General features: G+C 41.8%; 2 protein-coding genes across 13 annotated transcripts; both read left to right on the forward strand.

The window, feature by feature from the left end:
• Window positions 1-13,752: 13,752 nt before the first annotated feature.
• Window positions 13,753-21,600, forward strand: eif3eb (eukaryotic translation initiation factor 3, subunit E, b). Its single transcript, XM_041054119.1, has 13 exons — window positions 13,753-13,864; window positions 14,339-14,456; window positions 15,127-15,244; window positions 15,410-15,452; window positions 16,182-16,286; window positions 16,400-16,525; window positions 16,800-16,924; window positions 17,365-17,491; window positions 17,589-17,690; window positions 19,631-19,740; window positions 20,060-20,162; window positions 20,413-20,547; window positions 21,243-21,600. The coding sequence occupies exons 1-13, from the start codon at window positions 13,775-13,777 to the stop codon at window positions 21,279-21,281; spliced, it is 1,341 nt and encodes a 446-aa protein (XP_040910053.1). The 5' UTR covers window positions 13,753-13,774; the 3' UTR covers window positions 21,282-21,600.
• A 16,795-nt stretch (window positions 21,601-38,395) lies between these two features.
• pleca (plectin a) lies at window positions 38,396-116,968 on the forward strand. Of its 12 annotated transcripts, none has more exons than XM_041054225.1 (35): window positions 38,396-38,675; window positions 82,554-82,615; window positions 84,556-84,570; window positions 85,561-85,650; window positions 87,736-87,813; window positions 87,987-88,079; window positions 90,748-90,914; window positions 93,791-93,906; window positions 94,160-94,266; window positions 94,364-94,483; window positions 94,579-94,674; window positions 95,077-95,204; window positions 95,841-95,934; window positions 96,014-96,168; window positions 96,321-96,657; window positions 96,770-96,847; window positions 96,960-97,121; window positions 97,242-97,346; window positions 97,494-97,589; window positions 97,771-97,896; window positions 98,118-98,270; window positions 98,434-98,588; window positions 98,685-98,811; window positions 99,336-99,519; window positions 99,720-99,740; window positions 100,406-100,563; window positions 100,664-100,842; window positions 100,930-101,068; window positions 101,221-101,577; window positions 101,916-101,999; window positions 102,081-102,185; window positions 102,614-102,712; window positions 104,926-108,267; window positions 108,843-115,896; window positions 116,028-116,968. In XM_041054225.1, the coding sequence occupies exons 1-34, from the start codon at window positions 38,585-38,587 to the stop codon at window positions 115,041-115,043; spliced, it is 13,620 nt and encodes a 4,539-aa protein (XP_040910159.1). In that variant the 5' UTR covers window positions 38,396-38,584; the 3' UTR covers window positions 115,044-115,896; window positions 116,028-116,968. The 12 variants fall into 12 exon arrangements, with proteins under 12 accessions (XP_040910159.1, XP_040910163.1, XP_040910164.1 ...); XM_041054230.1 differs by lacking the exon at window positions 38,396-38,675 and adding an exon at window positions 68,588-68,642; XM_041054223.1 differs by lacking the exon at window positions 38,396-38,675 and adding an exon at window positions 71,025-71,142.
• The last annotated feature ends 2,018 nt before the right edge of the window (window positions 116,969-118,986 follow it).

A 118,986-nucleotide genomic window follows, 5' to 3' on the forward strand; every position in this document is an offset into this window, starting at 1 on the left:
CCAAAAAAAAAAAAAAAAAAAGCCCCACTACATTTTAACAACTGCCTCAATCAAGCTCTCTTCACCCGCTTATCAAAAACCAAACCATTCCAGCTGCAGTGTTGGAGTGAATGTTAAATTTCAAAGGGTAGGAAGTAATGAATTGCCTGCTCTGACAGAAGATGCTGTGAATGAACAATTGTATCCCGTACTTTGGGTGTGCAGAAAGCAGCACTGTGTAGCCTCTGTAATTGGAAGTGCTTACTGCCAGCAGGATCACATTATCCTCCACACGACCTTCATTCACTCTCACCTCGTTAATGAAATGAAATAGCTGAAATCAGCTGACCTCTTAACAAAATATTGAGTTGATTTCTTATGCTGAACTGTCCTCATTTAATGGCACAGGTGTCTGGTGCTTTTCTTTGCGTGCACGAAAGGAAGACTCCCCTCCCAGATGGGTTAGTTTGTGATGAAGTGTTGAGAATCCCCCACTTCTCTCCAGACTGACTCATCTGTTTCACTCGGTGATTTCTTACTTTTCTCAGACTGACTGTTTCGACAGCCATCGGAGAACAGCTGTGAGCTTGTTGAATTAAGCATGTGGGATCGGAGAGAGTGGTGCAGCATGGTAAAAGCAAGAGAATGAGTTTTCATAGTGGCAAAGATGTGAAAGCCAACCTGCGGTACACTCTGGCCCATTGAGGCTACTGTCTTTGGGTGTATTAGCCTTTTCAGCAATTGTTCAGTACAATAGATTTCTCCCTATTGACGTTAATTCAAACTTTTACTCTTCAGTTCTGAGGGATTGACGTCAATACTTGACATTTACTGTTGAAGATTTGTCTGTAAAAGTGCTGGAAATCACATCATCAATGTATATGGGAATTATAACAGATAATATGGCCCTGGAAATAAAGTAATGCCTTTTTTTTTAACAACATAAAGTAGTTTTAAGGTCGTTTTTCTCCTTTAAAGGACCCTGACAGTCTGACAAAACAATCTCACCACAGGTGACGTTGCAAATTGCAACCAGCTGAATACTCCAGGCATGTAAGACAACCTGCTGTGGCCTTCAGGTAACATAGTTAGAGCCAGTGCTTAGTTTGTGTGTTCTGGGCTACTGTAGAAACATGGCGGCCTCCATGGGAGAGGACACCCTCCCCTAGATATGAAGAGCTCATTCTAAACTCAAGAAAACACAAAGATTTCTAGTTTTAGGTGATTATACGCTAATGAAAAAATAATTGTGAACAATGTTTTCATTATTACTATATTCCATTTCTGCCAATAGGTCCTTCAAAATCCTACAAACTGGTCCTTTAAGCTATAATTCAATTATTAAAGCTCTAGAGTATTGTTGGGTTCCTGGTGTTGACGGCCCAGTTAAGCTGATGTGTACAGATGGGGTCAAATAGGCACCACATGGTGGGTTTATCTGGACATGGATGCAACCATTTTTCATTCAGCGATCCACTTTCCACTTAAGTTTACATGTAAGAAAAGCTTTGGCAACCAGTGGGATTGTGTGGGTTTGATCAGGTTTTATTGAGCCTGGCATCTCCCTGGTAACAATCCAACAACTGCGATCAGATTCTGTTTCTGTTTCTTCTGTTATTAAATTCTGATTGGTGTTTGGTAAAATCTGACATGACCTTTTTCCCGGCATCCCCGCCTGCTTCAAACCACACAGACAAACACAGACAGACAAATCACAAGTTCAGACATCTCTCAAGTGAAACAACCATACCGGTTCTATCTTTGGCTATTAGTAAGTGATAGTGTGTTCATGTAGGACCCCACCGCTTGTATCTGATTGAGAAGATAGCTGAGATGTGGATGAGACGGGTTAAAGCGGCTTGTTTCTTCTACAGACACATCATTAGTGATGTAAAGGGCTGGGACACTGCAGCAGCTTTAATTGGTGTCTCTGTTTGTTTTGCCAGGGGACTCTGCTAGACACAAAATCAAACCTGTAATAAAAAATGACACACACATAAACACACACACACACAGACACTCCCACACAAACAACCCACACACCGAAGAGAGAATCCTAAGTACATGAACACATGGTGACTCTCTCGGGCTTGTGCAGAAAATGTGCGCCTCTTTCAAAAATACATGCTGACAGACGGATGGACACAATACTCAAATACTCTCCCCTGACACACACACACACACACACACACACACATATACTCATAACCCATGGCCCCCGCCTCTCCCACCCTCCTCCATGAATGGAGTTAGTCAGAGTAATCATTCAGGGCAGCTGGCAGCAGGAAATGGAATTGGATTGCTGAAGGGGTCCCTCGGGGTCAAGTGCTGGGGTGTGGCTGTGGACACAGGGGAGCAGGAAGAAGAAAAGCCTTTGCGGCAGTGCTTTACATCAGCGTCTGGCAGTCACTTATCATCAGCTGTCATAACCACTCATCACACTGAGTGACAGAGCACCAGCTGCACTGCACAGAAAATCTCTCTGGGTATCACACGGTCTTACATACTTTGTTCTGCTGGCTTAATAAATTAGGAATAAGATCGTGTCTCCAGGTCTGAAATGCCTCTCTTGAACTATTGCCTTAAGTTAATGACTTATTCAATAATGACTCTCGTTACTCCGATTGTTGCATAGCAACGGTAGGCAGACTTAGTCACAGCTCTGAGAAAGAAGGGAGTGAACAGAGCTTCGGTTAAGAAGAAATTTTTTAAAAAAAAGGAGGAGTAGAGGAACAAGTTGGAAATAAAATCACCATCCACTTCATTTATCAACTTAAATCATTCAGCTCAGAGGTTTTAAAACTCAAATCCTGCACAAACTGACACCACCCCCTTTCAAGCTGTCTTTCACGGGGTTGTGCATACCATACCTGTAGCCGGGCATCTTAACTTTGCACTCTGGAGGGAGAGAAGAGTCGAATATCTTTAGGTATTTGCTGATCAGTTTCAGTTTAAAGGTTGAATCATCTTTGTTGAACTTGCAACAACCCCTTGACTCAGTACACCACTGAGAAGAGACGTGAACTGTTCAGTAGGTGCAGGCATTCACAGATCCTACTCCAAACTCACATTTCTTAACTGGCAGTATCTCCCTTTCCTTTGTTTGTGGTGATTAAGTGAACCACCTGCTGTAGGTTGAGCAGCGCCCACATACTCATGTCCCTTTTTTTTTTTCCTTCATTTTGCCATCGTTGTCCTGGAAGAAAAGCAGAAGGGACACCATAACCATAGAAACGGGGTCAGTCTGTTGCTACGGAGAAATGCCTGTGTGCCACAGTGGCTCCGTGTAAGGGAGTTAAAGATGCTCTTCTTTTGATTTGCCACTCTAATGGCAGCTGTGCTGTGTGTGGAAACTGACATATTCCCTCTGTTATACCTGGTATAAAGAGGCTTTTGAACCTCACACCTCATTTGAGTCGAAGTGTCAGGTGCTGTCTCCGTGCGTCTCCTGTCAAACATCCTTCTCCTCAGAAATGTAAGAAAAAGCGGAAAATACTTTCTGTGCAAACCTGCGCTCTGCTCAGATCAGACATAAAGCTAGAGAGAGTCTGGAGTGCTGAATAGACCACTTGCACTGGCTTTTGCAGTAGCACAGCATTTTCATTTATAGATTTTTTTGTGCACACTGACATAGACCTTTGGTCAAGACTCTTGAGAAGAAAAAACTGCACAGGGTCACTCACCTTCTCCTCCGTCATTTTGCCCGTATCCTGATGCACTTTTAGTATTTTATTTTCTTGGTTGTCTGTCAGTCTCCATCTCTCGGACTGTTGGGGTGTGTAGGGAAGAATTAGAGTCTCTTTTTGTGTTAACATTGTTTTTGTTGTTGTTGTTTGCACTGAAAGCAAACTAATAAACAACAACAAAAACAGACTGAGTTGAAACATCTGTTTTTAAGGATCTGAAGCCCTCAGAATCATTTCTCACTCACACCTGCGGCCTTGAGTTTAGGAGCTTGATCTCACTAAAAATTATTACGTTTGTTTGAAAAAATAATTATTTTTTCTCACATTTGTCGAAAAATTATGGACTCAGTGAAACAGCCAGGATGGTCAGTATTCACTGAAATAGAGCAAAACAAAAATCCTTGCCTAAAAACAAAGAGGATCATCTCCTTTTGGTCTGCTCCAGTACGTAGTCACACCGATGATGCATCCTCCCGAGGACATACTGCAGTGTCCACCTCCAATGTTTGTTCAGAACGTGTGCAGAGGAGTAGCAAGAACACAAATCAATACATGCACACATGTGGTGTAATTACAGTACGTGCCAGTGGCAAAGAAATACGAAACAAAAATAAAAACACAATGCTTTTAAGTGTGCAAGAATACAGCGATTACACAAAACTAATACTTCTAATAAACAATGTCCCTCAGTTCTCTTCACCACCAACCGTGTGCCACCCACCCCAGCCCACACCCCAGTAGGACAACAAACAGCCTGCCGGCCTGACAGAAGTCTTTGTTGAAGATTTCAGCACCAGACATTTCTGCTGCAGAGCCTTCTAAAATGAAAGCAGCCATTCCCACAGGATAATGTGTTCAGTGGTTTCCATCCACATGCTGTCACTTTTAGTTGGTCTAAAACTGGCTAATCAGAATTGTGCTTTGCAATTGTTGTAATTTGGTGCTGTCATCTTGTAACAGCATGGTCATTTCCATACCATATTATTTTCATTTCCAATATTTGTCTATTTATTCATTATTTAGATTAAAAAAACATGGATTTGTAAATACAAAATGAAATGTTATTTTTGTGTATAATATGACTAATATTATATACAAAAATAACTCAAAGGTGAAAACAATGACTAATGTGTCTGCTGAGGTACACCATAAGAGGTGGTTGAAAGCCTTGGAAAAAAAGTAAGGGTACCTTGAGTTGAAACACTTTCTTTTTTTTTGTCAAACCACTGTTTCCACGGTTAAGAATAAAGTTTCACACTTAAAGGTAATAGGAGTTATTTTAGAGAGAATGAAGTGACACAAATTCTTGCACAAATGCAAACTGTGAGTAATTTGCTTGGCGAGGTTTAATACTAATGTTGAGCTTTTATATGTGTTAGATTTTATATTTTAAGAGGAGAGGTATTAAAAAAAAGAAAGAAAAGCTCAGAGACATAAAATGCCCACAGATCCTCAGGGGTTGCTGGCTGTTCATGAATGTGGATGAATGTGCAATAAAAAGTATAAAATATTTAATCACAGAGCTAAAATAACGTAGAAATTGACTGATTAATTTATGAATCAAAATGATAGAATAAGTGGGTTGTAAATGTTTGTACCAGGGCCAGTGTTATTCACACGTTTTTAAAATCTCCAGAGACAGTTTATACTGGACCACTTGGTCTTAGAAAGACTCCATCAGATCCATCAGACAGAGATGCAACGTGGGCATTTGCAAACATCTCTCAGAAAAAAAAAATGAAGCGCGCTCTCTGTCTGTAATTCCTCTGAATGGATAGGTCATGATCTGCCCCTCTGGCCCCTGGCACCAGGCCATGTTTCTCTCCTCATCTCCTCAGACCTGCCTTCCTCTAGTTACCCACCAAGTGTCCTCAGACTTTTGCCCCCATCCCCATTCACCTGACTGCCCCGCCCATCTACACACCTGGTCCCGGTTCAGTCTCATTATCCCTTTTGTTGCCTGCCAGCGTCAGATCATTTGTTTTTATTTCTGCTCGTGGTCCAGTTGATTCTCCCTTGTGTCCCCACCCCAGTGTGCGTTTTTCCTTCTGTCTCTGTCTGTCTGTGTTCCTGTTTGCCAGCATCTCATCTGCTTGTAAGCATGATTTTTTTTTTTTCATATTAAAAGCACCTTTCACTACATCAGCCTGTCTTGTGCATCTGCGTATGGTTCCTTCCTGCCTTTGCTGCTTCCATTGTGACAAGATATTTCAGCACTTTGGGGAGTGAAGTGGTGGTGGTGGGGGGGGGGGGGGACAGTTTTGCTTACCTTCTCTCTGATTTATGCTGTAATTTGTCTTGTGTGCCAGGTTTTCATATCTGAACAGACAGTACCTGGGCCAGAACATAAAAGGTTTCTACAGAATACTAATTACATTTAAGTTGTCCTTTAAGATTGAAGCAAAATCTTCAGGAGGGTTTGACGTCACTCCTGGATTGGATGTTGACTGACTCAGTGGAGGTTTTCTCAGAAACAGGCACAGACAAAAGCCTTGGAAGGCTTTATTTGGAGTGAATCAATTGAGTGCAGTCTTTTGGTATCAAACACTGTAAGAGCTTTTTTTGTGTAACATTGATTGTTTCTACTCTTTTTTGCTGCTCCATCAGAATCAATAGTTTTATATTTTCTAACTGAGGAATGCTACAATAAGTGATGACTTTTATTATCTTCTACTGCATCGAGCATTTCAACATCAAGATCATTAATGTTTCTAACTAAAGTGTTGAAAGGAATTTTCAATAGCTGGGCTTCATAGTTTTGTTCAATACTAGCAAGAGGTAACTTTTACAAAACCGTACAATGAACTAACTTCTATCTTCTTTTCCCAGAACCATTGTTCACAGACCTCACTGATCAGTTTTCATAGAGGAATCACTTTCTACTACAGAAATAGTCCCTGTGCAGGCTGCTGGCAGTGTTCTTTGTGGGTAATCTAAAGTAGTGGGAACACTGATTCTGGAAAGAGACGCTGCTGTTTTACAGATGTGATTATTTTTCAGTTCAGTGAGCAACACAAATTAAATTTCTCTCTCCTCCGTTGTATTTGGGTGGAGGCAGACATCTCAAAATTGGACAAACAACACCAACTCTACTTTGTAAGGTGTGTGTAAAGGTAAGTGAGAATGTTGTTGTTTTTCAGGTGAAGCAATCTTTAACAAGCAGAACGAAAAAGACTAAAGACATGCATGATTTTTCTTCACAGGCTGGCAGATGTTTGCGGAACAGTTCAGTTCTGTGGAGTTAAGGATGTGTGAACTGACTCCCGAGGGTCAGGTTTCATGACTGCGTCTTGCACGATTGCGTCTTGCACGATTGCGATGCAACCATGGTGACAAAGTCTGTCGATAGACTCCAAAACTTCCTCTGCGGTAGTTCCCCCTGCAGTAGGTGTCTCCATGTTCATACTCACAAGGTGATAACAATACCAGCCACACTGTCATGGCGTCTAATGAGTAAGTGCACAATGTAATGATGTACACAATCAAAATACTGCTCATCTCTGAACATATTTATGCTTTACTCCTTTATTTATTTATTTTGTTGTTGCACCATGCAGGCAGAATCTCCTTTAATGAAAACTTCTACTGCTATTGAGTAGAAGTCCTGATGAAACATTTCAGGTTGCAAATCCAGAAACAAACAAACTTACAAAAGATTCTTTGTTCTTCTTCAGCTTGTACACCCGACCCCATCTGTTCTTCAGGGTGAATTATGCCGCCTGTCATTCAAATCAGATCAGACCGAGGTGATTCACATCTGCATCGTGAGCAAACACAAAGCAAGTGACGCAAAAGTACATGTGCTTCCAAACACTGCACTTTGTTTCTCCCCCCTTACACAGAAAAATAATGAGCCTGCATGCTGAGCAGCAAACTTCACAGACCTCATTCAGTCCCAGGTTCCGGCCTTTAAATCCCTTGTAATGCAGATGACAACATTGCGTTCCTCTTCACTCTGTTGTGCATCCTCCAGCAGCATAATTGCAAAAATATATTCATTTTATTTCAACCCAGTCAAGATGACTTTCTCTTCTGCATACATTAAGCATTCTGTATGATGATTTCTGTCAAGTTTATCGAGATAATTAGCTATTAGCTAATTAGAGTTACTGTTTTATTTCAGAGATGTCAACAAGCTGTTTTTGATTTTTACAGCCTCCCTCTGGTCATATTCTGACTGAGAAAGAAAAACTCTTACTGAAGGATTAATTATAGGTTGTTATTTTGTCCTAGTTGTAGATTTTTCTTGACAGTCACCCTGTACTACACATGGTGACACATTTCACCGCTTGTTGAAAAACAATCTCTGGATTCTGTGGATTTGTAGAATATACTTGGGAGAGGAAACGCAGAGGCTTCACTTGATATTTTCATGTAGCCATCAAATCATTAATAATCCCTCCAAAGCTGTTTGTGTGGTCATTGCTTTTTAAGTAAATGAGGACCAAATTCACTAACAGCACAAATCAGACGTGCTATTATTTAGATAAATAAATAATAAATGGAACTGAGATCATTTAAAAGTTGCAGTAATTAGTGTTTTGTTGTGTTACTGATGAAGTAAATGACTTTGTAGTGTAAAAGGGATCGCTCATAGTGACAAACCTACAGAGAACTGTCCTCCAAGCCTGCAGGTCCCTCAGCTTTACAAAGCCTTTTAGTGCCTTTCACTGAATTGTTTTGGTTTTAATTCACTCTTGCTGCTCTCGTGTCATTGTTTTCAGCCACAGAGGACAACAGTATTAAAGCTATGATAACACTTGTGTATGTGACTGAGTATAAGACTTAAATTCATTGTGGTCAGAACAGGAATCCAGATGAATGCCATTGTTCCTCTGTGTCTGCCTGAATGTGTAGACTGTTTGCTAACAAGTTTGCCCACTGGACTTTATAAGGTCATAGATAATATACATCTGTCGTGTTTACAGCTTGTTCTTCAGCACCAGGTTGCCAAAGATATCAGTTATTATTACTTTAAAGTAATGAAAACAGCAATAGCATCATTAAAACAGTATTTTGTCCATCTTCCTATGATCCTAAAAAAAGTGAAATGCTGATTGTTATGCACATTGAGTAGAGTTTCCTGTTTTAAATCCAAGACATACTGTAGGAGCAATCTCCATTCTCATGTGCTGTACGAAATGCTTTTTGCCTCAGGTTACATCTGCCATGTTCACGTCTTGCAGAAAATGATGGTGGCATTGACGGCACAATGGTGAGAGGAATGAATATGAGCAATGTTTTTGCCTCTTCTGTATTTGCAAGCATGTAATTACTATCAAACAAATCATTTTTACGGATGGTATGCCCATCTGATAACACAGTATACTGGGAAGCTGACACCCTCAGAGACTGCAGTTCATTCACAGTCAAGGCTTTAAGTCTATATGCATTTTCCTTATTCAGGTTTACACCGAATAACCTTTTCTGCCAATAGATTTCCAAATGGTGCAAACACAACCTTGCCATCTACACTTTTTGAACAGAGAACACATATTTTCATTGAGTGTGGAGCTGTGTGTGTGTGTGAGTGTGTTTGATGATGGTGGTGGGGCTAAGTCATCACATCAGTGGCGTGTCTGGGATCAAAGCGCTGAGCACTTGTTTCCCCACCAAGGCTACAGATAAACTAGTAAGAAGACGGCAAAGTGCCTGAACTCCGGTCTCACTTCACACAGTGTGTGTGTGTGTATGTGTGTGTGTGCACGTGTGTGTGTGTGTGTAGGCAACTCAAGGAGCTCAGTTTGTTTTATTCAGCTTGGAATATATGAGGACAAAATGTCTCAGCCCAGGGCAAATAAAAACATGTCAAATGTGTTTTCTCTTTTTTTTTTTTTTAAGTTCAGTTGCATTCACTGTTTTTATTTTCTAGTTCTTGTGTACTGAATATGGCCACTCAGCTTTCCTTGTAAAATCTGAAATTGTTAAAGGCTCAAACTCGAGACACTTCTGTTGGTTTCAAGTCTTTAGACTGCTGAACACTAACACTAATTCAGAAGTGATGTAAGTCCTCGCTTTCAGGACTTTGTGTTTTTCCAGCTTCATGTGTACACACAATCAGTTTCACAAACTCATCTATATTTTCTCACATATTTTCACACCTATTTTCTCACATTGTTGTGTATTTCTGTTGAGTTGTAGTCCTACAAACCAACTTGGACATTAATTTGAATGTGCTTGTTTTGCCATAAATCTCTGAACTGTGACACACTGAGACAGTGAGACAGAGTCATAGTGTGAGATGTTTTTTATGGCCTCCTGTCTTTTTTTATTTATGTTTTCCCTTTCATTTCTCTTCCTCTTGCACATTTTTTCACACCACAGACTACCTTATTGTGCTCTTTCTGTCTCCTGTGCTCTGCTGGTGATAACTTATGGATGTGGCTGAGCACACCACCCTTCCAAGGTTTAATGTCCTTCACACCACTTGTATGCACATACAATATTCATATGTATAGTGTGGACACAGTATTGAGACCTGCAGTAAATGTCTACATACTGTACATTAGCATTACAGCATTGATTCTGCATTTCAGTGTAATTAACAAAGAGCCTGTTATTGAGAATGTTGGCAGCCTTTCATGGCCTCTGCACCTGGGTCAGATTTTACAGGAAATATGAGATGACATATTCTTCCAACACAAATGCAGCCAAAGCTTTCAGAATTTATGAGGTTCCCTGAGAAGGTTTCACTTCCAAGATGTTTTTCTGCTTCTGTAAAGAAAAGAAAAAGAGAGAGTAAACACTAAAGGAGCAGCTCTTCGAACAGACCTGACAAGTAGTGACAACAACCAGCAACATGCTTGCACGTTGCTGCTGGTGCCTGCTATCAGCTTTTCTGTCATGGTCTCATTTCATTTAACCTGACTATGCACACATACAGAATACAATCTATATCCCCACATACAGTACATCCCACACAGACAAGAATCAGAATCAGTATGATGGACCAGTAGCTCTTAGTACAGTAGCCTGACTTACACCAACTACATCCACAATCTTTTATTTTAATACATCTTCAGGTCTTAATAAAGTTAGGGATCTAATATAAAAGACATGGAAGACAATCCATTACACGCTCAGTCCAACAATCAAACAAATCCATTAAGTATTTACCAAATGAATAAGATTATAAGAGTGGAGCGATGTCTCTTTGTTCAGCTCTCAGTTCTATATGAGTTCCTTGGAGTGGCTCAGAGCTCTGTGTATCTTGGGTATGATAATCAAAACTGAGACTCAGAGACACTCAAGATATCTTATTTTTTATTCATGTTTACAAAATGATTTGCCATGTGTTATAGTCAGGCCTCCCTCAGACTCAGCACAGCAGACGGATGCTCTCCAAAGTTCAAAGCATGATCTTAAGTGCACCTTAGTATTCGATGACAGACAGCATCTCACCTAGAGAAGTGGGTTCAGCCAGCAGTGTTGAGAATTAATTATTAATTTACTTAATTAATTATATGTAATTCACAGCTCATGTTACATCAGATTATTGTATTCCAGGGTGGTTTTCAAAGATTAAGTATAACAGCTCATTTTATTCCTTCTAGGTGGATTCTCAGCCTTTCAAAAACAAACATCAGTGAAAATAGGAAAAGGGGAGCACAATAGCAGTATATTACCCAGTCTGTCCTGGTTCAGTTGTTTAAAAACAAGCGACTAGCACCATTTTCAATGATAGTGATGGAACAGCACTTGCCATTTTATCTTCAGTGTCACTTAAGGCTTGTATTTACAGAGCTGGGCAGTCTGGGAAAGCATCTCACCACTGTTGCCTGGTGACTGCAGCACTGCCAGCGCACCTAACAAGCCACAAGTCATCACTGATCTTTTCTACCATTGCACGAGCAAGCATCACCCAGCAGACTGTGTTAGCGGGGAAACTGTGTGGAAACTGAATTGGAAGCTGACGTTTGGGGAGGGGTAGGAGTCCCCAGGACAGGCTGTTGTTCCTGCTGTTTTATTTCCACTGCTTTACTGTCAGAGCATGGAAATTCATTCACTTTGACACTTTCGTCCTTGAGTGGCTCCGGAGAGCAGTGGTACAGAATACCACCTGGTAGAGCACAAATAGCAATCTCACAAGAAGGCACTGAATTTGAATTATCACCGAGAGAGGGTATTACAAGCAGTATTACATTTTTTAGAATGTTACTCTTTGTCTGTAATTAATCATTTTCATTTGTGTCTCTTGCTTTAATGTCTTTATTAAATCCTTGGCTTCTTCTCCAACGTGCTTCACATCCAACTGGCTCTTGTTCTCATAAAAAGAAGTGGAAGGCAGCCAACCTCTGAGATTGAGTAAAGGATATGTCCTGGCCCGGAGGATGGACAGAGAGAGGGAGTGAGAGTAAACGGGGATGTGTGCCAGCGAGAAAACGACATTCACTCCATTCTAGGGTTTTTAGTGTGATAGTAATACATGAGTAAGCTCTTTCATGGAGATTTCATGTGGGAATTCATTGCCTGGCTATTCAAAAACTGATGAAAATGTCTGCACTCGACTGCAGCCTTTGAGAAAACAGAAAGTGATGAGAGAGCAGTTTTTGAAAGTTACACTATGCCTTTATTTACTACCTCTATTCAATTCTTAAACACATCTGTACAGACACACCAAGAAATTATGTGGCTCAATGACAATTTTGTACTGCCGGCCAATGAGCAGCACCTCGATGATGCTCCCTGCGTAAAATGAGTCTGAGGTTCAGGAACATTTTGTGGTGCATATAAAACTTGCCTTTTGGGTTCTTTGGCCGTTTTGACTTATCTTTCCCTTCCCTTTTCATCTTTCTGGAAGTCACAGTGTGAAATTTGAGGTGTTTGATCACATTTCCTTGTCTTTTACTAATAATTTCTCTCAGGATACAACCAAAACAGAAAGGATCTTCCTGCATGACTACTGACTCCCTGATCAGAGCTGGTTTGAGCTGGTAACATCCCTGGCAGGCTGAGGAGTGCTTTTTCCTGTTCATTGACTGATGCTGATAAAGCTTGCAGTCCCTGCTGTGGTGGCAGCTGCTAACTGTCTGACCAATCCCTCTTCTGACCTCAGGGAGGTCAATAAAACAGCAGAGACTCATTCAGGTTGGCCACATGTCCAGTGAGTCCAAAGGGTGTTTGTGCCCATATGTTTGACCGGAAATACTTTTGAGACATTCTTACCTTCTTGTAGCAGCTTCTGAAGCCTTTTATAATGTGCAAACTGCCTTTCTTACAAGACAAACAGAATAATAATTCAGCGATTAATAGATTTTGTTTCCTGATGTATTTCTACTTCTTTGCGTGGTATATTTTTATGCCTTTGTCCAAAGTCAGAAATACTCTGCACCACGTTACAGGCTGTGTGGAGCTCTTGTCATAGCTACGGGGGATAATGAACTGAATCTGTACTAATGTGGACCAATCCACAGCTTGAGCTCTGAAACCAATTGTACATTCATGGGGCTAAAGCACTTACAGAGACACAGTGACATTTGCAGAGCTATTTGGGTTTCATTCTTTGAGGCCACTGGTTCCCAAAAATGTTTAATCTAGGAATTAAAAAAAACCTCCACTGACTAGGCAGGGTTAGCAAGGACTTTCATTTAGCTTAACACACCACAGTGACAAGGAAGGGTCATTCTATCTATCTACCTATGAATCTAATCACATAACGACTACTAATTATAAATGTCAAATACTAAAACTTTATCTTATCTTAATGACCTTGATAGTATTTTGGGTAAATTTAACCTTCACATTTGTGAAAAAGGAGTCCAGTGTATTTGCCTTTAGATTGAATTATGCCAGTGAGTACCATGTATTTACAGCGGTAAATAAATTGTAGTGAACTGTGATATTACAGACTTAAGTGTTTCTTGTAAATTTGTGTTGTATAATCGAATGCATTTTGCTTCATTTTGATTATTTTTCTTTTATTTACATTTTTATCTCAGGCCTCAAAACATAACACATTTTATTGTTCTTATTTCCTTGGCAATTAAAACTTTACTAATGCGTTTGCATGAAGCTCCAAACATAAAGACCGGGAAAGGGTGATGACGTATCTGCAGTAGGTGATGCCATCCTTCCCTTGTCAATAAAGTTTCATTTTGAAAGCAGCCAAGATGGCGGAGTACGATCTCACAACCAAGATAGCACATTTTCTGGACCGGCATTTGGTTTTTCCTCTTTTGGAGTTCCTGTCTGTGAAAGAGGTACAGCAACGTTCACATCCTATGAGGCCAAATTACAATGTGTCTGTTACTTAGTGGGTATTTATACCGAAAAACATGATGATTAGTCCTAGCGGACTAGCTAGCTAGCTAGCACTCCCGTTAGATAGACGTTAGCGAGCAGCTAAACTAACCGCTAATTTTTTGTGTTTGATAAATGGAGTGTTGCTGTAACTTTAGTTGTAGCAGTACATTACTGTAGTTACGGAAAACTAATATTGTTGTATTTTTAGGGTTTGGCTTACTAGCTCCTTATTCTCGTTACTGGGCGTGTTAGCCTTTAGCTTCACAGAGAGCACATATGATTAAAGAGGACGAGCAGCATTCATGTCTGTGATGTGCTCATCATTCTAACCTTATTTAGTTACTGTCTAGATTCTGTACAGCTGGTTGATCATGTAGGTGCTTGTTTCAAAGGGGGCTGATTATATAAGTATTTATTTTTGATTGTAACAGATCTACAATGAGAAGGAACTTCTTCAGGGGAAGCTGGACCTCCTCAGCGATACAAACATGGTGGATTTCGCCATGGATGTATACAAGAACCTGTACCCGGACAAGGAAATCCCACACTGTGAGAAAAGCATATATTAACAACTTGTCCTATGCAAACGTTGTAGACTTTCTGGGGATGCTCTTCCAATCAGTAGATCAGTAGAGACGCAGTTTTTCAGGTACTTGGCAGGTAGGCTGTTCAAAGCATCATGGAGAACTTGCCACAGTTCTTCTGTGGGTTTAGGCTGTCTCACTGTCTTTATATAATCACAGACTGACCCCATGATGTTGAGATCAGGGCTCTGTGGCACCTGATCATCTGTTGCAAGACTTCTTGTTCTGCTTGTCTCTGAAGATAGGTCTTTATAGATATGGACAAGGGTGTGATAAGAAATTAAACATCTCTAGTCTTTTGTTCAATACTGTAGGTAATGCTAATGCTAAAATGCCACACATTCACAGGTTTCAGTCTCTCAAATATGAATATTTATGGACTGGCGATGCATATTTTTGGTTTAAGGACCGTTGGTCAGTCGAAACAAGCAATTTGAAGACTTCAGCTTAGACTCATCAATATTGTGACAGGCATTTCTCCCTATTCTTTTAATATTTTATAAACCAATCAATGAAATGGGTACCTGAGAAAATAATCAGCTGAATAACTGCTATACACATTTTTCTAGCATTTTTGGCCTTGGTAGTTGTTGATTTTGCAACCAGTAAAAAGAAAGCATTATGTCATGTTTTAGCCTTGAGGGAGAAGAGGAGTACTGTGGTTGCCCAGCTGAAGCAGCTCCAGTCAGAGACAGAGCCCATTGTCAAGATGTTTGAAGACCCTGAGACCACTCGGCAGATGCAGTCCACGAGGTGAAATCAACTTGTCAAAGCGATGCACTTCTCTCAGATACACTGTTCTTTTTATATTACAGTGCTGACAGTATTAAACTGTTTGTGAAATTATTTTAAAGTCTGTGGACTTTAAAACGCTCATCTAACATCTGTTGCATCTGTTGATTGTTTTCTCTTCATCAGAGATGGGAGGATGCTGTTTGACTATCTGTCAGAGAAACACAATGTAAGTTTTGAACAGTGTATTCACACCGATCCTCTTATTGTATAAAAAGTGTACTGCATTTTAATCTTGTAAGGTGGGTAGCACGATGTGTGTTTTTGTTTCCATAACAACCAGCTGCCACTGAGCCAGCAGCACTGTTGTCCAAATCTCAGAATCCCAAAACATCCAACAACACCCACCAGTGTTCTCATTACTCACTTTGTGATCAGAGTAACTTGTTGCAACTTTTGCAATGATTCTTTATTTCGCCTTCTTTTTTTTAATATAATCTAAAGATAAATGACCCCTCTTGTTTCCACGTCCTGTGCGCTTCTCTTAAGATGGGATTTAGTGTCAGTGTGAAAAAAGAACAGGCTTTGTTTTGCCTAAAAAGATGAAAGATGCCGGCACATTCACTAGTCAGCCACATTCTGCCATGCATGCTGCCTCTGTCAGTTAGCTTTCTTTGAGGGGGGAAAAAAAGCAAAGATGTTAGCAGTTTGAAAAACAATGGATTAGTGTGACTGCACTTCAGGGCTGTAGACTGTTAAAAGCCGCATTCATTGTAACCTTAATATCTTACTGTGGTCTTTATAAGGACCTTTACCAGCTAGTTTCACATTAGAAAATGGCAAATCTTTCAGTTCAAGCCAGTTGTTACTTCCAGGTTATTTGTAATTGATTTTTTTTTGAGCCTCATTAAATGTGCTTTCAGTTAAGTTTTTACAAACCTTGTTTTTTATTTTTTAGTTTCGTCAAGAATACCTGGACACGCTGTACAGGTATGCCAAATTTCAGTACGAGTGCGGTAACTACTCTGGGGCTGCTGAGTACCTCTACTTCTTCCGTGTCCTGGTAAGAATAACCACATATGAATAATAATAAAATAGCCTGAATGGTCATTTTTCTTTAAATACTCCTCAGCTTGCATTGTTCGTGATATACTGTATTTGTTGCTCTGTGCTCAGGTTCCCTCTACAGACAGGAATGCCTTGAGCTCTCTGTGGGGGAAACTGGCCTCTGAGATCCTGATGCAGAACTGGGAAGCAGCCATGGAGGATCTCACTCGACTAAGAGAGACCATTGACAACAATGTAAGAGAATAACTGAGGGTGAACTAAATCTGCATGTTGCATATTAGTTTTTTTAACCCATGTAAATAAAAAAGCTTCCTAGATTTATTGGTGATTAGACCAGGGATGTTAAAAAAAAAGATATTGTGTTCACAGTTTCTGGTAAATTGTGAAGTATGAAAGTGCATGACAGGAAAGGTGCTTTTAATTGAACCCAGATGAAGGCTTAAGGAATTACCTTTCTTGCCCCTGCTCTGTTTTCTAATGTGCACTGTTTGTGTCCTCTCCCTGTCAGTCCGTGAGCTCTCCTCTCCAGTCACTCCAGCAGAGGACCTGGCTCATCCACTGGTCCCTCTTTGTCTTCTTCAACCATCCCAAAGGCAGGGACAACATCATCGAGCTCTTCCTCTACCAGCCTCAGTGAGTTGCTGCGTGTTCAGTATACTGAGTGTAATTGTGTTTCAGATACAATACACAGGCTTTATTGTGCTTTTATCCAGAGATTACGTTGAATTCTTTATGTTCTTCAGGGACATATGGCTGAGGGACCACAGTGGCTTTTAAAGGCTTTTAACAGCGGGGTGACCAACTAGCAAGGCCTTTTCAATAATGGTCAATTTATTTTCTTGACGAGAATGTACAGTATTTTTGATTGACAATTTATTGCTCAGGTTTTGTTAGAAATAGTACTCTCTAAGATGTTTAACGGCATAAATGAAAGATTTCTCTGCACAGCTCCTGTTTGTAAAAAATGTTCTTCTCTCTTCTGGAATTAAAAGTCTGATGATCAGACCCAACCCAAAACGGTTGTGATATCAGGTAATGATAGTGCCTCTGTGTGTCTCCTTTGCATTTTTCAGGTACCTGAATGCCATTCAGACAATGTGTCCACACATCCTGCGATACCTTACAACTGCAGTCATCACCAACAAAGATGTACGAAAGCGCAGACAAGTGTTGAAGGACTTGGTGAAAGTCATTCAACAGGTAAGGTCATTGAACGTTTGAAGAATAATTTTTTTATCTAAAGTGACTCAAGGATTTTATCAACCCAGGAATAATGGATTCTCTCTCACTCACGCAGGAGTCATACACATACAAGGACCCAATCACAGAATTTGTGGAGTGTCTCTATGTGAACTTCGACTTTGACAGCGCCCAGAAGAAGCTCAGGGAGTGTGAGTCGGTAAGGATATCTTCCAAAAAGTTTCCCCTTCACTTTTCCTGCTTGACAGTGCATGTTTGTCAGGGTGCACTGGCCTAAATCACCCCATAAAAATTAAAAGTTAGCAGTCTCCTGGCACTGAAGGGTAATGTGAAGCTTCCCTTAGCCATGGCGCTCTGATCTCCTGAGTCCCTGGCAGTTAACTTTGCAGCTATTCAGCCTCAGCAAATCCATGTCTGGCCTGATTTGCTGGCTTTTACTTTTATTCAGTTTGATTTTCAAAGCGGAACAGCTGTCAGATTTGGGGCCCGGTTGCCTTCTCTTTAGAAACCCTTGACTTCAGTTTTGTAGATGCGCTCGGGGACCACTTTGCGCATTCTCAAAGCGCTCTCATCATTTGGCCTTTACCCCTCTTGTATGAATTGTGCTGTGCTTGTGAAGGCCTCAGTTATCCTGTCAGATACAGAGTGTGAGCATAATGACGGAAGAATGAAGGTAGTTCATTAAGTCACCGTGTTTTTCACGGATTCTGCTGGTTTTTAATGCTGAGGGGAATTAAAATTTTCCTCTAGCGATCAACAACTCATCTTAATTACTGTGTAAACACCATCACACGAGGCTTTTGTTTTGCTGTTTGAAGTTTTTAATTCCTCTGTTGTGTGAAGATAACTTTTTTTTTTAATGAAGTAAATAAAGTAATATCATTGATGGATTTTCTCCATCACATGATGTGAAAATATTTGAAGAACTAGTAAACTAATGGAGTATTTCTGGGTTACTGTGGCACCTTATGAGTGTGTTTACCACAGCAAAGCACAGAATAATTGGATTTCTTTACACAATAAGAGCTCCTTGATGAAATAATGGTTTCACTTCTCCTTTCAAATTGCTAGACACTAATGTATTCATAAACTTAAGCTCTTCTGGAGATTTGAGGTGGCCAAACATCGCATTTGATGTTTCTGTGATCGTTGCTGTAAAAATGCAGATAGAGACGTCACAGCATAATCTCCTACTAAACGCTGTGTTGGGCTCATGTGTGGTAATCGCTTCATGGTTCATGTTCGGTGACTGTCTGGTTCCATAATTCATTTAGCATGAGCTTGGTGACAGTGATGGAGAAATGTGTTAACATATTAACACGCACATTACCTCAAAAACGTGCTCAGTATATATTCACCTGCATTTTGGCTTTTTTTCACAGGATATTCTCTTGTCGGTTTTTCTGAAGACATTGTTTTGAACACTGTAACTCAGCAGCAGTACACGATGCCACCTTCGCACCACCGGAACTGCATATACAGCAGATAACCTGAATAGCTCTGGAAGCACATCATTGATGCATAAATATGCATTTTAAAGAGGAAAATTAGATTTTCCTTTTTTATGGTGTGATATCATGCAGCTTGTGTGGCATCTTGTGTTTTTGGAAATTGGCAGTTTGAACAAAAAAAAAAAAAATCCCCCTCATCCAAACCAGGAACCAAACACAAAACAGTCTGAAGAAAATTACGCTGCTTTATGGGGTTGTGTAGTTTTGACCAGGACATTTTAATGCATGGGTGGATTAACCGGTAATTGAAAAGTCTGGCAGAATGGTAAAGTAAATCAACCAAACCACAGGAAAAAGTTGCCTGCCTGTGGTTATGGTGTGGTGCTATTATGTACTCAAGTGTGCTTATAGTAGACTTACAATTCAAGTTAAAAGATGGTTAAGTTTGGAAATGATAGCTGCAGTCTCAACCATCTGATGGTAGAAATGTAGGCTGTTATTTCATCACATATGTTTGGAAGAAGTCATCGTGTTTACTGGAAAATTTGCCTCACACTGGCACAGAAACTAGAACTACTAACCGTGGGAACGTTTGGCCTTTGGTTTGTCTACACTTTCTATACGTGGTTGCTTTGGGTGTGCATGAAGGGATTAGTGCTCACAGTAGCATGGTCTCTACTTCCTCCAGGTTCTTGTGAATGACTTCTTCCTGGTCGCCTGTCTTGAGGACTTCATTGAGAATGCCCGTCTCTTCATCTTTGAGACCTTCTGTCGGATTCATCAGTGCATCAGCATCAGGTACAACGGCTTTGAAATAGGTTTTTGTGTCACAAATTGTGTGTGTGTGGTGCTGTTTATTTGTGAAAGCGTAGTTGCCTTAGAAGATGAAAAAACAAAAATATCAATGAGAAGATCTTTGACCTTTTGTGCCCCGATGACTGACGCTGTGCAATAATTTTACTTTTCAGTTTTCCCTGTTTTTGTATTTGAATCCTATTTTTTTTTTTCAAGTGTCGTCAGCAGTAAACTGTAAAGAAGGAACTTTGAAGACTTTAGATTCCCCCAAAGGATATTTACTTAACTGAAATCCTCCCCCGCCCTCGCTCTCTCCTCTCAGCATGCTGGCAGACAAGCTCAACATGACGCCTGAGGAGGCGGAGAGGTGGATCGTCAACCTCATCCGTAACGCCAGACTTGATGCCAAGATCGACTCCAAACTGGTGAGGCTCTGCATTCACTGATCCACCTTCAGTCAGATGAGCTTCAAATTACAGATCCTAGTATTAACAGCCCTCACTAGGCTACTAATTTGTGTAATGATAGAGCTATGCCAATTTATTTATTTTGCTCTCGTCAGGCTGAAAACAGCATGTGAGACCTCTCAGGATTAATCAGGCAGTGCTGTACTTTTTGTGGTACTTTAAAGTCATTCTCTCAGATAAATGCATTTTTTAAAAATGTGTCTCTCAGGGTCATGTGGTGATGGGCAACAACGCGGTGTCGCCGTACCAGCAGGTGATCGAGAAGACCAAGAGTCTGTCCTTCCGCAGCCAGATGCTGGCGATGAACATTGAGAAGAGGCTGGCACACAGCAACAGAAACGAGGTAGACTCGGCGCTAAACGCGGCAGATGGATGTGAACTTTTCACCCTTTGGCAGTATTTACTTTTAATGGAGAGAGAACATTAAAACCATAAAATATATTGGTTTTTGTTTTTCCTTTTTTCCCCCCAAGGCTTGATTTTTATTTAAAACTATAGCTAAATGCTCAAACAGCAGTTTACACTGGTACCTACAGAAAAGTTAACCATTGTATGTTTCATTATTTACACTGTTATTGCTCACCTGTCAGGTCTGTGTGTTCAGACCACTGTCCTTATCCCTACTGCCCCCCGATGGATCTATGTGAAAACACCACATTACATTTTCAGAAAACATTTATCTTCCCACTTAGCTGATTGAATTGAATTGTCGCCTCTGAATTTCATAGATTTTTAGTAAATTGTTACATGAAACTATGTAACTTCTTAAAGTTCATCTGCATTTCACAATATTTCATTATGGGTAAAAAAAAAAATCATGATTTTAATTTAAGTCATTTTCTGTGCCAAAAAAATCAGATTTTTTTTTCTCCCCACAATCTCATGATTTTGTCAGAAGTGTCACTCATTGTGAGAAAGAGGCTGGCAGGTGTTTTCAGTTGGAGGATGTCTAATTATGGAACACATCTCCTGTTGGCTTTGTAAAGTAGTTTGAGTATTTCTTCTAACACCTCTTCTAATGTTTTGTTTTTTTGTCAGACACCAAACTGGGCTGCTCAAGACACCGGCTTCTACTAAAATGGAAATCAGTGTCAAGAGGATGGAGATGGCTCTTTGGATATTATTGAGGCTTTTTATTGTGTTCATGAATTTATTAGTTTATCCACTGTTATCATATAACTGCCAGTTTTAACTTATGCTATAGAAAACAACTGAGAGGAGGCAACTAGTCTTATATTAAATTATTGTCATTCACATTCATTGGAGATATTTGCATTAAGGTGACATTATTTCATCAAAACCTACTGCGTATCTGGAAATGGTTTGATTTTGACGTACTTTGGAAGCAGTGGCCCAACAAAAACCATAAGTTAACATTAAAAATGTTTTGCCTCTTAGAAGAAAATTGTGTTTTCCTCCTTCAGTGATGTTTAACCACTAGATGGCGCAGTTAGTTCATTTTTTTTTTTGTGTGTGTGTTTTCAGACATCTGCAGAAAGTTGTGGCATTTCACAGTCTCCGCCAGGCTGTATTTCTGTTTTAGTGTTTGAATTTAATATTTGTATTATCTGCCATAAAAGTAAGAACTAACAGCTGCAAATCTGACTTATACATGAAATGAAAAACACTGAAGTTGGTTGCCTCGCGACCAGCCTCAACTTGAAAAAGTTATGTGGTAATTGAAAGGAAAAATGTGGGAAATTCTGTTGGTACGGAGATGAAATTGGATGAAAAGTATTCAAGAAGACACAGACTGTGCATCAGTCACCCTCTAATTTTGAACATTGAATGACACAGCATAGACTATTTTGACTTATGCTCAGCAAATATTTGGCTTGTGTAAACATGCTGTGAAACCAGTCTTCAGTGCATACATTAATACAGTAACATGAGAACAGGGTTTATTTAGAACCGGTTGGGTAAATAGTATTGGTCAATTAAAGCGTGTACTCTTTCTCACGTTAGTAGTCTGTCTATGAAATGTAAGCTCATCCTGAAAGTTGTCCGGTTAATCTAAAGCTATAAATACAATGACTGTAAAGGAATGACAGGCAGCTCCCCCACAAAAACACCCTGAGAATGCAGTTGTTGGTTAGGCCAGCCATAGCTCTATAACTGTCATTACACAAATTACAGCTGGCAGGTGTTCAGGTAACGAGGGGAAAGTGCCCCAGGTGCATTTCTGAGTTGCCCCTCAACATTACAGCCTCTTTGTCCATGTGAGGATTCCTTCTGATGTTCAGCCTGGGGAGTGGCTGACGGTTATGCCAGCCGCTGTAACTCTTAGCCACTCCTCCAAACTGTTTTCCACACACACACACACACATACTCACACTTTTCCAGGACTCACTAAAATACAACAGACACGCACATGCGCGCAAGCTGACACACACACACACACATGCTTACGCACACTGAGAGCTGACGTGGGCTGAGGTCTGAGCAGGGCTCCTTCTGGAACAGCTGGTATCCATCTGTGGTTGCTGTTGCTCTGGCTGCTGTTTCTTCCTGCTGCTGTAGGCACCGTGGCTTCCCCGAGAGGACACAAACCGGCCCACTGCAACCCATTCATGCGCTCTGCTGCAGTCACACTCTGGGAATCAGACTGACTAGATTGTGAGGCTCTGCTGGTAGCAGGCAGTGTGCTGACCAGCCTTCAGTATGGATATCCTGACAGCCTGGGCTGTCACTAACCCTGCTGTGGCCCGGCTCCTCTGGGTCCTGGTTCTGGTGCTGGCCACCCTCCTGGTCTGGCTCTTCTTCTTCTGCTGCTACAGTTGGAACCAGAGCTCCTCGCCCTCCCTGGAGAGGTACCTGGCAGGTAGGTGGTCCCTCAGCCCCCACGCCCCTTTCTGTGGGTGTGTGGAGGCCTGTGATATGCTCACAGAGAAGACCGATGCTGCTTACAGCGAAGCTTTAACTTTGAGTCAGGCTCTGTTTTACTAACACTCAGTGGAAATGCACTTTTTTTTTCCCCGTGTCCAGTAATTGTAAATTGTTAGTGTTTCCTTTCCAAGACTGCGGGATCCACATTTTCCACAAACTGCCAGCTTGTGTTGGCTTTGGCTTCATTTTGTGGTTGGAGCACTCACTGTTTAAATGTGCTGTTGCCCATGTGAGAGGATACAATGACTCTTTCATACTCATAAGTACAATAAAACATTTTTATTTTTAGCACGCTGTTGTAAGCCATCACGGGTGTACTTTTCCATCTAAATAAGAGCGTGAAACTACACTTTCGTGCCGTACCGCTCTCCAGAATGTGAGCTTGATGACATGTAACAAACGTGACATGATGTGACGTCATGGCTCAAGATGCAGCGTCATGTTAACATTCATGTCACTGCAACATGTGAATATCTGCAGTGAACATAGAGTTAGGAGTTCTCTGTCACCTCTGCTGCACTGTGCACATTTTTAAAGCAATGTGACTTTTACCTCTTCGTGGCTGAACTGACGTTGGCTGATTCATGTTTTTTCTTGTGATCTTTATGATTAATGGTGTTGTCGAACAGCTTTTTCCCTTGTTAAATTAAATTTGTTTGTTTCCACAGTGATGGCAGTGAAACACTCCAGATCTAAAGCTCCAGCTCAGGTGAGAAAATCAATCCCATGTGAGGGAAATGCTCTGTGAGTTTTAATGAACAGTTTCCTTGACTGCAAGAAAAATGTGAAGACTTCATGCCTTAAATTCCTTTATAACCCCACTTAAGTCCTCAAAGTGCTGTCTGCTTTCAGTATCACATTGGCAGGTTTCGTATCAGCTTGTAATGCCCACTCCAGTCTTCAGAGGTCCCCCTTCACTTGCATTTGCCTAAATTTTCCAGAGTGAAGCTCTGAGTGTGCCCACAGCATTAACAGTTCAACAAATCTGTTATCACTTATTCAAACTACTGAACCATGATTATCCATTATCATTATGATTATATGTCTCTGCCAAATGTCTGGAGCAAAGTTAAACTTTCTCACATTCTCTCTCAAATGCTGATATAATGTCTTAAAAGACCCATTGTAGGAATTTAACAGGAATTGATAGGTCCTTCATGTTTATAAGGAAGATGGAGATTAGATCGACAGAGTGGATTTCTTTGGAAGCAGTTTACAGTTAAATATTCTATCAGGAAGAACGTTATGAAGTAGGTTTGATGCTTTAAAATGTACACACTGCCTGGAATTTGTTCCTAAAGCAGGCCAGCTGCATTTAACGTAACTGCCTGCGAGTGTTTGTGTCACAACCAAATTTCATGGCATTTCACTCAAAACCACAAATGTCAGTCTCACAGTAGCACGAGCGGTTAAGTCAGGGGATTCATCCTGTGGAATTTCACGGTAATCAGTCCAGTAATTGTTGAGATATTTCAGTGACTAAAACATTTTGGAGCTTAATGCTGCTGAGCTGTGTAGCTCCATAGTGACTCGACCTGCAGTATATCCTGTTTTTACATCTGATGTTCTGTCTCAGCAGTAAGGGGAAGTGATGCATTTAATGTTTCCACCATGAGCCACAGTGCTTCTCTATAAATACAAGAGGAACTGGTGTTTGCTGAAGCATAAAACAAAGAACATTGTTCTTGCTGAAACACTTAGTCATTTGAGAACTTACATACTTTTTTTTTTTTCCTCAACTGAACAGTGAAGCTGCAGACAACAGGCAGCATCTACAGTTTGCAGAGCTCATGTCATAGGCTACAATATAAATGCAATACACCTATGTCAGGGACCTTCTTCAGCTTTCGTCCCCTCTTGTCCCATACAGTGTCTCTGCAGAGGATGTTGTTTATATCATTCCTATATAATCTGTGTATTACAACCTCTCAGCAGCTGCAGGTTTATCACATTGCAGTTCCATTGCTAAGTACACTGAAAGTGGACTTGTGTTTTCATGAGAGATCTGTAACTGTACTGGTTTCACTCTGTGTGTTTTGGCACGGTCAGTATGAGTGTTGTTACACAGTGCAGGAGCACTGTGCAGTCATTGTCAGTGATAAGTTGGAGAGGCTCTCTGAAATGGCTCCATGAGTGAAGCCCTTTGTCTGGTTGGCACCAACATGCCAACAAAGGTCCAGCTCCTTCTGCAGCAGCCAGTGGATGGACAAAGAGACATATGAGGTCTCTGTCTGTAAGAACAGAGCTACACACAGTCGCTAACGTAATGCAGTGACCATAAGTTATCAGGCTGTCAGTCGCTGTTTGGAAATCATAACCAAAAACAGAAGTGAAGAACCCTACAGCAAATCTAGTAGAGATAAAAGCTAACTGTGAGCATGCACTTCGATCTCCTCAGTGAATGCGTAGGTGTGTTAGGGATCAAACCAGAATCAGGGTAATGAAATAACTCCTTGAAAAGACAATAAGAGGCTGTGAGAAGAGGTCCATGAATGTTCCCATTATGATCTGTGTCGACTGGTGGTTCAGAGGTCACAGCAGAGCCGAGCGGGCTTCCATCCCTACGTCTCACTGTTCGTGCAGAATGTGGGTGATTTCATTATGATTGCGTGTGATTTTCAATGCAGCGCAGTGAAAGAGAAGCTTGTGTGTTTTTTTGACAATGAAAATGTCACCCACTCATTCTGACAGTTTTAATTCATAGAGTGAGGTGGACTTTACAGTAACTCCTTTCAAAATGTTGCATGCCTCAAACCTCTTAACGGCTGATTACTGCACGATGAGATGCGATCGAACGTCATTCATCCCAAAGGAAAAAACTGACAGTCCACGACTGCTCTTGCGAATTGCTGACAGATGAAGTTAAGCATGTAATATCTTAAAATACAAGAGGTCCGTACTGTGAAAGCAATTTTCTGTTCATCTGTTCGGTTTTCAGATGGATGTTTGCACTTGGATTAGAAAAATAATGATGTTATGGCTACACTTCTCTTCAGCAGCAGGAAAAACAAAACCCCATTTGTTTACCTGACAGCACTAATCATAATCAATGGCCTAAATAAGGAAGCCTTTGTCAGACCCTGTCAGTGTGTGCCAGAAATCGAGACCTGCTATTTTCCAATGGTGAGGTCTTTGATTGGAGATTGAACTTTTTCTCAAAGTAAACTTTAAATGGAAATAAAAATCAAACTTGGATCAGTTGGATGTTTTCTTACAGTAATTCTGGCTTTTTGTTTGTTTATTTGGTTAAAAACTGTGTTTTTCAGGAGGATGAAAAAACCTCTTAAATGTAACGTGAGCTCCCCACTCAAACTTTGACTAATAAAAATCTCTACGTCAGAAAGGCAGGCTTTGATTATATCAGGTATACAAAAATTGTGAAATAATTAAAGAATATCATTTCAGAGGAAGAAAAAGCCGAAGGAGAAACCCGTTGCTCCAGTCCAGTCAGAGGAAGTTGTGGTGAAGGCGTCTGTGGCCCTTGGACAGGAGCCAATGTGTCCAGCAGTGAGGAAAAGGAAGAGACGACCTCTTAAAGCCGGGATGGAAACTGTGACTGCAGCGAGAACACAGAAGGTGAGGAATATTTCTCCAATGTCCTCAAAGGCCATGTTTCCTGGCATTTCAGGACCAGTCGCTCCGTTTTGTTTGGTTTAATGAGTCAGTTTTGGGATCTGAAAGATTTTGAGGACTATTTCAAACAAAGTGCCACAGTGATGCTGTCTGCTGTCCCTGAGCATCAACAGAAACGGCAAAATCTTAAAACCTGAAGTGCCTTTATTGTTATTAAAATCCTTTTTTTTTTGCAGTATTTAAGATGCACTCTGAATATATCTTAAATATCATATAAATGTGTTCCCTGGATACTTTCCACTGGATTTCATCCCATTAATAATACCTTAGAAACATTCTCCTTAATGTAATTTTGGTCTCCCTCTCTCCATCTTGGCTCATTTGGCAAAGACAGCATTGTTATTTAAAAAGTTTTAAGAGTTGGTGGTTTCTCTCACTACGTCTGTCCTCATTCTGTTTTTTCAACACCCACATTTCTTGCGGGAGGTCTACAACTTATTTTCCAGCATTGCTTATTCAGCAACAATGACTTGAAGTTGAATACTTCTGACTGGAGTGTTGTTTGCTCACCGAAAGGGCTGATTTACTGTACAAACACAAATGATTTACGTTTATCACCGCAGCAAGTAAACATGTCTGAACTGACCTGGAGCAACCTTCCCTTGCCTCAGCGCTCCCCTTCTCTCTTGGTTTCACGAAGCACTTGGTTGATCAGATTAAACCTTCAGCACAATGGGCACAAAACTGGCACAGACGCTGGCATGCATCGTTTATGAACACAAGAGTGGGCTCAGTGTTGGTTTGAGCCAATACTTCACCTCCCCAGCCCCCCCGACTTCTCCATGCCCACTGATTCATTCTCCAAGTGGGAGACTAACAATGTAGTAGAGCCACACAAACAAGCAATCTATCATTCATGGTGTTTTATTATGTAATGGCTCTGCACAACAGTTTTTAATTTGACTCAGTACAACTTGGCCCCATTTGGAGCAAAGACAAAACTTGAAAAACATGAAACAGAATAAACAAGATGCAAGGCGAAAGGTATGGAAGCCCATTTCCACCAATGTGATGGGAAAAAAAGATCCAGTAAACCACTATAATGACTAAACTTTCTCAAAACAATGAGTTAGTACCACAAAACAATTAGCAACTTTTCCAAGTAACGATTTGAAATTATTTTGAGAGTTTCTCATTATTTTCTTTTTTAGAAACAAGTCAGCATTTTGAGTTTCTCAGTTATCATGGAGACTGTTTAGTGGCATCACTTTTTATTACATTATTTTATTACTATGTGAACTTGTTCACATAGGTTGGCATTTGTTTAAAGTGATTGCACACTTTGTATGTTTTGCTCCATTTAAGGATCCTTTTAAAACACTGTGATATTTGGGTCTTTGACAGACAGGAGGTGTTGAAAGTGTGAGATTCCTATTGAAAGTGTACATCTTATCTGTGTAATCACAGTTATTTACAGCCCATCTGTTTTCACATGCCAGACACAAAGAAAGGGTGGAATTCCCAATGTAACGATGGCTAGGGCGAAACTATGAATTATAGTTTCATTTGACAAAGATTTCCTTCACCCAACCCGATCTCACTTAGGGAGAAATCTTAAGGACTCTGCTCCGACATTTTGCATCATAGATCTCCCCTCACAGTCTCCACATTAAATCACAAAACTCAGAGTGCAGGGTGTAGCCGAACGAGAGAAGAAGCCCCTGCCTCCGCACGCTGCAATCAACCTGACCTGAGCTCAGCTTTCACATGCGCACCGAGCATGCAATCAGATCTCTCCTCTCATCTCCATCCCGATGCGTGTCTGTTGTTAAGCTACAGCTTCGCTCGTTGCCGTTGTTCTAGCACTGAGGCGCACAGGCTGAGGGCGCAGATTCCTCAAGTCGGCTCGCCCTGCAGCCCGGATCAGTCCTGGTCTGACCGCATCAACATCCCACAGCCAGGATACTGCAGGACGCAGGCGCGACTCCCGCTGCGGATGAGGATGATGGCTCTATAAGTTTGAGCGGATTTAAATGGGAAGAATCCGCGGACGGTGCCGCTGCAACAAACGGATTTTTGCGATTGTTTAGCTGGTACCAAAACAGCAGCGATCCAGGATATTTTTGGCGTGAGTAAACCAAGAATACCGAATATTTGTTTTTCGTGTTTTGCCGCATCGCCAACGCTGTTAATCATATGATTCAGTGTCATTTTAAAAGCAGCAGATTAGAAATAATCCGACCTACCAACCCTGTGAGAACATGCGAAGGTGTCTGTATCGCCCTAACCTGTCAGACAGCAGGTGCACCTATCAGGTCTGTCCTCACTGCGGCTCAGGTCAAACACTGCTTCAGGTGTGGCGATGCAGCGCAGCGCGGAGCACCAATGGGTGCGAGTTTTCTCGGAAGGATCCAGACTCTACAATTCTCTATCAACTGATGATGAACAGATCCAGTCCTAATGAAGTCCATCAGCTGTTCACAGTTTGCGGGGGGGCAGAGAGAGGAGAGTGTCTGTCAGCTGTCAGTGTGTGATTCAGACACTGTCTGACCTGACTCTTCATTCCAGCACACACCACTTAACTTTCTTCCATTTCCAAGTCCTGAGAGTTTCAGGAGCATGCTCTCTAATGCTCCTCGGGGTTGCCTGGTAACTACGGATCACCCTGATGCTTTCAGCCTGCTTGGACGAAGGCCATACAAGAAAGCAGTGCCTCTCCAAATAGTAATAGGATGGAGTGCAGAAGTGATGATGTCAGTGGAGACGTTCATTGTGTGCATTAATTGTCTCAGAGTGAAAACAGCAGATACTTTCACCACCTTAGTGAAGGTGCATTGCATTACAGAACAGGTCAGTGCTCTGCAGCACAGTAATAATTCAGAGAGATGATGATTAGGCTGAGAGATCAAACAGGGTTGTGGCTGTAAAAGTAGGATTCATATGCATATAGATTTCAGTGTTGCCTCGAGGCAGTCTTTAGGTCTCTCCCTCTCTGCTGTGTGTCAGGGGCTATTTTAGAAGCTATGAATTTTTTAACAAGACTCACTTATAGTGTGTAGCTCTAGCCTTTCAAACAGCCCAGCCTGTGTTTTCCTGAAGTATTTATACTGCATCTTTTCTTTAAAGTCTGAATCCTAGAGGCCAAGCCGAATCCAAACCCCAGGACTGGCTTTGGCTGACCGGTCTGACAGTGGCCAAATGCCCACGGTTCCATTTGGATCAGTCAATACACAGCAACAGGAAAGTGTAATGTGCTTCTGCTCCACTTCCAGGAGTAAACACCGTTGTTAGTTTGTCTATGGCATTTTGAGTTATGGCATGATCAATGAAGCTGATCTCAAACTTTTACTGAGAAAACAGTTTCCACAGTGTTTGAGTAATAATGTGTCATTATGTGCAACTAATGCCATGTTCAGATGTTCAAGGTTTAATTATCTAAGAAATAAAATACAGCATTGCAGCTGTAACAGTAATAGTAAAAAAAAATAGCATTCAGCTAAATCATAACCAGAATGTGAACAGTAGTTGATGCACTGGAGACATTACTCCTGGGACTTTGGTCCTGTCCAATCAGAGAGGCTGTGGCGGTGCAGCCAGCGCCCCTGTGGAGAGCATCCTGTGAGCTGGATGGTGACTCAGCATAAAAGGAAGCCGGGAGCGTGGTGACGTTGAACAGCGCATCAGCAGCACCTGCCCCGCTCCTCCCAGCGGCTCTCTGAATGAGTCAGGCCTCTAGGTTATCAGAAATACCTTTCCTTCAGACAGCATCCAGAGCACTGAGCTGCACATTAGGGCTAAATATAGATGCCCCAGATATGAGTAGGCTATAATTCAGTATTATTATTTATCAGTGATGGAACGTTTACACACTGTACTGTACTTAAGTACAATTTTGAGGTAGCTGTACTTTTTGCTTGAGTATTTTCACTTTATGCTACTTTATGCTTCCACTCATTGACCTTTCAGAGGAAAATATTTGACAACAAAAGTGACTCAGTCTGCAAGTCAACATCTGAGAGCACACAGGCACATATTCAGCAGAGCAGAATAAGATAGCTTGTCTCTGAGGCTGCTCTCCAGCTGTTTTGGCAACTTCTGAGCACTTGAAATCGCAAGAGGTCACTTGCCAACCACTCTCGACTGGCAGGCTGCAACAGGACACATCTTTTTCAAAGTTCAAGTCCACGCAAGCAGCAAAATTCATGTTTTTCAATATATATCGCTCCACTGCACTGAACGAATGGAGACCATGTGACTATTTAGGACAACAAGTGATTTACATATTTTTTGCTTATAGACCTTTTAATGCTTCTAATAATTTCCTCTTCAAAATTACTCAATAGAAGTTAACATGGAGCTAACATTGGGACTATGACTCAAATCTAGTCACTACTTAAAAAAAAATCTAGATAGTTTGACAACTTTTTGTGTTATTAGTCCATAGTCAATAACTATTAGTGCATTACAGTAATGTGATTACTTTTTCATTACTGAGTAGTGTAAGGGATTACAATTTAAAAATCAGTAATCACATTTGCAGTTGATAATTTAAGTAACACTTATTTCAAATTTCAATTTTTAGGATAATAGAGACACCAAGTACTGCTCTGTCTTCACACCAATGTCCAAGCTTTTATTTTGAAATCAGTCGAATTTGATTTGTGGTCTCAACTATTTTGTCATCAATAAACTTCCGTATGTTTTAATGGTCGATGGACACCTGTGCTCACCTGAGGTGAACCTGTCGCTTTAAGAGAGCGATGCATTGCTGGTTGTTTGTTTCCAGATGTGAAGATGTTGTTGATGCAGCGCAATTTAAGGAGGTTTCTGCTGATAAATTAACGTTTGCTGGGTTTTTTGCTGCCACGGAGGAAGTTAACTTGTACTGAGCCGAGTCCCAGCGTTTTAAACGCAAAATGGATTTTACAGATTTGTCCGTCAGGCGGCAGAGAAATCAGGTGCCACAGAAAATTCTGCTGGAAGACGGTGAGTCCTCAAAGACTCGAAAAGTTCAAGAACAGTCAGATAAAATCGTGAACCCCAAAACCCAAAACCTTCCTTTCAAACGGCTGAGTGTTTTAACTGACAAATCATGAAACGGTTGGAATAGCTTTAATACTGATTCTCTCCGACATGGTAAAATATAACGGGGGTTAATTAGAAAGACCAAAAGTTTGTCAAGTTGACTTTTATAAATTCTTTTTTTCTGTTGGTGCCTTATTTGTGTATCTCTGGTATTGATTTATAGCTTTATATGCTTTTCTTTCTTATATGACAGTTGATTAAATATCTTTGGAGTTGGGGCTTTTGTGGCTTGTTGTGACCAGCTAATAACTGGTGGTTGTGGTTAGAGCTGCAGCAGTTAGTAGATTAACCAGCAGCTATTTTGATAATTAAGTAATCGTTAGTCATTTTTCATGCAAAAATCCCAACAAAGATGTTGTTGTCAGCCACTCATATAAGAAGATTAGCTGAATATCTTTGGGCTTTGGACAGTTGATTTGACAAAGTAAAAACATTTGAAGACGTTAACTTGGACTTTGAGAAACTGGTAATGAAACTGAAACTGATAATGAAAATTGTCTGCAGCCTCAGTTGCATGGCCATTATATAGCAACCAATACAGAATAGTTTACAGAAATTATAGAGACTCTCTGTGTTCTGTATTCTTTGCTTTTTGGTGTGAGAGGTTTTGTAAGTTCACGTTTGTTCTTCTCTGCTCTTTATGTGATCCAGACAATGGATGAGGTGAAGGACAAGCCCAAGAGGAGGCCTCTGGTCAGGGCGGCGTCGGAGGAGAGCTCCAGTGATCTGACTTCAGTGAGCTGCTCTCCGTCCCCTGGAGACACGTTGCCCTGGAACCTGCCCAAACACCATCGCATCAAGAGATCCAAGTCGGCCTCTGGAGACGTGCTGGATCCAGCGGAGAGGGCCGTCATCCGTATCGCAGGTACGATGCTCACTTAGAAGGAAAAATTTAGGAAGAAGTGAAAGAGATGGTCTTTGGTCTGCTGTAACACAGCTGCTGTCGCTGGCTGTGTTACGAAGCATTTCATAGGGAAGCTCTTGTGAAAGCTTTGTGAAAACTGAAAATTGTGCTAATCGTGTTTGATATGCGGCTGCTGGCATTTTGTGAGTCTGTTTGTCATGCACTCATTGAGCTGAGGAGTTGGTGTATTTGCTAATATACGTCATGAATCAGTGTCTTGTATCCGTGGATGTTTACGTTCTTGGCACGTTGTTCACAGCCCATCCTTATACATATTTCCCTGTAATCTGGGCTTCTTGGTTTTTGTTACATACCAGATATGTAGCGTTATTTCACTTTGTATTTAGCGAAGCATTAGTGAAATATTTGCTCCAAAGTAATGGGTTCATGTGGTAGCTGTTTTATTATCCTTCGTAATTACATCTTAACTGTTGAGGTCCTGTCTTGTGGTTCACGCTGTTGCCACACTCGGCCTTTACGTGTGGTCATCTGCTGCTAATTAACAGCACAACAACATTTCATAAGATATTGTCTGTCAATACATATGTGGATTTCTCAAGATCTCCTGTTTCAAATGAGCGTACAGACTGCACACTACCTCAGAGACTCTTGCAGGCAGTTGAAAGAGATATATTGCATAATGATATTATTACCACCTCTCATTATACTTATTCATGTCTCCTGGGTGGTTTCAAACTGTGAGGGCTGTCTGCTTATCCACCCGAGAGCTGCTCCAGGTTCTGCAGCTGCTCCACCTCCGTTAACGCTCTGAGCGCTGAGGCAGGGCTCAGATGACGCGACCCGCTGGCTCAGCACTTCCTGTGGGGTTGAGTTCAGATTGTCTCTTCGGACCGCCAACAGGAACACTGACCGCCCCCCCGCCCCCCCTGGTCGTCTCTGATATTGATTTGGTGGGGTGGGGTATTGCAGTAGTGTTGTGTGACTGGGTGTTATTGTCTGTGCACACACAACGGCAGCAGCAGGATGACTCCAAATACTCCAAGAGCTAAAATTTGGGAGACGGTGCGACACAGTAGCTGATGGATTTATTTAGGCGAAAAATATTGTTACTCAGATTTCCTTCTCATGACTTGTCTCTGTGTTACCATGATGCTTTTAGACATGAGCAGGATGCCAGGGTCTGATTACATATATTAGATGAAGGCGACTGTATCAGAGTTGTCTCACTGGATCGCTGCCATAATAGCCCATATTGATTGATTGACTAGCCTTGTGATGCTCATCCAAGGCTCGAGCTGCAGCTTTATCTCACAGCAAATGGAGACGGGACCATTTGTTGTCAAGCTGCAGACAATCTGAGAGGCAGGTGGTGTCGACTGACACTGAGTAAGTTGTCATGAAGACTGTATCAAGGTTTTTGTAGCTTTATAACATAGCAAGTTTATTGATCCAGCACTGAAAGGCCTTTAAAATGTCTGAAAGTGACCGTAGTTTGATGCACGTGTAGACAGTCCGTGACATGTAAACTTGTTAAAGAATAGGTTAATGCTGTTCCAGCAGATAAATAGAGCTCTGTTATAATGTCTCTTGTCAGTTCCTGGTTTGGGTCTGGCCGAGATGGTGAAAGGCGCTTGAAGGGTTGCACTCGGCCTTTGTTACGTAACCCCTCATGTCTGTGATGTGTGAGGTCCTTCATTTATTTTTGCCCGTTCCTGTTATGCCTGACATTTCATCCAGGAACTAACTTAACCAAACTTTGAACAAGATGAATTATGAGATGAAGAGGGAACAGATTATTAGCTTTTCTCGTTTCTTCACAGAGAAGGAGCTCTTGGTTGTTACTATTAAATTGTTCTTCTTCTTCCGCCTGGAATAGATATTTCTTTCCTCCATAATTTAAGTATGTCCCAATATTATACTTAATATCCAATTCTCCATTTAAGAGCTTAAGGGTTTTTAAGGGTTTAAAGTTCAGGCTTTAGTTGCTTACTTCGTGCTGCGTTCAGGGAACATTAAGTTGAAGAATATCACGGGATCTGCTCCGAACAGATCCATATAAATTATTCAGCGCTGCTTTCAGCATGTGCAGTTTATGTCAGAATATTGAATTGTGGATCCATAATTCATTTTGCATTTTACAGTCTTCGCTGTGGCTGCTTGCGTTAGCAGTGTTATTACTGTCTAGGATATATTTGGGACCGTGAGATTCCCCCAGAGCAAAAGCTTTTTTTTTTTCTTCTGTCTGTCAAGTTTCTTGCCTGAGGCTTGTCCTGCCACTTTCAGGTGTTTCCAAATGACACAGATTGCCTGAGTGTTTCCATTGTTAACAGATATTCAGATACAGGTGTGTGCAGTTCATGTCAGTGATCAGACCCATGCTCACAGTCCAGGACAGAGGACTTTGTGTAGTATACATGCTGGACACTAGAGGACAGTATCCAAAGATGAAGTGCAGTGAAGCGTGTCTGCATCTTTCTGCTGTCGGTGTAATTTCATTCATGATCCATTCATTTGATTCCATATTGAGGATTTTTTAACTTTCCTCTATAAAGACTCCAACAGAACATTAAGCCTGCAGAAAATCAGAATCCCTATCCAAACAAGTAAATGCCCTTACTGAATTAATACCACACAGCAAGAGCTTGTCACCTGTTACATTGCATATCGTTTATAATCTGAAATTTCATTTGGCTTTCTGAGATTTATCACCACTTTTTTGTCTTTTATTTAATCTTAAATGTTCATTTTATGGTTTAAAAAGGATACAGAAAAAAATCAGAGTCAGCATGAAGCCAGAATGAATCTTTTCATGGATTTAATCAGTGTGGAGGTTAAAGAGGCTGAAGGATGTAACAGTGCTAATGACCTGTCTGTCACTCACCACGGTAACAGTAATTACTGACAGTGGAACAGAAATACTTTACTGTCTGGTAGTAAAAATAATGTGATTACAGTAATGTATAACTTTGGAGCACATTGTCCCTGCACCGACTACATTTCAACATCTAATTAGTATTCAGGCTGTCAACCCGTAAACAAGTAACCAGGCAAGGTCTTACAAACACAAATCAGTGACTACACAAAAACCAGTCAATGAATAGTGAGGGGGAGGTTGTATTCTTCCTTAGATGTACTGTTGTTTTCCTTTATTTTAGCACAGAACATAAATTAGTGGCACAGAGTCTTTAGTTTGGTGATGTGTGGGAAGGTTGTTTGGCACTGCAGTCTGTCACTCCGGCCAAAGCCGGACAAGCAAAAAGAGAGACAAAAGTGAGACTTTGTCTCTGAGAGACACCATCCTGTGGCCAGCGATGAGAAAACAGTGAGATTTTTTTTTTCTTTGCAGAGAGAGACATTCAAAAATCTTGAAGTCAAACTGTAATAGTGCTGGTTGTTTTATTTTAGAGACAGCTTTAGAGCTGAGCTGTCTGGTGTTTGCTCTGCACTGCACAGAGATCACAAACAGTTTTTGCTGTAGAGACAGTGTCACTTTAACTGCAGGCTATTGTTTCCTTTTACTCCAAACAAACCTCCACTGTTGCTTTTTCTAGATCCTGACAATGATTATTTTGATTAATGATTTTTTTCAGCTTCCGCAATGAAAAAACCTCATCAGATGTGATAATGAAGCTTTGTGATCAGACTGCCTGCTCTGTTGTACTAAATCAGGTGACACCTTTGCAGGTTAATTGTCTGACCAGTCACAGGTGCCTGTTTATTTACTATACAAACACTTGCTGTTCTGGTGCTGATGTGTCTGTATAAAAAATATAAATATAAGCACTGTAACACAGTTGTTTATATGGAAATATTTGGTGTTGAGGTTTAGTGTTGTGTTCATTTGTAAATCATTTTTTAAAAACTACTTTCAGACATGTTGGAGATTGATGAAGTTTTTAAAACCTCAGCTGAAAATGCTGTAGTTGCTGGAAATGAACACGAAATACTCACTGGTTGAGAAACATGGCACTTCGCTGGGTGGCCCAGAGCTGCAGCGCTGTGCTTAATTATTCACGTGACTCAGAATGGTGAAATGTTTTTCAGATGCCCGACGTGAAGGATTTATTAAAGTAAATTTCGTTTCAGAGGTTCAGTTTCATGCTAGTGAAATTCTCCTAATTCTCCTGATAGCTGAGTAAACACAAACTCCCCACTCTATGAGAAAGTGATAACACACGCAAATGTGCTCAGGCTGCGAGAATATCTGCCATGTTCTGTTGCGTTTTTATGGTTCAGTGTCAGTTTTAGTGTTACGCTCAACATCTGCACTGATGTGTACTCAACATTAACTGAGCATGATAGTTTTTTTTTGTCAAACACAGTTGATATAATTTTGCTGAGTGGAGCAGTTTTAAGAAGGTTCTCCAGCAGTGTAACTCATACAGACACACACAGAGTTGGACACTCACAAACTCAGTTGATATGGCAACACTGGCATGAGATGCAGTAACACATTGAACCTATCACAGAGAAGTAAGCCAGGTGGTTTCTGGTTGTGTTTGCTCGTTTTGTGAATTGTACAACATTCAGACACTGACTGCACTTCATCATAGACCAGGTCACACATTTATACATACAAAACAAAGGCATAACTAATAACCTTTACCAATAACTGAATATAGATGATGATGATAGTTGATTAACTATCAACAGATTTATCCATCCATGATAAGTTATGTTGGTGTTTATAATCCTCCATAGAATCAGCTGTAAATATCTGCTCTTATTAAAATCTGATCTTATTCATTTTTTTACTGATTCATAGTAAATTTTCTCCAAACTTTTCCAGTTTTCTCCTCAAAGATAAGTCCTCAGTGTTTCTGCTGTCGTCTTGGCAGTTGGGACCTGACATTCACACCCCTTAAACTCAAGGGCCTAAGAAAAGGGCTGCTACTGGCACAGTGTGCTGCTGAATCTTCATGTAAATGGCTAGAATCACATTTACTTTGAGTGTCTCACCGCTAAATGAGAGCAGGGAGTGAAAGTTGATGGAGACTCTCAGCATCGCTTAGCTTTGGTATGTTTTGCCTCTTCAATGTATAATTAAATCAGCAAAATATAACGTGCAGCAGGTTTGAGGTCTGGTCAAGCTTTTTGTTTTCTCAGTTTATCATAGAAATGTTCTTAAAAACTTAAGATGGCATAAAAAGCTGAACAGAGATTGAAGGCTGTGTCAGTGCTATGCAAAGTGACTTTTCAGTTTACATTGTTACAGGCGTTTTTTTTTTTTTTTTTTGGAAAAGGTCACATGGATAATTAAGTCCTTTCTTTTTAAGTCTTGGTTGTTTGATCTGTGTGATCCAGCACTCCTCCAATGTTTTGTCCCCGTACTGAAGAGGTGTGGTTGTCTGGCATTAAAACCTAACAATCTGCCGTCATTCAGTTTTGGGAATATGACGTGACTTTGAGGAGAACCATGTAAGTGTTCTGGGAGTTTTATGTTGTATTTTTTTTAAAGCTGTGAACAGTACAGGATCCACTTGTGCCTTGCCCCAGTTTCTCCAGCAGCAGGAGGAACTTGAGTAACCCCACGCAGCTCCGTCATTTGTTTTTTCATCGAGGTAACCATGTGTGTCTCTCTGTCCTGGGTGGAGTTGGCCTGAGCGGTGTGTGTGTTTATGGGATCTGCTGCTCTGCCTCAACTGGTGTCTATCTTTGTGGTGTGTGTTCGCCTCTGTGCCTTTAAGAGGAGGGTCTGATGTGTGTGTTTGTGGGTATTTCTCAAGCAGAGGAGGGGAGTGGTGGTGGTCCGGAATGAAATCTACAGCTTTAGAGGGAATACTGTGACTGAGTGTGGGTGAGGGAGAAGGTGGGGACAGACAGATAGGTGGACAGACAGCCAGGAGGGCTTTTATCAGCACTGAGGGGGACAGAGAGTCAAAGAGAGGGCAGCACAGTGCCAGTGGAAAGTTAAAAAGGAAAGTTTGAAGAGAGGAAGGTGCCCGAACCCTGACTCAGTATCAGCCAGGCCATGTCCATGCCCATGTTTGACCCAGGTCAGCGGCTGCCAGAGGAGCAGGACTATGTGCAAGCCTATGAGAACGTCAGAGAGAAGTATAAAGGTAACAACACCCCTGCTCTTCTCCTCTTTAGTGGCTTTTACTGTACAAACTCAAATGATAGCCATGGTCTGTTTGAATGGGAGGTGGGTGTGTGAGTGAGTGCATGCTTCAGTGAGTATAGTGTGTTGTAAATCTGGCTGTCTTACCAGCATTAATTGGTTCCATATTGATTTTCACAGATCTACTTTGGTTCAAGGGGGGCTCTGTGTGAGACACAGAAACAGGAAGTATAATATTTCTACAGTGGAAATGACATGAACATGTGGCCTGACACCTTTGCACAGTTGTGATGGAGACATATAAAATTCAGCCTGAGATCTTTGTTATTATTGTAGTTAGGGACATAGGAATCAATGCATGGTGGCATACAGGGGAGTTTCTGGGCAGTGTGGAGACATAGAGGTGAGACATTTGGCCCCTGGTTGAATGGCACAGGTCCAACAGTGCAGCATGAGTGAGAGGAGCTGCCAGCCAACAAGGTGGCACATCAGAAGGACATTCACCTGACACTGCCTGGGTAAACACTAGCATGACTTCATGGTGTTTGTTTTCATTTCAGAAAGGATTGCAGGGTTGAAATTCAGATTGAGGAATCCTCCACAACCTCAACAAGTTCCTGCAGCTCGTTTGCTTACATGGTTTATGACTCTGAATTTATCCAGTGCAGAACTTGGGAGGACATCATGACCTCTGTGCAACAAGAAGCAACAGGCCGAAACTTAAAATTAAAATAGATTCATGTAAAATTACACAATGATGAGGTTAACTTAAAACCAACTTGGTTTGTACAGGAAGTAGAGCTGAAACAACCAGACAATCAATTGAACAGCAGAAATGTACTCTTAGAGTATTTAATCCCTCATAGTGCTATTGTGTCTATTGCTAGTGTTTATGTGTAGGTTCCATGCAGCAAAGGGTCCAAGCTGGATTTGAACCCAGGCCACTGCAGTAAGGACTCAGCCTTACCAGGCTTTACCTGGCTCTACCAGGTGAGGTGCTGTGGTCCCCCATGTGTGTTCCAGTTTTGTTTGTATGAAGCACTTGTGTGAGTGTGTAGGCTGCCTTTACTGTTAGTTAACGGTGGAGAGATGTCATGCAAACCTGTGCTTGCACATTTTTCCATTATCGCTTTCTAATACAGATTAGGTTGCTTTAACATTGAAATATAGATCCAGTATCTCATTTTCAGTTAAATCTGGGTTGGAGACAATTATCAGCCAGGGCGCCATACTGAGTTTCTCACTAGGTGACTCTTGCCTTCATGGGTCATTCTCAGGCAGGTGAATTACAGCAACATCTGAAGGCTTAGGCCAGGATACTGGCTGACAGGAACAGCTGTGCTCTTTTATTTCATCCATATACAGTAGGACATAAGTGAAGAGGCAGCTTGTTTTTGGAGCCAATAGTGGTTTGTACTGTGCAGGCCCTACGCTGTCTGTGTGTGTAACTGTATCAGTATAAATCAGGACATTGTTGCTGAGAAGCCACTTGGATGTTCAGCGGAATCTCTGGATAAAAATAGGTCAGAAATTAAAACACAACTCATAACTGTGGGCATAATTTCCAGCCCAGCTCCAACAGACTATCTGTAAGGACAAATGGGCCTGGCCTTGGTCTCAGTATGTTGGGAACAGCATCGTTCCATCCAATCACACCAGTCTAGTAATTTTCTTCCCATGCGGTTACCTACTGTGCCATGTCACTGTGGGCAGAGTTCCTGCTGTGTTCCTCTGGCACCAGTCTGGTGCTCCACGCCCCTGTCGAAACCTCCAGTCCCTCTGCCAAGATCTCACTTCCTGCTGCTTGTTCTTATTGTTGGTTTTTGACTTATTTGTTTTAGATAATTGTGCCTCCAGTAAAAATGGAAAGTCTGGACGCATAATGTGGGTGAATAAAGGAGGTGGTGTGAAGATGTGAAGGTGAATGATGTGTGTGTGTGTGTGTGTGTGTGTGTGTGTGTGTGTGTGGCTATGTCTGCTGCTGATACTCATCTTTTATTGAAAATGGGGGTAATTTTCCATATTAGTTTGAATATAGTGGATAATTAAAATTCTTTTTGCCTCAGTCTGTTGTTAGTGAAAGATTTTCTTCTATTTTTACCCCAATAGTTGACACTGGTTCAAAAATTCCTGCTGAGAGATATCAGATCCTGAAAACAAAAATAATATAACTGGCAGCCTCTGTACTTACTCTATCTCATAACACATGAATTGTGGTTTGGTTGGTTTGATCTCATAACAAACTAGCTGTTCCTGTACCAGCTGTCTTGTGAGGACCATTTGCATAAGTTATTGCAACAGGTGAGATTCTGTTTCCTGCGGGAATGATAAAGCATGGTCGTGCAGAGCTCTGCGTTATTATAGTGACTGAACAGATCTATTAGTGTAAAACATGCAGCTCGGCTTTAAATACTCACTACAAATATATCCCAGGAGTTTACTCTGTCAGTCTTCAAGTTATTCTGGTTGAAAGAAAAAGACTTCTGACATTTAGCTCGACAGGATGTTTCTTAGAATCATGCAACAAATGATTTAATGAAAAGTGGTCTTTCCTGCTGCAAGTGTTGTTCATCTTGCAGCATCAAACCATTTTCATGTTGATTGTGTATTTTTTCTGCAAACGGATACTTTTATGTTCAAGTCACTTTTACCAGTGTCAGAAATCTCTTTGGAAAAAGCTCCTGAGGTTGTGCTGTTATAGATGTTTGTCTGCTGTGTTCTGAAATACTGAGTCAGGAACATGGCAGGGTGGACTGACCCTGAGAGGAGTTTACTCAGGTCTCGTTAGGTTCCTCATGTAGACATTCTTTTGAGGTTAGTTGGTGGTTTTACTCTCAAATATCCAAGAGTTGCTCTTCAAACTAAGAAACGTTTTCCTCACACTTTATGCTTTAAGGTTAATGTTATAAGAAGATCAAAGAAGATCACTGTTGTAAACTAAACCTAAGAGAGAACTACGTATCTAAAAGACATCTACAATAAACTGAAACAAGTTAAGAAATAAGGCATAAAAAAATCAAAAACTCAAACTGTGCCAAGGTTGTTAGAAAACATAAACTGAAATTGAAATAAAAATGGAATAGCAAAGAAAAAGTCTATCAAAAGCATAAGATTTTAATAGAGAACAGTTTTGTCTTTTTGTTTTTCCTTTTTCTCATATTAGCTCTGAGGTGAACCTTTGTCAGGTTTCACAGGACAATGACAGCAGTCTTTGTTGATGTGCTGATCTCATCTTTGTGTTTGCTCTGTAAAGTGCAGGTCTACGATTAAATCCCTGCAGCCACAGCAGAGTCTGCCATTGCACTTGAACTTGAAGCAGTGTGCGTGCGTGCGTGCATTCGTGCGTGTGAATACCAACAAGGTTCACTTCTGAAAGGGCTGCGATAAGTTTGTCATGTGAATCACTGTTGAGCCGGAGCGTGGGCAGCGTCCGCAGAGAAACCCCCCTCCACACCTCACTTCCAGTACTTGCCTCAGATCAGTTTCATGCAACTTGACCTCAAATTCAAAAATAGTCATAGTCCTTAAGTTATACATGCAGCTTGTGCGCTCTGAAAATCTCACATACACACAGATGAGACTAATTATTCTAAAGGGAACAGCAGCTTCCTTCATATGATGGAGTAGCCATCACATCCAGCACATCTGCTGCTCTGTGGCTGAGGAAACACCTCACACTGCAGCTGATCAATGCATTTTCTTCTCACAGTAATGATGACTAATAATCAATAACTACTAATCAAAACACACGTCAGTGGGAGCCATTGAACTTGACTTTAAATTTCATACTTGGGCTTCCAGACATTCACAGTGAGGCATCATTTAAAAATCATTTAAAAATGATGTATGTAGCCTCTAGTGTCCGGTATGTCTCTGTTAGTGTGTCCATATATGTCCATATAACTCATTAATTCAAGCTTGTGTATGTTTGCTGGATTCAGTTCAGTTTATGAACTCCTGTTTTCCATGGACTGTGTTTGCCTGAAGCACTGAAAGCAGCTCTTAAATTACAATGAGTTCTAATTTTAATTAAAAGGCCTCCTAAGTCTGGGCTGTAGGCGCGCTGTGAGCCGTCAATCATCCGGTGACGTAATCTGATTAGTATCAACCTGCAGAACAGGAAACAGCAATTTTCTGACAGATAATCCACAGTTACTGGCAGTTTAAAACTAATCAGACAAATAAGTCAGGCTGTTGGACGTAGATGAGGAAAGAAAGGACGTGTGATTTTTAAGTAGTAGTTTTTCTTTCATCCATCGATTCCTCAGTCTCTCTGCTCTGTAGTTAGACGGTAAGCTGTGTGTATGGTGGGTCAAGAGGAAAGTTTCGGTCATGGAATATCATTTGGTCTGCATGCATGAAAAGAGACACGGAGTGATATTTTAGAGGGAAAGCCCGTTCCCCGAGGGCATCTCTGTGTCTTCTGACTGTCAAGATCATCGTCACTGTCAGCTGCAAAACCTTAAGATAATCACTAAGAAAAAGAGCTTTGTTTAGCTTGACCACAACTTTTTAAAAAAAATCATAAGTGGTGTTTTCTTTGGTGATTTCTACAGTTAAACAGGCAAAGAAATAACTTAATTGTGCAGGTGGACACTGGAGAAGAGACAGATGGTTCCAGTTCAGGTCACTTGTGTATTGTTGTGGGGCCTCTCAGTGTGATGACCTCCACTGACAGAGGACATACTCATATAAATATCTCCACATATGTTCACACCTACGCTCGATCCCACAGTGCTTTGCCAACAGGACGGCTCCGCGTACTGTAGCTTACCCAGAACTCTGAGGCTGCAGCAGAAGCCTCTCACCTGTCTGCTACTTCACATGAGTTTGTTAGATGACCTGTTTGGTCTCTGTTTGTTCGCATGTGCAGCTGAAACATATTGTGTGCTGAGTGCATGGTGTGTATGCGTGTGTGAGCGTGTGTGTTACTCTTCCTGCACATCTGCTTTGCTGTGTTTGTTGCTTCACCTGTTTTACAGTAAATCTGCCTCATTGCCAAAAGCGAAAAAGAATCAGTGAGTTTTGTTTTTTTTGAGTGTGTATGTGTATGTGTGTTTTTTAAATTAACCTCAGGTGATTTAACTGTGTGATGTCAGTGTTGACTTTCCCACAGAGACTCAGGTGTCATACGGAGTCCACGTCCACGTCAGTCCGGTAGGGTATTGACTGGTGGCAGTGACTCTGTGGAGGATGTCTTTCTAATCTGCCTGTGAGGATGATGTCACCGGCTGAGAAATCTGTGTGGTCGTGGGGAGATTTCAGTTTCCAGGATACAGCCGAATACAAACTGTCATTTTATCCCGCCTGACTGCTCTGCACAGTTCAGCCATAAAAGATTGTAAGTGGATACTAGAATAGATTAAAACAGGATTCCCAATAGTGATTTGTACTCACAGTGTGCTGAAGCCGTGAGTTCACAAGTTCTGTACTGTATGTCCACATACGTCCATTTACTGAGGGACTGGACGGTGATTTTCTCAATGCAGTCGATCAGTACCAATCATCAGTCTGTCTTCCTGTTTTTGAGTTTCCTTATTTGTTGACTGTCCATCCCTGAGCCTGACCTGCGTGTGAGGCTGCAGAAAGATCCTGGCCTCCCGTTGGTCCCGGGGCGTGGAACAATAGTGCTAACACCCTGGCTGTGGCATGTTACAGTAAGCCAGGCAAATGCCAGGAATGTCAGTAGTGAGCTGGCTGGCACGTAGTCTGTTTTTCAGCAGGGTCCCTGGGTTCGAGAAGCAGAGTTGCATTTTCCACGTATTCCACGCCCAAATCTGCTGCCCCTCTCACTCTTTACGAACACTCACAGAGCTATGAGCTGTGGATCTGTGGCGGCCATTCAACAGTTACAACACATTGATGTTGTTTCACCTTCTGATCTAATTTTTCAGCTAACAAACAATGAGCTCATAGAGTGCTGGACCAGATGTCACTAACATGAAAATAAGATATAATCACAATGTTTATTCACTTTCATGTAAGTTATTAAAAATTTCAGTCAAAGGGTTAAAAAGTTTTATGATAGACTAAAAAAATTCTGCCATCTGAAGGTTTATAATGTATCCAGGATTTCCAAGAGCCGTTCAGCTCAACTAAGTATTTCAAAATATTTTAGTATTATCGTCATTCACTTATCTTAAAGGTCACAGTTATCAGTAACACCATCCACACAGAAAGGACTTCTTGTTCTTCGTTAATAAACCGTTCTTCCGGGTGGCCTTAGATCTCTGTCAGTGCCACACAAAAGGCAGAGAGGCAGCCTGAATGTGTCTCTTTCACAGCTGTAGATCTGAAGGGTAGCGGGGCCTCAGAAAACATTTTTCATCATGACACATCCTGTGAATTCCTACGATGTTGGTGTCTTCCCCTCGAGTGCTCACTTTCTTCTGCCTGAAAGTGCCTCAGAGAAGAGTCACACACACAGTCTCGCTCTCGTCTGCAGTTTTTTTTCCCTCATACCTACTTCGTCTTTACGCCATGTTCACATCATATTACTCACATCAGCCTCCTAGCTGTAGTTCCTTTGACTTGATATTATGAATAACAGTCTCACTCTGCTTCACATTGTGGTCTTTTGTGATTTTTTTGTTGTGTATTATTGTTTACATGAGCTGTTGGATTTGACCCTGCTTACATGAGACAGAAACAGGGTGTGGCAGTGGTAAACCCACTATTTTTAGCCGCTGACTGGTTTGTTGTCTGTTTGTTGTGTACGTGCGCGTAGATGGGCTGCAACAACTGCACATGGAGTTTCATATCACTTTAATGAATATAGATGGGAGGGGATGGCACCCACATTATCACCTCCTCCCTGGTCTCTGATGGTGTGTGTCACGGCTGAGATTTATTTGGTTCTTGAGCTGACCCAGTACAACCTCACCCCCCCTCATGCCTCACAGCAGAGTAGCCTACTGGTCCTGCTCCAACTTCTAAATGGCTGAGCTCCACCGTGGGAAGAGCCACATCCCAGAGAGGGGTGGAGTGGGTGTATCAGGTCTTCCACCTACGATTAAGAGGGACATGAGACTTTGGCTGTGCTTCAGACTGAGTGTTGACTCTGTAGTACTGAACAGCTGCATGGCAACAGAAACATCAACTGTGGAGTCAGGTGGATTATGGTGCCAGGCAGTGACATTTATCAAAGAAGCTCAATTTTCTCCATCTTCTCAGAAAGTTTCAATTGCATTAAAAACAGTGGTATACTCATATATCATGTGGTTTTGGGAGAACACTGATATTTTTTTAATCAATTCCAGGGGAAAAATCTGTAGCTACATAAAAATCAGTTTAGCTGTGGCTAAAATAGATTAGTGAATAAAATTAATGTTAAAGCATAAATCATTATTTGCAGATATACCTCATATATTTCTCACTCTTACATTTTAAACTAATGTAATTTACAATATATTTGTAAAAAATAGATGTGTGGGTACAGAATTGGACATGTGCTGTTGTGTTATTTCAGAGTCTGATATCTTCATCTGGGTGATGTGTCAGGTGTGGCCTGCCAGTTGGTGCGTAATGTTTATCTCCTGTCATCACCAGCAGCTTAATTTCTTCTTTCTACTGCAGCACTGAGGCTGCCGTGCTTCTGAATGTCCCTTCATGAAGCACTAATCTAAGATGAGGAGCACCCAAGTTTTAAGATTTGCATCTTTAGATTTTGAAAAATGGATTTGTCTGCCACATTGCAGGTGCTGTAGACTTTCTGATTCATAATCAATTGATTGAACCAATCAGATGCTTCTTAGTTCATTTAAGTGTTATGTTCAACATCTCAGGTAATATTTTTTTGGTGAAATTTGTAGATGTTCTTACTGCAGACATTTTGACTCACTGAACACAGTTGTGATTAATAACATTAATGATGGCTGTATTCTGTTAAGTGATGCTACTTCCAGGGCCCTGGTATTCTGCATTCTGGTTTGCTGGCACACTTAAATGGAGCAGAGCCATCAGTACTGTTACTAGTTACACTTGTGCTTTTTCTGTAATGACAGGTCAAACTGTCAGCTGTGAGAAAGTGCTGCTCTACAACCCACAGTTTGAGAATTACACATTTGAGCTTAAAGGCAATGACACGTTTACAAGTCAAAAAAAAATTCAGTGACTTCACTGAGTTGTGTTGCGAGCTTGTTTACTTCCCACAGTGAAGTTTACCAATAAGATGCTTTGAGCTCAAAATGGCAGAGTTTGGTGTTTAGGATGTTGTTGGATTTAGGAACGGCCAATCTCAGGACAATGGTTTGTACACTGCCTGGGAGAAAATGCTTCCTGAGAGGCTCAATTTGAAGAATAAAAGTTGTCTGTGAGCCGAAACACAGTGAAATATTTGATTGAGAGAGGAAGGAGCTATGTGATTTGAGAGAGACTGGATGGTTTGCTGTATGACTTGTTCTTGTCCTTTAGAGGGAGCACTACACAAGGAAGCTTTGCAGCATTTAAAAAGGAGAATTTGAAAAGCTGAATAAACTTTGATTCAATATCACATTTTGCTGTCTGTTACAGTGAGTGTAAGTACAGTAAGTCATTTGAAGGGTTAATATCCATACAGTCAGCATCTCATCTCCCACCCACAGGATAGTGTCCCTCTATGTTTATCTCCTCACTGCTGCTGCAGCTGCCTGAAACTGGATCTATGATCTACCTTCAGCCTGACAAGCATCCATTGATTGTCTATTGATTAGAAGAGGGGTCATTACAGCCCTCCTGAATAATTTCTTGACTACAGCAGAAGGTTGTAGAACACCCATGGCTAAAAATGTGCCAACATTACAAGTCTATTTGTTATACAGGTGTTCTACATTAGTATGAGTGTCTTGCTTCTGTTCTCTCACACTTGACCTTATTGTTTGGCAGCTCAGTCGGTACAAGATGAAGGATCAGTGTGTGAAACAGTGCAAGGTCAGAGGCAGGCTGCTGGATTCAGCAGCCCTCTGTATGAGGAGAAAAGTTTTTTAACCAAGTTGAAAAACAAGAGCTGAGTTTTCCTTCTGAATATTCTGTAAATGTACACAATCTTCTCATTCCTGACTTCATATGGGCTAAATTATTTTCCATTTGTATCTGAAGGATTTCAAGAGAGACCCTATTTATCCCGAGTCATTTACCGTAATGCATTTTTCGTGTTTTTCATTTACCTCACAAAGGGAGCTTGTTTTGTATCAGGAAATTTCTAAATTCTGTTATCCTGATTTAGTGGCTGTGCTCGGTTTGCAGGCAGTGTGAGATATTTCAGCTATTTATCTTAAGTAATAAAAAGCAGCTGTCAAAACTATGCTCTTTGGATCAGTAGAACATTTCAGACCTGCAGCACAGAGAACGTTACGACCATGGTCTTTGAATTGTAATAGGTGCTTTTTAAAAGGTTGGCTTTCAAGTAGTCAAGCCACCGAACACTTAATTAGGACGAGGACTAGCCCTCCACAGGAAATGGCATTGACTCGGAAACTGGAACCAGTGTGGACTTGTTGTCCTGATGCATGGGGCCATCTGTCCATCTGTCCTGTAGAGCTATGTGATTAATCAGGTCATGTGATACTGATAGAAGCATAGTAGTATTGATCCCAGTTTGGGGCACGACAGAAACAGAACAGGAACCAGACCTGTGCATAGATGGGTTGTATACAAACCCGACAACTTACACACATCTCTATAACCAGACATGTCTACACTAAGCAGGCAGGTCACCCTCAAATCCATTATGAGTAATCCACAGGTTTATCAGCCTGAGTACAAAGGCCTGATTTGACTTCTCCTTTATGTATTTCCACAAGTTTAAAGCCTATTACCAAAACAATGTCTGTATTCACTCAGTATATTGTGAAGTGGCTGATCTGTGCTTTCCAGGATGCTCGGAGATTTAGACAGGGTTCTTGTGTTGTGTGTTTCAGTGAGTCATGGATTTTGAGCCGGTTTTTCCTCATAATCTTCACCAGTCTCCTGTCGCCTTGTGTTGACACGTCAGTTTAAAGGCAGTGCAGAAAAAAGCTCTGCCACACTCAAGGTGCTGATATTTGATACGGACGATTTGCTTTTGGTTTTCAGGGTATTAAGACTATTCATCTTGGAAAATATGGGGGAAAAAAATTGGATCATCATTTTTCCGAGCTCTGTTGCTCTATTGGCTTGATGACCGGAGTAACTGACTACATCATTTCTGCTGTTGACGTTAGACAAGTGTATTTTAGAGTGGGCACTTTTTTTTTTGTTATTAGCAGCTATTGTTCTTCATGTGTCCCATTCAGCTCAAAAGAAAACAATCACATATTCTCCAAATACAATCCATGTGTTGAGTCTACCACTTCAAGTCAGCGTCTTATCTATGGATGTATATTCCCTCTGTCACTCTGCTCATACAAAATAGCTTTTTCAGTACTGCTGACTTCAGAGAAGTGCCAGCCAGTCACTGGAGGCTTGAGGAAACTGCTGAGTCAAAGTCAGCATAACCTTGACTGTCATCCTAAAATAAAACTGCCAAGGCTCTGACAATGTAAACATTTATTCTTGGTTTATTGACAATAATTACTTACAAGTAAATGTATTGGACTCTTTTCTTATGTCTTGTGTAATGGTTATAGAATTGGATTGTACATACAAAACTGTGAATTCCTCGGGGTGGAGAACTCATAACTCACAATCCTGACTCCTGAATTTAATTTAATTTGAGCAACTCTGTGGGAATTTGTTTTCCAGCTCTAATTAGTGATTTCAACTGTTATGGATATTTTATGTGTAAACTCTTGCAGAGTGCAGTTTAAATTTTTATTTATATCATTATCTTGTTAATTAAATTTACTAGTATAATTTGATCAGATTGCAAAGTTTAATTTCCTAAAAAGTGCTCTGTTGCCAGGAGATGGTTGGGATGGGAGGCGGATGTTCAAAGCACACGACTGTCGCACCAAAACCCGGAGTTTACATCCACAGTCCCGTCTGTGGTTTAGGCATCAGAAGCACTGTGGTTAAGGTTTGGGTAAGACTGTGATTTTGGTTAAATGTAAATAAACAGGTTGTGTCTGAAGTCACTGTGAACACAGTTTTAACCATAAAAAGTTTAATAATGCTGCAGTCACTGCAAAAATTCTGTCCTGCAAGATCAGATATTTTAAAAAATAAATATTTTGTCTGTGAAAATTTTACTCATATGTTCAGAATCAACATATTTACAACAAGTAATTTGAGAACATCTATAAAATGTAACCTGGCTGCATTACATTTCTTACAAAATATTTTTTCTGTTGCAGCTTAGTGGGATATAAATGTAATTTCTAGGAGACAGGGTTGGCTCTGCAGTGCTTCTTCATGAAAAATAGAGAGGCTCCTTGTGCAGTGGTAGTAGTGGAGCAGTTCAGGGGGCGTAATGCTGAGTCACTGACACTGATGGTGGAGAAATAATCCACATTTAACTTAGTTTTACATTTTATTTTTAGAAGAATTCATAGCTTTGTAACACCACATTGCAAAGTACATGGTTTATTGTATCTCTACAGTAAGATTAGACCATTGGACTTAGATAAAACACATGTGACTCTTTTGGCTGTATTTTCTTCCTCTGTCAGCCATGACTTCATGCTCTGTATTGACTGCTAGAATCTGTCTATATGCACTGTTGTGATGTTACAGTGGAGCGTGACTGTTATTGGTTGAGGCGCCTCCCCTGTGAAGCACCACGAGGATGAGACGGGACGACATCAGGGAGGGGTAGGAGGTGGATGGGAGGGGAGGTGTGCTCTCCTTTCTTTCACAGTTTCTCTGCTGACAGGGATTGTGTGCGAGCGGGCAGGAGAGGGAGAAAGGGAGTGAACAAAAACACTGAGCTGCCAACTCCTGTGGCAGCAGCAGAGAGAGAGAGAGAGAGAGAGAGAGAGAGAGAGAGAGAGAGAGAGAGAGAGGGATAGAAACAGCCTGCTGTTAGCAGAGAGACATTTCCATCCTCCAGCGTGGTGTTTTGGTGCTGAGCTGACCTTGCAGAGCTCAGACTCGACTGTTCGGAGCCTCTGGCAGTCACGAGAGGGGAGACTGCGAGCATGGATCCTGCAAGGTCTATCCAGCATGAGATCAGCTCTCTCAAAGGTACTCCTCCTGACTTTTTTCAGATTTTGCTTCCTCAGATTCCTGTCATCACCATCATATGCTTTCAGGACCGCCTTGTTTTCCCACAATTCCTCCTTGTCGAGGACTTCCTCATCGTATAGATGCAGGCTGAAGAAGTTCAGGTTTGAAGGTTTCAGGGCTGTCGAGTTAAACAGAGGAATTATAATCCTCTGCCCAACCCCCCCGCATGTTTTTGTGGCTAAAAGGAATGAAAAGCTTTTGTTCCCTTTTGTGTCCAGGGGTGACCACGGGGTTTGGACCAGGGGTCAGTGGTAATGATTGTGCTGAGACGGGGTGTTTTATGAGCCTGTGTATGAGATACAGTGGGAGGCTGCTGCTGCATGCGGCACATTAAATGAGTCTGCGCCGGGAGATGCAGAGCAGCTGCTGCAGACCGGCTACTGGTGCTGCTGCTGCATCACCGCGGTAACGGCAGTGACACGGCCAAGTGTTGCCCTGCCCCTCGGTCAGGGATGGTGACTGTTGGTGCAGAAAGCTTGGTTAAAACTGTGCATCTGTATATGCTGTTGCTGCTCATCTGGCTGCAGCGTGGTTGTATGTTTGCTAACATTTAGTGTTTACATCAGCAAAGTTTGCTCCTCCCACCTTCCTCACTCATATGTGTCACACTACTTTACTTCACAGAAATGTGTCACAGAAATGAGAAATGCAGCAGTGCAGGGTGTAAATTTAAAATGCATTATTTCTTACAGTCATAGTTCCTGATGTGGCCTGGAAACTCTTTTGGTACTGAGAATCAAAAACTGTCAGACTCATAATCCTGCTTCATTTATTAATCTGTCATACCCGATTTAGCTCTTTCTTTTTTTTTTTTTTTTACTGTTTTAGGCAATGAAATTTATGAAATGCTTGAGTTTTCTAATCTTTTAAAGGCCTTCATAACATTTTATTAACCTTTTGTCACATTAAAGTGTTTGTGGAAATAAAAACAAAGTTGAGATTTTTCACAATGAGGTTTAAAAAAGATATTTTTTGGTATTGCTGCTTAAATTTGGGAATCATGTTGGCAATGATGTCTAAAAAAAAAAAAAAAAACTCTTGTTCTCCACCAAGTTTGAAGCAAACTAGCTTTGATGCAAGTTTGTTTGTCATGTTGTTGCTATAACAACACATTATATGTAGTTACTCAATATTACATTATTGTTTTTTTTAATTGCTCAACTTGTAAAGTCAAACATCCTGTAAGTGTTTCGTTAGTATTTAATTAGTAAGACAAACTCTGAGTAAAGTGCAGTTTTTTTAAATTGGCATTCACCCAATGAGTCTTTATCCCAAAGGCATCTTGATTTATTCAAATGCTTCTCTTCTTTTCCCATTTGTCTCTGCCACCCTGCATGTATTACAGTCTGCATGGTTGGTTTTTCCAGACTTAGTTTATCAAGTATTCAGGCCATGGTGAGTGTGCTACTTTTACATTGATCTTTTAATCAGTGTTCTCCATCTAAATCTCACTAAGTAAAGGATGAAAGCAGGCTGACTGACACTTATAAGGACAGAAAGCCTCCAATTTGAGGAGACAGGACCCAACCAGGCTGGTGAAACTGGCTCAGCCTGAAAGGAGAGTCTTTTTAAAAGCTCTTCTGTGTGGAGCTGGGGTTTGTCTGGAGTTTTCTGGTCTGGCAAAATGTGGTAACACTTTGGAAGAGTTATCCGGGCAGCAGAGGCATTTAAATGATCCTGGAGAGGGATCTGAAGGAGTCCTACCCACTCGGATAGGCTGAGAATGTTTTCCCCAGGGCTTCAGAGACAAAAGCTCCCTCGCTTCACTGAGTGCTCCCAATGGACTTACTTAACATGTTGGACACTGCTGCTTACTCAGTCAGACTCAATTCATTTGTAATCATGTCGTCACCTCGAGACCATTGCTCCCATTGTCCATTCTTGTCAGCTATTTTCAGACACTTGGTACAGAATCAGCTCTTTAACACAGGAGCCTGTTGATGATCTCCTGCATGCGTTGAGACATGCAGGGCCTCTATTGATAGGTGGCCTAAGTGGCCTGTCACTCGCAGAAGTATTCACCCAGTGAAGCAGCTTGACATTCTTCTCTCTTTTACCTCCTTTTACCAGCCAGGTCTGGGTCTTGACCCAGATACTTTGAGCTTGTGCAGATCTCTGAACAAGCATTTAGGAAGCTGCATTTACTGACAGTCCATGCAAATTAATTCCAACTTCAGTGGAATTTACTTGGTTAAATGAAGGTTACACAAACACAAGTACAACATGAACACAAAACCTTTTGATTCTTCTCAGCAGTGAGCTAATGTACCGGCCTGTTGACACCCTTAACCTGTTTTAACCTTTGGCCTTTGTGAAGCTCTGCAGTTAGTTGTGTCTGTAGCTCTGTGTGTTTCAACGGCCCCTCTACTCCACGGTTTCTGTTTAGCCCTTATCAGAATGTTTTCACTTCGCAGTGCACTGTTGTGAGTGATGCTTTCTGAAGGTTATGAGCTGGTGAAAGAAAAATGGCTGGACTTTAAAGCAGAGCAGGTCCAAACCAAGGATATCCAGTTAAAAAGGAGTTGAGGGCAGGGATCAGTGCACTTGACCTCGGAGTGGTTTAGTGTTACCGGAGTAGGTGGGCAAAGTTTCTTCCTGACATTTGGGAGGTTCAACTCTTGAAATTTGCTGACACACGATTGTGAGAGCTGCTTCAATACTGCCCACAGGTTTGGGTGGAAGCAAAAATAATTGTAGCATAATCATACTTTTCCTCAGTAAGAAAATTTGCTGCATTTTTCTGTACATAAAAATTGGGATTGTAATGTGAATAAAGACATCATAGAAAGACGTGCTTCCATTGGGAAAACCTTTCAAGTAAAAGTGAGAAACTGTACAACCTACTTAAATACTGACAGATGTTGTACACCAGTGATTTCCAGTCTGGGCTACTCATGCCCTACGGGGGGTCATTAATATTTTGTTTTGTAGTTACATGCAGGTGTCATGTGTGCTTGACCTTTGATGATGGCACCTGTCTGTGTTTGATCCTTCTATTTCATTCCCTTTTACACAATAACACTGACTAGTGCTCGGCCAGGCTCAACCATTGTTTCTGCTGTACAAAGAGCTATGTACTGTAGATACAGAGTGCTGAACAGGCAGCAGCTGACAGCCTGTTTTTCCTGTAAGCGCCGCTCTGATCAGGGGTCATCAGCTGTCTTCTCCACGCCTGCAGCCCTGAGGGCAGACCATTGTATCTGACGAGAACAGAGACAGACAGGAAGTACTTCGTAATGTCAGTGATACACATGATGACACTGTTTTGACATTATCAGTGATAGCAGTATCAGCGTGGCACATGTATACTACACACAGACTTTTCCACAAAGCTGTAATAAATACGTTTTTATGTTAATGTTTTACATCCTTTATTTTGATCTACCTGTGATATTATTTGTCCAAAAACAGAATATACTTTTCAGTTTTCTCAGCTGTGTGATTCCTGAAGGATTGCGTGGTGAAACCTCTACTTGATTCACAGCCTGATTTCAACATCCAGTTGGGCAGATAAACAGTGTGTGGGTTGTCCTCAACCCAATTTGTAAAGTAAAACAACAACATGGTTAACATCATGACAGGGTTATTATGTGGTTCCCTGGTGACCTATGAGTATATGGCGTAGACTGGAATCTGTGTCCCTCTATGATTTCCTCTCTTATTTCCCCACAGCATCCAGTGCACGTCTATCTGCAGTCATGCTCTGTTTGTATATCTGCAGATAACAGTCCGGTCCAGTGCAGCATCAGATCAGCGTTTTCTTTTTCCTCCACTGCTGCACTTTCTGCTTGCCAAGAATTTCACAGCATAAAAAGATCCAGCAGGACAGTGCAGGGGATAACTGATTGGCTGCTGTCACTGGGATAGAGCTGAGGAGGTCGTGGTTTAAAATATTTGATGTACTATATATGTTTGTAGAATCTACATGATTGTGGCCTATACTTCTGCACTGTTGTAATTCTTGGAAGTATCAAGTGGCATCATTCATTCGGCGTGTATGTAGGATGTTGCTGATGTTGCATACATCCTGTCTGTGTTTCATGCTCAGAGATGAAAGGCTCATATGTCACTTTCCCGGTCTCTGCAGCAGCAGCAGTATTCAGTAGCTCTCAGATGCTTCAGCCGATATTTGAGCTTCAGGAATTGGTGCGCGGCTGTGTTTTAGATTCCTCACCTGTTTCTGTCCAACCAGGCATATGATTCGCTCCAGATGGGATAACTAGGGTCACGTTGTGCGAAGCATCCACCTCCAAACTGCATGCACAGACATAAAGTGACATCATGGAGTTTGTCCTGCCCTGGTAAAGGCAGCTTTAATCAGTGTTATCTACTGAAATGGATCACATGGCTTATTGTATGTGAAAGGAGATGTTTGAAGTGACAACCACGCAGAGAATTATCACCCGACTCTGCAGTTTCCCCTCAGCATTTTGTTGTCTTTCAGCTCGTTGTTTTGGTCTTATGTCCTGCAGTTTTCACTGCTCTTATCAATGTTGTTTTCAGCTGGCAGCTCTTCTCAGCACACCTTCCTGAGCAGGATCAAACAAAGTTAGTCAGTAGCATTTGGCAGCTAAAGAGCCAGATATTCCCCCAGGAACTGATTCAGAACAAAAACTCCGAAAAGTTGTGAATATTACACGTTTACCAGGTGGCCAGAGGCATAATTCATCTGTTCACAGTTGATGTTGTGTTTGTAGCTTGTTTTCGTTGCCCCCAGGTAAAAAAATTAAAATAAAAATAAAAATCAGGTGTTGCAGATTTCTCAGATGAGAAAAATACTACAATTCCCCTCAATTATCAATTATCACAATTATCAATCAATCTGCCAAATTTACTTTTGACCCACAGAGAACTGAGATTGTTATGTACAAAGTAGGTGAATAATCCAGAGTGAGTACTCAGTGTCTGATTGGGTTTGGGTCTGTGTTGCTCAGTAACAGTCAGTGTAATGTCAGTGTCAGTGAGTGTGTCAGTCATGCTGGTTGATGGTTGAAGTCTGGCCTCGATCCTGGCTGAGCGACCTCCTAACTTAGCCGATGTGATTACATAATCTCATTAACTTCAGGTTTCCTGTAATTCAGAAGGGCAACTGCCTCCGCAGTTTGACACATCCTCTAATCATCCACTCCTTCCTCTAATTCTCCTCTCGGTGGGACTTAATTACACTATCTATTCTTTGTTTTGTCAGGGAGAGGGGAAACAGGTGGGGAATTGAAAGCAGGTGACTCTTAAACCACTTGGGTTTTAAAACGTCTGAGTTTCTGTTTGAGCTTTGAGCTGAAATGGCCAGAAGGTGGCACTGTTAAACTTCTGCAGGATGATTAAAAAATTACCAGAATTGGTAGAGGCTTTAATGAGAAGGCTTGCAGACAGTTAAGTGCTTTAAAGAAAGCTGATATTTCCACAGTCATTACAATAGTTTTTTTTTTGTTTGTTTTTTTTCATTCGATCCAGCTTGAAATGGGCCTGTGGTCTACAGATTAATCTGTGTCCTGGCACTGTTCAGTCCATTAGCAGTTGCAGTTACACTTGTTTGTGTGTCAGCACCACTCCAGCTTTTAAAATGCTGTATTTCCATTTTTTTACTGGCAGTTAAATTTTAAGAGTATGTTGTTGAAATAGTTTATATTTCACTTTGGAACAAACTGCATTTTCGCTAATTGTGTTTGCTTCTTTGTCTTCTAGGTAAGTGGCTGTTCCTGCCTCTAATACTGTTTGTGGGTTTGAGTTGTGGATCCCAGATGACAGTGCAGGTCAGGGGAGACTGTGAGGTGGAACAGAAAGGGTGAGTTCCTCCTGTATGTGCTGCAGAGCACAGTGACGTACACCGTCTGGTCTTCTCTTTACCATTGTGTCATCTGGTTTCAGTTAATCCAGTGGTGTTTGGGTCTATGTCCCTGTTTGACCCCAAGTCATTCTGTTACACAGCAGCTTTGTATATGACCTGGCTTTCAGATGAATGCAGCTTTTTATTTAACACAATAATAATAGTGATTGGGGAGACTGAGCTGCTGTTGTTCGGGGGATGAGAAGCTGCAGGATGTTTGTGATCATGTCTGACATACTCTTTGCTCTGATGCCAAGCCAAGTGAATCAACAGGGTCAGATATGAAGCTCCAGGCTGTGTCTCTGTCCCTGTCTCTTTGTCTGTATACTTCTGTGTCTCTGTCCCCTGGGTGAGAGGAAAGAATCTCAGTCTCAGGGTCCACTTTATAAGTGTCATCAGGGCTGAAACTGTTTGGTTTTTCTCATTTCATTTATCCTTTTTTCACCAGAGCCTGGTGACTCCTTCATAATGGTATAAAATGAGTAATTCTCATCAGAAAATCCTTTTCTTAACGCATTACATGAACAAGCATAAATGTCATGTAATGTGTTGATTAATCAGCAGTTCACTAATCACTCAGTCGGCTAATTATTTCAGCATAAATTGACATTTCTTGACTTGTCAATGGAGTTTGATGCCTCCCTAAATGTTTCTATATTACAAAACCTGTGTCAAGCTCAACCTACCTACTATATTTTGCTTCTGTAACCAGAGGTTATATTCAGGCATCAGGACAAAATCATACTCTTGAATTTGTCTTTTATCCCTCCCACTGACATTTAAGTTTGTCAGTAATTGTAAGTTATAAAGCCCTCATCCCTGTGCCAGTTCCAGAACTTCCATGGCATGAGACGCAGTTATAAAAGCTGCAGGGGCTGTTTGTTCGCCAACCCTCACCGCAGGCAAAACAGTTGACGACAGCCAGCAAGACGCCCCGCTGTATGAAAAAAAATCTGCTCTTTCCTCATGAGGCTTCTTCTTTTCCACTCTACTCCAGGCAACTTGTTGTTACTATCATGCATTTTTTTCATGGTGGTGCAAAGTCTGGGAGCGATCTGGAAAAGGACAGAGGAGAGGGGAATGTAGACGGGGGCAGGATCAGGAGCTGGACATTCACTCAAAGGGTTTATTTTAAAGTAGACCCTTTCACACTGTCAGTGTTGGGTTTATGAGGAGGGCAAGCTGATATATAGTACTCCACTAATGGGACCCCACACATATCATACTGACAAAGTGGCCTCAGAGTCTTTCCTGACCTGAAGAGGGTTGCAGCTATGAGACTGTCATCCAGGACTCTGCCAAAGAGCCTTTTAAGTTTTGTTCTTGCTTATCTGGCAGTGAAAAACACCATTGTTGCACCGTGGTAGATATATTGCCCATTACCTTAAATCCCCTCGGGTGATACCCTCACACAGACCATTTTAGACAAAGTTTCCTCTTCAACTGGTAGTTAGTTAGCGCCTATGAAGGCTGTATTCAAAGTCTGATAATTAGCGTGTTTTAAAGAACCATGACTGAAACACTGGAGCTCTCTGATTGAGGCCTTGCGGCCTCTATGGAGAAAAAGTCCCTCATGTGTAAGTGTGTGTCTGCGGGCAAATGGGGGGGACACACAACAGCATACACTGATCAGTCCCTGTAGGTTTTAACTTGACGCTGATTGGCCAGTGAATCAGAGCCCAATCTCATGATCAAACCAACCTATTCACTCTCTACCTATGCCATAGAGCTTATCTCCATCTGCAGCTTCCTAGATGTAATCCTCGTGTTTATATTCCACCCATGGAGTTTAAAGTTTAGGGGAGTTTTCCTGAGCGTGTTTTGTGTGACCTCTGTTTGCTCTCGTCAAATCGAAGCTAATCGCAAAGTGCCCTGAGAAACCAAGAGGAAAACTTCACTGGAAATGTCTTGAGTATCACATACTTTCTGTGGCTAACCTTCTCCGTTGTGAAGGACCGCAGCTGTTATCAGTTTGCATTCGCAGCAATTATAGCGGATTCTAATGGCAACCCAAAAAGCATGTTAAAGAGAATCAAAACATTCATAGGAATCTCTCACACCACTCCTGCAGCATATTTCACTTCTCTGCTGTTTGCTGGTATGTTCAGTATGTTGTAAACAAATCTTGCTTTGCCAATAAATCACTCAAAATGCTGCTTCCAGCAAAACTTCTGAGCCACGAGGAGGCAATAGCCTAATGCAGAGGTAATGTTTTTACTCACAGATCAACAGCAGAGATATTAAAAAGTCAGATTTTCAGTGGAGTACATCTTTAATCGTGCAAAAATGATGGTCCCATGCTCAGGGTTGTATTTTGGGTTTAGGTTTTATTGACAGGAGATGAAAGTGTGTGTGCATGGTGATATGAAAATGGTCTCCCTCCAAAGTAATGTCAAAACCAGACTGCACTCACTTCATCCTTCCAGTTTGCCAGTTTTTTTTAAACTTTTTATTTTTATTTTTTATTTTTTTATCCTCTGAAACGTTTTGATGGTCAGTTGGGGTTGCATGGTGATGAACCGCTGAGCGACTCTCACTTCCAGGAAGAGTGAGTCTGTTTTGTGTGTTGCCAGTAGCAATGCTATCGCCTCTGACCACTGTTCTGGCCTTGTACCGTATTTACTCATATTTCCACGGTGTGTCATGTTACTATGGTTACAGGCATTCCTGGCCAGCCGCGCCCTACCATGGGTTTTTGATGACTCATTGCAGTGGCCAGTCTCTCTCTCTCTCTCTCTCTCTCTCTCTCTCACACACACACACACACACCGAAACTCTCGTATTTTCTCCACCTCTGTTGCTATGGCGCGGTTCCTCTTAATGACTGGATGCTCCTATGATCTGATTTGGCAAACTGGCAACTGTGGCAAAGTGCAGTCATCCATTAGCCGTTTTCAGAGTCGGCCATTTTAGATCAGTGATCTCTCGGGCGAACTGAATCCTATTACCTTTGCACTGAGCAGCATTCAAACCATTGAGTGCTTCACGCTGTTCTGTCGACACTGCAGCCGCCTCTTGCCACAGCTTCTTGTAAAGACTTTGTGGCTTTTTGCCCAATCATGGTGCACATTCATTAGCTGCTCATAGTGTCAGCCATTTTAGCTCGTTTGCCCTCTGGAGAGTTCATGTTCCATTGCTTTTATACAGAATATTTATAGCCTGAGTGGTTCGGAAACCTTTGTCCAACTGGTTTGTGCTGCTTTGCCTCGTCATGTCCAACCTCCAGTGAAGCTTGAGTTTAAGACGCAACCTTCCTCATTCCCAGAATAAAAACATCTCATTGATGTTGCACATTAAAAAACATTTCACAGTGCGTTGATTTCTCTTGTCTGTTGCTACTTGTCAGCAACAGAACGACGCTCTGCAGGCAGTTCACATTTGGCATTTTGCTCAAGGACAGTTTGCAGTCATGAAGGTGTGAACCCAGGGACAACCTGGGTGTCCTCTCTGGCCTCAGCTGCCTCCTCATGTACGGACACAGCTTGTTTATTTCTGTCCCAGATGGGCTAAAGTCAAATAGTCGTCATACACATCTGGCACAGCCTTATTGCTGTCCAGCTGTTCACAAGTGACAGTAGTTGCAGTGCATCACAGATCCTGTCACTTAGTACAGTGGCATTTCAGCACTGAACAGAACATGAAATCTGCTGTGTGAGCACTACTAGAGTTTTATCCTTAGTTTTATCTTCATATGTTTTTAATTTATTATGTTACCATGATAACATATGGACCAAATAATGTTAAGATTAAACCTCGGGACAATTTTAATAAGGCACATCAGCAGATAATCAGCCTGCCTTGGGAAAAATAACCACTTTGAATCCTTAAAAGATTTTGAAATTCAGTGAACATGAGGTGGACAGATGAAAGAACCAACTCCAGAGCCGAGAGAGCAGATGGGACACAGAAGGAGACAGATCAGATGACACCTTTTGATACTGATATATCCACGGGAATTTACTTTTATTTCACTGCAGACATTTTACCAAACAGGGTGGCCTTAGGTGTTTAACTGAGCCATACACTGGATGAATGCTTAAGTGTGAGAGTCGCAAATTTATCACCAGATGTGCGTGTGTATTGTTTGAGCAATTCTCCTTCCAGGACTTTTCCCACTGCTCTGTTTCCAAATGTCAAAATGCTGAGTTGCATTTAACGACTTGGAAGACAACCATATAGCTTAAATTACTCTCTATAAAGTATGTACTGGAATGCAGAGAGAACTTCATGTGCCAGAAGAGTTGAATGGGTTTGTTTTAAAGCAGCAACCGTCACCTTGAGTTGTTTACATTCTCTCATCCTCTGCCACCTCTGCCATGGCAATGAGCTTTCACCACGACTTAAAGAGGGACACAGTAAACAAGTTTTTTTATTTCTAACCTGGCAGAGGGTGAAGATATGGGCTGTGTTTCACAGTTACTCAAATCCACACAGGGTATCCTCTCAGAATAATTAGTATCTCAGAGAAGAGGAAATATTTTCCCACAGAGGTTTTTTGCATTGTTAAGTTTCTCTTCACCTGTGTTTTGGTGGTAGTAACTAAACAAAAGTCTGTTGTTGCTGCTGTTTTGTTTGATTTAGAGCCACAGGACAGGTAATGGAGAGCACATGGAGACGAAGTCTCTGCATCCAATGAACCAACTCAAGGTTTTAAAAGAATAAAAAAAAAAAACCCCGACTGAATTCTTGCGCTGTGAGAGATCTGTTTGTTCTACCATTATCTACACTGCCATATATCAAGACTTTGCCCAGTGCTAGAAAAGCAGCAGTTCAGCTGGGATTCATTCCTCCAGATATCTTTACTTTGCCTTTCAGTATATCATGTAATATTATTTTGTGACAGGCTCTCAAAATACCAGGGAACTGGCAGCGCATCATTTGCTTTGTATGATCTGCAGTGGAGCCTCGTCTGCCGCAAAAATTATTTGCAGTGATTATTCTATCGTTGCCATGTCCCAGAAGGGTGGGGTTATCTCCACCTGCAGAGTTCACAGCGTCGAGTTGTCAGTCACAGAAATAGATGCCAAAATGACATTCAAATCATCATATTGGTACCAAGTTGTATGGTACCGTTGAAAGGTCTTACTAAACTGTGAGAATTATTTGCTGAGACTGTTTAACCCGGACCTGCTGGAGACCTTACTAACATTACCGCCTCGTCTGCATGCTGTTACTCCCAGCCGTTGTGTTATGAAACATTGCTCCCAGTAGAGAAGGAATCTGTTTCACATTAATTTGGTTGACAAATGTTGACAAATAAACAGGCCAAAGGTGATTTTCATTAAGGGGATTATAAAATGGTTGCCGGGGATGAATTATTAGAACAGTGACTGCTGGAAACAGAACAGTGACGCCAGATGTTCCCCCCATATTTGCAAAACTTGAAGCTTCTCAATTTTCTTCATGACATTTCCCTGTGCGATGCACAGTCCAGGGCTCTTAATGCGATCTGCAGAGCATACTGTAGAGTGTGATTTATAAGTTGAACGTAAATGATACGTTGCAAGGATGACAGTGAACCAGTGCAGCTCTACCATCTTAAATTTGAAGGCAAATGGAGAAAAATCACCATCCCCTGCAAACATTTTCCAGACCTCCTGTTGGTATTTTTAGCCCTACTGGCAGCTGTGGTAATCCTGGACTCCATATAGCTTTCCAGTGTCGATCAGTCTCAGAGGAGGTTGAGTAACAGAAACTCAAACACAGGCACAATTGTCTTCTCTTAGGGGATAGAACTGACTTGATGGCTTTTCCATTTAGCTTTGCAGACTTGGCCGGTTGGGGATGTGGGCTATGAGGAAAAAGCAAGGGAGACCAGAGATTATGGACTCTGTCAGTACTCTCTCAGTGGCTGACATTTAGGTCTGTTCTTTCCAAAAGAAACACAGGAACTCTCTGACACACACCCCCAACCTTTAGAAAGGAATAGTGACTTTGATTATATTGGGCACCTTCAGCAGTTTAACATACAGAGAGTGCTGTTCATTTTGTGCCCTTGCTTTTCGTCAGTCACATGTTAAATGCCATCAGTCACTTGCTTTTAAAACTAAATGCTGAAAACTTGCCATAGCTGCCCCCGTTGTGTGCTGTGTTTTGCGTGGATGGTGGTTCTCCCCTCAGGCCTGTTGATAGTGGCTTGTGTGTCATCTCTGCCGCCTGTCAGATAAAGTTCCTCTTTATCTGTCAGCTCTTCCTCCTCTGGATACAGGCAACTTGGTTTTTCAAGCAGAGCGTCAGTTGTACAACAACTTTCTCATCAGATACGGTGATTCAGAGTTATCAGTTTTAAATCTTTATGCTTTTACTGACTGCTCTCTAACATGTCTAAATAAAAAAGGATAGCAATCAGCTGAGGAGCAAAGCCTTCAGTTTACATTTTCATGCACTGACTTGATTGAATTTAATTAACTCGACTTGATTTAAGAAATGAGTGGTGTTCATGCATTTGCTGTTCATGGACCACTTTGTTTTCTTTTTTTCTTTTTTTTTTCAAACTGAAATATTGTATACATACAATGAGAGCTATGAAATTCAATAAGCTTTCAGGAGGTTGTTATGAAATCTTGTCCTGTATGTCTTCCAGATGGTCAGGTCATTGCCAACTAGTTTTACCCAGTGGGGAATCTGGCTTCAGGCCCACTGGCATGTGTCACAGTGAGGGTCACATCATACACGTTATTTCAGACATGTTCTTTAAATGTTTTCATCCTATTTGAGCGGATGTGTGTTGCAGTTCTGCACATTGGCAAGGGCATTGGTATTGGTATTGGTACATTAGTATTAGACTCTGTTTGGGCTTAAGACTGCTCACTGCTGCTTTGATTCCAGTGTTTAAAATACACTAAAGCTGTCTTAAACTAAATGAGTAGAACACATTTCACACCTTTGATGAATATTATGGTTAAATGATGTTATCTCACCATCATTAGTCATATAATCTGCTATCACAGATTCGCACACCAGCAAACAATGTCAATATTGAAAGATGAGAACTAGAACTACACTGTTTCCAGAATCCTTACTGATTACATAAAGGAAATTCTATATGCGAAAGAGCCATCTGGGCCATATGTGTCATCAAGTATTGGACAATCTTAGTTGAGGACGCGTACAGGCTGTTTGTTTCTGGATCGTTGCGCATTCTGTTAAAAGCTGGCTAATGAGATGGTGGTGGGTTTGTAGTAGTAATGCCCATCAGCCACACAGGGTACAAACCTCCTCTGCTCAGCCCCATCTGATCCTTTTGGTTTCTCTTTGCATCCCGTGTGCACACTCCCCCTCTGACTCTCCTCCTTTCTTCCCTCTCGCCTCTCGCCCGCACTGTTTCTCTTTCGACTGAGGACTGAGAAAGGTAGGAGGGGTTGTGAGCATCGCTGTTTCTACATGCTGACTCATGATGACAATTTGGTAGATAAATCCTTTATCACAGTGAAGCAAAAGTGATGCAGAGATTTTTAACAGCTCTTGTTTGTGCGATGTTACTAAATGAAATGACTGTATACTAAAGTGGTTGTAGTCAGAGATTTCAAGAAGAGATTCCTGGAGGGCCTGATAGAAAATTAAAGAAGCCAAAATGGTTGCTGGGATGGTAATGCTCTTAGCTGATCTGAGGGCAATCTATGAGCTACTCTTCAGGGATGGTGTCATTGTGGTCAAGAACGACAAGCGTCCACAGTCCATGCACCCTGACGTTAAGGCAGTGAGCAACCTAAAAGTGATTCGCGCCATGGGTTCTCTCAAATCTAAAGGTTATGTCCGGGAGACTTTTATTTGGAAGCATCTCTATTATTATCTTACCAATGAGGGAATTGTGTACCTACGTGACTATCTGCACCTGCCACCAGAGATAACGCCTGCACCCCTTCAACGCGTTCATCGCCCTGCATCCTCTTCTGCTCGAGTCCAGACAGTGGAAAGCCCAGCATCTCACATCGTAAAACCCAGGACTGGAAGAGAAAGCCAGAAAACCATGGTGGAAAGACATATGTACCGCCACAAGGGAGTCGGACAAGAGAGAGAGCAATCTGAGAGGCCTCCAAGAAACTTCAGAGGCTCCTATCAGTATAATGCATTGAGGGTTCAAAACTCTGCCTTTATCAAAAAAGGCAGCAGAGGAGAGGAAAGTCAGGCCAAAGGGGGTTACAAGCAAAGTTTCAGAGTTTCATGTTTACCCAGTGAAGACAGAGCCATTAGATGTCCTGTCCCAGTCAAGGAGGCCAAGCTGCCACTGGTATCAAAGATCTCAGAAGACATGTCAAATGTTCAGATGGCTCCTAGTGCCCTTAGTGCACCACCTGCAGCTTTTGAAGAGTCTGAATGTGTCAAGATTCAGGAGGCTACAACTGAGGAGATCACAGAAGAGTTCATCACAGATGTGACGAGAGGAGAAACCTCACATCTACCCTTGGAGATACTTGATGAGGTTGTACCTGAGGGTCAACCCAGTAAGCACGCAGAGGTGGACCAGCAAACAGTGCCTTTGTTGGCAGAGCTTACTGAAAAGGAAGAACAGCAATGTGTTCTTGAGGAAGCTGATGAGTTGACTGAACATACTGTTCAGAAGTTGTTAAATGATGTTGAGATGATGAATCAGTTGAATGTTGAGATCCCTCAGTTTCACGTCGCCCCAGAGACCTTATCCAGTGCAGCTTCTGAGGTGGACTGTCCCAACCCTGTAGACCCTTCAGAGTGTCCAGTTGATGAGTTGAAGACCTCTGTGCTTCAGGGTGACTGGGGCTTCCTCACAGAGGACCCTGAGAAGGAACAGGAGGTTCGGAGGGTCTGGCCTGACTTCCTAGAAGGTTTGAGCTGGTTCTTGTTCTTCCTCCTTCTTTTCCTCTTTATCTGTTTCCTGCTCTGTCATCTTATCTGCAGTAGAGGCTATCTGGGCGTTGCTATGGGTCCTGCTTTTGGATGAGAGAGGGATAATTTAATCTTCTAATGATGCAGGCAATGGCCTTGTCATTTTCCATACAGCTAAATAGCAACCAGGCTGCCAATTAATGTGTCATTTTACTGGATGTATGAAGAATTGTGCCAAATTATGGCTTCCTCTAATATCAAGTGATTAACTTGAATCTTATAGAGTAATTCCCTATCTATTTTTATGTAAATGTATCTACAACATTCAGTGATGAATGTGTGTTTAAAAGAGGCCTTGTGTTCGGGGAAGATTTTGACAATCCATTTGACCCATATATTTGATATTCACTCGATTGATTTGAAATTCTGATTTCTAACCATCACAAAGCAACTAGCTGAAGCTGGCTCACCTAAAAAGCATCTAAAATACCCTGACAAAAGAGAATTTCATCACACAGCACTTGTTTACAACACTGGTAACTGAGCTGGTTTGCTTATTTTCTGCCAATTTCTGTGCTTAAATAAGGGATCTGAGCTGAGCTGCACAATTAGGCCACATTGCCTATCCACAGCTGTCCTTTGAGTCTGCTCTGGTTTTTCTGCACTTCAAATATCTTCAAATAAAGTAATCCTGTGAGATGTTTAGGGGCAAAATCAAGAAGTCCTGTGACACCTGCAAGTTGATTTATCAAATATATATTGTCCTTTGGGGCCACTGTAATTAAATCCATGGACAAATTTGTAGATATTTTAATCTATTTACATCTTGAGATATAAATCTCCATATAGTAGACTGACTCTATATACCTGTTGATACATGTGTTTGTACATGTGTGACTGATGGAGGTAATTCTGCCATCTGCTGGGGCAAAAATTATCTGCTTTAAATACTCTCCTACCAATGTTCTGCACATCACTTACATGCACATCCTCTATGTTTGGAGTCGAGTTATTTTCTCTTCATGTTACAAAACGTTCAGCATTTCCCAGAGTTCCCACGTGAATATTTATAAATACTTACATAGGATGTTACCTCGATAAAGATCAGTGCTTCTGCATTGGCCACATATTAAACTGCCAGGGTTTACCTTAACACGCAGTCTGCCTGAAAGCTTTCCATTGTCAGGGCTGATATATGACTAAGCAGGGACTGGGAAATGTGAGTCCAATTAAGCCACACTCAGCTTTTCCTGCCTGTGCCTCCACAAGAAGGGCGAAGCAGCAGAGCAGTCCAGATGAGAACATGTGGCAGTTGCCACCTTTCATCTGCCCTTCAGTGTTTTAGCCCAGCCTGCAATGAACATAAACTCCAACATTTAAAAAGACCTTACTATATTTGAATGGAATAGCCACCGCAGCACACAGAGCTACTAACCTGGTGTCTCACAGTTCAGTATTATGTTTTCCATTTATTACGTGACATAGTGACAGAGAGAAATCAACAGGAAGCCACTTGAGCTACGATGAAAGTGAATTATACTAGAGACTTCATGGAGGCTTTGATTCAACACGGCCAAGGTAGGAAGTTTTCGTTACTGGAACAGTTCTGTCTTCTTACCAAAAGGTGTCAGCACAGAAGTACTTTATGGTGAGTCTCAGCTTGTGCAGAGGACCAGAGAGGATGAAGCAGGTATGGGTGTGTCTCTCACTGTATCAGATAACAGTCCAGGACTGGGCTTTGTGTCTGTGATTAAATGGCAAGTCAGTGTTTTAGATGATCTTAAGACTGATATTTATTTATATTTTTACAGCATTGCACGCTCCGTGTCTGGTCTATTCTGATCCCAGATGTACGGCAAGTGTTTATTTAGAGAACAGGACTGAAGCAAATTATAGTTCATAACTTTACACTGAAGACGTTGAGTGAGATACCACCCACGCTGCCTGGCAGTGTCTGGGATCATGTTCCCCGGTGTTAAATCCAGGGGGGTGTGGGCAGCAGGAAGGGCCCTGACTGGCTGCTCCATGTCTGTCCCCTGCATAAGATAGTTATGGGTGATTGCTGGGCGTCACAGTGAAGCGGGAGGCCTGGGTGAGCTCAGGAATAATGTACGTCTGCATAGATAACATGCCTTTAAGACACACACACACTGTATGTTGTCCTGGATAGACATGATTTTTATTTTAGGCACATTATTACTTATCTTTAGTGCTGCAAGTAATGATTATTTCATCATAGATCAACCTATTACCTATTGGATGAATGAGATAAGAGTGTATACATTTGTAAAATGTCAAAACAAATCTATAACAAGTTCCTAGTGTTGACTTTGTGACACTGTTTGTTTTGTCTGAAAAAGCTCCAAATACCGAAGGACATTCAACTCACGGTCACATAAAACAGAAGCTGGTGCCAGCAAGTAGTTTTTCTTTTCTTTTAAATGGTTAATTAATCAAAACTGTGCACACTCGTGTTTTGTCATTTAACCGATCAAATCATTTTATCAGCAAGGTTTATCTCAAGTGTATCGTAAAAGTTACTGTGGTGGGGTAGTGCTGAACATTCGACCAAAAAAAGCAGTATATTTATTCAAATCTGCTGCTGCTACTAACTATATTAATATGACTAATATGTCAAATTAAAAATATCATCATCAAGTTATTTTATAATACAAGCAAAATGTTCTCTCTATTACTCTTTTAGCTTTAAATCAAAGCCATTGTTGTAGTAGTCATACAATATGATTCACATCCTGTGGATATCGGGGCATAATTGCACTGTCTCCAACTTTTTTATGGCTTTCACAGAGAAGCCTTTGTTATAGTAGCTTGCTGGCAAAAATCACGTTTTCCGCTCTTTGTCTAAATCCTGTGAAGAAAATGTGAATGTGTCCCTGGGAGTTTCTGCAGCCCTGCACATGGATTCCATCCAGTGGAGCTCGTCAGAAACCACCACGCATGAGATGCTGTTTCCACTGAGGAAAGCCTCACAAATTAAATCAAACTCGCAACGCTGTCTAGTTTTTACTTCCCGGCCGTGCCTCCACTTCTCCTTTTTTTTTTTCTTGCTTTTTCAGCACGCCCCCCTGGTTTTGATCAGAACACAATGTCGTGAGGTCAGATTTGACTCCTTGGCAGTTCAGTATTTTCTCTAAAAGTTGTGAAGACGCTGAGTGAAGATGGACTTATGCTGTTGTTTCTGTTCAGGACCGCCAGACGGTAGGTTTGAATTTTACAGTAATAGATCCTTTCAGGCTCTGTATCAGTGCACTCAGGGATGCTGCGTCTGGAGTAAACTAAGTAGAGTTTAAATTCTTTCATTTTGCGTGCCATCAGAGGACAGTGCCACTCCCATCATCAGTATCGATTTAGAAGGTTGTAGATTAAAAACATTCCTTCTGTTGCTCACCTCAACCTGCCTGTGCTCTGAGGGAAATCTTTGTCATTAATGATTGAGGCATTAAACTGAAATCCTAAGGACTTTTTACTTAACCGACTGTATAGCTGTGTGCAATTTTACTGTATTGGCTACGTGTGAGTATGCAGAGCATGTATAACAATATGGGAATCATTGAGCAAACACATACCATGTGAGGAGAGTGGGAGTGGGCTGACTCCTCCCATGAAGGAGTGGTGGAATGAATTTATTCCAGACATCTGCACTGCTCCCCTGGTTTTATTCCCTTTGCTCAATCTTCACTGTAACTAATTGCCAATTTGAGCTGCCAGTTTCTAAAGGCTTTGGGGATTTGGTTGACATTTTGAAACTGGGATCATGTAAGGTTTCGCCCAGAATGAACTGCCAACACTTTAGACCAACATAACTCCGTTACAATGACCCTTTCTTCTTTGTTGGAAGTGTGCTTTTGCTTCTGATTTCAACTACTGGTCTTTGGAGACAGCTTCAGTTGTCTTTTTTTTCTGTACATAAGAATAGTATTCTGAATTCTCCTCTAAATATAAATTGACTCTGTGCCTTTGCCAAATGTGGCTTGAGATGTAGGTTGTAATGTCTATTTCTGCTTGTTTTATGGAGCACGGTTGGCGTGTGGCTTCACGTTGCCGTCAGTGTGAAGCCATGACACTGGCCTTGGTGTTGGGTTTCTGTGTGGTTATAGAGATGCAAGTAACACTGTTGGTGCTGCACACCAACTAATGTTCCCTAATGTTCTGACAACAGAGACACTGACAGCGATGTCATTTTGCCCGCAGCGAGATGCAGTTGATGTGTCAACAGTGATGCAAGCAGGCGTAATGTGTATATTTTAACAGTTAGTCTTATGAGAGGAGATGCCCCCAGTGACAGCTCTATACTGTGAGATAGCACTGAAAACAAAAGACATGCTGCTTTACTCCTGAGAACCAGGTGAAATGCTCAGAGAGGTATTTGCTGGTAATTATACTGTGACAGCAAGCAGTTGTAATTTTTGGTGATTGACAGGTCTGAAAAGGTCAAAATCACTGAGTTTAAAGTGTCAGTGTCAGAATGGGGCTCAGTCTATTTCGAGGAGAAGTTTCCCTTTAGGCTGCTGACTGTTTTAATAACAGGGTCTGTTCACAGGAAGAATGGAAAGCACTTTCTGATTTAAGGGTTAAAAACAACTGTTGGTATTTTGGAGATTTTGAAGCGGTTGGTGGTAAAACAGTAACCAATAACCCTAACCCTAACCTTATCCTGTTAAGTAGGTTTCTGAGAAGCTTATATGCAGTGTTAGTGCTGTCCAAGCATAAGGAAGCAATTAGCATGTAGGGAAACATAGTGAAGTTACATAATGAGAATGAATTGATAGCGAGTGGGTGATTTTGTGAGGGGAAAAATAAAATGGGGAGGCATGGCTGCAGTATAAACATTTGGAAAAGGAGGAAGGGATTGGCCTTGGATGATCTGTGAGTCGTAAACCACAATGGAAAATAACTGCAAGGGGCTTCAGTGGGTAAAAGAAAATCCTATGGGGTGAATGAGCTGGAAACTTTGACACTGGCTCAAGGTGGATCGCACTCATGCTTAGTTTTGCTTCTTATCAAGGCTGACCTTGCTGTGTTGTGTGTGTGTGTGAGTGTGAGGGTGTGTGTGTGTCACCAAAACCAGCCTTATATATTATTAACTCCTGCAGATAGGCTGCAGCAAGCAAAGAAAGCAGTGTGCCAGTTCCTGTAGAGCAAAACCAGTAGAGTCACCGGAGCCACGGGAGAGAATAAAACTTTTTTTAAGTGCGTCAGGGCTGCAGCGTGGCTTTTGTTGGGAGAATTCTGTCTAATTTTAAAATGAGCGCAACTTTAAACGACAGAGAAAAGTGAATAGAAAAGAAAGACAGATTGCTGGAGTAAAGTACAGGGAAAAAGAGGGAGGGAGGGAGGGAGGGTAGATTGGCCACCTCTGCCAGAGGACTGAGTCACAGGGAAGAGAGGCGAGGGAGGGGGGTGCTCTTTCGTTCTTCTCTCTCTCGTAAAAGTCACGGACAACTTGGCTGCAGCGCTTGTTTTAAAGTCCGGGATGTCACCACACCCCTAGGCGCTTCCCCCTCCACTCCCCCTCACCTTTCACCTCCCCCCCCTCCTCAACAGCCCTCCCACCTGTCTTCAGAGCCTGGGACTCTCCACTTTGTACCAGGCCCGATGCCGGCAAGCCCCCCTGGAAATGTGTTCCCAGCCCTGGTGGTTGTGGGCCACATTGTTACCCTGATCGTTGTCTGGCAGTGGAGAATACGCAAAAAGCAAGGTAAGAACAGCTGGAAAACTCATTGCTACGAGGCTTACTTCAGGAGAGATGACGGCACTGCCTTAAGAGGGAGGTATATCAAAGGTTTTTCCATGCAAATAGTTTCTCGCCGGCTGTCCTCGTCCGTCGTCTCTGCTCTCTCTTGCCCTGTGTGTTTTTGTGGCGCACACTCCTTCTCTCTCTTCCTCTCTCCCCCCTCTTTTTTTTTCCCCCTCACACGTCTCGGTTTCCTGTGGTATGGAGATGTTGCAGTTAACCCTATAACTGCTGACTGTAAGTTGATGATGTCGGAGGTGGAGTATTCTGGTCAGCTGGGGGGTTTTTGGCTTCGTCAGAGCTTTGATGCGCAGACCTCAGCATCAGCTTTGCTCCTTTGCTGGGGTTTTCCCTTAAAAAGAGCTTTTAAAAAAATGCTCCATCACTTTTATCCAAGTTCTGTCTTTGCAGAGATCTTTGTAGAGAGCTTGAGTTCTGTTGTTCTTTATGGTGACTTGATGTGAGTTTAAGCCCTTTTCCATTCAGGGTATCTTGACTTTAGCTGTGGTTACTCCTGTAATTTTAGTGAGCTTGTTCGGCCGGTTTCTCCTTGGAATGTTTTTTTCAGTCTTAAAAGTGAAGCATATCCTCTTCACACACCAATCATGTCCTTCCAGGGGAAAAAGAATTACACCCTGTTCAACCCGCTGATGAGCCTGAAGGTTAGTGGCTTTTAATGTCACCAGGCACGCCTCAGTGAGGCCTGTTTTACTGTTGACACAGCGTGTCACAAAGGCGGCTGTCATGCACACCTCTGCAGGTGACACACCCTGAGGCAAATTAAAGGATGTCTGACTGACAGTCTGCAGTTGTGGATAAAGTATTAAGAGAAACCGGTTTGGCCATCAGGCACAGAAATAATTGAGCAAATTCACAATGGACAACAAAGCCTCTGAGAACAATGAAGTAGCCTTGAGTCACATTATAACCTGCCTCGAGCTGGTGGTTCATCTAAATTTAAATGGAAGAAAGTGTAAACAGTTTAAAAGGGTGCAAACCCTTTTAAAATGGTTCTTTCGCTGAAGTGAAGGTACTGTACTTTTACCTCATCACTCCCAGTGGTCTACGTTGTGTAATAAACTCTTCCAATCCCTTTCAAAGGAAGTCAAAGAGGACACACCTTGAGTAGATAAGAGTAGTTTTCACAACAGAGACTTGCCTGAGTTTGTTATGGCAGAATGAGCGACTTTGATTACAAGTCATCAGAAGAAACAGGCACAAAAAACTTTCTCCTAAAAGGAAAATGCACAAAAAGCAAAAACTGAAAACAAATAGAGAACAGATTCATCCAAGCCTCCCCTCCATCCGTATAGAATGACTGCATGTATTGTGTAAACTGTGCACAGCTGAAGTACTGATCAAATAAAGGTTGCCTGTGAGAGTCGTTTGACTGGTAAATTGAGGGCAAACATTGCTTTGGAAAAGAAGGTTGTATGCTTATCTCTACCTGCCGTCAGTGTCCAGCCGTTTTGCATTTGGGGAGATCTGCTTTCAGCTCTGTACTTGCCGCAGTGCAGACAATAAGTCTACACCCTGTACATTAGCAATGCTCATGTTCCCTCTTCCCAGCATCTGTCTGGAGTTTAATGATGGATTTTTAACAGAGGAGGGAGTTGTCGCGATCCATCTCTGACTGTGTGGAAGTGTGGTCACTGTTTACATTACAGGTCCACGTACAAATCAGACATCTGCAGTGTCACATGCTGGATGTAAGGACACAACTTGTCCACTTGTGTAAGTTGAACTGTAGCTTGCTGGAGCAGCAAGGTGCCTTTGACACAGTGGGAAGGTGAAAGGGGGAAAGTAGGTAAAAGGGATTTTACCCTGAGCCAGGTTTAAAAAAAGCTTGCAGAGTGCCACACATGTCGGCTGGCTAATGGTAGTAAACTCGACACTGGGGACGGTGGACTGTGTATCCTGGATACAGTCATAACAAACTGGAGGAAGAGGTCTTTGGTTTTCCTTCGCCAGGCCTCAGGCAGATCCTCGGGACCTTAAAGGAATCTGAGCCCTGTGTGGGTCCACAGATAATTAAAGAGCCACTTACACTAAGTGATTATGTGCTTCTTTAAATCATAAACCGTTATGAGTTCAGGCTTCTGTTTATTTTGAACACTCTGTGATGCCGTCCTTTGTTGTTTCTCACTGTTCTTTTGCCTTGAGAGTTCCGTTAATAGTTTTGTGTGAGGCTCTCTGAAGATTAGGAAGCTCCATTAACTTCACAGCGCCAGCCTTAACACTGAATGTGTCTGATCCATTTAGGAAGCCACACCCAAATCTGCACCAGTGTTCCTGGACGCCCCAGTAGACTGGCGGCTATGTCTGCTAAACCACATGCCACATACAAAAAACACTGAAGGACTGGGTTCAGATTTTGGCTCGTGATGTGCAGCTGTGACTCACTTTCCTGTCTCCTTTCACTGTGGCAGTAATAACAGACTTGAGGAGGCAGGGCAGCCTGCTCTGCTTTAACCGAAAAGTGAAAAAACTTGCTGTCATTGAAGGACGCCAAGTGTTGAAAACAATGCACGCCCACCACGTCCCCACATGCCCTGCACAATAACCAACATAACATAAAACACATTAGTGGTAAACCTCTGTAGTCGACAGGCTTGTCCTCTGTCATACAACACGTACGGCGCAGCGTTACACTGTGTGCCCAGGTCACTGGCTCAACCACACGTTGGGGGCCAGGGGGCAGCAGCTCTGGTCTGTGTTTATGTTTTAGTTGGTGAAGAACCAGCAACCGTGTCTCCTCGACACGCTTTGTGAAAAAAAATGTGGCACCAGCTCCTCCAAAAATCTGAACACACGCCTCCCCTGTCGAGTTTTAATCATTTTCAGAACAAAGACGCATTTTGTAAGAGATTGTGTGTTTGACGGATTTTGTTAATTCATGTAGTTACTGCAGTTAATGGCGTTTATTTGTGTTACAGTCAGTTCTCTTGGTGCTAACCACAGACCTTGGGTTTAAACATTTCAGCGTTGTTGGATAGCACTGCAGTGAGTGGATGCGTTAGATATCGTTCCTAATTTGAATTTGGTTGTTCAGAGATGCAGACCTGTTTTTTTAACTGACAGGATCCGCACAGGATTTCAGTCTGTATCAAATACATAGGCTGTAGCTTAAGCTAGTTTGGTGAATTTTGTTGATTCCTTTTAACAAACTGTTGGATATTGTTTGTGAGTCGAAAGCAAACAATGGAGACATTTAATGAAAAGCATGTGTTCATGTTGTAAGTGTGCACTGATGGAGTTATGTGTTGCAACTGAGATCGTTACTCGTGCTTAATAATTCTTAAGTAACTTTTTAGATTTACTCTTAAAATGCAAATGACATGTATGCAGTCATTTCTGTGTCTTTGAAGTTTTGGATCATTGTTCAGCTTGTTCTGACACAAAATTTACAGATGTTTGTTTTGTTAAGTTACTGAAGAGCCTTACTGGTTTTGTTTTATTGTTTAAACTTCAGTCTTAAAGCCAGATTGCACTTAGAAACCACTCCCCCTTAATAAAAGACATTTATTGCCTTGACATAAAATGTATTTACAGTCACAGGGGTTAGTATTTTGCCTTGAGTTGAAAATGAGTATGTACTTGCTGGTGAATGTGAAGCATTTAAGCAAAGAAAGAGAGAAAACAAGACGCCTCTGTTTGGGTTATTTATTACCTACAGCTGTTCTGGATGTGGAGGGAAAGTGATGAGTTATTACCGCGGGCACTGTGAGCTGCACTGTGTCCTTCTGGGAACAGCCAGTACCTGCGGTGAGACAATATAAAGAAGCGTCTCTCACTGGTTGTAATCATTACATATCAAACGTGTTCTCCCAGAATTTATTCTGCTTTGCATCAAGGGGTATGGGGGTTATGCAATCCTGGGAGAGGCACAGACATCGCACATACTAAAATAGGGACGCAGCGTGTTGCCCTCAGTGGTGTATATAACCCTGCCTGTGTGTATTTCGGGGACGTCCCTCTCAGCCGCGCTTTAATGGCACAAATCATTATTACGCGCCACAAATGAAGGCGACAGCGGAGGAGGATGGCGCAGCCGACAGCTCTCCAGTTCATCTCACCAAACAAAACAAAAGGGGGTTGGGCTTGTGACAAAGTGTCTGCAATCTGACACGACCCTGTGTGTGTTCCTTCTCCTCCATGAGGCCTGGATAGAGGAGAGAGAAAAAGTTTTGAGGGCTGGTACCACACGCGAAAAATACGTGAGTCAGGGGGCGTTTTCAAGAAAGTCCGGCGCGCTGTGCGTTTACCGCGCGGCACAGACACGCACCGGGATGGCCGAAGTGGAGGATACGATGCGCGCTGCGGTGCCGTCCTGGTACGGAGGCTTGGAACGGGAGATTATGTATCGACGGACTAATTACATCCACGAAATGAGCTGCGGAGAAGTGGGGGCTCATCTGTACAGCCGAATGTGCTGCGCAGGTACGTCCGAGCGCTCAGCCGCCGTCTCCATCTCTCCCTGCGATTGTAATAGGAGGAGGCTCTGGTTGGGAGGGGCCGCTGGGTTGCTGATGTTGTTGATATTAACCTTTTCCGTGCCTCCACCCACAATACAGCAAGCCCCGAGGGTCAGCAGAGTGGGCGTCCAGGAGGTCTCTGAGCAAAGCTGTGTTGGCTTTTAATATTTTATTATGAATTTATTAACTTTGATTGCACTTTTGTAGAAGTCGACACAAAGGAAATATTGTACGTGAGCATAATCAGTGATGACAGTCTCCTCTCCCACAGAGCAAATAGTAATATAGAGCTGAGACGATTAATCAATCATTTCAATAACCAGTAAATTAAGTAATTGTTCAGATGTTAATATTTTGCTGATTTTCTTTTTTTTAATGATCACAGACTGAATGTCTTTGTAGACTGCTTTTGGACCAGTTTCTGACTTTCAGTGAACCAAACATTGAATGGATTGATCAAGCAAATAACTGGCAAATTAGTGAATAATGACACTGATCATTTGCAGATCCACTAATCTACTACTAAGTAACTTCTTGAAACAGAGGTCTGTGGTCCAAAGACTGTGTTTCACTATCTTTTTTTAAAAACTGTGTCCCAGTGTTTAACTGTTTAACCTACCACACCTCCTGACATGATCTCTGTTGACATTTGAATACACTAACCGTGGATGAACGAGTAAACACTTTGTGTGGTGAGAGGCTCGACCTGAACAAAGCGAATGTAAACGTTACCTAATGTTTGTTTACCCACTGATAACGCCCCCCTGAATGCGTGACAAAGATTATCTGTAATTTTAAATGTCTCTGTTTCCTTGGACATTGTTATTTTAAGCACTGTGAGAAATTCCTTCCTCCCCCAAAGTTTGAGTTCTCCAGAGGTTTTAGGGCCAAAACCACTCTTTTGGAAATAGTGCGCTGATGGATGGGCAGCTTCTGTGTGTGTGTGTATATGTTTGCGTTGTCATGGCAACCACAACTCACAAGTCAGTCTTCCCATAATCAAAAGTGAATGTCTATAAACATGAGTCAACACTGCAGGGCCCAGAGTGACCTTGGACTTTCCTTACAGTAGTCTGAGCTCTCGTTAGGGACTCAGACAAAAGAAAGTTGTCAGCTACCAGTTAGGCATTAAAGTGGATTATAGTAGAGCGTTACATATTTAGACTTTTCTCATGTTTTGCAGGGCAGCCTTTCCAGCAGTAGAGGGAGACAAACAGTGTTGAGCAACCAGCTTATCTTCTCTTTAACGGCTTTGGCTATCACATCTGAAGATCATAAATCCAGCAATTATCCAGTCCTCATATTTTCTCAAGATTGTAAACACCATACGTACCTGATTACATATGTTTTTCTACACATCCTGCCCTGGATACTCTTATACTCCTATTACAAAAGCAAGATGGAGTCACCAGACCTTTAACATTATGCAGGGGGAACACAATGAGGGCAACTTCATCAGCAACTTTAAATGGCAACATTGCCCAATAAATGCTTCTGTGTTACTGCTTTCTGGCCCCATAGAGTTTATTGTCCATCTTCATCTCCCATGTTTTGTTGCTTTTGTCTTCCACCTATCACCACTTGAGTTTGCTTTTAAAAGGAATAAATTCCTTAGTTATAATAACAGACAGACCTCTGTCTTCTTCGGGTTGGATCTGCCCCATAATGCCCTGGGGCTTCCATTCCTCACCTTGGCGACGTTCCTCCCTGAACGATCCAACAGTCATACCATCATCCCTGCATTATAAACCCCATCAGGACCTGTGAGCCAGATGATACTCCGTGCTGCTTAACATTCCTGTCCTCAGAGAGGCTGACATCGCATGCTGTCACTTGCACAGATGAACAGACAGAGATTTTTGGGACGGGCTGGTGTTATCGCAGAGAGGCGGCTCCCCCTGTCTGTGAGGAGGGTGGGCGCGCCCTCGGCAGGAATGCGTAGACTTGCATGCTTCTCACGGCAGAACTGTCATTGTAAAACTCATATCAGCTCTCACTACTCAGGTTTATCACTGCATGTTATCAGCAACAGGGAAAGGAGAAATATGCACACAGCCCTGCACTGTGTCTACCAACCAGCATGTGGTTGGTAATGGCTGATTGATAGGTGATTACGTCCGAAAAAGTGCTCATGCCTCCTTATTACATTTTAAATATTATAGAAAATGGGGTTTTAAATCAGTAAATCGAAATGAATTTTATGGAAATGCCTTGTTGCGTCAAGAGAACTAATTCAGGATTTTGCTTCCAGCGCATTGGGCTGCACAACCCTGCAGCAATGATGGAAATGCACTTATGCAAGGAAAAGCAACAGCAAGTGAATATTTACAGTGTGCTGTTAGTAAACATCTGGACACATTCTCTCAACCTTAGAGTTTTCGTTAGCTTTTGGCGCAGAATGTTAGGATTTTGCAAAAATGATACTTTGCTAGTTTTAAAGAAACTAATGAATCAGTGACTGTCCAGTCACTTTTAAGGCATTTTTTTAAATTCTAGGGATTATAGGGGTCTATAGGGTCGGTTTGAGATGTGGTGAAGGTGTAATATCAGTAGCTTCCAATTCTCAAGTCCTGACAAGCCACCTCCCTCTGTTGGCATCCAAAAAATCTCTCCTTTACGGTCTTATGTCAGTATCTGCACGGAAAATTGATGCTCCTAAGGGTGAGAGGTGTTACAGGCATTTAGGTGCTATGGGACATGTATGTGATAGGGTGGAGGTGCCAGTTTAGAGAACCTGAACATCTGAACCTTGCTGCAAAAACCCCCCCCAAAAAAACCCCAAAACACATTGCTGTGTTTTGTTTCAGTTAGAGATGATTTTTGTTGATGATCTTGGACAGAAGCAGTTTGAAGAGGAGGTTATTGCTTGGAAAATATGCAGATGTAACTATTCTGCTTTTCTTTTTGCTCTCATGCACATAGACTCTCACTGTTCTGTCAATACACTCGGAGCCACAATAGCTGCTTTGTGTCTGGGCTAATTTACTGCAGCAGTGTGGTTACTCTGTTAAGGGCTTTTTGAAAGCCAAGACTTACTGCCTTTCTTGTCTTTCTTTGTTCATTTGTGGTATTGAACTGGACCAACGGAAGCTTTTGGACAAGGTTGGAAATTCATCTAAGAAAAATAGTCCAAACCATATGGTTCAAATAAAACTTCCACCTCGCAGGTTGTTCTCATTAGAAATCTTTAAATGCCTCTATTCTTCTTGCGACTGTATTCTCTCCTGTAGACCAACGCCTCCTGCTGTCTCTCATGTACAGTGCCAGTTTCCCCGTAATCGTGTCCTGATGGACATAGAGAGTTCATGCTCAAGATTTTCTTGCGATTGTCGCGTTTTGAGAAATGGCTGAGGACGCTGTTTCCACTGCCTTGCTCTGCTGCCTCTTGGCAGCGTCTCTGTGCTCAGGAACAGGCTTTTCATCGAGTCTCTTGTGTGGCATGTCCAGCCGTCCGCCCTCCGACCACACACTTGTGACTGCTGGCTCACACACTTGGAGTTCAGTTCATTTGGGGTTAACCACCTCCAGCGACGTGATGCTGTACAGCTTAATCTAAATGAGGGTTTGCCCTCTTTTCTGGATTAGTGATCTGTACAGTCTTTATTAACTTAACTGTCATGTAACATTTAGTTGGACACAGTAGATTTACCCCTGTTAAACTACAGATTTCTTATATTTTACATCACTGTTAACAGTTCTCCAAAGAATTGCTTTTATATCTTGGAAAAGAATTTGTTATTGCTGGACGGTACAACAGTTTTAAGCCAGAACCATTTAGGTGGTGTTAGAAAATATAATTCACCAAATTAAAAAAAAAAAAAAAATTACACATTCGTAGTGAAATGGAGAGCTTTAATTAGGTGGTTTGTTGCATTAAAAGCGTGCTGTTAGACAGCCAACATCGTTGATATCAGGCCATCCTTGCACATACCTGCATCTACCTTATCATGCAGCGAAGTAGGCAATCAGTCTGAAATCTATGGTTTGGAAAATGTTTGGCAGTAATGTCAGTTACATGCAATTTGTAGTTAATGGGTTAAAACATATTTTTAAAAAAACTTTTTTCTCTTGAGCGTTTAGATACTGACTAAAAATAAGGGCTGCTAAAATAAACTTAGAGACACGTGGGTGTTACTTAAGGTCTACGAATCCATGCATTTAGATGTTATCAGTGCAGGAGTCTGTTTCGTTCGGCTGCTTTGTGAGGGTCTTTGGTGAGGTGTGGTTTGGTGGGTGGGGTCGGGGGTGTACATCACAGGGCCGGGGCCACGTTAGGAATCTTCCCTCTTGCTCCACAGACCACTCTGCGGTGAATGACAGTTTCTGACACTACAGCCCACAGGGCAGGCATTTTGCAAGAGCTGGTGAAAAAAAAAATAGGAGCGCAGAATGTTAGAGACAGCAAATGGAGTAAGGGAGGAAAAAGGGAGTAAGACTTGTGTTCAGGAACTGAATCAGTGACTTGAACACTCCCACTTAAATGCAGGATCCTTCATTGTGAGGCAGTGTTTCAGGCAATAAGAAGAAGTGGAAGTCTCAAACAGTAGAATACATTGCTTCTCAACCTGCAGAGGCTTTTGTTTTTGTTTTTTATCGCTGGGTTAACACCTGCATGGCGATGGAGCAGAGATTCAGAAACTACTCCTCCGACAGTGTGGGTAGTGACATGGTCTTCATAGAGGACACCCCCTACCAGGGCATGCTCAGGGCCATGGATTACAGGAAAGGTACAGTTTGTCATAAGGTTTTCTTTGTTTCAGTCCTAAACGTTGTATGTGATTTTTTTTTTTTTTTTTTTGGACCCATTTAAAAATTCATTCTGATTGAAATTCATTCATCTGAATTCTTTTGCATTTTGTTCTGACCGCTTTTTATGAAAAAAAAAAAAAAAAAAAAAAAAAAAAATATATATATATATATATATATATATATATATATATATAAAGGTTGTTTAATGTCTTAATATGCACAGGATCCAGTTTTGTCTGTGGTGGTCTTCTGCCTCCCTTTTATCAAACGGACCACACCCCTTTATGTGTCATGCCTTTTCCTCTTTTTATTGGCCAACTGTACTGACACCCATTTTGAGAAGGAGAACAGACTGAAGTGAACAAATCTGTTTTGTTTTTCATGCTAACTTCTGATCTGAATCTTTGCAGCACAGATGAAAGACCTTCTATTCTACAGACAGAAGAACTGAAAAATAACTTGCAAACTGTGATTGTTCCTGTTTTTTTTTTTGTAGTTTAAAAAGTGTGAAACACACAGCAGTGCTTTTTCACGACACCTGATATCTCTCTCCTCACCTTAAAAGGTTCAAACAGAGCAACATAGAAACATCCACAGCTGAGTCTGTAGCTCCGGGCTACAAAACTCAGCCAGGCAAACACATTATTTGTGAGAGGGATCAGTAAGGTTTGCTTTTCTGTGGCGTGTATTTCACTAGTTTGAGTTTTGGAATGTTAAGAGCAGCTTTCAGTCGGTGTCTGACCTTGATTACTCACATTGTTTTCAGTAGCACAAGGAACCAGCAGCTGGAATAATATTTAATGTACAATAGGGTTTTTTTTGTTTTTTTGCAAGATTCTTTCCAACAGAACAATCTCTTTTTTCTGAATTAATCACACTTATCCAAACAGGTTGCAAAATCATGCGCTCCTGATGAAATGAAATAGTAGAATTTCTTGGCTTTTATGGTTTATTTCCACTTCTCTGTTTCAAATCTGAAACAGTCACGAATGTGTTAGTGAGTCATCAACATAATGCCACCCTGAAACGGGCACTGGCACAACGGGATGTTGTCGTCTTCTTCTTCTTTGGTTTCTCTGTTCCCTTTCCATCTGATCATCTCTGTTATGCGAGCTTTGATCTCAGTTCTTATTTAGAAAATGGAATCAAGCTTCTTACCCATAATGCTGTAAACTGTCTTGCCAGACTTAGTAAGCCACATTGTGTCGAATCCCAATCACTTCTGTTCAAAGACAGATTTGTTTTCTTACGTCACACCGTCCTCTGTGTTTGACAACCACCCTCATCACTTAATGAAGCCCTTTGGCGAAGAGGTGAACGTGTGTGCTCTCTCCAGAGGTTCTGCATGGGGGGATAAAATGTTGGGAAAACATTGCACAACATATACAGTACCTGGTGGTATGTGAGAGTCCTATTTGGAATAATCAGAGTGTGAAATCAAAATCAAAACTGCAAAAGTTTTGCAGGACAGGACATGTTCCTGTAGAGGTGCTAATCTGAGAGTTGTCAGATGTAATTTACTCGTGTTTCCCCTGACAAGTACAACACCTTTCCTTTCTTGTTTTGATATTTTAAAACACCATAGGTTACCTTCTGAGGCTGCATCTGTTAACATCACATATTCAGTGTTCTCATTTCTGGGAAAACCATATTTTTTCTTTTTTTAATTCATGTGATTGTTCCCTGTAGGGTTCCCTCATCAGATGTGGGACTATAACTGTGGTTTTGGATGTTTATGCTCACTAAGTATAACTACTGTTTATTGCCAACCATGCTCTAAAGCAGTGGGTAGGGGTCAGGACCCTTCTGAGGGGTCACAAAATAAGTCTTGGGGGTTGTGGGATTACTAAGGACAGAAAAGCAGAAAAAAACTTTGTGAAATGCAGAATAATGTTTGTTTTTTATGATTTTTCTCCAATTTTTGCTTTTTCTTTCTTGCACTACCAGATTTTACTGCCTCAGGATTTATTGAAATAAATCAGAATGAGAAATAAAAGTTACCCTGTGGAAACCACAGAGAGGATGTAAAATATGTTTAGCAATAATGTAAACTATAAACATTTTGGAGTTAAAACAGGTAAAATGTGTACACTCTTACCGCACAATTAATTAAACCGAGTGTCCGTGTCTGTTTTATCTGTATTTCCGCAGATGAACGGGACCGAGTTCAGAAAAAGACCTTCACGAAATGGGTCAACAAGCACCTGATTAAGGTAAGAACCCATTTCAGCTACACTCACTAATAAAAATAATTTTTTTTCCAGTAAATGTACATTTGGCCAGATTTTAAAACTCCTGAAAAGCTAATAAAATATTCACTTCACTTCATTTGGGGCATTTTTCTAAATAAAAAACCTTAAACGGAAAACTCTGGATATCCTTACATGACCCTAAAAGTTGTTCTCTAGTCAACTTCCAGCAGTTTCTTTCATATCCCACCTGGTTGCAATAGCTTAAATTACACAAAAATGTTTCCTTGATACTGAACTGTCTGATCTAACCAGGTCTCAGTGCTGGAAAACCTTACCTGAAAGCAACAGCAGATAAACTAGAAGCAGAATACAGAGCAAAATCAGATAGTGATTCCTAACACCTCCCTTTAAAAACACTTTGGTAAAGATTAAAAACACAAATCACTTCCCTGCACAACAAGATCCGCACATGCCATTTGTGTTAACTGTACTGTGTGCGTGTGAGGGAGTGAGTCACGAACACCTGGCCTCGCTTTAACAGCGGTACCGTGAGCCGGGCTCGGTCAGGTTTCACATCTGGGCTCCAGACTGTCAGGGCGGCTCCTCAGGGCTCTGCAGGGGAACAGGAGGCTCCAGGACTGGACTCCTACACTGACTGTGGGGCCACAAGACCTAAATGTGTTCATGGCCGTGACACTGTAAAGCAATACTTCAACTGTTCTGGCCCATGACCTTTAAAAGGGAAACACTTTGAGTATGTAATATTCAACCCTCTGATCTAAACAGTTGGAGTAAAGGGCTGAAGCTACAGCCACAGTTATTTTCAGTATTAGTTAATTAGTTCTGAAACAACAACTTTGATAATTTATTGATCAATTCAGTGATTGATCATTTCCTGTTTTTATTCTTTTTAGTCCTAATAAATTCAATATCTGTGAGTTTTATAATGTTGGTCAGACAGAGTTGATAAAGATTAATCTGCAGGTTGAATCTTGATTAATCGATTGTTTTTTCTATGAAATGTCAGAAAACTGTGATAAAATGCCATTCACAGTTTCTTAGAGCCCACTCTGCTGCCTTCAGTTTGTTTTGTTGTAACAATAATATGTTGTGAATCATTAGGATACATTAGGTTTAAAGTAATAATCTCTGTCACTGCACACACAACAGACAACAGTACGTAGCTGTGTCGCTGATCATATTTCCAGGGAATGTTTTCAGCGACCACTAAACAAACTAAAGTGAGAGATGAATCCACCTGGGCTGTGTTGGCTGCTGCTCAGAGGCATGTTCAGGTTGATGAATCCTTGTTTTCACCTGTGTACTGATGTGTGTTAAACCATAAAGAATGTGTGCCGTCCTCCATGTGCATCCTGGGTCACGGCGCTCTGTCCGAGATGCCTCACAGGCTTTGTCTTCTGTCCCTGTTTCTTTGTCGGGAAAAATCCCTCAGATTTGGGTCCAAAAGACTTGAGCGGGGCAGTGATCCGACTGCCCCTGGGGTGTTTTGGGACTCATGGTCACAACAGAGTCATGGGATTAAACTTTGAGGCCAAGAACACTCCTCATGGTCAGCTGTTTCAAAAGCACAATCTGCCGTATTGTGTTTTACACGTCACTTTGGATTATAGAGAACGAAAACCAGACATAATTTAGTGTTTTATTTAAGTTTTATGTGTCCCAAAGCAAATAAGATCAGAATAAGAGATGAAGAGTACTGCAAGGCAGCTGAAAGTAGTTTTTATTCTGCTTTAGCTTTAAAAATGAAATGAATCAAATCATATACCATAAAAAAACCCCAAAACAAACAACAACAAAAAAACTTTGTCAAATCAAACCAGTGTCTGTGTGTTTTCCTTCCGTCCCTCTGTCTTCTGTCCCTGGAGTTTAATATCTTCTCACATCAAACTGTTTCTTCTTTCCATCCTTCATCCTGTCCTCCCATCTTTCCCCACCCCCAGCACTGGAAGGTAGAGGTAGGTGCTGCCTGTAAGCAGAGTGCTGAGTGGACACATTCATTCCTGCCTGCATGTCTATGTTAACATTTTCACCCCGTCTCACCCCCCTCCACAATTTTTTGTACCTGAGCTCTTTTCCTGCTAACCTCTGACCTTTTTTTCCCCTCATTTTAACACTTGGACTGTTTTCTAACTGCTGTAAGAACCTTTTCTGCTGTGCAACTGGCAAAAAACAGACATATTATAAGTAGTTTCAGCAGTGTGATTATTATCTTCTGCTCAGGTACACAGTTACAAGTCTCAAAGGAAGATTGTTTCTTTCAACTTGAGTCTTAATTTGTAGTTTTGGGTCTCATTCTTTCAGTTTTGGTTTAATGTTTATCTCTGAGATTAGCAGATGCAGAAAGATCACCAAGAAGGCAAAGAAAACAGGCGATTAGCAGAACAGAGAATTGTCAAACAAATCCCAGGTTTTACTAAACTTATTTGGAAGAGAAAATTCAGGTAAAATTATTACCTACACTCTCCACTGAAAATGTCCCTTAGATTCTGCAAATCAACTTTATGGTTCCAGCCAACATGTTAGTGTGCTCACTTGTGTTAGATCATTTTAGTTAAACTGGGTGTTTGTTTATAGCTGATCATCAAACCACTCATGTTCCTTGCTGCGTTCCCAATAGGAATGATGGCCAAAACTATGAAAATAAGAATCAACTTGACCAAGCTGCTTCTGCAGAAGGCAAACAGTAACTTCAGTCCATCGCTATTGTGTGTTTACATTTTTTCCCTTTAAGCTATTTTCTTTTTTTAAAGGAGAAATTAAGTTATTAATTCATATGTGATTGTACCGTGTGTGAAATTCCTTGCTGTCATTGTTGAGGAGATCAGTAACTGCAGTGATTCAACACAGATACTGACATAATGAATTAAAAAAAAAAGTATTTCCCTGCAATGATCAATAAAAGGTCACTAAAAATGTACAATTTGTCTCCTCTCTTCTCGGTACAGGCCCAGAGACACATCACCGATCTTTACGAGGACCTCAGAGATGGACACAACCTCATCTCCCTGCTGGAGGTGCTCTCTGGAGAGACACTGGTGAGCTTTAGTGACCTTTGACCTTCAGATATTAGGATATCCGCTTCTGCCGTAACCCCCTGTCTGGTCCAAACCTTTCTTATTCTCCCTGCTCTCCTGTCCTATTGATTTTATTTGCTGTCATATTTGTTCTTCTGTCCAGTCAATCCATTGTAACATGAACTGTCCTAAATGTTTATCTGAGTCAAATATTATTCTGGTGGGCTTCTTGTCTCCACTCTTGCATGTGCTGAATCTGATTCTCCAGAGATTTTTGGACATTTCAGTACATGCTGAGGTTATGCGCACTCTTTTTTACTTGGTCTTTTGGGAGCACACCGTCTGGTGATGTAACCTTAAAACACTAATTTTCATTCTTTGCTTCCATCTCGTAACCTTTCTGCACTGACTTGTTTGACCCCTGGTTTTTCCTTTATCTAATTCCTGTTTGCTGACCTTTGCCCTGACCTTTCCCCCTTTGCCTCTGCCTTCTTCTCTTGCGATGCTCTTGCTGTGGTAGCCGAGGGAACGTGACGTTGTGAGGAACGTGCGGTTGGTGAGTGGCGCCTGGACCGTGGCTGGCCGCCTCCTCGGGCGTGGCATGTGTCACCACCCCAGGTGGCTGCTGGGTTATGCATGATGACAGTCACACTCCCTGTATATTGTCCCTTTTTATGTCAAACATCGTCCTCTTCCATTTTATCAGTGAGCTAGCAGAAAGGCTAAAGTTCTCAGACGTCATGTTCTTGGTGTTAGTGGTTTTGCTTACAGATGCATGTAGATTCTACTGTTATTGTTCACTTTTTAAACACTTTCTGGTCGTGCTTTTTCGTATGTGAAGTGTAGCTGATTAATTTGACAATTAAGTTTTATGATTGAAATTTTTGTAGGAAAGAGAAAATTACTTAAACAATAGACAGTATTTGTTATGACTAAATTTCTGCGTAGCTAAAGGACCATACTCTACATCCTCGTAAGACTTCAGAGTCGTCTGCAAAACTTTTCAAGGCAGCAAATGACATTGTTTGTCTTCTGGGTTTGATTTACCGACAACATATATGCAGTAATTTATGAATGTGGTGCTAGTATGCTTGAGTGTGCAACCAAGAAATTCTTTGCCAAATAGTCCTTGTATCTGAGGTGAATCCAAAGCGGTCGTCCCATATGACACCCATCCACCATCAACAGCTGATCTGGAGGTTTGGTAACCAAAGATTCATACGGAGTCAGAAATTTAGGAGCAAATTCTCACAGTGTGACTGGTACTACAGCCCTCGTCTGCAAACCAACCAGTATTATTATTATAAAAAAAATCCATCCATTTTTCCCTAGTCTTATGGCAGTAATTTATATTCCACATGAATTAACATACAAAGCCACCGGTATGGTCCTTTTTAAATCCGTCAAATGGAGTTATCTAGGGTCAAACAAGAGTTGCAAGTATTGGGTTCCCTCATTGGATTGAAAGCAAAAGAGCCAAAATTTCATCGCTGCAAGCTGATATGTAATTCTGGAGCAAAGCTTGACACTGGCTGAAAGCTTAATATGTGGAGCACCAATGCATGTCATGGCCATCACTCCCGGGGTAACTCTGTCCTGTACAGCCTCAGAGACTGTAGATGCTTATGGATTGGACGGTGTTACAGATTAAATCTAAGACACTGTGTGATGTGAACGATGTTTCGTAAGGTGCAGGAAAATAAAAAAAATGTGCGTAGGTCTCAGAGAAGATGATTGAGACTGATAATTGGCAGAATCACAGTGATCGTTTGTCATTCATCACCATGCTTTCACCTGCAGACATCCTGGCTGGATCTCCAATGCATTTCAGGGTCATGTAGGGTCAGATCTGGTGAAGGTCTGGCCAGACGCTTTGATCACAACCACGCAGAATTTGAATCACGCTTCAAATTTGCTGTCTTTTAATTTGAGTTTCAAAGGCCATGACTGTAAAGTTTTCTGTACAGTAGAATAGATCTTTGTTTTAGACACAAAAGGTGTTGCTGGACACTGAAACACCCGTTCCTCAGTCATGGGGCCTAGCTGTTAGTTGAAACCTCATGCATTCTCTCCTCCTGATGTTTGGCGTCATCTCGTCTCTTGCAGCCGCGGGAGAAAGGCCGGATGCGCTTCCATAAGCTGCAGAATGTGCAGATCGCTCTGGACTTTCTCAAACACAGACAGGTCGGTAAAGCAAAACAAGCTTTTCAATGCATATTTATATGATGGATGCATTTTGATGTTGTTTCCTCTGTTTTCATCCATGTTGAGTTTTGTTTTATTCACAAATGTGTGATAAGTGCAAATAAACTAACTGGATCCTGAATTATTTTATTGGTTCCCACTTCCACTTTCAGGTCAAACTGGTCAACATCAGGAACGATGACATTGCAGATGGAAACCCCAAGCTGACCCTGGGCCTGATATGGACCATCATCCTTCACTTCCAGGTAAAGCAGGATACCTTTGTTGCAAATTACTGTAATTATGGCAGTGAACTCAAAGGAGGTTTGAAAGAAGTTATTGGACACAAAAACTCTGCAAGTCATTCTTGAGCCATCTGAGCTCTGTTGGGAAAAGCTGCTTTACATTTCCTGAGCTACATGTGGTGTTTATCTTTTAAACTGCACTTTGGCACTTACTTGTATAAGAGGACATTCTTCCATTGTATGACCAAGATGCATTTTGTACAGTTTACTTTCATTACATTGAGATTAGTTTGCTTCCGCAGCACGGGAAGGAAAATCAAAGTGCTGTTCCCTGCTTGAGGTTGAATCATCAGCTTCAATTTAGCCTGATGTTGACACAGCAGTTACAGTACAGCGCAGTCCAGCAGCCAATCATTTCCAAATGGGCTCTATTGGACATTTGGCAGCACTTACACACGGCTCTTGTACACAACTACCAGCACTTCTAGAGGCTTTGACTGCACAAAGACTAAACACTGAAAAAAAAGCCATTCATTCATTTTTTTAAGAAGGATTTTCACGCCAATACATTTCAAATCCTTCTCTTTTCTGTGGTCCTGTGAAGCTCTGTAGGTAGACGTTAAATCTAAATGTAGGGGTTTCAGTCAAAGAGTCCTCATGCTCAAACATAAACAGCATCAAATTGTTTGTACCACCTATGGCAGCACAGACTCATGGGAGGAAAGTATTCATCAGTGGGCAGATGTGTTCCTGATGGGGCAGCGGCATGTTTGGATATCCGTTTAGCAGATGGTTTGGTAGGTTTTTGGGAAAAAAGGAGTGGGAGCGCATGAAGATCCTTTGATGCTATAATGGCTCAGATGGTTATGTTGGGATGCGGATGTGGGATCCTCTTCCTCGTTCCTCAGTGTGACTCAGTGATTCCCATGAGAAAGCTGGTAGGAGACGTGGGCATGACAACTCAGGACTCAAAAACTTCATACAAGTCAGGCTCGGGAGAAAGTGTTCTCCAATAAAACTTCACTGTTGTCTGATAAGCAACTGAGCATAATTGTAAATAATATTTAAGATGGACAATTTGTCTTTGCTGTACAAGTGATAAAACCAGAAATGTCCATGTAGATCCACTTAGTCATCAGGCTGCTATCATTTCCTCCAAATAAACCCAGAATCCCTTTGTTTGGGTATGTGCTAGGCGTCACAAACAATGGCGAATTTCCTCTGAGTTCCCCAGGTGCAGTTCACAGTTTACTAATACACAGGTGCCTGGTTTAAATAATGGGCTTCTTCGTGACAGCGGGGCGGCTGAAATTCTCTCAGCTCTTTTTAAAAAAGAGGCGGAGGTCCTGTTTCCATTCGAGTTTCTGAGTCACTTTGTGCCCACGTCCACACTGCAGCACCGGGGTTTCCCTTCTGGATGGAAAATAGCAGAAGGAAGAAATGTCCTCTTTTTTCCCTCCTCCACCCTTTCCTGCAAAAAAAAAAGAGACCATAAGTGAAATTAGTAGTTCTGCTATGACTCATCATCACACCCAGAAACACTGAAAATAGTATGGAGTTGTCATAAAGCTGCACGTGTTCCAGTAAGAGAAATTTATCAGGACTGGAAGTGCAGTGTCCATGTAATGCAACCTAGTTTTACACAGACCCAAATATTCAAACAGAAGATTCAGATATTTCTTTTGAACTGATTGGATCTTTGTAGTAGCTGGAGATTTCTGCACTAAGCCAAGTCAAAAAGTCAAGCTTAAAAAAAGAAACATACAAAGTTAACTTTCAAAAGGTTTCCTGTGATTGTTGCGACTTTTTATAACGTGTACCTGGTTTTGTAGAGAGTCCCGTCCTCCTGCTTCATCAAGTTGACTAAAACGCTAATACTAAAGCCTTTTTGTAAATACCGTTTGTACATCTGATTATAGATACGACACAGATGCCAACTACTGGGAAATGGATTAATGCAAACGAGACTGAGTGAGAAGTTACTTTAACAGCATCTGTATTGATTAAATCTGCAGTTTATTTTGTAGTCTGTGGTCTTTCATTCTAAAAACAAAACCAACCAAAAGAATTCTATATATTGCAGAGGGATTTTTAGTACTGCGTTCTTGTGACTCATAGCTTAGTCTCGCAGCTCTTAAAAAATAGGAATTTGCCTGTGGAGGTTTTGTTACACAGTCCAACATTCATTTACAGCAGCAGAAGAGTATTTATTGAGAATTGGTGTTTGGAACATACAGTATAACTTTGTAAGACCAGTGACTCAGAGACAGTTTCACTGTCATGATTTCTGTTTTTGGTCGCTCAGAATCACAAAACGTTTGTGTTTCTCTCCAAAACAGTGAGAGTTTAATGGATTTCATGTTCCCTCCAAGTAAAAGTGGTGGTTGTTATTTGAGGTTCAAAATGTGAGTCATCTCAAGTCTGGAAGAAATCAGCAGACACAACTGGAAAAAGTTTTTTTTCTGTCCTTCAACACTTCAATCATATTCAATATATCAAAGAAACTGTCTATGGTAACTTTATATGTGATCTCTTGGAAGAATTATGCTTTGTTGTTGCTTTGTTGGTTGGTTGTTTAATTTTGCCACCTATCCTAATATCATCTCTTTACCACTCTGGTTTTAAATCTTTACTATCTGCTTGATCTGGATATTAAATCACTGACTGCTTGCACCATCTTCTCCTTCAGATCTCAGACATTCAGGTGAACGGTCAGTCGGACGACATGACGGCCAAAGAGAAGCTGCTGCTGTGGTCTCAGAGGATGGTGGAGGGATACCAGGGCCTGCGCTGTGACAACTTCACCACCAGCTGGAGGGATGGAAAGCTCTTCAACGCCATCATTCACAAACACAGGTGAGTTGCAGTCAGTCAGGTCGTCATAGATCAAGGTTAAAGCATGTCCTGCCAGGTATAAGTGTTTGAGTCCCACTGTGGATAAAAATGGTAAACTGGAAAAACATAACGAGACTAAAAACTGAAAATAGATCTGAAGGAATAAATTGCAAAAATGAGATGATGATGTTAAAAATGTGGTTAAACCCACCTTTCTAAGAACAGTGGCACAAAAAAATAATTTAAGAAAGGGTGTCATGGAGAACTGGTGCAGTGAAGAATTTTTCAAACCTCACAGAAACATTTTCTGGTTAGAGGAGCCTGCCCGGGATCTTGTAACACCGCAGGAAATGAATTTTACAAACAGTTAAAAAGGTCTTCTCTGTGACCTTCTGCATATTTCAAGTTGCTGTGTCTCTTTTATTTATTGCAGCAGGTTCAGCAGCAGGAATGCAAAATTCATATTTGAGTTTTTACGGTTTGACTTGTCCGGACAAAATGTGGATCGGTTGTGTGTAAATCAGACACTGAGTTGAATGTCAGGCTTAAATTCCTTAGATCATTCATTATCTTAAGTTCATTCATTGACACTTGGATGGTTTCTGGTCAAAATCCTTTCTGGTAATACTTTATTTTAACCTCTGCCCCAATTAAGCAAATATAAGCAGAAAATTAACAATTAATAAATAGTTTATAGAACACTGCACTAGTGATTTTAATATAATATAAAATGCATTTGTCAACAAGTAGAACTTTTTCTGTGAAGTATATGGAACAGTTCTAAACCCATCAGTGACTTGTACATGTGTAGAAACAGTCAGTACATGTTTTATAACACACCTTAATGATTTGCACATTAAATATAATTACAGTGCTGTTCAACCGTGTTATCAATCACTCTAACTGTTTACTCACCAGTTGTGGAGGCTTCTTGGGAGAAGTTGAAAGTGTTGACAGACACATGAATTGAAACTTAAACATGTTACCATCCTTTTGACAGACTCTACGTTGCAGGTTTAAATGAGGCTCTAAAAAGCTGCTTTGAATCATGTTGGTGTCAGTGGTTTTTAATGGTGGTTTAAATAGTTTTCACTGCAGGAAAATGGACTCAAAGTGTCAATAGAAGCTTTGCAAACGTCTCCGCATTTTCACAGTCCATCTGGACGCTCAGTATGTTCAACAATGCTGTGGCAACAAAACAGAGAATGACAGTATTAGTTACTTTCACCATATTTGGGTAAAAGTATGTTTGGAACATATTGATGCATACAGACTGTGGTGGTTTGAAATGTTTCTTTCTTTTTTTTGCTTGTAATGAACTGACCACATCCACCGTTCTCCACAGTAAGGAAACTTTAACAGCCACCTTCTCCTTCTAGTGTACAGGAGGCGACCGTTTCGTTCTCTAACCATATGTTTTGGGTGGGGTGCCACTTTTAAGTCTTTGTGTTTGCACAGACAAACAAGCACTGCAGGATAGTTCACCACGGGACACAAAAAGAGCATGTAGAACTGGAGCTGGCATCATTCGGTGTGAAAACAGAGAGCATTTTCTTTGACGGTGTGGGTGTATCACACTAATTTGAGAAAAGGCTGCCCTGGAGGTATGCTCACTGGAGGCTCGGCAGGTTGTAGCAAAACACAGGTACGCTAACTGCTCTGCCATAGATTCTTTCTTGGTGGAGGACGAGCAGGACGCAAAGAGCTGCAGAGCTGCAAATGACTGCAGAGAGGACTCACAGTGATTTGGTCAAACCAACATTTGGCTGAAAACAGACAATAAGAGGAAGACTTCAATACAAGCAGGAATTACTTCTGGATACGAGCAAGGATGAAATCGTTCTTAATAATCCTGTAGATTCAAATTATTTTTCTAACTTCAGCTTTTGCAAAATAAAACCTTTAGTACGTTTGACGTGACCGTTACTACAATGATAAAACTGAAGAGGAAGTTCCACTCAAAGAGGCGTCTGAACAGTGCCTCCAGCAGCACAGCGGGCTCCTTCAGCGACCTGGAGGACAGGGTGGTCATGCTGTGTGAGGAGGTCCCTGCCGAAAACTCCTTCGACTCGGGCCGAGGGTCCCACAGCCCCGGGGCCCGCTCCAGTCAAGGGTCCCACAGCTCCGGGGTCCGCTCCAGTCGAGGGTCTCACGGCGAGGAGCATGAATCAGGATCTGAGCCTCACATCATCCAGCTGAGCAGGGACAGGCTGTCCTACAGACAGGCCTGCTATGTGGAGAGAGAACCAATCCGGGCACACAAAGAATGCTACACCCAGCGAGTGGTGCAAGTGTATGAATACCTGAAATTTGATGTTTTGCAAAAGTGTTCTTAACTGTGCAGAATTTACTTTATATTCTGTGTCCTCAGAGTAATCTCTGGTATTTCTGGGCATGAGATGCACACTTAAGATGCATCTCCCAAGAGTTATTAGATGCTCTGTGCTTGTGCCTACATGTTATTAGACTGCGGTTATCTTTCTGGCAAAGTGCACTCAAAGGCAAAGTGTCGGTCTTGTGTATAAAAAGATCCTGGAATTTTGAGCTTCTCTGGCAGTGTGGTTCTTGTTTTTGCTTGCCCTTTCTGGTATCAGGAAAGACTTAGTTCTCATGACCAACCTGCCTCCAGCAACATAAAGCATGTAACATTCATTCATTTTTTTTATCTGCCAGCCGTCAATATGGAATTATGGCTGGCAGGTAAAACAAAATGAAAGAAAATGCAAAAACAGACATCTAGATGTAAGGGCTCATGTCAGAAGACAATTAATGGGTTTTCAACTGTCAGATCTGATTTAAGGCCTTAATCTGACTTTTATCTGAAAGTGATGGACAGCAGTGACAGTGTAATGACCAATTTCCATTCACTGTTCCCTGTGGCTGGTTTCTGTCCACAGGCCCACTCTGATTGACATGAGTCAAGTGTACCGACAGAGCAACCAGGAGAATCTGGAACAGGCCTTCAGTGTGGCAGAGAGAGACCTGGGCGTCACCAGACTGCTGGACCCCGAGGGTGAGAGGAGTCATCTTTTTTAATTTGGGGACTGTTTGACAATGGGCTTATTCTCTCTTTTGGGATCATTTACACAGAAGAGTTATTCAGAAAAACCTAGATTATAGTAGATTATAGGACACTGAAAAACACTTTTTGGAGAAAAGTGGGTTTTTTTCCATTTCAGTGCACAGATCTATATATTAGCAAAGCAGATGACAAGGAAACTCCTATGGGTTATTCCACTTTGATATCTATGTCTCTCTCTCTACAGATGTGGATGTCCCCCATCCAGATGAGAAATCCATCATCACATATGTCTCCTCTCTGTATGACGTCATGCCCAGGGTACCAGACATCCAGGATGGTGTTAAAGCCAACGTGAGTCCGCCTCTTCCACATCTTCAAACTATCTTTCCCCTAAATCATTATAAAAAAAAATATTAAACTTGAACATTTGACTGTATCTGTGCTTCAGGAGCTGGAGCTGCGTTGGCAGGAGTATTATGAGCTCGTCACCATGCTGCTGCAGTGGATCAGACACCACATCCTCGTCTTCGAGGAAAGGAAGTTCCCCACCAGCTATGAGGAGATCGAGGTGAGTGGGTCTGGGTTGTTTTCATAACATTACAGCAGAGGAACAATGACGATGAAACTGATGATGAACTCATTCGTCCCTTTTCTGATCTGCAGGTTCTTTGGCGTCAGTTTCTGAAATTCAAGGAAACAGAACTCCCTGCAAAGGAGGCTGACAAGAACCGATCCAAACACATCTTCAAGTCTTTTGAGGTGAGCTCTCTCATCATGGCTCGAATAAATTTGTTGACCTTAGTTGCTGACCTTTAACACAAGCACAATGTAGAGCTTTTACGTGACTGTTAACTATTCGGGTTTGAACATCTAATATATATGAATCACTCCATTAGATTCTTGTCCATCCTGTCACTGTGGTTACTTTCAAAAAGAATGCCTAGTCCTGAGATTAATCCATGTGTAATACAAGACAGAATTTACAGCTCACACACCTAAAATATGATGTCTTCCTGCCTTCAAAGCAGTCTGCCAGAAATCCCTGGCAGAAATCCCTAACAATCATACTCCACTTGTTTTAGTTTTAGGTAAACCACCTCCAAATGTTTGGATGGGTGTATCGATCGTTTGAGATAACTGTGTGTGGTTCTTATCTTTCAGGGTGCAGTCCAGGCAGGACATGTCAAAGTGCCGCCAGGCTACCACCCCCTTGATGTGGAGAAGGAATGGGGTCGTCTGCATGTCGCCATACTGGAGAGAGAGCGTCTCCTCCGGACAGAATTTGAGAGGTAAGAGGGCCACGAACCAAACCTCATCACATGCTGTGTGTTACCAAAGCAAACTCTATTACTGTGTGACCATGAGGATGACTCATTTCCTAATGATTAAGTCCACTTTGGTAATGAAATGTAACTGAGTTGGCTTTTTGTGGGTTGGGAAGTAAAAGTCATATAAGGGCAAACACATGACAACTGTGCCATCGCCACAGCAACAGCCTCACAATAATTTGATAGTTGCTCAAAAACTTTTTCTATAATCACAAGGTTGGTAGGGCGTAGCTATTGGTTCTGGTTCTTACAGCACTTGAGAAAGTGTTGTGGAGAGTTTTTAAAAATATCGTCTCTGCCTTAGTGGACAGACAGAGCTCCATCATGGCCTTCATGCATCAAGGATACGAGTTAAAGTATTTATTCCGGCAGAAGACGGAGTGAGCGATTTGATTTTGTCATTTAACATTTTTAGTCTGCTAGTTCATTTTCACTTATTTGTAATGAGATGGGTTTTAATTTAGTTAATTACATCAGAGCGACAAAGCAAAAAAAAAAAAAACCCAGGAGGATAGTTTGACTGTTGGGTATTTTACTTTGTTTAAAGTGATTTCTGACCTTTGACCTCCTCCCTTCACTCCCCCTCTCCAACCACAGGCTGGAGCGACTCCAGAGAGTCGTCAGTAAGGTCCAGATGGAGTCGGGGGTGTGTGAGGAGCAGCTCAACCAGGTGGAAACTCTGCTGCAGACGGTGAGACACAAACCTTTGTGAGAGAGCACAAATCATCATGCCACAGCAGTGCTGTAATCTCTTTGTCTGCGTGTTGCAGGATGTGAGGATGCTGAGCTCAGGGAAACCAGCTCAGCACACAGCAGAGATGGAGGCAGATCTGGAAAAAGCAGAAGGAATGATTCGCTTCCTCTTCAATGACGTTCAGCTTCTCAAAGACGGACGCCACCTCCAAGCTGAGCAGATGTATCGCAGGTGCAAAAGAAATTCATTATCAGTTGTTTTTGTCTTTGATTAATTGTTAATTCACTAAATTGTCGAGGTAGGAACATTTGTAGAGACCGAGTTTAGAGTCTCTTCTTTTAGTAAACAATAAACAAATAATCTCATACTGATTCTGCCTCTAGGGTTTATCGTCTCCACGAGCGGCTGGTGAACCTCCGCAGCGAGTACAACCTGCGCCTCAAGTCAGGCGTGACCACCACGCAGATCCCCATGACTCAGATCCACACCGCCCAGGTCCTGCAGCAGGCCCCCATGAGGGTGCGGCCTGAGCTGGATGAAGTCACCCTGCGCTACATCCAAGATCTGCTGGGCTGGGTGGAGGAGAACCAGCGCCGCGTGGACGATGGAGAGTGGGGATCCGACCTGCCCACTGTGGAGTCGCAGCTGGGCAGCCACCGCGGCCTGCACCAGTCTGTGGAGGAGTTCCGCTCCAAGATCGAGAGGGCGAAGGCTGATGAGGTACGAACAGAAAACATGAAGAAATGTTTTAGGTTGAAGCAGAGACAGATTTATTTATTTTTTATCAAATATCGCTTAACTGACCTATGACCTTGCCTCTCCTCTGCTCCAGAGTCAGGTCTCACCTGCAAGTAAAGCTGCCTACCGCGACTACCTGGGAAAACTGGAGCTGCAGTATGGCAAGCTCCTGGTAAGTTACAACAGCTGCATCACTAACCTTTCAGCAGCCTCGCAGGGAAGGTGGAGAATATCTCTCTGTCCCTCAGAGAGTATCATAACGTGTGTCATCTGTGTCACCGCAGAACTCCTCTAAGGCCCGTCTGCGCTACCTGGACCAGCTTCACGCCTTCGTCACCGCAGCAACCAAAGAGCTGATGTGGCTGAATGAGAAAGAGGAGGAGGAGGTCAACTACGACTGGAGCGAACGAAACACCAACATGGCAGCCAAGAAGGAAAACTACTCGGTAGAGTAACAGTGTGATGCTCTAACAAGTTTTACCCACAGTGCTCTCACTGTGATAAATGACAGTGGTATGATTCTGGTTTATACTATAACAGCTGTATGTTGTTGTTGTTGTGAGCAGGGTTTGATGAGAGAGCTGGAGCTCAGGGAGAAGAAGGTGAATGGGGTCCAGGCCACAGGAGACAAACTGCTGAGAGACGGACACCCCGCCAGGAAGACTGTCGAGGTAGAACTCACTCACTACATACACCACATTACATTTCAGAAATAATTCAATAATTTAACTCAAACAAATGTGACTGTATTATTTTTAGAATACATTATTTGACCTTCTCATCAGTAGTCTGTCTCTCCCTCTGCCCTCCCTCCTCAGGCCTTTACTGCAGCTCTGCAGACCCAGTGGAGTTGGATCCTCCAGCTCTGCTGCTGCATCGAAACCCACCTGAAAGAAAACACTGCCTACTTCCAGGTACGTTTACTGACTTACACTGCAGGACTTCATTACTTAAAAACTGTCTGTGCCCAGTTGATATGGTCACAAGATCCATAAAGAGTTAATTAAATAACAATTCGTATTCTTTGCTCATCTGTTTCGAACTCTGAAACAGCACGGAGGTTTAATTTCTCTTTCTACATCTTCCCTCGTCCAGTTTTTCTCTGACGTGAAGGAGGCAGAGGACAGGGTCAAAAAGATGCAAGACACAATGAAGAGGAAGTACACATGCGACCGCTCCATCACAGTCACGCGGCTGGAAGACCTACTGCAGGACGCAGCTGTAGGTTTATTCATCACCGTGTTGTTTACTTTGTTGTTTCCTTCTCAGATTTGTCTTTAAGTCTTTCAGAGATGGTGAAAGAAATCCTGATTCCTCATTTCTCAGAAATATATTCACAGATTGCAAATGCCTCGTTAGAGCAACTTAATAATATCTATTGAGATCATTTTTTTAAGTATCCATATTAATGTACCCCACTTAATTTATTATTTTCTTAACAGGATGAGAAAGAGCAGCTGACTGAGTTCAAAACTCACCTGGAAGGTCTGAAGCGGAGAGCCAAGACCATCATCCAGCTGAAACCACGTAACCCTGCTACCCCATTAAAGGGCAAACTGCCCATCCAGGCTGTTTGTGACTTCAAACAGATGGAGGTAAGCATGAGACACGCGTGGATACAAACAGGATAACCATTCCTGAATACTGTTCCCCGATTTTCCATTTTATTATGAACACATATAAATTACAGTAATTTGCAGTATGAGGTTCATTCCATAGACAAGCTGGATGTGAGCATCTGTGTTTATCTTCCTCCAGATCACAGTCCACAGAGGAGATGAATGTGCTCTGTTGAACAACTCGCAGCCTTACAAGTGGAAGGTGCTGAATGATAAGGGCAGCGAAGCATCTGTACCATCTATCTGCTTCCTGGTTCCACCAGCCAATAAGGATGCTGTGAACAGCGTTGCCGGGTGAGCTTAGAGTCCACTCAGGGTGTCCTAGATTTCTCAGGAGCTAAATTCACATTCACTGAGCATGACCGCTAATCTCTGCTTCACCCTCCTCAGACTGGATGGAAACCTCCAGAGGCTGCAGACGATGTGGCAGACGATGTTTGTGGACATGAAGAGTCTGTTGTCCTGGCAGTACCTGATGAGAGACATCCACATCATCAAGACCTGGAACATCACCATGGTAACAACACAGGACACAGTGTAGCTAATACACTGAACAGTGCCTTTAAGTTTTTTGTAAAATCCCTAAAGTTGTAACTGATGACAAGAGGGAAATGAAATGAAAATGAAATGAAAATGAAAGCCAGCAGCCTGTTGTACCAGTTAACCTGGGTTCAGATGAAGACTAATTTAATTGTTTCACCACATGGGGTCACTGCTGTTGTCTGTATTTGTTACATCTAATTAGATTTATGTGCTTAATACGTTTGAGAACAGCTTTCAAATTGACATTCATCTTACCTGGTTTATTCTCTTCTCCTGCTGTTGAATAATTTAACCACTAATGACTTTGGTTTTTTAAAAAAGTGGCAATATAGTTTTGGATTTCAGCTGGTTATTTGCTACAGTTCTTAAGACTAACTTTACATTAGTTAATATACTGTAAATCATTCATCTAAGTAAAGGCACAGCTGTGTGTTGAGCTGGTGTTTTCATAATGTTTAATATTCATCTTCTTGTTCCTCTTCATCTGCACCCCTGCAGTTTAAGACCCTGAGGGTGGAGGAGTACCGGCTGGCTTTGAGGAATCTGGAGCAGCACTACCAGGACTTCCTGAGAGACAGCCAGGACTCCCAGATGTTCGGGGCTGAGGATCGAATGCAAGTGGAGTCCAACTACAACAAAGCCAACCAGCACTACAACACAATGGTCAGCTCTGCAGAGCAAGGTGTGTACTGCTTGGTTGGATTCTTTTATCATCATGGTCAGAAAGGGTCTGATGTTAATCATAAGACATAATTATTTTATTTATCTATTTTATTTAAGTTGGACCAAACATTTTCTCACTGAATCATTTGTCAGACATTTGTTTTGACGTTCAGTCATGGTCATTCATTTTTTAAGTTGACTGTTGGATTCATGTTACAGGCTATGTGCCGCCCCAGGCAGGTAAGGTGCTGCAGTTACAGTGGCAGATGTGTAACAGGAGCTTTTGACTGGCTGACTGTGTGCGCACTGAGGGCTGTTTATTCATTAACTCAATCGGCTTCATCATCCTGACTGATTTTGATTTTCCTCCTTACTTCACTTGTTGTTTCTTGTCTCTGTGCATGGATTTCATGGCCGCTGATTTACAATCTCGATCAGAGAATGATTGAATCAGTTAATTGATAAATTAACCACTATAACAGGTAGTCAACATGGAACCAGTCTGGCATGAAGTAAATTTGTTGTGTGCAATAGGTACATTCGCAAATCATGGACAGCAATTGTTCTAAAGCTTCTGCACTTTATTAAGATTATTTCTTCCAAATTATTTTAAGTACTTAAGAGAAACTTTTAATTAAGGGCTTCGGTCAAAAACACTGCACCAAAATACAAATGATTCTGTAAAACTGTCACTATTAAATAAGATCCTGTAACTAATACTGTACCCTTTAGGATTATGCCTTGTTTTCATAGTCGTTTGATTGTTTTATGTTACAAAGTGTATCTCACCTGCAATGCAAAACCTGACTTGAACTAACAACCAGCTTATGTGTACAGAATCTGTGTTCTTTGCAGACAGATTATTGTGTATGTATAATATATCTACATGATTTTGGTTCCATCAGGAGAGCAAGACGAGTCGGTGTGCAAGACTTACCTGACAAAGATCAAGGACCTTCGTCTGAGGCTGGAGGGATGCGAGAATCGAACAGTGACGCGTCTTCGTCAGCCTGTGGACAAGGAGCCTCTGAAGGCCTGCGCCCTGAAGACTGCAGAGCAAATGGTAACATCATGGAGAATAGAACCTGTGATACATAAATATTAGCAGTAAATAATAATAAATAATCTGTTCACTAAATAATTTTCTGTATTCTCCATTGCAGAAAGTCCAGTCCGAGTTGGAGGGCTTGAAGAAAGACTTGAACTCTATTGCTGAGAAGACAGAGGAGGTTCTGGCGTCTCCTCAGCAGTCCAGCTCCGCACCGATACTGCGCTCTGAACTGGACGTCACACTGAAGAAGATGGACCACGTCTACGGCCTCTCCTCAGTCTACCTGGACAAGTGAGGCTCTGCGACCCTCTGAGTGCTTCCTGATGAGTTTTCAGCTGTAATTGTGCTTTTAATACAATGTGAACCTCTTGCTTTCAGGCTGAAGACCATTGACGTTGTGATCAGAAACACTAAAGATGCAGAGGACACACTGAAGCACTATGAGACTCGTCTGCGTGATGTCAGTAATGTGCCAGCTGAGGAGAAGGAGGTGGAGGACCATCGCAGTCAGCTGAAGGTATTTCCTCAGTTCATTCATATCTACAATCACTGTATATATTTTATTTACAATCTGCTATGAATGAACCTTTAGCCAGAGCCATGCTTGTTCCCATACAGGAATGCACTGTTTTTATAGTAAGGTGAGGACTTTGTTCTTTTGTCTGACAGTCGATGCGTGCTGAGGCAGAGGCCGATCAGGTGGTGTTTGACCGCCTGCAGGACGAGCTCAAGAGGGCGACAACTATCAACGACAAGATGACGAGGATCCACAGCGAGCGTGATGCTGAGCTGGAGCATTACCGTCAGCTGGTCGGCAGCCTCCTGGAGCGCTGGCAGGCTGTGTTTGCTCAGATCGACCTGAGACTGCGGGAGCTCGACCTCCTTGGGCGCCACATGAATTCCTATCATGAAAGCTACGAGTGGCTCATCCGCTGGCTCGGAGAGGCGAGACAGAGGCAGGAAAAGATTCAAGCTGTGCCAATCGGTGACAGCAAGGCCCTCAAGGAGCAACTGGCAGAGGAGAAGGTATTGCAAGAGAAAAGAACAGGCCGTGTGGGGTAAAGGAAGAAGTCATTAAGCCCTCTGGTGGTCATACTGATTGCACAGATTTAGAAAGAATGCACCGAATCCCCTTTACTTTGACTACTCACTGGCTGTTATGAGTTTTAGTTAATGTGTTTATAATAATGAAAACAAGACTTGCAGCTGTTGCTTTTCCTTTTTTGTAGGAAAACATTATTGAACTAAAAAATACTCCGATAATCAATCAATCAGATTTTTGTACAGCACTTTTCATACAAACTTAATGTAACACAAAGCGCTGACTAAATATTGTCTTTCTTAATGTTCATTTATATTTTCAGAAACTCCTGGAAGAGATCGAGAAAAATAAGGACAAGATTGAAAATTGCCATAAAAATGCAAAAGCTTACATTGATTCAGTTAAGGTTTGTACTTATACTTTCAGCTTTACAACAGGACAAAATTTATTTTGGGGGCTTGACGTTATTTTTTTTCTGACTTTTTAGGATTATGAGTTCCAGATTTTGACCTACAAAGCCCTTCAAGACCCAATAGCATCTCCTCTAAAGAAACCCAAAATGGAGTGTGCATCTGATAACATCATCCAAGAGGTAGGTTTTACAAGCAGGACTGCAGCTGTGTCAGTGGTGATGCTGATTGTCATCTGCTCTTCTTAAAACTTGAAGAATAGTTTGACATTTTGGGAAATGAGGTTGCTTTCTCGTTAAGTTGGATGAAACGAATGATACCACTCTCATGTCTTAAAAATGGAGCTGCCTAAATAGCATAGCATAAAGACTGGAAATAGAGGGAAAGTGTTAGCACCGTATTCAGTTTAGGTGCTGGAGCTCAGTGACTGACTGTGACCTTTTTGTCATTACTATGAAAAAAGAAAACACATCTAAAAATGGCTTTAACTATCACATACATAATCCTGGGAATTAAACATATTTTAAAGAAGGATGGAAATTGATAGAAAACGTATGTTTTAAAGTTAGATGTCAAATAAACACTCTTTTTTTCCTCACACTTTTTTCAGTATGTCACTCTGAGAACCCGCTACAGCGAGCTGATGACTCTCACCAGCCAGTACATTAAATTCATCATGGATACACAGCGCCGCCTGGAGGATGATGAGGTAATTACACACTCTGTAGACAGCAGCAGCAGCAGCAGGCGCCTCTTAAAAACCTGAAGCCTCACTAATGCAAACCGTGCCACTCTTGCCTTTTAACCGATTAATGTATGGGAAATCATGTCATTAAATTCTAACAAAATGGTGGCACTCATAAATATCCAAATCTGTTCAGCGTGGTAGGAGAGCATACAGTGGTGAAGCAAACTGTTTCATCCTAGTATTGCAGCACATCACATCCCCACTACAATATATGTCTCTCATTCCCCTACACTGTGTATTTAGTCAAATCATGTTACATAATCTGTACACGTGACTCTGATTTGGCATCACTTCCAAATTCAGTCACATCCTCTTAACTGCTCAGCTGCTTATCCAGAACTCTTAATTTGGTATTTGCCTCTTCATTTCCTCTTGAAATCACCCACACTTGTGATTTGAAGGTTTCAGTTTGGCTACCTTCTTACTTACTTTTATTTTTTTTAATCTACCTCTACCGTTACTTTTCCCCCCCTTTTCTTCTTTTCTAACTTTCTATTGTGTTTGATCCTGCTTGCCAGTGCTTTGTCATGATGAATATTAATCAAGCGCTTAAGAGATGAATTAACCCCAAAGCACCAGGTATTTAAAAAACGAAGACCCTCTCAGTTCATATCATTCCTCTCCACATCAAACCCATGTCTGTAGTGAAGGGAAGGTTCAGGATTTTTTGGAAACCTTTGATAACTGAGCTCTTTTTCAGTTTATTAGGATGAGTTAAGAATTCTCGTGCATTTTAACTCTGAGAACTTGGCATCATTATCTTCTTTTTTGTTATAAATGTTTTAAATTTAAATTAAATTCACAAACTTTTTTAAAATGTATATCTGTTTGAATAATGTGACATAGAGGCACTAAATTTTTTTGAAGGGTTTGGTTTTCTTTTTTGATTTACTGATGAATCCTTTAGTGTATGAAACATTTTTAAAAAAATGTTTAAAATTTGAACTTTGCAGAGACAAAAAGATATTCAAACATATGACAAAGCAAAGCAGTAAATCCTCCAATTTGAACTAGAACTAGAGAATGTTATTTTTGTTTTTATATTTGTTACTTTTTCACAATTTTTGCTTGGAAAATAACTGGAATGATCAAACAATTATCAATAGTTGCTGGTTATTTTTCTGTCGATGGGCTAACTGACTGACAATTCAAGGCTGGTGCAGATTTACCAGAAACAACGGTGTCCTGAACCAGAGCTCAGAGATCAGTATCGTGGGTTTCAAAAATATTGAACCTTCCTTATAGGTATCGATCGCCTGTACTCAACACTATGCACTTACCATTCTTACTAAATGGTAGAACTCATTTTTTGGTGTTTGCTGTATCTGTTGTCAGAATCTGTGCTACTTGATCTTGGATTTATGTCTCGTCACCTACACTGAATCCAAGCTGATTTTGTGTTGTATGTTACATGAAATCACGCTGTGTTTGCTGCATCACTATGCTAATCTTCATAGTGAGGTTATTCTGGTACTTTGAATCCTAACTTCCTCTGATGCAATTCCATAAAATCTTTAGGATTTTAATTACTGTGCTGTTTCTTAACTTCTTTGTACACTTTTCATATAGTTCCCACAGCGCTTAGTACTTTGCATGCTGATTGTTATTTATTCTGTTCCTGCTTCTTAATTACTTTACACACTGCTTTATTTTGAGTAAGACTGAGGAGAGACACAAATTAAACCCTAAATATCTGGTGACTGAACATATCGACCAAATCAGAATCAGATATGATATACAGCAGCAGCAGCTACATACCTTTCACACTCTGAAAATATTAATACTAAGTTTGCTATTACTACATGGTGTAAAATGTGACAAGGCCTTATTACATAATTGCCCTTTATCCATATAGGTTGTCAGTTAAAATACCTCGACTGCATGAAATCAAAGTACAGTGCCGTGCTGTGTTGTGAAGTAAAGTGTCATTCTGTGTGCCATACATTGATTAAACATGACGAGCATTTCCCAATACACTATTTATCCCTAGTTAAAAGAACTGTTTGTTGTAGTTAATAAACTGTAACATTAGCTGTAACATATTTTCATGTATTTACATTTTTATGTACCTACATGTTTTAGAACTACTTTAATACTGAAGATTTATTTTGTAGTCTAACACCTCTAACAGTCTCTCAATTCCCTTTACTCCCTCTTTACTTCTACTAATATAGAAAGCTTCTGAAAAACTCAAAGAAGAGGAGAGGAGAAGGATGGCAGAGATACAGGCTGAGTTAGACAAACAGAAACAGCTGGCTGAGGTTCACGCTAAATCTGTGGCCAAAGCAGAACAAGAGGCGCAGGAGCTGAAGCTGAAGATGAAGGAAGAGGCCAGCAAGAGGCAAGACGTTGCAGTGGATGCTGAGAAACAGAAGCAAAACATACAGCAAGAGCTGCATCAGCTGAGGAGTCTGTCTGAACAGGAGATCAAATCCAAGAATCAGCAGCTAGAAGAGGCGCTAGTCAGTCGTAGGAAGATTGAGGAAGAAATCCACATTATTAGAGTCCAGTTAGAGACAACAATAACACAGAAGACCACGGCTGAAGTAGAGTTACAGAAGCTTAGAGACAAGGCTGCTGACGCTGAGAAGCTCAGGAAGACCGCTCAGGAGGAGGCAGAAAGGCTTCGCAAGCAGGTAACTGAAGAGACTCAGAAAAAGAAAAATGCTGAAGATGAGCTGAAGCGGAAATCTGAAGCAGAAAAAGAAGCTGCCAAACAAAAGCAGAAAGCACTTGATGACCTGCAGAAATTCAAACTCCAAGCAGAGGAGACAGAGAGGCGCATGAAACAGGCTGAGGAGGAGAAATTGAGACAGATTAAGGTAGTAGAGGAGGTGGCACAGAAGACTGCTGCCACGCAGTTGCAAACCGTGTCATTCAATGAAAAGGCTACAAAACTCGAGGAATCTCTTAAGAAAGAGCAGGGCACTGTCCTTCAGTTGCAGGAGGAAGCTGAACAACTCAGGAAACAACAGGAGGAAGCAAACAAAGCCAGGGAGCAAGCAGAGAAAGAGCTTGAAACATGGAGACAGAAAGCCAATGAGGCTCTCCGCTTGAGGCTAAAAGCTGAGGAGGAAGCCCAAAAGAAGAGCCAGGCTCAAGAGGAGGCAGAAAAGCAGAAGCTTGAGGCAGAGCGAGATGCAAAGAAAAGGGCTAAAGCTGAAGAAGCCGCACTTAAGCAGAAGGAGAATGCAGAGAAAGAGTTGGAGAAGCAGAGGAAATTTGCAGAACAAATAGCTCAGCAAAAACTGTCTGCAGAACAAGAATGCATTCGTTTAAAGGCTGATTTTGAACATGCTGAACAACAGAGGGGCCTGTTGGATAATGAGCTCCAGCGTCTGAAAAATGAGGTGAATGCTGCTGAAAACCAGAGGAAACAACTGGAAGATGAGCTGGCTAAAGTCAAAAGTGAAATGGACGCCCTGCTGCAGATGAAGATTCAAGCTGAGAAGGAGACGCTGTCGAACACGGAAAAGAGCAAGCAGCTTCTTGAGTCTGAAGTGTTGAAAATGAAACAACTTGCTGAGGAAGCAACCAGACTCAGATCAGTTGCTGAAGAAGCAAAGAAGCAGAGGCAGATTGCAGAGGAGGAGGCAGCACGGCAAAGAGCAGAGGCCGAAAAAATACTCAAGGAAAAACTGGCTGCCATCAATGAGGCAACACGTCTGAAGACTGAAGCTGAGATTGCTCTGAAAGCTAAAGAGGCAGAGAATGAAAGACTCAAGCGGAAAGCTGAGGATGAGGCTTATCAGAGAAAGCTGCTGGAGGATCAAGCTGCTCAGCATAAACAAGACATCGAGGAGAAAATCACACACCTGAAGAGCTCATCTGTTTCTGAGTTAGAGCGACAAAAAACTATCGTGGAAGAAACTCTGAGGCAAAAGAAAGTGGTTGAAGAAGAAATCCACATCATCAAGATCAACTTTGAGAAAGCATCAAAAGAGAAGTCAGATTTAGAGTTGGAACTGAAGAAATTGAAGGGTATTGCAGATGAAACACAGAAAAGCAAACTCAAAGCTGAAGAGGAGGCAGAGAAACTGAAAAAGCTCGCTGCAGAGGAAGAGAAGAAAAGGAAAGCAGCTGAGGAGAAGGTGAAGAGGATTACTGCTGCAGAAGAAGAGGCGGCAAGACAGTGCAAAGCTGCTCAGGAGGAGGTTGAACGCCTCAAAAAGAAAGCTGCTGAAGCAAACCAACAGAAAGACCAGGCTGAGAAAGAGGCAGAGAAGCAGGTCGTTCTGGCCAAAGAGGCAGCACAGAGATGCACTGCAGCAGAACAGAAAGCTCAAGATGTTCTCAGTAAGAATAAAGAAGACATTCTTGCCCAGGAAAAGCTGAAAGAAGAGTTTGAAAATGCCAAGAAACTTGCCCAAGCAGCTGAGAAAGCCAAAGAGAAAGCAGAGAAAGAGGCTGCCTTGCTCCGTCAAAAAGCTGAAGCTGCTGAAAAACAGAAAAAAGCAGCAGAGGATGAAGCAGCTAAACAGGGCAAAGCCCAAAAAGATGCAGAGAGACTGAAGAAAGAAGCAGAGGAGGAGGCCTCCAAGCGAGCCGCAGCTGAGGCGGCAGCCCTAAAGCAGAAGCAGCAGGCTGATGCAGAGATGGCCAAGCACAAACAAGAAGCAGAACAAGCACTTAAACAGAAGTCTCAGGTTGAAAAGGAACTTACAGTGATTAAAGTGCAACTGGATGAGACAGACAAACAGAAAGCAGTATTGGATGAGGAGCTTCAGCGGGTTAAAGGTGAAGTAAATGACGCTGTCAAGCAGAAGGCACAGGTGGAGGATGAGCTGTCTAAAGTTAAGACCCAGATGGATGAACTCCTGAAACTTAAGCTCAAAATTGAGGAAGAAAATCGGCGACTCATGCAGAAAGACAAAGATAGCACACAGAAATTACTTGCAGAAGAAGCAGAGAAAATGAAGAGTTTGGCAGAGGAAGCTGCCAGACTTAGTGTGGAGGCTGAAGAAATGGCCAGACAGAGGCAGATTGCTGAATCTAACTTGGCTGAACAGAGGGCGCTTGCAGAGAAAATGCTCAAGGAAAAAATGCAGGCCATCCAAGAGGCTTCCAAACTGAAAGCTGAAGCAGAGGAGCTCCAAAAACAAAAGAACCAGGCTCAAGAGAAGGCTAAAAAACTACTAGAGGATAAACAACAGATCCAACAGCGCCTTGATAAGGAGACAGAGGGCTTTCAAAAATCCCTGGAGGCTGAGCGAAAAAGGCAGCTCGAAGTTTCAGCTGAGGCAGAGAAACTGAAACTGAGAGTGAAAGAGCTCAGTGATGCTCAGGCAAAAGCCGAAGAGGAGGCTAAGAAATTCAAGAAACAAGCTGATGAAGCAAAAACTCGTCTTCAAGAAGCAGAAAAGCAGACCACAGAAACTGTTGTGCAAAAGTTGGAGACACAGAGGCTACAGAGCACCAGAGAGGCTGATGACTTGAAGAAAGCCATTGGTGAACTTGAAAAGGAGAGAGAGAAACTAAAAAAAGAGGCAGAGGAGCTACACAAAAAATCTAAAGAGGTATTGTGACATGAAGTAACATGATCAGTCAATTTAAACAACCCCTGCAGTTAACACAATCCTTTCAAACACACTAACCACAGAAAAGTATTTGAGGAAACACATGGAACATTTCATGTAAATTGCAGTTCCTTAAATTAACATCCAGCAATTTATATGATTGTCACTGCAAACACAATATTACAGACTTAACATTTTCACAGTAACCGGTTACAGGAGTAGTATGACATTTTGGGGAACACAATTATTTAATTTTGTACTGAGATGAAAACATACGTACCTCTATGTATCCTAAATATGAAGCTGGACCCAGGAGATGGTTAGCTTAGCTTTGCATACAGACTGGTAACAAAAAGAAACAACTAGCCTGACTCTGTTCAGTTTACTTTGATTTTGTGCAGAGTAAACTAACTAAAGATACAATATGTGGCCATTAGGGAGCTACAAGATAGATCCTGGCTACAGCTTCATATTTAACTGAGCAGTCATGAAAGTCATGATTTTTCTCATGGAACTTTTCTCATGGAATTTTATTGACATTTTCTCAAATGTTTTTTCTTATTTTTTCCAAACAGATGGCAAATGCCCAACAAGAGCAAATTGAGCAACAGAAGGCCATGCTTCAGCAGTCTTTCCTCACAGAGAAGGAACTGTTGTTGAAGAGAGAAAAGTCAGTTGATGATGAGAGAAAGAAGCTTGAGAAACAGCTTGAAGATGAAGTGAATAAAGCCAAAACTCTCAAAGATGAACAAGAACGTCAGCGGAAACTAATGGAAGAGGAGAAGAAGAAACTTCAAGCCATAATGGATGAAGCTGTGAAGAAACAAAAAGAGGCTGAAACAGAGATGAAAAACAAGCAAAATGAAATGGAAGTGCTGGAAAAGAAAAGGCTTGAACAAGAAAAACTCTTGGGAGATGAAAACAAAAAGCTCAGAGAGAAACTTCAGAACCTTGAGGTTGCCTCCAAACAGGGTGCATCCAAAACTAAGGAGATCGAAGTCCAGACTGATAAGGTTCCTGAGGAACAATTAGTTGCCATGACAATGGTGGGAACAACAAAGAAAGTTTTTAATGGCTCTGTTGAAGTGGACGGAGTGAAGAAAGATGGAGAATCACCATTAGCGTTTGAGGGAATAAGAGAAAAAGTTCCAGCTGAAAGGCTCCATGACATCGGTGTCCTAACCAAAAAGGAATTTGATAAATTGAAAAAGGGCAAATCCTCTGTGCAAGAACTTGGAAAGACTGATAAAGTTAAAGCATGTCTAAAGGGTCAGAACTGTGTCGGAGGTGTCTTGACTCCAGCTAAAGAGAAATTGAGTGTCTATCAGGCCATGGCAGAGAACAAGATAACTCCTACCACTGCCACAATGCTCCTGGAGGCTCAGGCAGCTTCTGGTTACATTGTAGATCCAGTTAAAAATAAACTCCTCTCTGTTGATGAGGCTGTTAAGGATGAGTTGATTGGCCCTGAGCTCCATGACAAGATGCTCTCTGCAGAGAGAGCAGCCACTGGCTTCAAAGATCCCTATACTGGAGCCAAAATCTCTCTCTATGAGGCCATGAAGAAGGGACTAATAGAGAAGGAGCAGGCTACCAAATTCCTAGATGTACAGCTTGCAACTGGTGGCATCATTGACCCTATCAATAGTCATAGAGTGCCCCTGCAGACCGCCTACAAGCAGGGTCAGTTTGATGAAGACATGAACAAGAAGCTCACTGATCCCAGTGATGACTGCAAATTATTCACTGACCCCAGCACTCAGGAGCAACTCACTTATAAACAGTTACTGGACAGATGCACCAAAGATGCAGAGACAGGCCTGCTGATATTACCAGTAACCGAGAAAGCTGTTCAAACCGAAAGAACATACACAGATTTGGAGACTAAAGACGTGTTCAGCAAATCAAACGTGGATGTACCTTTTGGAAGATTCAAAGGAAAAACTGTAACCATTTGGGAAGTCATCAATTCAGAATATTTCACAGAAGAGCAAAGGCGGGAACTGATTCGCCAGTATAAGACAGGCAAGATCACAGTGGAGAAGATTATCAAAATTGTCATCACTGTTGTGGAGGACAAGGAGAAAAACAATGGAAATGTATTTAATGGATTGAGGGCTCCAGTCTCTGCCAATGAATTGTTAGAGTCTAAGGTTATAAACAAAGACTTGTTTAACAAGTTGAGTAATGGCAAGATAACGGTTAAACAGATCTCTGAGATGGAGCCTGTGAAGAAAGCACTACAAGGAATTCCAAGCATTGCTGGGCTGTTGAATGAACCAACCAAGGAGAAAATGCCTTTCTATCAAGCTATGAAGAAAGAATTACTGTCACCAGAAACTGCAGTGAACCTCCTTGAAGCTCAGGCAGCGACTGGGTTTGTAATTGATCCTGTCAAAAATGAGAGGGTCCCTGTTGATGAAGCTGTTAAATCAGGTCTTGTAGGCCCAGAACTGCATGAACGACTTCTGTCTGCAGAGAGAGCTGTCAGCGGCTACAAAGATCCATATACAGGAAAGACGGTGTCTCTGTTTGAGGCCATGAACAAAGGCCTTATTAAGAAAGACCATGGCATTCGTCTGCTTGAGGCACAGATCTCAACAGGTGGAATCATTGACCCTGTTAAAAGCTATCGCATCCCCCATGAGGTTGCCTGCAAGCGAGGATATTTTGATGAGGAAATGGCCAAGACCCTAAACAAGAACACTGATGACACAAAAGTATTCTATGATCCTAACTCACAAGAAGACACAACCTATGCACAGCTCATGAATAAATGTGTCACAGATAAAGAAACTGGACTCCCACTGCTTCCCCTCTCAAAGAAGGCTGCAAAGCCAAAGGAAGACAAACAGATTACAGAGGCTAAGACAAAAGAGGCTTTGAACCAGACGACCATGGAGCTGGAGTATGGACCTTTCAAAGGAAGAAAAGTCACAATCTGGGAGATCATACACTCTGAATACATCACTGAGGAGCAAAGAATAGAGCTGATTCGTCAGTACAGAATGGGGCAAGTGACAATTGAAAAGCTGATAAAAATTGTGATAACAATGGTTGACGAAAAGGAGGACAAAACAAAGGAAGATGCCTGTTTTGAAGGCCTTAGGGCACCAGTCACTGCCAGCTCATTACTTGATTCCAACATCATTGACAAGACTACATTTGATCAGCTCCAACAGGGTAAAAAGACACCTAAAGAAGTCAGCGAAACTGATAAGGTCAGGAAGTACTTGCAGGGCACAGACCGCATTGATGGTATCACTATGGAAGATTCAAATGAGAAGTTAAGCATATATCAAGCAATGAAAAAGAATGTTTTACAACAAAATACTGGCCTTGCTCTGCTAGAGGCCCAAGCTGGAACTGGTTTCATAACTGATCCAGTCAAAAATCTCAAATACACTGTGGATGATGCTGTGAAGGCTGGAGTTGTTGGCCCAGAGCTTCATGAGAAACTTCTCTCAGCTGAAAAAGCAGTGATAGGATACAAAGATCCATATACAGGCAACAAGATTTCTCTATTCCAAGCCATGAAGAAAGAGCTCGTACTGAGGGAGCATGCTATTCCCCTCCTGGAGGCTCAGTTTACTACGGGAGGGATCATTGATCCAGTCTGCAGCCATCGTGTTCCCAATGACGTGTCCATTCAGCGTGGCTATTTCAGTAAACAAATGACCAAGTCCTTCAATGAACCCTCAGGTGACGTTAAATGCTTCACCAATCCCAACACCAATGAAAGTGTTACTTACAAGCAGTTGCTGGAGAAATGTGTAAGAGATCCCAACTCTGGTCTGTGCTACCTGCCTCTATCTAAGGTTGAAGTTCCTGCTCCTGTCGAGAAATCTTATCAGTACACAGAGGAGCAAGCACAAACAGATCTAGCAAACACTCAAATTGAGATCCCTCATAAAAGTTTTGAAGGAAAGAGCATGACCATTTGGGAAATCATGAACTCAAATATGCTTCCCGAAGAAGAGAGGCGTCGCCTCATGGAGCAGTATCGCTTGGGGCAAATCACAAAGGACAGAATGCTGATCATCATCATTGAAATTATTGAACAAAGAGAGACTCTTAAGTCAGAGCAGGGCATGTCCTGCGACGTCATAAGAAGACGAGTTACTATTGAGGAGCTTTACAGTGCTCGAATTATTGACTTACACACGTACAACCTCCTGAAACAAGAAAAGATGACGATTCGTGAGGCAATGGAAATTCCATCAGTAAAACAGTACCTCTTTGGCACAGGTTGTATTGCTGGAATCATGTCAGACAGCCCACCAAAGATCAGCATTTACCAGGCTATGAAGAATGGACAGATTAAGCCTGAAGTTGCTTTGAATCTCCTGGAGGCCCAAGCAGCAACAGGATTCATGATTGATCCAGTTAAAGATGAACTTCTAACAGTTGATGAAGCTGTGCGCAAAGGGCTTGTGGGCCCTGAACTTCATGACAAACTTCTCTCTGCTGAGAGAGCAGTCACAGGTTACAAGGATCCATACAGTGGAAAAGTGATTTCTCTCTTCCAGGCTATGAAAAAGGATCTTATTCCCGAGGATTATGCTTTGAGGCTTTTGGAGGCCCAGAATGCCACTGGTGGTTTAATGGATCCTGAATACTACTTCCGCCTCCCCACAGATGTAGCTATGCAGCGTGGATACATCAATAAAGAGACACTTGACAGACTATCTGAACCTACTGGGGATGTGCGAGGATACACTGATCCAACAACAGATGAGAAACAGTCCTACGCCCAGCTGCTGAAAAGATGCAGAGTTGATAAAGAAAGTGGTTTGCGGCTGCTTTCACTGGCAGACAGAAGACTTCTCTTCAAGGGTCTCAGAAAGCAAATCACTGTGGATGAGCTGCTTCGTTCACAGATTATCAACCAAAAAACATACAACGACCTCACTGAGGGTATCATTACAGTGGAGGAGGTCAGCAGAGACCTGAAGAAATACCTTGAGGGTACCAGTTGTATTGCTGGTGTGTATGTAGAATCTACCAAAGACCGCCTGTCTATTTACCAAGCCATGAAGAAGAACATGATCAGACCAGGGACTGCATTTGAGCTCCTTGAGGCTCAAGCCGCCACAGGATATGTAATCGATCCTATTAAGAACCTGAAACTAAATGTCACAGAAGCTGTTAAAATGGGTGTTGTTGGCCCAGAGTTTAAAGATAAACTCATCTCAGCTGAGCGAGCTGTCACAGGCTACAAGGAACCTTATACTGGCAAGATCATCTCCCTGTTCCAGGCAATGAAAAAGGGCCTCATTCTGAAAGACCATGGCATTCGTCTGCTAGAGGCTCAGATTGCTACTGGTGGAATCATTGATCCAGAGGAGAGCCACCGATTGCCAGTTGAAGCGGCATATGAACGTGGCCTCTTTGATGAGGAAATGAATGAAATCCTCACTGATCCATCTGATGACACAAAGGGCTTCTTTGACCCCAACACTGAAGAAAATCTCACCTACCTACAGCTGATGGAGAGATGTATGATCGACCCAGAAACAGGCCTTGCTCTACTGCTGTTGAAGGAAAAGAAGCGCGAGAGGAAGACCTCTTCCAAGTCTTCTGTTCGCAAACGTAGGGTCGTCATCGTTGATCCAGAGACTGGCAAAGAAATGTCTGTGTATGAAGCATATCAGAAAGGGCTCATTGACCACCAGACATATCTAGAGCTTGCAGAACAGGAGTGTGAATGGGAGGAAATCACCATCACCTCATCTGATGGAGTTGTGAAATCCATGATCATTGACAGACGGTCCGGGCGGCAGTATGACATTGATGATGCAATCTCTCGGAGCCTGATTGACAAGTCAGCTCTGGATCAGTACCGAGCAGGAACTCTGTCCATCACAGAGTTTGCAGACATGTTGTCTGGAAACATGAGTGGTGTCAGATCACGTTCATCCTCCTTTGGCTCCTCTTCCTCTTACCCCATGAGCCCAGTACCTTCCATAAAAACACCAGCAACCACATGGAATGATCCAACAGAGGAAACTGGCCCTGTAGCTGGGATCTTAGACACAGAAACACTGGAGAAGGTGTCTGTCACAGAAGCCATTCACAGAAACCTTGTGGACAATATAACAGGCCAAAGGTTGCTGGAAGCTCAGGCCTGCACAGGAGGCATCATCGATCCACATACTGGAGAGAAATTCTCTGTTGCAGATGCAATGAACAAAGGGCTTGTGGATAAGATTATGGTGGACCGCATCAGTCTAGCCCAGAAGGCCTACAATGGATTTGAAGATCCTAGAACCAAAACCAAAATGTCAGCAGCCCAAGCCCTAAAGAAAGGCTGGCTGTACTATGAGGCTGGACAGCGATTTCTGGAGGTCCAGTATCTCACTGGTGGTTTAATTGAACCAGATACTACAAGCAGAGTGTCTATCGATGAGGCTGTGAAGAAAGGCACCTTAGATGCACGCACTGCACAGAAGTTAAGAGATGTTAGTGCATACTCAAAATACCTCACATGCCCTAAAACCAAGCTTAAGATCTCTTACAAGGATGCTATGGAAAGAAGCATGATAGAGGAGGGGACTGGCCTGCGACTACTTGAAGCGTCATCTCAGTCTAGCAAAGGCCTTTACAGTCCCTATAGTATCAGTGGGTCAGGTTCTGCTACTGGGTCACGGTCTGGCTCAAGAACTGGATCCAGGTCAGGCTCCAGGAGAGGCAGCTTTGATGCCACAGGATCAAGTTTCACCACAACCTTCTCTTCCACCTCCTACAGTTCACCAAGCTATGGCCGTCGATACTGATGAGTTAAGGAATGATTTTTCTAAGGGAAGGATACACTAAAAATACACTCTAAAGCCACAGTGCTCACCAGATGCCTAATTCTCAGTGGAATAAAGACCTTTATTCTGCTCTGCATGTAGTTGTTACAGGACTTTTAATATTTAATTTTATACAAGATGCATAATTTTGATTTTTGTATATTTCACATTTACCTTTAGTTATGTTTATGCTATCTTATCAGACTTCCTGATTACTGTACTGTAAGCACTTGGAGTACACAACAGCTGTTTATTATTTCCAGTATCTGTCACAAACGCTTCAAGTGTACAATAGTTTTTTTCTTAAAGTTTAATGTCATAAGCATTTCTTGTTCCGCAAAAATGAATTTATTTACTTCCAATATTGTGTTACACTCTAACCGAAAGTGTTCATGACCATTAGTCTAATTGTTAAAGAGAACCAAATTGGGTGTAAAAACACATTTTCTGTACATGTGTATATTTCTGAATATTAAGAAAAGTGGGTTAAAGACAGATAAAAGCCACTCTGCAGAGCAGAATAAGGAGTCTCCTGAAGATGAGTAACACTAAGGGTGTCTGCTTTAAGAATGCCAAGCTTCAAGATCTTTTCTCTCCTGGGCTGCACTGCCGCATATTCTCTGCCAATATCTGAACTCCACTCCATTCCCCAATTGTCTGTCGTAAAACCTGGAATTACAGAAACATGCTAACCTTGTGACATGAACTGCAAAGAGCAAGCTCCCACAAATGGAAGGAATATGCAGCCTGTTATGACCATTAACACCATCTGACAGTTCTGGACACATCCAATCTCAAGACCAACAAGCCCCTGCCTTTTTGGACATTTAAAAAGGTGTGTAAAGACACAGTTTACCTTTTAATCAACTGATAAATTCAGTGGTAATTTCCTTCTTTGTTTTTCTATGTTTGTGTCATTTAGTGTCTGTGAAGTCCTAAAAGGCCTTTGTTTTTGCTCTGTTCCAGGTATTGTCTTCATAGTTAATCTCATCTCCAGCTCTTTTCTCAGATGTCTTCCAGAGACCTGCGGCATAAATCTGGACTGTGACCTTTGCTGTAATCAATAATTTTATGCAACAGTACAGGAACACATTTACTCATACCATGCTCCTTCAGATTTTTTTTTAAAAGTGGACCATTTTGAAACTTGCATCTAATCTTGAACTCATTTAAAGGCCTAAACCATGCTTTGTAAGTGCCTGCAAAATACTGTTTAACACTTTACTGGGATGTTGAGTCTTATAAGATTGTGCAGTGGTTACACTGTAAACTGACTGAGGCATGACTGAAGGAGCAATGCTACCCATAATGAAATGATTACTGTGTTATCAGGTTAGCCTTTTTAACTGTCCGACTACAGTATATCACAATCTAACTTTAAAACAATAACATTTAATTTCAGTGTGTAGTCACACAGGGCTAAAATGTGTGGTTTGAATGTTTAACAGCTAAGATTTGCATTATTTTAATATTTTTCCCTTCACAGACAGATAATGTATGTACTGTATATTGGTGATTATGTAGTGCACTATCGCTGAAAGCCATTAATTAACATTTCTTTGAGAAAGATCTTTAAGCTTTGCCACCAGACCCAGTATTTGTATTTTTCACCACATATATTTGTTTTGATTTTAATTCTCCTTTGTAAAGCAACACATTTGATCTATATCATTTTATTTTCATACTATATTTCTGCTTTGCATGATTTACTAACATTTAAAAGGTGCAAAAATTAAATAGTTGTATCCATTAAAGCGTTTGTTTTACTATTACGTTTCAAAAGGTTTGAAGGATGTATTTTAATGAGGGTTATCAAGCCTTGTTTAAAATGGTGTATTTATAATAAAATGGTGACAAGAAATTTTATTGTAAAACCTTACGCTATGTAAATAAATATGGAAATGATATTTTTTTCTGACATTTATTCATTGGAATTTTGACCAGCCAAGTTGGCTCCGATGAAAATATATCTTTCAGATCAAATCAGATTAATTTTCTATAGTAAAGTTTTGAATATGCTGGGCTGATTTTATTATTAGAGTTAAAATTTTCATAAAAGGTTCATGACCAGTATATATGAGATAAAGATGTTGACACAAATCTTAAACATGCTTTTTGGGCTTCTGGTGTGAACATTTGCTTTTGCATGTTTATACAGCAAAGAGAATTTTCTGGGAATGGCTGCCTCACTTTTTAGTCTCCAGTTGATTTATTTCACAGGAAGTTAATATTATTTTCTTTAAATGCTGTCTGCCTTGTGTTCAGCAGGTGATCGAGGCAGAGGGGTTTTGAAAGGCTATAGAAGACTGATATCTAGAGGCTGCAACCATACACTGATGGTCTGTGTGAAAAAAAATGGAGCTGTCAGGTCCTAAGAAACTGGCTCAGCTAAGAAGCTGCTGGTGAGCATTGGTGGTAGAAATACTCATATCTTAAATTAATAATACCTTAAAATTATAACATGTCTCTTCTCTGACACATTTACACTACATAGTGTTTGTAGCCTAGAGCAGCGGTCCCCAACCTTTTTTGCGCCACGAACCGGTTTAATGTCAGACAATATTTTCACAGACCAACCTTTAAGGTGTGGCGGATAAATACAACAAAATAAAATGATATGGCCGGCATAAAAACTGGTATTTTCTAAATATAATAATAAACGAATGCTTGGTCTCCAAGTGGCGAAGCAGTTTCGAAGGCTTCATTGCCTCATTAGAGAGCCGGTCGCAGCCATAGACTGTATAAGACATGGACGTAGCACCTGTGACGTCACCCATTTGTTTCGGGGAGTCGGTTTTGTGACCAAACCATGGGCATTTGAGATGCGCCATCTTGGATTTTAGTGGAAGTGTACTTTCCATATTTGGCGGAGAGGCGGTTACTGTACGGGTCGAACGCACGACCCTCTGATGTCAGGCCGGTCCAAAGCCGCACTTTTAACTGCCCCGAGTAATAAAGAAAACAAAACGCTAAGTTTTCCTGTCCAGCAGGTGTGGCTTTGTTTCACACTGACTCTCAACAGAGTAAAAGTATCTGAAACTTTCCCACACACCATGATGAGTCTGACCAGTTTGCACAGCAACAAGACAGCTGCTAATGCCTGTAAGAGGCCATTCCGCTCTTGATTGGTCTTTGGTTGTGGTCCAATAATATCAGTCACATCTATTTTCCCACACCTGAAAAATGATAGATTTTTAAACAAAGTGCAGATCGGTCCCCTGCCTTCAAATGTGTGACAAGGCCACCTAGGTGTCCACATAAAGACACATATCACAGACACTGAGGGAACAGCTTCGTGGTGTTTGATTATATCCTTATCTAAAGGACAAAGAACGGTCACCGCCGCGTCTGGGGAACCAAGAACACCAAAATGCACCAGGTGCCGACACCATGGGATCATCGTCCCGCAAAAGGGCCACATGAAATACTGTCCCTTTCTCAAATGCGACTGCTGGAAGTGTTTCCTCATCACACAGCGGACTGGAGGCGCTCGCCCGTCGGCCACATTTGTACTGATGTGTCCCCCATCCCCAAGCGCCCCAGGGAGTGCTACCACCAGCGCCTGGAGCCCTATAGATCTCCGGAGCAGACCTGCCGCGGGTGGAGAGCGTGTGGCCAGTATGGAGAGCAAAGAACGTTTCAGTGAGTAATATTATCATAATGAGTTGACTAAAATGTTTAGCCGGTGGGATTAAAACTCCAAGTAAAGACAGCGGTGTTACTATAAGATAAATATTTAAATTTAGCAGAACTGGTTAGCTAACTTTTTAAAATAACAACACATGAAGAATAAATGGTACTCTAATGAGAGTGTCAAAAATAAAAATGGCTGACAGGACATGAAGACGTTACTTTGCCTGTATGAGCTGAATTTCATTAGTGAATTTCATTTGTCATAGTATAGAAAGGCGCCAAAAAAGGACAA

This window comes from Toxotes jaculatrix, chromosome 13, assembly GCF_017976425.1.
Source record: "Toxotes jaculatrix isolate fToxJac2 chromosome 13, fToxJac2.pri, whole genome shotgun sequence".
In the NCBI taxonomy this organism is placed as follows: domain Eukaryota; kingdom Metazoa; phylum Chordata; class Actinopteri; family Toxotidae; genus Toxotes; species Toxotes jaculatrix.

Coding starts and splice junctions, on each gene's coding strand:
- eif3eb (XM_041054119.1), top strand. CDS start 13,775: ATGGCGGAGTACGATCTCACAACCAAGATAGCACATTTTCTGGACCGG. Junction 15,453..16,181: donor ATCTGTCAGAGAAACACAAT/GTAAGTTTTGAA, acceptor TTTATTTTTTAG/TTTCGTCAAGAATACCTGGA. Junction 16,287..16,399: donor TCTACTTCTTCCGTGTCCTG/GTAAGAATAACC, acceptor CTCTGTGCTCAG/GTTCCCTCTACAGACAGGAA.
- pleca (XM_041054218.1), top strand. CDS start 75,468: ATGGCCGAAGTGGAGGATACGATGCGCGCTGCGGTGCCGTCCTGGTAC. Junction 87,814..87,986: donor ACTTTCTCAAACACAGACAG/GTCGGTAAAGCA, acceptor TTCCACTTTCAG/GTCAAACTGGTCAACATCAG. Junction 94,267..94,363: donor AGGATGGTGTTAAAGCCAAC/GTGAGTCCGCCT, acceptor TCTGTGCTTCAG/GAGCTGGAGCTGCGTTGGCA.